Here is a 144,179-nt window from a genome sequence, read left to right as displayed (position 1 = left end):
GGCAGTTACTATAACAACATTTAAAAAAGGTCCGGATGCTTTTTTTTAACAAAACATGACATTGTGAGTTATAAATAATCTAGTAATATAAAATATATAACTTTGAAGATAGGTTGAACTTGATGGTCCTAGGTCTTTTTTCAACCTATGTAATTATGTGAACTGTACATTAGGAAAATGTTTGAAATGTAATTCCCTATAGTATTATTTTACAAGTAATTTCCCCTTATTTATTTCTGTGTAAAGTGCTAGCTATAAATCCAATCTCTGGATTTAAAAAGTGCAACACACTCCTGAAACACTTGCACGTTTAATCTGTATTTCTTATGGTGCCTAAGGGAAGCCATAATGATAGGCGCCTGCTTGGTAACAAGTGCAGTTAGTTGCCTCTATAATGAAGTGAATTACCAATGATGAAAGGGTTAATACTTGGGTCCTGCATCAGTAATAGCCTCTGCAGTAACCATGACAACTGTTATGAGGTCATAAACAAGTGTGATAAAGAAGATTCCATAACAGAAGGCCGCACTGCCACGATCAGTGCCATTACTGATGCGCCTGAGGACGTTGAGCTTGACCACCCCACGTAATGTGCCGACCTTGGTGAAATTTGGAGGTTCTAGCAGGGAAAGGGTTTGTCTGTTTTAGACACCCCTAGGGTGTGGGAAGGTAACCGAGGGGGGTCCCCAGCACAGGATCCCCTTCTGTTACCCTCTACAAAGAGCAGCTCTCCTTTGGGAGTTCATGGAAGCACCTATGACTTTAATGGGTGATAAATTGGGATGGGAGAAGGGGGAGGGGGTATTTCTCCTATTAGAGGTTATCCATTATGAATAATCCCTGTAACCAAAAATCTAAATTTATGAGAGGTGGACCTGGATCTGTAAGGAAGAAATGGTTCATCCATCTGGGCAATCAGATCAACTAAATTGGGTCTAACAACCAATGTGGTGACCGATATCGCAGCCAGATCTCTCCCACATCCGGTTTATCACATTTATAGTCTATATTTGTTATGTCGTTCTCTGTAAATCTGGTAAAATGTACAAATGATAAAACTTGTTACATCTGTTATATATCGGCACTAACTCTCTAAGCCCAAGGGAAGGGCGATCCTCCAGCCATAGTTTCCTAGAGGTTTCCACCATGGGGTTTTTCCTCTCTTGAGTGCTGGAGGGTGACTCTTCGTGAGTCGGGGGTTGTGCCATTTTTGGTGTCGTGAATGTAAATAAAATTGAGAACGTTTGACACCTAATTACAATGCTTTGTGTATTTATTTTGTGTGCGTCTGTGTGATTCATTTTGTTTGGGAGTCGGGGTCCATCACATATCAATGTGTCATAGGGCCGGACATCTGCCGGCCACAGTTTTGCCCCAGGTGTTGCTCCTGCTCTGATGAATATCATGGAGCAGAGAAGACAAGCAAGTGTGCACTCATCATTGGAATAAGGACTTCTATTACAGCAGGATTACAAGCAGCTTCCTCGCCTCATTCACACAGTGAGAATTTTGGCCAGTATTTTACATCAGTATTTGTCAGCTAAAAAACAGACAGGAGCAAACACTGAGAAAAATAATAACTGAATGACTTTCACCTCTTCTATGTTTTGGATCCACTCCTGGAGTCTGTTAAATACTGATGCAAAATATCGCCATGTAAAAGTGCTGTAAATCATTACTGACTTCATCATTACATCGATGACAGCGCTGCAGTCAGTAACTTAGTTCAGTGACTCTGCTTGAATAGACATCATAAATTGCTGAGCTCACTAATTGTCTGCAGCGCTGTCGATGTGAAGTCAGCGCTGCAGACAATAATAGATACCATGGGTGGCAACAGAGATTCAGCCCTGGAGCAGGGGAGAGTGTGTAAAGTACAGGGGAACAGAGATTTCACTCTCTGAATAACCTTCATAAAAACCGATGCATTTCGAACCAGGACTAAGAACGTTGTAACGTTTGAAACGCGTTGGTTCTTATAGAAAGTGTTCACTTCAACCTTTTGCAAACTTTGTATATTTTTTCACTTTTTTAATGGATTAAATTCAAAAATTATTTTCTGGAAGCTGGATCCTTTAACGTTCTTGGACTTTTTTACTTTTTTTAATGCTATAAAAATTGAGGTGTGTGGAATTTTTGAAATCTTGTTATATTTGCGGGATTTCCCCATACACTTTAATGAGATACCGAATATTCGCATATAAAAAAATTCATGTGGGTTTTTATTACATTTCAGCAGCAAAAAAATGGATGTAATCCACATGCACATATATTATCAATAAAGCATTAACAAAGCTCACAGCAAACAGAAGTTTACAAAACAAAGTTATTTTAATTAAAAAACTATATTAAAAAAGAAGGAAGAGCGAAACTGAAAAAAATGCAATAAAAACATGTAGAAACACTCAAAAGGCAACGAAGAAACACAAATAACCTAATCTGGCAAGTTGAAGAATGAAACTCTGCAGGAAATCTACAGCGTCAAAATCTCACCAAATACTCATCGTAGAAACATAGCTTCAGAGTGTAATTTCACTGATTGTGAGACGGGAGATGAGAGACAAGTCTGCTGCCAATGGGAGAGAATTTGTGGTCTAAATTATGAGACTGTCCAGCTAAGAAAAAAGGGCACAAAAACCCCCAAAACAAAACATTTTGATATGGTGTCTAGAAGAATACTAAGGAATATAGGGGTGTCCTTGGTCCATGATCCTCGTGGTCAGTGTGGTTACAGAGAACATGTCTTGCTCTTGCCTCCGGACGGTTGTTATACCCTGCAGTAACTGACAATCCACGGATATGAATAAGCGCTGTACTGTGAGCTGCAGCCAGGGCAGCAGTTATGGCCCACATAGGTGTCTGCTTTAGCGTGCCCTGACCACCCGGATCACATATACAGAGTCCCACTGTCTTACTTGCCTGGTTCTCAGAGGCCTCCCTTAGACACCGGGACACTTCTTCACATAAAGAGACAGAGTCCAATTCCAACTTAAAACGTAGAACTTTGCTTGTTTCCAATCACAGCACATCCACATCAGTTACAGCAGTGTTCCTAACTCCGGTCCTCAAGAGCCACCAACAGGTCATGTTTTCAGGATTTTCTTAGTATTGCACAGGTGATGGAATTATTGCCTGGGCAGGTGATGCAATTATCACCTATGCAATACTAAGGAAATCCTGAAAACATGACCTGTTGGTTGCTCTTGAGGACCGGAGTTGGGGAACACTGACTTACAGCATCAACACAGAGTTTTGCACAGTTCACATCCTTCGCTTTCCCTGTTCTCTTCCCTATGTCCTTTAGGTTGTACCCGGTTTGTCCCGTTTCGACAGGTACTGCAGAGTCCTCCCTGTTCAGCTTCGCAACGTTCAGATTTCCCTTGCCTGTTTCTCCCTAGACATAAGGGCATCTGCCCAAGTAGAAAGCTGCCACATTTTGGAGCGACCTGCGTTTGTTCTGTGGTGACTTCTGCTATCACCTCTGCTCTCACTTCTGCTGTTTCTGCTGCTCTCACTTCTGCTATCACCTCTGCTCTCACATCTGCTGTCCTTCTGCTCTCCTGGATGACTGGGCTTCACACTTAACTTTACGTGGCCCACTGCTTAGCTGGGGGCCCCCAGGCTCAGCTGACCTGCCTGGGCTCCCTGTTATGAACTGGTGGTTTAGGAGCAACATGGGACGAGCTCTGAAGGTGGTGGTACCTGTACTGACCGCAGTCCCTAAGCTTAAAACAACACTAGAAGTAGCCGTGGGATGCTCCTGTCACTCCCTAGGCACCTCGTTACAGCCTGAGAACTAACTACCCCTAAAGATAGAAACAGGAAAACTATCTTGCCTCAGAGAAAATCCCCAAAGGATAGATAGCCCCCCCCCAAGTAATGACTGTGAGTGGAGAGGGAAAAGACATACACAGAATGAAAACAGGATGTAGCACAGGAGGCCAGTCTAGCTAGATAGATAGGACAGGATAGAATACTGTGCGGTCAGTATTAAAAACTACAAAAATCCACACAGAGTTTACAAAAATCTCCACACCTGACTAAAGGTGTGGAGGGTAAATCTGCTTCCCAGAGCTTCCAGCTTAACTGAATTAATCCATACTGACAAGCTGGACAAAACAAAAAGCACAGAATGAATAAGTCCACAACCTGTGGACAGAAAAGAGCAAGCAAGGACTTAACTTTGCTGAACTGGTCAGGATATCAGGGAAATCCAAGAGAGATGTGAATCCAACCAGGAACCATTGACAAGTGGCACTGGCTGAAGGGAAGAGCCAGGCATAAATAGCCGAGCAGAAAGACAATCAGTGGAAGCAGCTGCAGACTGCTAAATCCAAGGAGCAGCCATACCACTTAAAACCACCGGAGGGAGCCCAAGAGCAGAACTCACAAAAGTGCCACTTACAACCACCGGAGGGAGCCCAAGAGCGGAATTCACAACAGTACCCCCCCCTTGAGGAGGGGTCACCGAACCCTCACCAGAGCCCCCAGGCCGATCAGGACGAGCCAAGTGAAAAGCATGAACCAAATCGGCGGCATGGACATCGGAGGCAACAACCCAAGAATTATCCTCCTGGCCATAACCCTTCCACTTGACAAGATACTGAAGCCTCCGCTTCGAAAAACGAGAATCCAAAATTTTCTCAACCTCATATTCCAACTCTCCCTCAACCAACATCGGGGCAGGAGGATCAACCAGGGAAAAACGGGCACCACATATCTCCGCAACAAAGATCTATGGAAAACATTATGAATGGCAAAAGAGGCTGGAAGAGCCAAACGAAAAGAAACCGAATTGATAATTTCAGAAATCTTATAAGGACCAATAAACCGAGGCTTAAACTTAGGGGAAGAAACCTTCATAGGAACATGACGAGAAGACAACCAAACCAAATCCCCCACACGAAGCCGGGGACCAACACACCGACGGCGGTTAGCAAAACGTTGAGCCTTTTCCTGAGACAACATCAAATTGTCCACCACATGAGTCCAAATCTGCTGCAGCCTGTCCACCACAGAATCCACACCAGGACAATCAGAAGGCTCAACCTGCCCCGAAGAAAAACGAGGATGAAAACCAAAATTACAAAAAAAAGGTGAAACCAAAGTAGCCGAACTAGCCCTATTATTAAGGGCAAACTCGGCCAACGGCAAGAAAGCCACCCAATCATCCTGATCAGCAGACACAAAGCATCTCAAATACAGTTAGGTCCATATATATTTGGACAGAGACAACATTTTTCTAATTTTGGTTATAGACATTACCACAATGAATTTTAAACAAAACAATTCAGATGCAGTTGAAGTTCAGACTTTCAGCTTTCATTTGAGGGTATCCACATTAAAATTGGATGAAGGGTTTAGGAGTTTCAGCTCCTTAACATGTGCCACCCTGTTTTTAAAGGGACCAAAAGTAATTGGACAATTGACTCCAAGGCTATTTCATGGACAGGTGTGGGCAATCCCTTCGTTATGTCATTCTCAATTAAGCAGATAAAAGGCCTGGAGTTGATTTGAGGTGTAATGGTTGCATTTGGAAGGTTTTGCTGTGAAGTAAACATGCGGTCAAAGGAGCTCTCCATGCAGGTGAAACAAGCCATCCTAAAGCTGCGAAAACAGAAAAACCCCATCCGAGAAATTGCTACAATATTAGGAGTGGCAAAATCTACAGTTTGGTTCATCCTGAGAAAGAAAGAAAGCACCGGTGAACTCATCAATGCAAAAAGACCTGGGCGCCCACAGAAGACAACAGTGGTGGATGATCGCAGAATAATCTCCATGGTGAAGAGAAACCCCTTCACAACAACCAACCAAGTGAACAACACTCCCCAGGAGGTTGGCGTATCAATATCCAAATCTACCATAAAGAGAAGACTGTATGAAAGTAAATACAGAGGGTTCACTGCACGGTGCAAGCCACTCATAAGCATCAAGAATAAAAATGCTGGACTGGACTTTACAAAAAAACATCTAAAAAAGCCAGCACAGTTCTGGAAGAACATTCTTACGACAGATGAAACCAAGATCAACCTCTACCAGAATGATGGAAAGAGAAAAGTATGGCGAAGGAGTGGTACAGCTCATGATCCAAAGCATACCACATCATCTGTAAAACACGACGGAGGCAGTGTGATGGTTTGGGCATGCATGGCTGCCAGGGGCACTGGGTCACTAGTGTTTATTGATGATGTGACACAGGACAGAAGCAGCCAAATTAATTCTGAGGTATTCAGAGCCATACTGTGTGCTCAGATCCAGCCAAATGCAGCCAAACTGATTGGTCGTCGTTTCATACTACAGATGGACCATGACCCAAAACATAAAGCCAAAGCAACCCAGGAGTTTATTAAAGCAAAGAAGTGGAATATTCTTGAATGGCCAAGTCAGTCACTGGATCTCAACCTAATTGAGCATGCATTTCACTTGTTAAAGACTAAACTTCAGCCAGAAAGGCCCACAAACAAACAGCAACTGAAAACCACCGCAGTGAAGGCCTGGCAGAGCATCAAAAAGGAGGAAACACAGCGTCTGGTGATGTCCATGAGTCCAAGACTTCAGGCAGTCATTGCCCACAAAGGGTTTTCAACCAAGTACTAAAAGTGAACATTTTATTTAAAATTATTGAATCTGTCCAATTACTTTTGGTCCCTTTAAAAACAGGGTGGCACATGTTAAGGAGCTGAATCTCCTAAACCCTTCATCCAATTTTAATGTGGATACCCTCAAATGAAAGCTGAAAGTCTGAACTTCAAATGCATCTGAATTGTTTTGTTTAAAATTCATTGTGGTAATGTCTATAACCAAAATTAGAAAAATGTTGTCTCTGTCCAAATATATATGGACCTAACTGTAGGTTTCCAAGGTCTGATTAGTTCGCTCAGTTTGGCCATTAGTCTGAGGATGAAACGCCGAAGAAAAAGACAAATCAATGCCCATCCTAGAGACAAACTGAGAACCTCTGTCAGACACAATATTCTCCGGAATGCCATGCAAACAAACCACATGCTGAAAAAACAATGGAACCAAATCTGAGGAGGAAGGCAACTTAGGCAAAGGTACCAGATGGACCATTTTAGAGAATCGGTCACAAACAACCCAGATAACAGACATCTTCTGGGAAACATCCGGCTGACGCAACACGGGGGCAGAAGTAAATCGGCGTTTAAGCTCCCGAAAGGCCTCAACAGCTGCAGAGGACCAATTCGTCACATCAGCGCCTTTCTTCGTCAAATCAGTAAGGGGCTTAACCACACTGGAAAAGTTGGCAATGAAACAGCGATAGAAATTAGCAAAGCCCAAAAATTTTTGAAGGCTCTTCACAGATGTGGGTTGAATCCAGTCATGAATAGCTTGGACCTTAACAGGATCCATTTCCATAGACGAGGGAGAAAAAATAAAACCCAAAAAAGAGACCTTCTGAACTCTGAATAGGCACTTAGACCCCTTCACAAATAAAGCATTGTCACGAAGGATCTGGAATACCATCCTGACCTGCTTCACATGAGACTCCCAATCATCGGAAAAAATCAAAATATCATCCAAATATACAACCATGAATTTATCAAGATAATTGCGGAAAATATCACGCATGAAAGATTGGAACACAGATGGAGCATTAGAGAGCCCGAATGGCATCACGAGGTATTCAAAATGGCCTTCGGGCGTATTAAATGCAGTTTTCCATTCGTCACCCTGTTTAATACGAACAAGATTATATGCCCCTCGGAGGTCAATCTTAGTAAACCAACTAGCCCCCTTAATCTGAGCAAACAAATCAGAAAGCAAAGGCAAGGGGTATTGGAATTTGACCGTGATCTTATTAAGAAGACGATAATCTATACAGGGTCACAAGGAGCCATCCTTCTTAGCAACAAAAAAGAAACCCGCTCCCAATGGTGACGAAGACGGCCGAATATGCCCCTTCTCCAAAGATTCCTTAACATAGCTTCGCATGGCGGCATGCTCTGGCACAGACAGATTGAAAAGTCGGCCCTTAGGGAACTTACAACCTGGAATCAAGTTAATAGCACAATCACAGTCCCTATGTGGAGGAAGGGAAATGGACTTGGGCTCATCAAATACATCCTGGAAATCCGACAAAAACTCAGGGACCTCAGAAGAGGGGGAAGAGGAAATTGACATCAAAGGAACGTCACTATGTACCCCTTGACAACCCCAACTAGTCACAGACAGTTTTCCAATCCAGCACCGAATTATGTTCCTGTAACCATGGAAAACCCAGTACAACAACATCATGCATGTTATGCAACACCAGAAAACGGCAGTCTTCCTGATGTGCTGGAGCCATGTACATGGTCATCTGCGTCCAGTACTGAGGTTTATCCTTGGCCAATGGTGTAGCATCAATGCCCCTCAAAGGAATAGGGCTCTGCAAAGGCTGCAAGGAAAAACCACAGCGCCTGGCGAATTCTAAGTCCATTAAGTTCAGGGCAGCGCCTGAATCCACAAATGGACGACAATGAGCAAATCAGGGTCACAGATAAAAGAAATTTAGGCTGTACAGCACTGATGGTAACAGACCTAGCGACCCTCCTAGTACGCTTAGGGCAATCGGTAATAACATAAGCAGAATCACCACAGTAAAAACACAGCCTATTCTGACGTCTGAATTCCTGCCGTTCTGTTCTAGTCAAAATCCTATCACATTGCATAGGCTCAGGACTCTGCTCAGAGGACACTGCCATATGGTGCACAGCTTTGCGCTCGCGCAGACGCCGATCAATCTGAATTGCTAGAGACATAGATTCGCTCAAACCAGTAGGCGTAGGGAAGCCCACCATAACATCTTTAAGGGCTTCAGAAAGACCTTTTCTGAAAATAGCAGCCAGAGCATCCTCATTCCATTTAGTGAGCACAGACCATTTCCTAAATTTCTGGCAGTATAATTCTGCCGCTTCCTGACCTTGACACAAGGCCAACAGGGTTTTTTCTGCATGATCCACAGAATTAGGTTCGTCATACAATAATCCGAGCGCTTGAAAAAATGCGTCTACATTCAGCAATGCTGGATCCCCTGATTCAAGGGAGAATGCCCAGTCCTGAGGGTCACCACGCAGCAAGGATATGATGATTTTAACTTGCTGAATGGGATCACCAGAAGAACGGGGTTTCAAAGCAAAAAACAATTTGCAGTTATTTTTAAAGTTCAAAAACTTGGATCTGTCCCCAAAAAGCAAATCAGGAGTAGGAATTCTAGGCTCCAAAGCCGGAGTCTGGACAACATAATCTTGGATACTCTGTACTCTTGCAGCAAGTTGATCCACACGAGAAAACAAACCCTGAACATCCATGCCAGAGCATAAATCCTGAACCACCCAGAGATCAAGAGGGGGGAAAAAAAGACAAAACAGAGCACAGAAAAAAAAATGGCTCAGAATTTTTTTTTCCTTCTTTTGAGATGCATTTAATTCATTATTGGCCTCTTGTACTGTTATGAACTGGTGGTTTAGGAGCAACATGGGACGAGCTCTGAAGGAGGTGGTAACTGTACTGACCGCAGTCCCTAAGCTCAACACAACACTAGAAGTAGCCATGGGATGCTCCTGTCACTTTCTAGGCACCTCGTCACAGCCTGAGAACTAACTACCCCTAAAGATAGAAACAGGAAAACTATCTTGCCTCAGAAAAAATCCCCAAAGGATAGATAGCCCCCCACAAGTAATGACTGTGAATGGAGAGGGAAAAGACATACACAGAATGAAACCAGGATGTAGCACAGGAGGCCAGTCTAGCTAGATAGATAGGACAGGATAGAATACTGTGCGGTCAGTATTAAAAACTACAAAAATCCACACAGAGTTTACAAAAATCTCCACACCTGACTAAAGGTGTGGAGGGTAAATCTGCTTCCCAGGGCTTCCAGCTTAACTGAATTAATCCATACTGACAAGCTGGACAAAACATAGAATGCACAGAACGAATAAGTCCACAACATGTGGACAGAAAAGAGCAAAGAAAGGACTTATCTTTGCTGAACTGGTCAGGATATCAGGGAAATCCAAGAGAGATGTGAATCCAACCAGGAACCATTGACAAGTGGCACTGGCTGAAGGGAAGAGCCAGGCATAAATAGCCGAGCAGAAAGACAATCAGTGGAAGCAGCTGCAGACTGCTAAATCCAAGGAGCAGCCATACCACTTAAAACCACCGGAGGGAGCCCAAGAGCAGAACTCACAAAAGTGCCACTTACAACCACCGGAGGGAGCCCAAGAGCGGAATTCACAACAGCTCCCTAACCTGATTGACCCAAAACCAGTAAATCCTCCTGTCTTAAGGTACCTTCACACTCAGCGACGCTGCAGCGATACCGACAACGATGTCGATCGCTGCAGCGTCACTGTTTGGTCGCTGGAGAGCTATCACACAGACAGCTCTCCAGCGACCAACGATGCTGGTAACCAGGGTAAACAGGGGCAGGGCCGCGCTTAGTAACCCGATGTTTACCCTGGTTACCATCGTAAAAGTAAAAAAACAAACACTACATAATTACCTTCCGCTGTCTGTCCTCGGCGCTGTGCTTTCCTGCACTGACTGTGAGCACAGCAGCCGGAAAGCAGAGCGGTGACGTCACCGCTGTGCTTTCCGGCTGGCCGGCGCTCACAGCCAGTGCAGAGACACACACGCCGATTCAGCGATGTCTGCAGGGAGTCCAGCGACGAAATAAAGTGCTGGACTTTCTGCAGCGACCAACGACATCACAGCAGGATCCTGATCGCTGCTGAGTGTCAAACTGAACGATATCGCTATCCAGGACGCTGCAACGTCACGGATCGCTAGCGATATCATTCAGTGTGAAGGTACCTTTACCCACAGTTGGCCTCTCCTAAATTAACTGTTCCTGTTCCTATCTCTAATCTCAGTGTGCTATAATGCCCCTTTCTAGTGGCTAACCCAGACTCTTAGAGCTGCTTAAAATGTACAGAAACTGGCCAATACCCCATCATCTTTTTCTTTTTTACCAAAATTTTGAAAATTTAAGGGAAGTGACAGTTTAATAAAGAGACACAAGTCTCCTTTAGGAACTTAGGAACCTCTAAAACCCAGCAATGGTCTTTGTCCAGCACCGGACAATGTAAACTGCTAACAAATATATAGGCCCTATCTAACTAACAATTTGTGAACAGACATATATGCTGATAAGGGACAACTGAACGCTGGACTGGACGTGGTTGCTGACTGTTGTGTCTGTGCAACTGCAGGTTGTGGGCAAGAGGCATCAGCGCCTGCTTCCTGGACAGCAAATTGGGAAGGGTGTAACACAGGGGAACTGAATTACTCCATGCATTTAAATCCGGTACATAAAGCACCCATCCGGAGTTACTTCATTGATGCAAGAAATACAATTTGTAAAACAGTAACAGACCTACATAGTGTCCTGATGGCACCAAAAAATTCTATGTTGACAGCATTGAATCTCATTTATTCAGGAAACATTTTTGAAAGTTTTTTCCTCTTAATACAGTATATTGCAATCATCATATTGTATATCACTGTGTACTTACAATTGCTCATTTTGCTATTCTACCCAGCTAATTCTTCTCCTTTCCATTAGCTCTATATCACATGATGTAGAATTGTAATTCTAATGATGACACATGCAGGGAAAAGAGGCTTCCTGTTTCTACATAGAGTTTAGAAGGATTCAGCTAGTCTGTTTTTACTCACGTGATGTCATAGACCTAATAGAAAATAATTAACTGGGAAGAAGGGAAAAATGAGCAATTGTAAGTACACAGTGCCGTATAATATGATGATTGCAATATATTAAGAGGAGTGCGTTTTAAAATTTAGTTTCCTTCAGCTGACACATTTTGTGATGCCGTCAGATATTATAGCTTTTCTTCTAGAGTTTATTTATGTCTGGTACATGTAGGAAACTGGGCTCATAAGATGTGTTTCTCTTCAAGAACTGCAATGAGAAATCAAATCAAATCTTATATGGATACATTTTGGTCAATGATTTTTAAACGATTTTTGCCATTCTTTTGGTCACGATGTACATTTTTACCATAAGTGTGGTTTTTGTTTGAAAGGATTGAAAAAGATCAACATTTTCCAACTTCTACCTATTTCACAATGAAAAGTGGACAGCATTATGATACCACACGGATAGCATAAATTTATCTATAAAAAAGCTGGACACGTGAGCATGCCCATAGACTATAATGAGTACTTGTTTATAATGGACAGAAAACTATGAGAATATAGGATGAGTGAAAATGACCTAATATTTCTTTATCTTACACTCATCATCGATTACAGGCTGCTAATAGCCAACAGCTGCATTCACAATTTTTTGCAGAATAAATAGCAGTTATCTGCCAGCAGTAATTTCTGACTCAGCGCCTTGAGGTTTAGATTATTGATACTTAGAATAGGCCATTATTATAGGATCAGTGGGACTCTTCACAGCCCATAAAGACCAGCACAAGTGCTGTTAGAATGAGTCCCAGCACTTGTAGATCCCTATCTGCAAGGATTCTTTACTGTACCAGAAGTGAGATTAAGAATTCTTTACTGTAAGAGCAATCGGATTTTACAAGTCCCTACCACATGAAGTTGTAATGGTCGATTCACTAAAAGGACAAGGAGGCCTGGATGTCTTTTGTGAAAAATATTACTGATTATTCGGGTACCAGATTCTGTGATGGGACATTGATCCAGGGGACTAGCCTGATTGCCGTTTGTGGGAAGGAATTTGTCCTCCAATATAGGGCATTTAGCATCTGCCTTGTGGGGTTTTTGCCTTCCTCAGGATAAACAGGTTAGGCTATAGGCTGAACTTGATGGACTTATCTACCTTCAACCTTAAAAACTATGAAACTATGGGATGGAATTAGCTCCTGCTAAATAAATATCAGAAAAAGCAGCATACTTGCTAATGGCCTCCTAATAGTGCCACCAGATTCCTCAATGTACTATAAGGAGCAAAAAGTGTTCTAAACCATTTTTAGCTGAAGTCCCTGGCACGCAGTACATGAGGGTAATTGGACCTGTTTATTATATATCATCACATTGCGTATGTTGCCAGCAATATGGACGTGTAAGCTTAGTTGCCATTTGGGAATTAAAGGGGATCAATATACTGATGATCTATCCTTTAGCAGACTTCATCAAAATAAGATTTATTTGGGGTCCAACACCCAGCACCCCCACCAATCAGCGATTTGCAGCTCTGGTTGTGGTTGGATGTACACAGCGTACATTGCTGTTACACCGTACAGTGGTCATTTTCAGGTGCCTGCAGTGTTGTGAATTCTGTTATCGAACTCCCTCCTGTGGTCATGAATGGTACTTCGGCGAGTTCTGTCCATGGACTCCCTCTGGTGGCTGTGAGCGGAGCTGCTGCTTCTGAGGTTCCTTCCACAGGTGACGTAGTTTATTCTTTGGCTGGCTGCTCTATTTAACTCCACTCAGATCGTTACTCCATGCCAGCTGTCAATGTTCTTGTACTGGTTCAGTTCGCTCTTGGATCTTTCTGGTGACCTGTCTACTCCAGCAGAAGCTAAGTCCCTGCTAGTTAATTATTTGTTCATTGTTTCCTTGTCCAGCTTGCTATCATGATTTTGTCTTGCTAGCTGGAAGCTCTGGGATGCAGAGTGGCACCTCCGCACCGTGAGTCGGTGCGGAGGTCTTTTTGCACACTCTGCATGGTCTTTTTGTAGTTTTTTGTGCTGACCGCAAAGATACCTTTCCTATCCTCAGTCTGTTTAGTAAGTCTGGCCTCCCTTTGCTGAAACCTGTTTCATTTCTGTGTTTGTGACTTTCATCTTACTCACAGTCAATATATGTGGGGGGCTGCCTTTTCCTTTGGGGAATTTCTCTGAGGCAAGGTAGGCTTTATTTTCTATCTCTAGGGCTAGTTAGCTCTTAGGCTGTGAAGAGGCGTCTAGGGAGACTTAGGTAAGCTCCACGGCTATTTCTAGTTGTGTGATAGGATTAGGGGTTGCGGTCAGCAGAGCTCCCACTTCCCAGAGCTTGTCCTGTGTGAGTTTAACCATCAGGTCGTTCCGGGTGCTCCTAACCACCAGGTCCATAACACTGCAGTACACATGAACGGCCACAACACAGTTTATGGCGCTGTGCTGTTCTTGCTCCATAGCAAGCAGCTGATGGGTGGGAGTGCCGGATTATGGACCCCTGGCCGATTTTATATTAATGGCTTATCATAAGGATCTATATACATAATTGTCTAAGGGGTACTTCCGTCTGTCTGTCTGTCCTTCTGTCACGGATATTCATTGGTCGTGGCCTCTGTTTACCATGGAAATCCAAGTCGCTGATTGGTCGCCGCAAAACAGCCACGACCAATCAGCGACGGGCACAGTCCGGAACAAAATGGCCGCTCCTTACTACCCGCAGTCAATGTCCCCGGCGATCTGCTTCCCGCAGTCAGTGTCCCCGGCGCTCCGCTCCCCGTCCCCGGCGCTCCGCTCCCCGCAGTCAGTGTCCCCGGCGCTCCGCTCCCCGCAGTCAGTGTCCCCGGCGCTCCGCTCCCCGCAGTCAGTGTCCCCGGCGCTCCGCTCCCCGCAGTCAGTGTCCCCGGCGCTCCGCTCCCCGCAGTCAGTGTCCCCGGCGCTCCGCTCCCCGCAGTCAGTGACCCCGGCGCTACGCTCCATACTCCCCTCCGGTCACCGCTAGCACAGGGTTAATGCCGGCGATAACGGACCGCGTTATGCCGCGGGTAACGCATTCTATTACCGCCGCTATTAATCCTGTGTGTCCCCAACCTTTTACTATTGATGCTGCCTATGCGGCATCAATAGTAAAAGAAAGTAATGTTAAAAATAGTAAAAAAACAAAAAACCTGCTATACTCACCGTCCGTTGTCCGCTGAGCCGCTCGCGCCTGCCGCCAACGGCGCTGTGCAGATGGGCGCACGGCTGCCGCCATCTTGCATTCCCCCGATGCTTTACGAAATTACCCAGAAGACCTAGTGGCCTCACGAGACCACTAAGTCATATGGGTAATTTCGCAAAGCATCCGGGGAACGCAATATGGCGGCAGCCGCGCGCCCATCTGCACAGCGCCGTTGGATCCCAGGAAGCGGAGAGATGGGACGCTGAGGAGCAGCGACAAGAATGGTGAGTATTTTACACTACAAGGGGCCCTTGGATCGTTAGGTGAGTATGTTTATTTTTTTAACCTGTGACATACGTGGCTCGGTAATATAGTACGTCACTGGGCAATACACTACGTGGCTCTGTGCTGTATACTACAAGGCTGGGCAATATACTACGTCGCTGTGCAATATACTATGTCGCTGTGCAATATACTACGTGGCTGGACAATATACTACCTCGCTCTGCAATATACTGCGTGGCTCTGTGCTGTATACTACGTGGCTGGCCAATATACTACGTGGCTGTGCAATATACTATGTGGCTGGGCAATATACTACGCAAATGGGCAATATACTACGTAACTGGGCAATATACTACGTGGCTGGGCAATATACTACGTCGATGGGCAATATACTACGTGGCTGGGCAATATACTACGTCGATGGGCAATATACTACGTGGCTGGGCAATATACTACGTGGACATGCATATTATAGAATACCCGATGCGTTAGAATCGGGCCACCATCTAGTATATCATAAACATCTAAGTAGTGGGCGGACCCTGTAATGGTTAAATTCGCTTCATGATGTGGAATTTCACCTTTGAACACTATTTGCCCATTTACATATTGATAGAATTTATTTTAGCCAATATTTTATTACTTTTATCTTATCTACACCGGATGTAAATACCACACCTCCCACAAAGAATACAGATACATGGTGAGAGGATGCCCTAGACGCATAAACTGACCATACACAATGCTGATAAAGCCAACAGCTGCTTCTCACAACTCCCCCATAATCGTGCACATACACCAGAGCATGCAAGACCTGGGCAAGAAAGTAATGAAATCCAAAATAACAGGTTTATTTTTTCCTAATAAGTCCTATACAGGAAGAAACAGCAGACTTGTGGGTACGTGTGAACATCGGTGGGTTACTCTTTTAGATAAAGAGGTTGTGTAGAGAAAAAGGTGCATGTATCATATAGAGGCAGCTCATCTAGCCGAGAGAGGGAGTCCAGCTCACACTGGCTGAGTCCCATATTCTAGTGGATAGTAAGAGCAGGAATCCCCTCCACACAGGTCCTAAAATTCATGTCCTCAATCCTGGTATATACTGTACATATATAGTGGGGAAAATAAGTTTTCTCACCTACAAAGAATAGAGAGGTCTGTAATGTTTATCCTAGGCACACTTCAGCTGTGAGAGACAAAATCTTTAAAAAAAAAATCACATTGTATGATTTTTACATACCGTAATTAATTTGCATGAAATAAATATTTGATACAATCGAAAAATAGAACATAATATTTGGTACAGAAACCTTTGTTTGCAATTACGGAGGTCAGACGTTTCCTGTAGTTCTTGATCAAGTTTGCACACACTGCAGCAGGGATCTTGTCCCACTCCTCCATACAGATCTTTCAGATTTTGGGGCTGTCACTGGACAACATTCAGTTTCAGCTCCCTCCAAAGATTTTTGATCGGGTTCAGATCTGGACACTGGCTAGGCCACTCCAGGACAATGAAATGCTTCTTACAGAGTAACTCCTTAGTTGCCCGGGCTGTGTGTTTCGGGTCATAGTCATGCTGGAAGACCCAACCACGACTCATCTTCAATGCTCTTACTGAGGGAAGGAGGTTGTTGGCTAAAATCTTGCAATACATGACCCCATCCATCCTCCCTTCAATACAGTGCTGTCATCATGTTCTATTTGCAGAAAAAAAACCTCAAGTATGATGTTTCCCCCACCATGCTTCATGGTTGGCACAGTTATCTTGGGGTTGAAATCATCCTTCTTCTTCCATCAAATATGGCAACAGTGGCTCTAATGTAGATGTGAACAGAACCTAAATTATGATGTTAAAACTGGAAAGTTGAGAGTAATGGGAAACTGCTTCCCATCAGAACAACTCCTATGCATCTGTGGGATACTGTATGACACCATAAGGGGGTGATCTGGTGTTCAGGATCTCCCTCTATAACCCACAGTAAGGAGCCAAGACATTCTCTTTGGCGGTCTTGGTTCTTTCATGCCAATAAACTGTATGTCTGTATATGGTTTTATCCTTTTAGTAGAAAACAGGAGGATATTCCGCTTTGCAATATGAGGTGACATGAAAACAACCTCATTGGAATCAATGCACTCCCTAAAGTCTCTCTACCGTCACATGTTATAAAGCCTTTTTATGTATATCTCCCTTCGGCCATGTCTTGTTGCTTACAGCCACAGTTCACTGCTTTTTGATGAAATCCTTCTGACACGGGTGGTTGCACCCATCCTGACAATTTCACAAGGACAGGTTTATGCAGTTTGTACCTTTGCTGCCGGAGAGCTTGTCCTGTCATGTACCTCATGTACTAAAAAATGACAAAGAAATGGGACAGACTCTCTGGGAGAACTGACAATGTATAATAGAGGCTACACGGTGGGCGGCGTTCATGTATCCATATACTGGCAGATATTTGTACATTTGCATCTCTATGATATCCTGTAAATTCCCATCATTTCTATTACCACCAGACTGCATGTAAAATTTTTCCCATGATTTGTACTATATTTAAACCCATACATCTGTGTGTCAACTGCTAGAAGTTATATTTTGCCAACTTAATACATTAACATCACTATATACCGCCGCATGACCAGCTCTACCCTCTCCTAGTGTATCCTCACCCATCCCCTGTAGACTGTGAGCCCTCATGGGCAGGGTCGTCTCTCCTGTACTTGTGTGCGCCTTGTTTTACTCCTGTTTATTGTACTTGTCTATATTTGCCCCGTTCACATGTAAAACGCCATGGAATAAATGGCGCTATAAAAATGTATAGTAATAATAATAATAATATACAGTGCCTTGAAAAAGTATTCTTACCCCGTGAACTTGTCCTCATTTCTTTATGTTGCACCCACAAAGTTTGAGAACATTAGAGAACATACAGCATCATGAAACCAAGGAACACACCAGACAGGTCAAGGATAAAGTTGTGGAGAAGAGTAAAGAAGGGTCAGGTTATAAAAAAAAATAGCCCGAGCTCTGGACATCTCACGGAGCACTGTTCAAGCTATCATCCAGAAATGGAACATGTATGGCACAACTGCAAAATTATCAAAACATGGCCATCCACCTAAACTGACATCCCAATCAAGGGGAGCACTAAATAGAGAAGATGACAAGATTTACATGGTCACTCATGGTCTTAAAAAAAGCCATAAGAAATCCCATTTGCAGTTTGCCAAATGCTTTGCAGGAAATATGGCTAGAATGTGGAAGCAGGCTGTTCTGGTCACATGAGACCAAAGAAGAACTTTTGGGGCTAAATGCAAAACACTATCTGTGTCAGAAAAGTAACACTGCACATCACCCTGAAAACACCATCCCCACTGTCAAACATAGTGGTGAGCGGCAACATGCTGTGGGGATGCTTTTTTCAGCAGCAGAACTAGTCAGGGTTGTTGGGAAGATGGATGGAGCTAAATATAGGGCAATTGTGGAGGAAATCCAACTAGAGGCTGCACAGACTTGAGACTGTGGCATAGATTGATCTTCCAGCAGGGCAGGAACCCTAAACATATTGCCAGAGCTATAATGGATTGTTTAGATCAAAGCATACTCATTTGTGTGAGTGACCCAGTCCAGGCCTAAATCCCACTGATAAACTATGGCAAGACTTCAAGATTGCTGCTGAACAACACCTGTATCCAATCTCACTGAGCTAGAGCTACTTTGCAAAGAAGAAGAATGGGCAAAAACTTCATCCTCTAGATGTACAAAACTCATAGAGACACACCCCAAAAGTCATGCAGCGGTAATAGCATCAGGTGGTCTTACTTTGTGGTATTGACTCAGGGGCCCGAATACAAATGCACGGCACAATTTTCAAATTTTGGAATTTTAAAATATTTTGAAGAAAACCATGTATCATTTCTTTTACACTTCACAAACACTTGCAACGTAGTGTTAGTCTATTACATAAAATCCCAATAAAATACATTTAAGTTTGTGGGTGTAACATGAAAAAATATGGAGAAGTTCACAGGGTATGAATACTTTTTCAAGGCACGGTGTGTACAGCACTGCGTCTGAATAAGGCCAGTAATTATCAGTTAGAAGGGATCCAGCTGCAAAAAAGTCAACTTTTTTTAGGGCAGCTAAAAAAAAACGGATTTCAATCGGATCTGTTTTTTTAACATTGAAATCTATGGAAATGGATCTGTTAAATAGTCAACAGTTTTTCTTTCATTTGAATGAGGTATCCTGCACCAGTGTAACCCAATACAACTTTTCTCAAATGTTTGTTTTACTCTCGTTTCCAAAATAAAATGATTAATTCTCATGGCATGACGAGCGGTCACCCCTCTAGTATTTTATCTGCTGCTATTGAGATATCAGTAGTAATTGCACAGCGTTATACTGCTGAAAGACATAACACTTGTGTGATCCTAGTGGGAGAAAGGCCGCCAAGTGCAATAAAAGTAAAGAATATGATGACATTTTCCCGATTTTTTCCTGAGCGCTTCACCCCTTTTCCGTTAGGCTGGATTGATTTTTTTTCTATTTTGAGTTGATTTGAGCTGTCCTTACAGAGGTATTTATTTTGATTAGATCACATAGCTCTCTCCCTAAAGCAAAGCTCCACTTTTATAGGTTCCTTAAAGAGCAACCATTGTTTTCATAAATGAACAGAACACATGAAAATAAGCAACTTTGCAATATAAGTTTGTAAAGCGCTGCGCAATATGTTGGTGCTATATAATTAAAATTATTATAATTATTATTAATACCGTATATCTTATCAGGAAAATCTGCATTTTTTTCTCCTCCCGGATTCAGTGAAGACAGGTGTTCACATTGCTGAGATAGGAGACGGCAGTTGGTGCTCATGAACTTGTATGGAGATGGGAGGAGCAAGAGGGCGACACCAACATTCTGCTGCAAGTTCTCTTTAAATGACACTTACTATTCTCCATAGAACTTTATGAGCACCAACTGCCATCTCCTAGCTCAGTAATGGGAAAATCTGTATTTACTGACGGTAGATTTTACCAGTGTATTCAGAATTTTAGAATAAATGATCAATTCAGGAGATTCTAGAAAAAAAATGATTTTTTTCTAATGTGAAAATAACAAACGTTGGAATATACTGTATCTTATTAGCGAAATCCACTTTTTTTTGCCTCCTGAATTGATTATTTATTGTCAAAATTCTCAATTCACTGGTAAATTCTACCTTCAGTAAATACAGATTTTCCCATTGCTGAGATAGGAGGTGAGAGTTGGCGCATACAAAGGTCGACGTAGAACTTTAATTATCGTTTAAGGAGAACTTGCAGCAGAATGCCTCTGTCTGGCTCCAGCTCCTCCCATCTCCGTAGAACTTCATGAGCACCAACTGTTATCTCCAATCTCAGTAAGGCCGGTTTTCACACGTCCAGATAATTCCAGTACTGTATAAAATCAGTACTGGAGTTATCCGTGTCCGTGTGTCCGTGTACTCACGTGGGACATCAGTGTGGTACACGTGCGGCACACGTGTGCCGCCCGTGTGCCCACTGGGTACCACACGCACCGTGCAGGAGACAGCGCTAAAGTTTATTGCTGTCCCCTGCATCGTGCTGAATCCGCGATTCATATCTTCCCTGCAGCAGCGTTTGCTGCAGAGAAAATATGAATAATAGTGTTTAAAATGAAGATCTATGTGTCCCCCGCCCTCCCACCCCTGTGCGCCCACCCGCTGTTCTGAGAATACTCACCCGGCTCCCTCGTTGGCTGTCGCTGCTTCCTGGTCTGGCCGCATCTTCTCCTGTATGCGGTCACGTGGGGCCGCCGATTACAGTAATGAATATGCGGCTCCACCCCTATGGGAAGATAGATCTTTATTTTAAACACTATTATTCATATCTTCTCTGCAGCAAACGCTGCTGCAGGGAAGATATGAATCGCGGCTTCAGCACCAGTGGGGGGGACAGCGCTTAATGTAGCACTGTCTCCTGCACGGCACACGGACTGCACACGGACAACGTCCATGTGCGGTACGTGTTTTACACGGACCCATTGACTTTAATGGGTCCGTGTAATATGTGCGCTCCCACGAACACTGACATGTCTCCGTGTTTGGCACACGGAGACACGGTCCGCAAAAAAATCAATGACATCTGAACAGATGCATTGATTTTTATGTGTCTACGTGTGTCAGTGGCTCCGGTACGTGAGGAAACTGTCACCTCACGTACCGGAGACACTGACGTGTGAAACCGGCCTAAAGAAGATCGGTGGTTACTAATTGTCCAAGGTGTTTGGAAAAACCTTTCTGTCAAGTTCCTACAAAAATTATGTGCAAATGTATCGAGAAGAATCAATGCTGTTTTGAAGTCAAAGAATGATCACTAGAGACGGACGGATCGATTTGCTGGACATTAATCGATCATTCAGGTCAAAGATCTGGGACCACTGGACGAGAGCTTTGGAAACCTCTTACCTTCTTCTGGGATCCTCCTAATGCCTTCTGATTTGCCAGGCTGGCACAACGTCTACTGTGCATCATACCTCAATGATGATGGTGATCCACTCTGGATAATCAAAAGGCGCTGGGGATCTCGTAATATAAAAGACTCACGAGAATACTGACCTGACCAAGGGCTGGAGTTGCACAAATCAATCCATTCATATCTAGCGATCAAACTAAATATTGATTAATGATTTATCTTTTGAAAATTGATAGAAATAAACTATTAACACTTCTATTTTTGAAAATATTCTTTTTTTCCAGAATTTATTCCACACCTGCTTAAAACTTTTGGACAGTACTGAATGTTTTTTCTCACCTTGGCTTTCCTTTCTGCGCTCAAGTCCCATATTGGTAGGGAACAAATCTGGACATACAATGTCTATTATACTAACAAAAACTGAAAACCTGAGCACAGAAACTGAAAAACTAAGAACAGGAATTGAAAAACTGAGCACAGGAACTGAAAAACTGAGCACAGGAACTAAAAAATGAGCATTGAAACTGAAAAAACTGAGCCCAGAAACTAAAAAAAAAATGAGCACAGGAAAAGAAAAATTAAATTAAGCACAGAAACTGAAAAACTGAGCAGAGAAACTGAAAAAACTGAGCAGAGAAACTGAAAAAAATGAGCACAGGAAAAGAAAAATTAAGCACAGAAACTGAAAAACTAAGAACATGACCTGAAAAACTGAGCACAGGAACTGGAAAAACTAAGCACATGAACTGAAAAAAAAAAAATCACAGTGACTGAAAAACTGAGCACAAAAACTGGAAAAAGTGAGCACAGAAACTAAAAAACTAAGCATAGGAACTGAAAAACTGAGCACAGAAATTGGAAAAACTGACCACAGAATCTAAAAAAAAAAAAAGCACAGGAAATTATAAATTAAGCAAAGAAACTGAAAGACTGAGCACAGGGAGTGATCTGGAAAACTGAGTACATAAACTAAAAGCATGAGCACAGGAAAGGAAAAATTAAGCACATAAACTGAAAAACTAAGAACAGGACCTGAAAAACTGAGCACATGAACTGAAAAAAAAAGCACAGTGACTGAAAGACTGAGCACAAACACTGGAAAAACAGCACATAAACTAAAAAAAAAATGAGCACAGGAAATAAAAAATTAAACACAGAAACTGAAAGACTGAGCACAGAAGCTGAAAAAAACAAAAAAGCACAGTGACTGAAAAACTGAGCAAAGGATCTGAAAACCTGAGCGCAAAAACTGGAAAAACTGTGCACAGAAACTAAAAGAAATGAGAACAGAAACTGAAAAACTGAGCACAGAAACTAAAAGAAATGAGAACAGAAACTGAAAAACTGAGCATAGAAACTGGCTGGTTCAGATACAATGGGATTTGGAGTTACACATTATCACTCAGCTATTCATACGGTAATGTAGATTACGGTTTGGACAGCTGCGGGTTAAAAGTTATCCAGACTGGAAAGGGATCTATTAAACCCATTCTCTCATCACTTCCCATGGCACTTCTGTAGCACTGGAATCTCAGGAATCCCAAACAAGCCGAGCTTGTATTATCTCTCCTTATCGAAGAGATTAGAAGGAAACTTTCTGCCCACCACATCACAACACATTTCTCCCAGATGCATTCATGAATTTTCTGTTTGGGAGAGAGAATGAATCCAGTGGGCTAAGAGTGGAGCTATCATCACAAACGTTACCCTATATATAGATCAAGGCGAGAGTGGCGCAAGTAAATGTTATCAGTGACCTGGAGGCCCGATTGCTACATTAATCTAATAATGCGGTGAGGAGGGAATGGTGGATTTATCGCTCTACACCTTAGAAAAGCTTGTAATGCTGATGTAGGAAGTTTGTGGATTGTGGCTCATATAATAACTTTTTTATTTATTAGGGAAACCAGGAATAAATGTGGATCTGGAAAAATATAATCTTGGCCAATGCAAGATGTCTTGCAAATAAAATTAATAAATTAAATGTCGACTCATACTGTTCAGGCAGAGGACTTGCACTAACCACGTCATCACGCCCTCTGACCTGAACCTCACAGCCAGATGATGTAGAAGACAGAGCGGCACACAGCGGTGGAACGGGGACATGTGAATATAGCCAGGCCCACCCTCCCCGATCATACTCACCCCATCCTGGCACGGTCCCTGCTTCTCCATCGGACATTGCGGTATGCGTTCAGTGCTTACGCATACCGCCATCTCTGGTGGCTTGGATTCCAGGGGTGGTCGGGATCCCAGCGGCGGCCTGGATCCTAGCGGTGGGGAGGGGTCCTTGCGGCGGGGGAGTCTCAGCAGCGGGGGGTCCGGCGATGACCCGCTGGTGATACTGCACAAGGGCCTGGTACCACCAGCGGGTGCCATATTGGAATACCCATCACTTGGGTATTCCAATATGGCGGTAGTCGTACTTCCGGTGCGGCGCGGTGGATTGTGGGATTCGAGGACGTCCAGACGGAAGTGGATGACAGACAATTTAAGGTAATTATATAAATAGATTATCAGTATACAATTGCCTTTAGATAAAAAGTTGAATATAAAAAAAAAAATAGGTTAGTGATGTGATAGGCCTGCCTAAAAAGATTTGTTTGGGGGCATGTCTAAAACTGTGGACACTGAGAATTAACCAGCTTATCTGGGGTAGAGTATTCCAGAGAACTAATGCAGCGTAAGAAAAGTCTTGGAGAGGAGAGTGGCAGATTCAGATAATGGAGGATGTTAGGAGCATTAGCAGAATGGAGAACCCAAGTGGGGTGGCGTTACCAGTTTACAGACGCAGTGACGCACTTTGAAGTGCTTTGTGGGTGAGAGTGATACATTTATATTTATTTTACTCACTGACACAGCGCAATTAATTCCACAGCGCTTTACAGACATTATCAGCATTATCCCCATTGGGGCTCACAATCTAGATTCCCTATCAGTACATCTTTGGAATGTGGGAGAAAACCCACAAAGACATGGGGAGAACATACACAATTTTTGCAGATGTCGTCCTTGGTTGGATTTGAAAACAGGACCTCGGCACTGCAAAGCAACAGTGCTAACCACTGAGCCACCATACAGTGCTAACCACTGAGCCACCATACAGTGCTAACCACTGAGCCAACATACAGTGCTAACCACTGAGCCACCATACAGTGCTAACCACTGAGCCACCATACAGTGCTAACCACTGAGCCAACATACAGTGCTAACCACTGAGCCACCATACAGTGCTAACCACTGAGCCACCATACAGTGCTAATCACTGAGCCACCATACAGTGCTAACCACTGAGCCAACATACAGTGCTAACCACTGAGCCAACATACAGTGCTAACCACTGAGCCACCATACAGTGCTAACCACTGAGCCACCATACAGTGCTAACCACTGAGTCACCATACAGTGCTAATCACTGAGCCACCATACAGTGCTAACCACTGAGCCACCATACAGTGCTAACCACTGAGCCGCCATACAGTGCTAACCACTGAGCCACCATACAGTGCTAACCACTGAGCCACCATACAGTGCTAACCACTGAGCCACCATACAGTGCTAACCACTGAGTCACCATACAGTGCTAACCACTGAGCCACCATACAGTGCTAACCACTGAGCCACCATACAGTGCTAACCACTGAGCCACCATACAGTGCTAACCACTGAGCCACCATACAGTGCTAACCACTGAGCCACCATACAGTGCTAACCACTGAGCCACTGTGCTGCCCTATTATATTCTATAGCAGAAAGGCAACTACAGTAATGACTGGCACAGGCTGGAGGCATCGCTGTAGTGGCTGGATGGAAATATGACCCTGGCTACTGCATTAGGGAAATGTTGGAGAGGGAAGAGTTTAGTAAGAAGAAGGCAATAGGAGCTGCAGTGCCTTAGATGAGAATGCATGTGAGAACCCACGTGTAGTCAGTCCAGAATATACAGCAAGTTACACAGAAGGATGGGAATAGTGGTTTGGACTTGAGCCATAAAAGTGGCAAAGGCAGATGCTTATCCCAAAGTCTGCCCTTACCTATGAGCTGAGAGTTAGCTGTTTCTCATGGATGTCAAGCGTTTTTTTCATCTATCAGTAAAGACAAGCTGAGAACATAAGGACTCACCATCTGTATATTTATCAAGGGCTTAATATACTACTCTGTGATTAGTAGACTAAGAACAAGAACAAATGCAGTCATAGAATCCAATAAAAACACTTTTTATTAGTAATCAATATAAAATGTACAAAAAAGAACCAAAGAGATAGTGTGCAATGAGGCTAGCAGCTGGTACAGAAATGCCAGAGGCAACATGAAAAAACAATAGCCCAAGGTATGGTGACCCCACTGGTAGTCCAGATACAGCTCATAGGTATAAGAAAGCATACAACATGTCAAAAGCTAATGCACAACGGGTAAATAGCAGCAGCCAACATATATATCTTTTTATATCTCCCATAGCGGTACACAATAGTATGGCCACAGACATGTAAAGAAACAGGGCGCCCCCTGAGGAAGGTACACTTACCGAAACGCGCGTCGGGGTGGTCCGGTGTCACCTGCGTTGGTCCAGGTCCTCTACATCAGGTGATATGCATATTGTACCGTTTTTTACATGTCTGTGCCCATACTATTGCCTACCGCTATGGGAGATATAAAAAGATATATATGTTGGTGCTGCTATTTACCCGTTGTGCATTAGCTTTTGACATGTTGTATGCTTTCTTATACCTATGAGCTGTATCTGGACTACCAGTGGGGTCACCATACCTTCGGCTATTGTTTTTTCATGTTGCCTCTGGCATTTCTGTACCAGCTGCTAGCCTCATTGCACACTGTCTGTTTGGTTCATTTTTGTACATTTTATATTAATTACTAATAAAAAGTGTTTTTATTGGATTCTATGACTGCATTTGTTCTTGTTCTTAGTCTACTATGCGTTGGCAGTTATCTTTATTGTCCATGCATGGGTGGTGCATGTATTCGGATATATGCTATTAGTTATTGAGTGACTTTTATGCACCACCAATAATGCCTATTGGAATTCTTTTGTACTCTGTGATTAGTAGATTAATCAGCTACAGTGGGGAAATAAGCATTCTGTCTCTCACAGTTGAAGTGTACCTACGATAAAAATCACAGACCTCTCCTCTCCAGTCATACGGGTGCGTCCTAACCATATCATCTGGGGGACGAAGAGAGAGAGAAAGAACAACGAACACAGACACAACAGTTGTGAGGACTATCCCGTGGTGCTCAGCAGGGAAGGACTACAACACACAGGCGCTAGTGGGTAGGCACTGATCTCCACCTGCAAAGGAAACTCTGGATGTGCCTTCGGACCGGCCGGTCTCAGCCAGCCCTGTTAGCAGTGCTCTGGATTGCGGATCCCAAAGCTTTCAGTAAAGAGGTAAAGAGACTGCAACCCTGTGTCCTTGTTATTCATCACGCCTCACACCACGCATCACACCATCACCTTTCATTGGGCGCCCCTTAGCAGGGTCACGGACCGGGTCTAGCCACCGTGACGATCCCAATACAGAGACTGAGGGGCCCGGTATCGAGAACTCGTGGCCCTGTGTCTGGGGGCGCCCCATGTTCCATTAGACTGCTGTGTGTCGGTATGATGACTGCCGCCAGGTCCTCGAATTAGGAATCCACACTGGGGATGGGGCATTAGCGGTGCAATGAAGATAGAAAACAACCTTCTTCAGATGATGACACAATCGTGTAACCATCTGATAAAAGTCCTTTCCCAGGGATGATACGCATTTATCGGGTAATACTTCACGTTTCCAAGCGTATTCTTGGGTGTCAGTGCGAATTACAGGTTACTCATCTTTTCTACCTTCATCGCAATCCAGGGCTACATGACGTGACATGTTTCGCCCTGAGGCTGTTCTTTAGGTAGTTTCACAATAGAAATGGGAAGCCGAAAGTATGGAAGGCAGAACTGTGGAGCAAGGGCAATAAGGAATTAAAGGGGTTGTCTCAAGTTCTTAAATGGTTAAAATTCCAAAGTGAGCGTAAAAACAAGCAAGTTTAAAATTTATTGAAACTCTTTTCCAGAGGAATTTTTCATTCTATAGGGGACAGTTTGTGGCTACGTTACTAGCATTCCCGATTACCAGCCAGCCTCAGTCCCCATCATGAAGAGACAAAGCTAGCTCTGCTCGCTGCTTTGGAGAGTGAAAAATTTGGACCAGAGCGCAGTCATGAACTGTGAATCTTCAGGAGCACATTGCCCCCAGGAACCAGAGGAATCTGCGAGGAAGAGGAGCATTGTTCCACCGAAGAAACAACATGAGAATACTCCTTAAAGGGACACTGTCACCTGAATTTGGAGGGAACAATCTTTAGCCATGGAGGCGGGGTTTGGGGGTTTTTGATTCACCCTTTCCTTACCCGCTGGCTGCATGCTGGCTGCAATATTGGATTGAAGTTCATTCTCTGTCCTCCATAGTACACGCCTGCACAAGGTAATCTTGCCTTGTGCAGTCGTGTACTATGGAGGACAGAGAATGAACTTCAATCCAATATTGCAGCCAGCATTCAGCCAGCGGGTAAGGAAAGGGTGAATCAAAAACCCAAAAACCCCGCCTCCATGGATGAAGATTGTTCCCTCCAAATCCAGGTGACAGTGTCCCTTTAAACTGCACAAGCCATCACTATTTTGGGGTATTAAAAAAAAAAAAAAAGTGCAAAAATTGTGCCACATGTCCTTTCCCAGGTGTCAGATGACTTAACCCCTTCAAGTCGCGGCCCGTTTTCATTTTTGCGTTTTCATTTTTCACTTCCCTCCTTCCCTGAGCCATAACTTTTTTACTTTTCCGTCAATATGGTCATGTGAGGGCTTATTTTTTGCGGGACAAGTTGTACTTTTGAACGACACCATTGGTTTTACCATGTCTTTTACTAGAAAACGGGAAAAAAATTCCAAGTGCGGTGAAATTGCAAAAAAAGTGCAATCCCACACTTGTTTTTTGTTTGGCTTTTTTGCTAGGTTCACTAAATGCTAAAACTGACCTGCGATTATGATTCTCCAGGTCATTATGAGTTCATAGACACCTAACATGTCTAGTTTATTTTTTATCCAAGTGGTGAAAAAAAATTCCAAACTTTGCTTAAAAAAAAAAAAAAGTGCCATTTTCCGATACCCGTAGCATCTCCATTTTTCGTGATCTGGGGTCGGGTGAGGGCTTATTTTTTGCGTGCCGAGCTGATGTTTTTAATGATACCATTTTTGCGCCGATACGTTCTTTTGATCACCCGTTATTGCATTTTAATGCAATGTCACGGCGACCAAAAAAACGTAATTCTGGCGTTTTGGATTTTTTTCTCGCTACGCCTTTTAGCGACCAGGTTAATGCTTTTTTTTAATTGATAGATCGGGCGATTCTGAACACGGCGATACCAAATATGTGTATGTTTGTTTTTTTTATTGTTTTATTTAGGATGGGGCGAAAGGGGGGTGATTTAAACTTTTATATTTTTTATATTTTTTTCATATTTTTAAAAACATTTTTTTTTTACTTGTGTCATGCTTCAATAGCCTCCATGGGAGGCTAGAAGCAGGCACAGCACGATCGCCTCTGCTACATAGCAGCGATCAACAGATCGCTGCTATGTAGCTGAAATGCAGGTGTGCTGTGAGCGCCGACCACAGGGTGGCGCTCACAGCAGGCCGGCATCAGTAACCATAGAGGTCTCAAGGACCTCTATAGTTACCTTCCTGATGCATCGCCGACCCCCGATCATGTGACGGGGGTCAGCGATGACGTCATTTCCGGCCGCCCGGCCGGATGCGGTACTTAAATGCCGCTGTCTGTGTTTGACAGCGGCATTTAACAGGTTAATAGCGGCGGGTGAATAGCGATTTCACCCGCCGCTATTGCGCGCACATGTCAGCTGTACAAAACAGCTGACATGTCGCGACTTTGATGCGGGCTCACCGCCGAAGCCCACATCAAAAGGGGTGACACGGCATGCGCAGTACTAGTACGGCGCATGTCGTGAAGGGGTTAACTCAGGATTCAAAAACAGTGGATGCTACACTAAAAAAATGGCCACTTCTAAAATAGGGGCTGTTGTTAGGCCAGTTTCACATTTGTGGTTGTGTCCGCAGCGTTTCTTCCGCATATATCCGCATGCGTTGTGTATTCCTATTTTTAACATTAGCGACGTATGCGTCTGCGATCGTTTGGTTTTGGCCGCGTTTATGCGTCTGCGATCGTTTGCTTTTGGCCGTGTTTGACGATGCATGCGTCGTTTCGTCGTCTGCAGTTTTGCGCTGAAATGCTACATGTAGTAATTTTTAGAGGCGGCAATTTGCCGTCTATAAACGTATGCGGTCGATTGCGTAAGGAATGCGCCAAAAAAACGCATTGCTGTCTATGTGAACGCATGCGTTCACAAGCACATGTGTTTGCTTGCGTTCGTGAATGCATGCGTTGCACCAGAGAAAAACATGTCTAGATACTGATAAGCCACCCCCCACAGATAAAGGGAGGGTGTGGACATTTGCAGGTCACTACTCAGCAGACAGCCAAGCAGAGCAGACAGACCACAGCACCTTGGAGCAAACAAGCCTCTGAACAATGTGAGTATATCCTAGCCAATGCCTTTATTTTCTATTTTCTGTCTCTATATGTCCTAATTTCTGCCATTTCTTTCTTTCTGCATGCATCAGAATCCGTACCACAACCACCACGATGCAGCAGGACCCTGGCATGGCCTTCTGCACCGCCACCACCACAATGCAGCAGGACCCTGGCATGGCTTTCTGTACCGCCACCACCACGATGCAGCAGGACCCTGGCATGGCCTTCTGCACCGCCACCACCACAATGCAGCAGGACCCTGGCATGGCTTTCTGTACCGCCACCACCACGATGCAGCAGGACCCTGGCATGGCCTTCTGTACCGCCACCACCACGATGCAGCAGGACCCTGGCATGGCCTTCTGTACCGCCGCCACCACCACCACGATGCAGCAGGACCCTGGCATGGCCTTCTGTACCGCCACCACCATGATGCAGCAGGACGCTGGCATGGCCTTCCGCTCTACAAGCACTATGGACTCTGGCATGGCTGCACACTCTACGAGCACTATGGACTCTGGCACAGTGCAGCCGGACCCTTACAGGTCACCCACCACGACCATGCCATGACAAATGAGTCCTCCGAGGCTTCCCAGAACCTGGCAATCCCAGAAAGGAAAAAGAAAAAACAAACAAACAGCGAACTCTTAGTATTCCTCCCCCTTCACCTCCCAGTGTGTCTGTAATGTCAGGTTTGTCTCACCCATCCAGTGCGTCTCAAGCCTCTCATGTGTCAAGCCCTATCCCCGAACTACCAGACCCCTCAAGTTTCATTGCCCGTTCTCCTGCCACCCCTGCGTCGTCCACTGTTAGCCAGGCCTCACTGCTTCACACCCCCGTTTACATCACTCTACCCCAAGCAGGCGCAGTTAAATTAAAAGTTTGTGTAAACAAAAATATTATTTTTTGCCCCAATTATGTGTGATTTATTGTGTCTTTCGCCACCATCAACACACACCGTGCGCCGAACACTTAATTTTTTGGCCACATCATAGCTCTAGTAGTTAGCAAATAAATGACTGCAGCTTTGTGTGTCTTTAGTATAGAGATATGAGGTGGGCCAAAAAAATAATTCATGTAATATCTCCACAATCTCTTCCTTTAGTCTGTGACTAGTGTTGCAGACTGAAGAGAAAATGGCGGAAATACAATGCAGAACTATACTCAACAGGTCAGGTGTCCAAAAACTTATTAGTTAGAACATCTGACCTGGTGAGTAGAGAACTGCCTTGTATTACCTCCATTTTCTCTTCTGTGTACGTAATATTCCACACAAAGTGAAGGAACGATGGTGGTCATACACGGCGTATCTATGCTCACCTGTACATATGTCAGAAATAGTGAATTCATGAGGCTGTTATATGTGCATCATGAATTCATTATTTCTGACACCTGACTTGATGAGTGTAGATCTGTTTTGTATGACAGGCATTGTCTCTTCAGTCTGTGTCCAATGGATACTGCAGAACAGAATCAGGACGCAATGCTGTCAACAAGCTTACCACTAAAGCAACATGGCTGCCGTAGCACTAGCAGTATGTGGTCAGTGTTTTATATCAGTATTAAGCCGGGATCACACATGCGAGAAACATGTCCGTGTCTCGCATGTGGAATCCAAGCTCTGGCGCCGGCACTCCAGAGCGGAGCGTGCGGCTCCATGTGTTCCTATGCGGCCGCACGCTCCGCAATCTTGCCTTGCGCAGGTGTGTACTTCAGAGGACACAGCATGAACTTCAACCCAATATTGCGGCCAGCATGCAGCCAGCGGGTAAGGAAAGGGTGAATCACACACCCGAAAACCCCGCCCATATGACCGTAAATCTGTCCCGCCAAATTCAGGTGACAGGTTCCCTTTAAAAGTCTGGGAATCGTTGCCACGGCCAAAAGCTCTAATGTCCACGGCGATGAAGCGACAGTCCGCATCGGCTATTGCCATGAGGACAACAGAAAAATATTTTTTTGTAATTGAAGTACTCCGATCCTATTCTGGCTGGTTTTATAATGCGGATGTGCTTTCCATCAACCGCTCCCAAACAGTTGGGGAAATCACACACACTCCAGAATTTTTCCGCAATTTCAAGCCACATGTCCAAGGTGGGTACAGGTATAAACTCATCCCTGAGTACATTCCACAATGCCCGGCAGGTGTCCGCAACTATTCCAGACAGGGTGGATATTCCAAGCCGGTATTGGAAGTGGAGGGATGATAAACTCTCTCCGGTTGCCAGAAATCTGTAAGAAAATTTTTTTTACTATCTATTCTATTTATGGTGTGGTTACGCCAGAAAGGAAAATACCCAAAAAATACATGTCAGAACACCCAAAATTTGGACTGTCATTGGTTTAGATTTGGAACGTACCTTAATGTAACCAGTAGATGTTCCTCGGGTGGAATCGCTCTACGGAGCTGGGTGTCCTGTCTCCGTATGGCTCCTTGGACACGAGCAATCAAATCCCGGAACGAGTCTTGCGACATCCTTGTATATTCTTGGTATTTCTCCAGGTTGGCATTAAGCTCGCCATACAGCGTGTGATAGGCTCCACGTCTCTCACGTAATTCAATAATGGGGTGTCTCCAAAAACGCCTACGCCATCTCCTTCTCAATCTTTCACGATTTCTGTCTTGCTCCCAAGCAAACGCACAGGCAAGAAACAGCTTGATGCTTAAATCCAGGTTGAAATAAAAGCTCTCCATGCGAAGATCCATTATGACACAGCATACAGGAGCAAAATCTGAAGATTTCAGCTGTTCAAGGGTCTATATATAGAGATCCCATAATACACGCCCTCTGTAGTCCCATTGGTGGTTTCTGGTTATCTAGATTTTTCTCCTGCTAAATTTTTCACCCTGTGCACCAAAACCGCAAAAGCAGAAAAAAAACCACATAGAAATACGTACTAACGTGGCGTTTTTTAACCGCATGCGTTCCCCGCATGCGTCTAAAAAACACCGCGTTAGTACGTATTTCTATGCGTTTTTTCCTGCACTTGCGGATGTGGATTAAACGCTGCGGATTCTAACGCAAATGTGAAACTAGCCTTAGCCATAACTATGTACACTGTGTTAGGATAACATGAAAGTTGAGCTGAACTTTGTAGTCACAAACTAGTGTGAGATGAGCTTAGGAGGATTATTTTCCTTATTATAATTAATAATTAATTTATAATTATAAATTCTTCCATCAGAACAAGCTCACTGATTATTTTCGGTTACCTCATTCTGCAGCCAGCATTACACAATGCAAAATAGAGGGTGTAGAAAGCAAACCGTGTAAAATGAATATTGACACCCAAATTGAAAAGTGATTTTTAGGCAAAAACATATCCATTTAAAATACAATATCAGGGTAGGATTGTTAATGATATTGTCATTGACTCCTAAAACGTTTACCCTCTTATGCAGCATTTTCTTCCCAGACACCATTTTTAGTGACTGCTTCCCATCTCACAACACTGCATAATGTTGAATAAAGCTTGTACATCTAATCCCATAATGTAGTAATATGTAGTTTGAGTCTAACTAATCATGTGGCAATCTCAGTGCTATTAGGTGAATCTTGTGATTTATCAAACACTTTACAATATACCATGGTGTGTTACGTGATACATTTCAAGACATCAGTTGTAAAGTGCTGCAGAATATATTACAGCTATAGCAAAAAATTATTATATGAGACCCAGTATCGTAATTAGGGCAGCTAAAAATATTAATTCAAAATATAGATGCAGATTTTCTGCTCCTACAATGCAAATTGCTTCTTCAGAAAGGGAGAGAGCTTAGAACTCTAGCACCACCTATTGGAAGTAGCAATCCTAACAGTCAGTATCGACCCTTTGACAAGCCTTTCCATATGACTTAGGATAAAAGCCAAACCAGAATCTACATTTGTAGGCACTGTGTTTTGGAGTATTGCCCCTCATCAGTGCAAAGTGTGGTATCTGATTTGGCTAGGTGAGAGGCTTAAGACTGAGATCTAAAGCCCCCGTCTCACATAGCGAGATCGCTAGCGAGATCGCTGCTGAGTCACAAGTTTTGTGACGCAACAGCGACCTCAGTAGCGATCTCGCTATGTGTGACACGTAGCAGCGACCAGGCCCCTGCTGTGAGATCGCTGGTCGTGTCGGAGTGGCCTGGACCATTTTTTGATCGTTGAGGTCCCGCTGGGTAGCACACATCGCTGTGTTTGACACCTTACCAACGACCTCGTTGACAGGACGTCCCATTGAATCATCATGAAATAGCATCGTTCTACAGGTCGCCGCATCGCTGCTGCGTCGTTGGGGAGATCGCACTGTGTGACATCTCACCAGCGACCACATAGCGACGCAGCAACGATCCCTGACAGGTCGTATCATTGTCGGGATCGCTTAAGCGTCGCTATGTGTGACGGGGCCTTAAGAGGTAACGTTTCTGTTTGTGGAGAGGGACAACCCAGGCCTGGCATGTCAGAGTGAGGAGATTGACATGCCGTGCATGCTCCTCCGGGAAATTAAATATGCAAAATATCTCTTCAGAGAGGAAGAGGACTAGAACTCTAGTAATTTCCCAGAGGGGCATGCATGGTGTATAAGTCCCCTCACTTTGATAAGCCAGGCCTGGCTTGTCACTCTCCACAAGGAGAAACATTGCCCTTTAGATCCAAGTTTTAAGCCTCTCACCTAGCCAAATCAGATTTTGCACTGACGAGGGGCAATACCCCAAAACAGTGTCTGTAAATTGAGATTCAGATTTGGTTTTATCCTACGTCATATGACAATGCTCATTACAGGGTCGTTATTGACTTTTAGGATCGCTGCTTCCAATAGGTGGCAGTAGAGCTCAAGTCCTCTTCCTCTCTGAAGAAGCAATTTGCATATTTAATTTCCCAGAGGAGCATGTGCAGCGCCCCAGAGACCTGGTCGTTGCAGTATGGCCCCAAGGCGAGTAGCGGTACGTCCGATGGCACTAAAGAGTTCTCCTGACCAGGTATCACCAGAACACATTACACTTCACACTCCGGCCACTAGGGGGAGAAAAAGGCTTTATTTATTGGGCCACTCCTCACACTGGTAAAACTAGGGGCTGGGGAGGAAGTTAGTCAGAAGCTGACTGGGTTGGAACCAGGCAACATCCCGTGGCAGGGGGTGTTGCAGGGAGAAGACACAGGGGGGTCCCTGTCAGGCGTGGGAACCTGGCAGGCGCCTAGCGAACAGAACGTAACGGAACCGCGCCTGCACACCTTGCGGCGGTATCCTAAGAAAGACAAGAAGGGAAGAATATTGTGGAACAGTGTAAACGAGATCAGCACAAAGGAGAGCTAGTAAGAGTCGTGCAGAGAGAGGAAGGCAACATCTTACTGAGGCGCGTAGTCGATGGCCGGATCACCGTAGGAGTAACTGACTTCAGGCATTACTTCAAATTCCGCTGGACAGTTGATTATAGGTTGGCTGTCTACCTTCTACACCTACGAAGACATAGGGGGCAACATTGGGAGAGGGGCGTCTCTAGGGTCCCAGAAGACCTCCAAGCCTTCCCGTCAAACGGGTGGCGTCCTAGACATAACATATCTGGGGGACGTTAGAAACTAGCAACATCTGGAACCAAAGAACGAGAGAGAGAGAGAGAGAAAGCTGTAGAGAACGAACAAAGAGAAACAGCAGTTGTGAGGACTATTCCGAATGCTCAGCAGGGTAGGACTACAACACACAGGCGCTATTGGTAGGCAACGATTTCCATCTGCGAGGGAAACTCTGGATGTGCCCACCGGACCGGCCGGTCGGTCTCTGATAGCCCGGTTGAACGTGCTCTGGACTGAGTGTACTGAAGCCTTCAGTAAAAGGTAAAGAGACTGCAACACTGTGTCCTCGTTATTGCCTGCACCTCACACCATCTCCATCCACACTACTGGGAAGCCCTGGGGACATACTTCACCTGCGGGAAGGTATACCATCCGGCTGCTATTCCATCACCCCAGCGGACCCCACAGCAGCGTCGGTCACCCTGACCGAACACCACAGGTGGCGTCACGAACCCCTGACAGACTGTACTACCCCTTTCATTGGACACCCCTTAGGAGGGTCACGACCGGGTCCAGCCACAGTGACAACCGCATAACTGAGCAGAAAGGACCGGTACCGAGTGACTAGTGGCCCTGTGTCTGGGGGCGCTCCACATGCATGCCATATAGGTCTCCTCACTCTGACATGCCAGGCCTGTCAGTCTCCATAAGGAGAAACATTGCCCCTTAGATCCCTGTTCCTACCATGTAATTAATTTTAAATCTATCCTAACCACTCTGACATAATGCAATGTATACAGTATATCGGCAAGAAAATCCCTGTGTAATGTGTTAATTGACTAGACCTATAAGGGTATGTGCACACAGCGTCTTTTAGAAGCCGATGAGTGTTTTTTTTGTTTTTTTTTAAGCAGGAGACATTTTGGGAAAATATTGGCAACATTCTTTGGACCCATCGCGTCCGTTTTTGCCTCTGCATATGTATAAACTCTAGTGAGTAATGGTCAGATGACTTCTTTTAGCCGCTTCCCAACTTTCAAAGCCTGAAATGGTTAAAAAAAAAGCTCAAAAAGATGGGCCATATCCACAGCAAGTCATTTTTACAATGCAGTGCGTGGGTTAATTCTTCACAGCATTTTTAAGGGCTTTTTTTAAGAAAGATTTCAGGTGGAATTTGCCTGAAAATGACGTTGTGTGCACATACCCTAGATCAGGGGTCCCCAACTCCAGTCCTCAAGGCCCACCAACAGGTCATGTTTTCAGGATTTCCTTTGCATTGCACAGGTGATGCAATTATTACCTGGGCAAGACTAAGGAAATCCTGAAAACATGACATGTTGGTGGGCCTTGAGGACTGGAGTTGGGGACCCCTGCCCTAGATGAATAAAAAGTTTCCAAACCATTAAAAAATGCTATACAAATTTATACTATAAAGTACATACCTACATATCTACACTGCCATAATCTGTACTCTAGTGATGAGCGAGTGTGCTCGGATAAGGTGTTATCTGACCATGCTCGGGTGCTGAGTGACTTCAGCATGCTCGAAAACTATATTCGAGTCCCCGCGGGTGAATGTCTCCCGGCTGTTCGACAGCCACAACACATGCAGAGATTGCTTGTAGATCTGCATGCCGAAGACACTCGGTTATCACCCGAAAATGCTTGGATAACACCTTTGCCCATCACTACTGTTCTCCAAATGAGTCCATTCTTATATGAATGCAGCTTAAGGCAGGCAAATTGACTGGGGAATAGCCAGGGTTTTGAAGCCACTTGGAATATTTTTTTTTGCATATATAGGAATGAAGACAATTTCCGCGATCAAGAGGATTTTCAAAGTTTCAAAACTTTCCATGCTGGACAGAATGATTAAAACGGAAAGAAAGTTTAGTTTCTCTTTCAATCATATGTTTCCTGTCCGGCTGTAGAAAAAGAAAAACAAAGTGATCTCGAAATTAATAAGCGTGTCCTAGTTACTAGCCGAAAAATAAACCCTGAGTACTTATGCCCCGGACAATCTGCCGAAGTTCGAGTAAACCATATCATAATAGTTTACGCAGCTTATAATTAAATTTTGTGTCTTCTTTAGAACTTTAAGCCTTTGACCCAGTCCTGACGATCTCTTGCATAGCTCAGAATGCCTATCCATCTGTGAAATACTCTGGAAATAGACGGCCACAGTGAGGAATGCAGCCAATAAGTCACTGTTCAATCACTCCGGCAAAGATTGTTTAGTCAGTGTTGTTTCCCTGTAAGAAGACTTTCTGAACCTGCATAAAACGAAATATTACAGCAACTCTAGGTTCGTGTGATACGTGACTGTAAAAAGAAAGTATAACCATAGTATCCAGTCATTGTTCTTCACTCTTAGCTTTTAGAAAAGAATATGAAGATTCGAACTCGGCTTCAGGAAAATGGCCGCTGCGATGTCCATCTGCGCACACGCGGCATCCCGCGGCCATTTTCTTGAAGCCCCGGGAAGCAGGAGACTCCATCTGCGCACGCGCGGCCTCAGGAAGATGGCCGCGCCCACCGAGAAACCGCTGAATAGCGGCGAGCACGCTCTTTTTCTACAGCTAAATGTACTGCGCATGCGAGAAGCACTACGCCACCAACGGGAACATAAGCAAGATGTGGGGGAGAAACAGCGCTGTGACCACGCCCATCCGACCTGACCAGCCTGATTGACAGGCGAAAAAGGACACTTTTGTAAGGTATTTCGGCAGCATAGGTAGGGAATCAGGGGACAAAAAATACCCTATTGTAAAGCACAGCTCAGGCCCTATTTAACTGTATTTTTATCTCCTACTGAAAAAACGGGGTGACAGGTTCCCTTTAAATTGACAGGCAGAGCCTGTCTTGCCGGGCAGCAGGTGGTCACTCCTCGCCTCCTCCCCTGCTACGGTGACCTCTGGACTCCCTCCTGGCCTTCCTGCACCCCAAGAGGGCAATGCAGACCAGAGATCCCGACCGGGGTCCTCCTTGAGCTCCCCAGTCTTCTCCCCCTCCATACGCGCAGCTTGGCGTCCCGGAAGGTGGCGTCAGTGAAGAGCGTGCGTCACTTCCGGGACCTTGCATTCCAGTGGAACGCACCTGAACTTCCGGATGCCGGGTGCTCACGGATGACACACTGCCTGCACATGGACCCAGGAGGGGCAGGGGCTGGCTACTGACCACTATAAAACCTGCCCGAAGTCGCCACAGAGGTAAGGCTATCTTATAGCATGGAAGGCACTTCAAGCCCTGCGTCTGCAGAGCCCAGCGCTGCCCCTGCCACAGTAAGTGTTTGCAGGGATGGGGACCGCAGGTGGATATTTTAGGGGGTCCTTCTTTTCTGACACCTCTCTCCCTCTCGCTCCAGGGAGACAAGTCTACCCCAAAACTACTATTAGAAAAAAGTGCGCCATTTGTAATATAAAGCAACCCTCACTATAGGATAAAAAGCTCTGCCAGTCATGCATCAACAATGTGATCAGAGCAGAGCAACCCTCCCTTTTGGAAGAGATTCGCTCGCTGGTCAAACAGGAGGTGCAGTCGTCCCTGGTGGCCTTTGTTTCTGGTAGCCAAACCCTCAGGTGAGGCTCGTATCATTATAAACCTGAAGGGAATGAACCAACATGTAAAATACTGCAGATTCAAGATGGAATCCGTAAGATCAGCCATTCCTTTAATCGGGCCTCACTTCTTCATGTCGACCATCGACTTGAAAGATGCCTACTTCCATATTCCAATCCACCCAAGGCACAGAGAATATATCAGATTTGCGGTACAGGGAGATCGTCATTGTGAAGCACCCTCAGTTCAACGTCCTTCCATTTGGCATCTCCTCAGTGCCAAGAATCTTCTCCAAGGTAATGGCAGAAGCAGTGACCTTTATCCAGAGTCAAGGCGTTTCTATAGTGCCTTACCTGGACGACTTGCTGATAGTAGCCTCCACCAAGATGGCCCTGGAGTCTCATGTATCAAAGACTCTCGATATATTAAGATCTCTGGGATGCATCCCGAACCTGAAAAAGTCTCAGCTACTGCCCTCCAAAAGCAGAAAATTCCTTGAAGTACTCCTGAACTCTAAAACAGATGTTGTTCCTTCCAGAAGACCACCATCTGACCTTAATAACAAAGGTCAAGAGTTTCAGAGACATGAGGTCCCCTACACTCAGAGAAGGTAGGTCGGTCTTGGGCTCCATGACAGCCTACATCCATTTGGTAGCCTGGGCTCAGGCCCACTCCAGAGTCCTTCAAGCTCACATTTTAGGGAACTGCAACGGCCATCCCAGTACTCTAAACAGAAGGCTACACACGCCGGGTCGAGTAAGAGCCTATATGGCATGGTGGATAAATTCCAAAAACCTCCAGACTCAGGTCCCACTAACTACAATTACATCAGATGTCAGGAGGAGGGGCCGGGGAGCCACCATAAACAATATTCCGTTCCAAGGACTCTGGGACCAGACAACAAGCGGGAAGTCATCCAATTTCAGAGAGTTAAAAGCTGTAGAGGAAGACCTTCTGGTAGCAGGTCGCCAGATCGCTGGACAGCACATCCGAATATATTAGAACAACATGACTGCAGTTGCTTGTATCAAGCATCAAGGCAGTACAAGGTTCAACAACCTAAAAAGTATTTCCACTCGAATATTCTGATGGGCAGAAAAACACCTACTGTCACTGACAGCAGTCCATTTGAAAGGCCCTTCCAACCCCCAGGCGGACTGAGTCGCCAAGACATCCAGCCGGAGGAATGGAGCTTGAACACTTGGGAGCTTCAAAATACAGGTAGACAGGTGGGGCCTACCTGAAATCTATCTTTTTGCATCTTGCCAAAACACGCAGGTCGAAGCCTTCTTCTCCCTAAACCCCAGGAAAAACAGCAAAACACGGCAGAGGTGCTTACCTGCCTAGGCCTCTAAACAAATGCACTATCAGGATGCAGTGGACCCATGTGGTTAAGATAGAGACAACACAGGTGCAGCATAACCGATAAGGCAGCCACTCACATCCTACCAAACTAATGGAGGGGGTGGCTGCTTGGAACATTGCTGCACATAAAAGACTTGTATGTGACGCTGTTCACACTATGGAGATGCACAGCATCCAGGCAAGCCTAGTAGTGACACCCTTCTATTAGATCAGGCGGGCCTGCCCAGCGCTATCCAAATGCACCCCATGTGAACAGACACCACAGTTTACAAGACAAAAATGGGCCCAACTGCACCCCGAAAAAAAGTGCAAAAAAGACAAAAAAAATATATAAAATTTTTGTGAGGTATTAGTTTATACTTTGGCCAAAATACGCAAGCTCGTAACCCGCGTCAAGGGTCCCCACGCTTACGAGTCCTAATTCTAAACAGCAAAAGCACAAAAAGAGGATTCAGAGATCCTCCAAAAATGAGAAAAAACAGCAAAACACGGCAGAGGTGCTTACCTGCCTAGGCCTCTAAACAAATGCACTATCAGGATGCAGTGGACCCATGTGGTTAAGATAGAGACAACACAGGTGCAGCATAACCGATGAGGCAGCCACTCACATCTTACCAAACTAATGGAGGGGGTGGCTGCTTGGCACATTGCTGCACATAAAAGACTTGTATGTGGCGCTGTTCACACTATGGAGATGCACAGCATCCAGGCAAGCCTAGTAGTGACACCCTTCTATTAGATCAGGCGGGCCTGCCCAGCGCTATCCAAATGCACCCCATGAGAACAGACACCATAGTTTACAAGACAAAAATGGACCCTTGACGCGGGTTACGAGCTTGCGTATTTTGGCCAAAGTATAAACTAATACCTCACAAAAATTTTATATATTTTTTTTGTCTTTTTTGCACATTTTTTCGGGGTGCAGTTGGGCCCATTTTTGTCTTGTAAACTGTGGTGTTTGTTCCTCAACATCTGATGCGGATCTTGTTAATCCAGACGACGTCCGAGCCGGCATAACTCTTTGTTCGTGACACTACACTCATGTTTACTGAGGTAGGCACTATAGTGTTAGTAGTCTTGCCCAACGACCACTACTATATTATTTCCAACAGGGCAGAGCCAGGATTAAACCCAAGTCTCCCATGTCGAAGGCTGTGCACTTAACCATTACACTATACCAGTCACTATAGAGGGGTTAAAGTGCAGGAATTGGAGCTTAGTTGCGGATCACAGCTGAAGAATGACAAGTCCTATGCCTGCACCATCCATTCACTGACTACATTTGGCTACTGCCTGGGCCGATAACGGCAGATAATCCAAAGTCCTAATCCCAGCTCCTAATGCCAGAGTGTGGCAGCCATCCTTTTGTGACTATATTGAGATCTGGAAAGTAGAAAGTCCCAAACCCATCTGGCAGTTTACAGCAGATGAGCAAGACTTGGTCAAAGATGGTGCCAAGACATACCCAAGTAGTCAGGCAGGTGGAAAACATCATTGGTCCAGCAGTAGCACAAGTGTTGTGAATTCTGCTTTTGGGTTCCCTCCAGTGGTTGTAGGTGGGAATGCAGTTGGCTCTGAGTCGCAGTCCTGGCCAGGTGTATCTGCTGATTGCAGTTCTGACTGGGATATTTAGGTGTGCAGGATTCATTAGTCCTTGCCAGTTGTCAATGTTTCTTGGGAAGTGTTGGATCCCTTTCTGGCTTCTCCTGCTTAGCTGCCAATTCAGCAAAGATAAGTGTCTGTTTCTTTTTCTGTGGCACACATGCAGTGTGCTTATATTCTGTGCTATTCATTTGTTTTCTCTGGTCCAGCTTAGACTGTGTCAGTTTTCTCAGTCTTGTTGGATTCTCTGGAGTTGCAGATATACGCTTCACATCTTTAGTTAGAGGGTGGAGTTTTTGTATTTTCTGCTGTGGATATTTTTGGAAGGATTTTAATACTGACCGCTTAGTATCCTGTCCTATCCTTTCCTATTTTAGCTAGTGTGGCCTCTTTTGCTAATCCTGTTTCCTGCCTGCGTGTTTTTTCCTCTACTACTCACAGTCATTATTCGTGGGGGGCTGCCTATCCTTTGGGGTTCTGCTCTGAGGCAAGGTAGAATTCCTATTTCCATCTATAGGGGCATTTAGTCCTCCGGCTGTGACAAGGTGTCTAGGTTTTGTTAGGCACACCCCACGGCTACTTCTAGTTGCGGTGTTAAGATCAGGGTTTGCGGTCAGTATAGTTACCACCTACTCCAGTGAAAGTTTTCATGCTGATCCAAGGTCACCTGATCATAACACACAAGTTTCAAAACAGAAGGGTCAGGTCACAAGCTGTATCACACCCAAGTGTCAATGCTCATCATCAGAGAACATAACAGGCCCAAGTCCTGGCACCGACTTCTGCACACGAGTACAGCTGGGCAAGGATTTGTGCTGCTCCAGTCCGGCATCCTGTCCTCCATCGCAGCCAAGGAGTCTCCACTTCTGTAGCCAGAAAACATCTTGTACCTTTTAGCTCCCATGACATTGTGTAAGGCATAGTGATGTTGTGGGGCCAAGTGGGCAAAAATGCACAGCATGATGGCTGCAAAAATAAAGACTGCCCTCCTCCAGGTGCTACAGAGGACTAGACTGTGAGCACAATGAGGACTAGACTGGATGACAGGCTAGGGCAGGGGACATCTTTTTGCTCAACAATACACTGGAGACATTCATGTAGAGCGGTCTGTGGTCCAGTTGTCTGATCGTTCGGGCACAGATGGGTTGGCCGACCGTGTGCTTTGGGCACATGACAGTGTCTCCATCATAAATCCTGTTGCACCAGCTGGTTACTGGTGGGCACTGTGCACTTATAATAATTCACATGTAAGGCATTGTGCAAGAATTACCCACAGCTGATGAACATAATATGATGGGACAGGATAGCTAGAAATGTACCTGTAAATTTCACTTGAGCTCCATGTGCCATGCCATATATATGGTACCAAGGAGAGAACCAGATTTGGCATCATGAAGAACCCACCGGTGTCCACAGCCAGTTACTGACGTCAGTGAAGAAAGAATTATGCTCAGGCTTATAGGGTTTGTCTACTACTAGGACACCCCCTTCTCGAGCTGAATGTTTGCCCCCGTGAAAATAAAGACGTTTGATTTAGTGCGAAAGTAACAGTTAGTACATTATCTTAATCTTAAAGATGTTATATCAGTCTACTATGGAAAAAAAAATATATAAATATGTCTATATACACTTTTCTTCAAACACTTCTTTCCCTCTCTATTGGGCACAGTCCATGGTTCGAGAACCAGAGGTCAGAAGTGTGCCATCGAGTGGCGGTAAAAGAATGTATGTAACATATTCGGACCTACTAATTAGTAATATCATTGCTTCTTTAGGCCAGATTCATCATTTACAGGTTTGTGTTTTTTTTTTTTTTTTTTTTTTTAATTTCGCAAATAGCATCTTTAGAAGGAAGACAACATGAATTTTTTTTTAAGTCTTTTCCTTTTTGTCTCGTTTGTTGACGTTCTTTACCTCAAATTCTTCACAAAGGTAGTTCATTCATTTTATGGAAAATCAAAAGCGCTTTAATTTTTTTCCATTAACCTTATTTGTATCTTTTTATATGACCAAAATGTCATATAAAAGCCAGAATTTACAAGTCAGCCAGAGACATTTGGAAACCACAAACCACAAGGGCCAATAAAAAAAAATAATGTATGTAATAGACTATAAATAAGCTGTAAATTAAAGAAAAAAAATGGTCAAAACACAACAAAAATTTGATTAAAAAATAGGTACAGATGCAATAACGAATCTAACCCATTGTTTTTCACTTTTTTTTTTACCCCACTTTCAACAAAAGATTTTTTCTTGTTTCGTTGGTGCAAAATTAATCCCTTTAGGACCAGCCCTGAGAAAAAAAGCATGATTTTGTATGAACTTTTATTGTTGCATTCCAAGAACCACAACTTTTATTTTTTCATCTCATTCATGACCGGCTGATTTTTAATTTTAGCACATTCATTTTTTTTTTGTTTTGTTTTAAATGACACCATTCACTTTACTATACAATATACTGAAAAACTGGGATATATATATTTTTTTCTTTTTAGCATTTAACATATGGTTTAAAGTTATTTTATATTTTGTGAAATTTTACTTTTTATGAACAGAATGATACCAAATATATCGTCTATTTTTAATTATGATTTAAACTTTTAGAATGTAATTTTTAGAACATGTTTTTACTTTATTTTTTTTAGTTTGATTAAAGGATCACAGGTAATGATGAGCGAATGTTCTCGGATAAAGTGTTATCCTAGCATGCTCGTGAGCTAACCGAGTGTCTTCGGCATGCTCAAATATGTTCGAGTCCCTGTGGCTGCATGTCCCTCGGTTGTTCGACAGCCACAACACATGCAGGGATTTCCTAGCAGCCAACCGCCGAATGTGTTGATGCTGTCGAACAGCAGCGAGGCAGGCAACCGCGGGGGCTCGAACATATTATTTGAGCACGCCGAAAATGCTCTGTTAGCACCCAAGAATGCTCTGATAACACCTTATCCAAGGTGGGCCAATGGGAGAAGTTTCTCTAGTGCACCGGCGAATGTGTCACGGAAATGGTTAAACAGCAGTGAACGGAGTAAGCTCTGGTCGTTGTTGCTGCAGATAATTGCAGGCTGTGAACCCACTACATTCACGTGCACCCTGTGACTTACACTTACATTAAGGTTGTGAGGAGGAGTCGAATAACTACTTATTATGGGAAAGGATTGGGAAAACAAAATTGTATGTATATATATATATATATATATATATATATATATATATATATATATTTATTTATATATATTATGCCGCTCATCATGCTGCAAGCGTGCTGACTTTACTCTGTGGTATAGTTACAGCAATAAAAAAAATGTATTTATGTTAATGTTCTATTACTTTTGTACAATAAATTGTTTGAAAAAAATCTTTTGTTGCCATTTGCCGACAACTATATCACCATCTACAAGAGTGATATATTTTTATTTTTTTTTGTTGGGGGGGACAAGTTGTCGTATTAATTGGTGACATTTTTTGCTACATATGGCGTTTTGATTACTTCGATTACATTTATTTGTGAAAAGGAATGAGCCAAAAAAACAGCAATTCTGTATTACATATTTGGCTAAAACATTGTACCATTTGGTTATCTTTATTCGGAAGACTCGGTCCAAGGAAAAAAAAAAATTGCAGCATGCATGATTTGCCTCTGATAATCGGATGCCACTCACCCATTCATATCTATGGGTCCATAGAAAACATTGGACCGCACTCTGATGACATCCGAGTGGTGTGCGAATTTCAAGGACGGACATTACAGAGGGGGTGGGGAAAGTGTGCTCAGAGGGATCAGCATAATCGGACTGATTTCCCATATGTGGAAAAAAACTGTTGTGTGATCCTAGACTTTTAGTGAAAAGCTATCAGATCTTACCTATGTCAGGATCTAGCAGTTTGCCATTGTAAAGCATGTGGGTGATTGCACTGCATCATTTTCGGGCGTGTACGCCTACTGGAGACTGACACCCAGATGCAGTCTACACGTTTGCTGTGCCGGCACCATTATACTCTATGGCCGCATTCATCCAAATCCAGTTTCCTGGTGGATTCGGGCATAAGTCCCTAGTAGGCCACCAAATGGTGCCGGAACGCAACGTGCACCCTGAGAGAGAAGAATATCGAGTACAAAATGTAAATGTAATTAAATAAAAACTTCAGAAGACACAGCGACGAGGATTTACACAGATCCCATTTATTGCATTACTCAGTGCATGCCATTATGTATCATATTCCAATGTTTATACATATCCAGTTAATGCCCTTACCTTCCTGGTCATGTGTACAATAAATGGTCTATTACCCTGCTCAGTGATCTCCTGATAAACAGCCTATAATTCATCCACTTTACTACTATCTTAAGTTAATAGGTTACAATAAATCACACGGAAAGTATCCGAAAAATACACTGAAATCTGCACGTGGGACGTGTAAATCTGTTACATATAAAATTGGAGACAGAAAGCATCAGCATAGACATACTCCATGGAATACAAGTATTCTACGCCCGCCTGCCTTTTCATGGATTCGGGCCGAGTTCTCGGAGATTTGCAGAGCCTGCGTAGCAGACGTTACAACTGGTGATGCGCGAGCGTGCTCGGATAAGGCGTTAGCATGCTCGGGTGCTGACCAAGCATCTTGGGCCTACTCGAATAATATGTCCGAGTCCTCACCGATGCAGGTCTCTGAGCTGTTCGACAGCCGCAACACATATAGGAATGGTCTGTTCGGCAATCCCTACATGTGTTGCTGCTCTCGAAACGCCGCAGGGACGCAGACATATTTTTCGAGCACGCTGAAGATACTCGGTTCGCACCCGAGCATGCCAACACCTTATCCCAGGACGCTCGCTCATCATTAGTTACAACCCGGCAAAGCAAGAGCCATTCAGTGTTTTCTCACTGGAATCCCTATCTGGTGTTTTTTGGCATCATAACAACAAGAAATATAGTAAATCCTATAATTAAGTGCATGTTGTCCATTTTTATCATCTGCATTGTCTCAAAATATAACCTGAGATCAGTTTTAAACAATAAAAACAAACAAAAAAAAAAGGACGCTAAACGTGTTTTACTGCGATCACAAGAAACCCTTCCAGTGCCAGGCCACAGTGCAGTCAACGCTTAGAGAGGAAGCGCAGGAGCAGGACCACCGTATGCCCCACTAAGGGGGCAGATTTCTCACTCCTTTCTGGAAATCAGACGCATGTGTCACTGGCCGAGAAAGGCTGAGTAATTTATTTTTATAAAGACTATTCGGATCCACTGATTTGAACCTCATGGAGGACTTCATTGTACCTTTGTACAGTAGTGTTAATTACATTAACGTATTAGACTTCAATTGCGTAAAATTAGGCAAAAAAAAAAAGAATAATCGCTAAGAGAAAGTAAACTAGGTCAGTTTTCTTTTCCGTGAGTTGGCTCCGAATTACGAGCTCTAGGATCCAAACTCAATTGTATCATCTGTAATTGGCTTGAAATCGTAGTTGCCTCGTCCGTCCATGTGAAGGTAGTACTGCGGAGAGAAAAAAATATACCCAAACACATTACTTTATCATGACTAGGCACTGAAAATTACCAGCCGAAAATATGTATAGTAAGGGCTCATTCAGACTGGGTTCATCACGGTTTTGATCAGAGTGACCACAGACTGCCTAGTTTTTTTTTTTTACCAAAGTAGACAAAAAAAAAGTTTCTCCAACTTCTCCTATCTAGCGGTCCATGAAAAATTGACACCAGATACTTGTCCGATTTTTTTCATGGACCAAAAGGCTCGTATTGCCGATTTTGATCCAACATTCAGACTAAAGGCCCCGTCACACTAGACGATATCGCTAGCGATCCGTGACGTTGCAGCGTCCTGGATAGCGATATCGTCCAGTGTGACAGGCAGCAGCGATCAGGCCCCTGCTGTGATGTCGCTGGTCGGGGAAGAAAGTCCAGAACTTTATTTCGTCGCTGGATCTCCCGCTGACATCGCTGAATCGGCGTGTGTGACACCGATTCAGCGATGTCTTCGCTGGTAACCAGGGTAAACATCGGGTTACTAAGCGCAGGGCCGCGCTTAGTAACCCGATGTTTACCCTGGTTACCATCGGTAAAGTAAAAAAAAACAACCACTACATACTTACCTACCGCTGTCTGTCCCCGGCGCTCTGCTTCTCTGCTCTGGCTGTGAGCACAGCGGCCGCAAAGCAGAGCGGTGACGTCACCGCTCTGCTTTCCGGCTGCCCGGCGCTCACAGCCAGAGCAGAGAAGCAGAGCGCCGGGGACAGACAGCGGTAGGTAAGTATGTAGTGGTTGTTTTTTTTACGTTAACGATGGTAACCAGGGTAAACATCGGGTTACTAATCGCGGCCCTGCGCTTAGTAACCCGATGTTTACCCTGGTTACCGGGGACCTCGGGATCGTTTGTCGCTGGAGAGCTGTCTGTGTGACAGCTCTCCAGCGACCAAACAGCGACGCTGCAGCGATCCGGATCGTTGTCGGTATCGCTGCAGCGTCGCTAAGTGTGACGGTACCATAAGATTTGTGCGGTCCGCAGAGATATGAAAAAGGAAAAAAAAAGTGGATGTGAACAGCCCTATAGACCAAAAAGTGGATATGAACATGATGCAGAAGCAGAAACTCTAACGCCAGAGATGTCACTAACTGGGCTTTGTTTTGCTGATTCAATTAAGTCAGTGTTTTATCAGCAGGAGATTATCACTACCTTGTGAAAGCAAATACAGAGCTGGGTGCTCAGATAAATGGCTATACAAGTATGTTATATAGGTGCCACATATCAGGGGTTCACCCCCTCTAATGAAAACAGCCAATCAGTGCCAATGGTACATTTACTGAGGGTCTGCCGATAACAAGGAGGCTCAAGGACTAATACTTCACCTGCTTTCCTAGAATGGAGGACTAGATGAGGATTGTACATTCTGCTAGATTCATACCATGTTTTATGTGGTCAGATATCACGGATGAATAGCATTGACACTGCACCAATTATTATGACTCGCTCTTACCTCATGGTGTTTCCACAGGGACTTTCTGTGTGACACAGTGAAAAGGGTGATTCCAACCTAGGAAGAAATAAGGCTTGTTTATTGCAAACTAGAAATTTCAACACAAAGATAGTGGCCAAAAAATTACTAATGACGAGATGGAAATCCATGTGCAGAACATCTCCCAACTACAGGATAATACCCGAAAATTGCTTATAATGGTGGTAAAATAAAGGGTAAAATTAGAGTTCCTCTATATTAAGTATTAGAAGAAGGGTGACACTACATTCAGGCACCCATTCAGCGGCCCCGTTGTGGCTTATGTCCAATCCCCCCTCAAAACTGGATTCGGATGTAGGCGCCAACAGAGGCCATAGGCTACGATGGTGTTGAAAGCGTGAATGTGGGCTCTGACACGCATCGTTTTTCGGCATTTACTCAGACAGCGTAAGCCTCCAGTGGACGTATACGCCCGAAAATGATGCACTTCAGAGCGCACGTTCACTATGTCAACACCATTATAGCCAATGGCCCCTGTTAGAGCATACATACGAATCCTGTTTTCCGGGAGAATCGGTCGGATGCCCTGACGGGGTCGCCGAACAGATGCCAGAACGTAATGTGAAAGCCCCCCAAGAGGTAAATTAGGAGTTACATATTATAATACCAATGAGTGACTCTTATTTAGTACCTTAATTATAGGTCGATCCTCTTTATTTGGTATTAGTATATGAGCTACAATATAATTCCTCCTTACTTGTTCAGTGTGGAACATTAAAATCAGGTGGATACTACACTACATTATGTCTATATACAGGTATTATCAGTCGGGATGACTGCAGGGTAGAAATAAATTTCAGAAATACTCCTCAAAAAGGGTCTTCTGAAACCAAGCTACATATTTCCTTTAATTAAGCTGATGATATATGACTAGTGATGAGCGAGTGTACTCGTTGCTCGGGTTTTCCTGAGCACGCTCAGGTGACCTCCGACTATTTATGACTGCTCAGAGATTTAGTTTTCATCACCGCAGCTGAATGATTTGCGGCTACTAGCCAGCTTGATTATATGTGGGGATTCCCTAGCAACCAGGCAACCCCCACATGTACTCAGCCTGGCTAACAGATGTAAATCATTCAGCTGCGGTGATGAAAACTAAATCTCCGAGCAGTCATAAATACTCGGAGGTCACCCGGGCGTGCTCTGGAAAACCCGAGCAACGAATACACTCGCTCAGCACTATATATGACATTAGATTAGTTTGGTTAGATTGGTGCTCATACGCGACCATGACAAGAACGGCGGCTCATGTCCCAAGTTCACAGCGGCGGTAAAAGCACATGGTAGCGAAGATGAAACGCACAGCAATGAAATGGACGATGTGGTGCGAATGTTCCTCCTCTGCCAATGTGATATACACACTGTGGTTCAGGAATGAATGGCCCCATCAGAATATCCCTGTCTCTCTACGGTCACTCACCTTCCTACAGTGGCTGTAAATGTAACCTTCGACATCCACGCTGACCGCGCTCGTGCACTCATCCAATATGGCAAACTGAGGTTTGTGGTAAAATAACCGAGCCATCTGAAAGGACAATGTGATTAATATAGTAAAAGCTTTAGATCTGAACATGTCCTTTTTTCACACAAGCAATGGAAACAGGACTTGGACACCTGGACTGGCAGTGATGGAATATTCCGAATATCCGCGTTCAAGGGGACGAGCGTTTATAGCTTTACTTAGGTTCCTGTTCAATTAGATATCGTTGCAAGGTCAGAATGATCTTGTGTACATCTTTGGTCGCACTGATTAAGAAGACGAGCAATTATTTACTAGTTATTAGTGATGAGCGAACGTGCTGGGATAAGGTGTTATCAGAGGTGCTGAGAGTCTTCGGCATGCTCGAAAAATATGTTCTCAGTCCCACGGCTCCATGTCTTCCGGCTGTTCAACAGCTGCAACACATGAAGGGTTTGTCTAACAAACAGGGAATCCCTTCATGTGTTGTGGTTAACAGCCGAGAGACATGCGGGTGCGGGGACTCGGACACATTTTTTGAGCATGCCAAAGAAACTCTGCACACGAGCATGAACGGATAACACATTATCCGAGCATGCTCGCTCATCGCTACTAGGTAGGTGATCAATTCAAAAAGCATATAAAATGCAAAGACTAACAAATTTTATTAAATATATACCAATACAGATAGATAAACATAACATAGACAAGGTACACGCAGAGCTTATGTACGTAGGACCGACGACACTAAAGATTCCACCTGGGTAAGTAGATCTAACCGAGGCCTATCACCTCTGAATACTAAACAGGGACGATCATTCTGTCATCTGAAAGTGCATAGTGCCTAGCTCAATAATACTAGTATAAGGTGCAACTTTACAATCGGCCCAAGTGGGCACAGAAACAATCAATCACCCATGTCTATCTTACCCATGAATAGGTGCTAGCTGGACGGACACTGGCACCTATTCATGGGTAAGGCTACGTTCACATTTGAGGCTTTGGACGCAGCGTCGTGGACGCAACGCATGACGCACGAAAGATGCAAGTAGAACGCATGCATTTTTGACGCATGCGTTCAACCCTTTTTTAATAATATAGGGTATTTTCAGTGTCTCTATTTTTAAAGTAAAGAACGCATGCGTCCTACAACGCACAACAACGCAAGTACTTGCGTCTTCTGCGTTGCCAATACACTTCAATGGAGGTTTTGAAGTTTCGACGACGCAAATACAACGCAAGTGCGACGCAAGCGTTTTTTAAAAATTTTGGACGCAGAAAAAATGCAACATGTTGCATTTGCAACGCACTGCCAAGTGCGTCGAAAGAAAGCATGCGTCGCAAAACGCACCGAAACGCATGAAAACGAACGCACATGCGTCCCCAATGTTAAAGATAGGGAAGCATGACGCGTGCGTTGTTTTGCGGCGACGCCGCTGCGTCCAAAGCCGCAAATGTGAACGTAGCCTAAGATAGACATGGGTGATTGTTTCTGTGCCCACTTGGGCAGATTGTAGAGTTGCACCTTATACTAGTATTATTGAGCTAGGCACTATGCACTTTCAGATGACAGAATGATCGTCCCTGTTTAGTATTCAGAGGTGATAGGCCTCGGTTAGATCTACTTACCCAGGTGGAATCTTTAGTGTCGTCGGTCCTACGTACATAAGCTCTGCGTGTACCTTGTCTATGTTATGTTTATCTATCTGTATTGGTATATATTTAATAAAATGTGTTACTCTTTGCATTTTATATGCTTTTTGGGTTGTTTCTACTCCTTTCAGTTGTGGGATATCTGGTAGTGGAGTTTTTCCCTGTTACTGATGTCCATTCCTAGGGCGTATCCCTATTTGAGATTCTTGTGTGATATGCATCAGTGGTATTTATATCTAGGTAGGTGATCAATACATACCGTATTTAATTGTACATCCGCCCAACTAATACAAAATTAATATGGCCACCTCTCCAATGACAATCTAATGATTTTGTTTGACCAACTCCATAATTTCCTCTGAAGGTCAGAGGCATCCGTGAAATGCAGTAGCTGATCCCAGACTGGAATGTAGTCTATGATCACCTTTAAGGTGGCCATTTAAAATAAAACCCATGGCAAGCACCCATCATTTATTACATACCGCCATCCTTTGCTTCTCTCCTCCACTGAGAACATCCATCCAGTCCTGGACACTGTCCCAGCCGCCCTCACGGTCCAGAATCTGCCCTAACTGGACATTGTCCAGGTATTCTTTCAGGACCTGCGTTCAGTTGTAAACAAAGAAAATAATTTAGCTAAAACTAAGGTTGTAGCGTAATAAAAAAAAGAAAAAAATTTGAGGGCTCAGAAAGCTAAACCAGCAATAATAGTTCTTCTTACCTTATCAGATATGCCTCTGCGTTTCTGATCTTCTTGGGTGTCTGGATAGATGACTTGGTCCCGTAATGTCCCAAGGGTCATATATGGCCTCTGTTATGGAAATTATGGAGATAAAAATCACCACTCGTCTCGCCCAAATATTATCACACAAAGGAGTAAATCGTACGTGTGAGTAAAACGTTACCTGAGGAACATAAAATAGTTTTCCCCGATCAGGTTTTGTAAGAGATCCACCGAAAAGCGGCCATAACTAAAAGAGAAAGAAGAAACACAATTTGAAAAAACTAAAAAGAAAATCAAGAAATAATGTTCTGTATTTTTTTACCGATTCCTACTTATTTTTAAATGAGAACACATAGAAAAACTATGTTAAAGCCCCATTAGTGCTTATAAATGTGTGTAATTCTTGAGAAAGTATCCCTGTGATAAGTTGGGCCCAACTAGTGGCCGGTAACAAAAAAAAGGGACCTGAAGACACTACCTAGGCACCCCTATAAAAAGGACATGATCTCTTCCTGCACTAGCGCCCCTCCAGCCCTGGATGTTGAGTAACATTGTTATGCCACGTGAGACCTGCAGCCAATTAGAAGCCGGTTGTGGTCCCATTTTTTCTGGATGTCCAAGGTTCATCCGAGGGAAGCATTTCAGAGAATACACCGGGCCAATAGTGCAGCCAGAACTAGGTTCATGCTGCCAGCAGTTTGGGCGACATGAACCAGGCGACAAGTTCCCTTTAAAATTACTAATAGTAACGTTATTAAAACTAAGAATATGTAAGAAGCGTACGTGTGTGAGCTTGTATTCACGTCCAGAACCAGACGGAACTACAACCTCAGTTAGATGGACACTTACCTCTCCCAATACACGGAACAGGGAACTCTTCCCGCATCCATTTGGCCCACAGACAAGAACATTGGTGCCAGACCTCACCTACACAGAGGAATGTGTGAAATTCAACCTTTTTCATGTAACCAAATACCAATAATTATATTATATTAAAACTGCCAACACAAAAGCTAAGAAAGTCAACACATAACATGATACAAAAAAGCCTGCAGAGAAGAAAGAAATGGAGAAGGTGCCAGGACAGCCGACATACAGGTTCTCTCTACTTTCCTGCATATACACTGGGCTCAGCCCAGCATACACGTATCTTCAATGGGGAGAGTGGAGTAAGACGCAGGACACCTTTGGTGGCATTGGGCTTTCTAAGGTAACAGGCCTAATCCTTTCCTTCCCTGAAAAATTCTGTTGAAGGAGTCAGGAGGCCAATGAACACCTTAGATGGTTGGCAAGTGTGGCCATCTATAACGGGTAAAGGATCTTAACCTCTGGCAGACGTAGGATGTACTATTACACCCCATGTTTGGTGATGGCTCCAGAACCCACTCCATGTGCCAAGCCCCCTCCACACAAAACGGGTGCCAGCTGTGTAATACAGCCAGCAGCCACCTCTGACAGCAGCTACCAGAGCAATATCTGATCTCTGCAGTTTCATCACAACCTGTTACCTGCAAAAATGCTATTAATCAGCAGGTACAGGGTTAATCTGCAGGTTACCAGAGTTCTTATGCTGTTCAGCGCCTGCACTTAGCTGAATGCTGCAGGGAGAAAATGAACTTTATTCTCTCCTGGTTTCAGTCACCACTCTGAATACAAAGCCACCGGCCCCGACTGACAGCCGGCCCCAATGCAGAGGGAGTGTCAGTCAGGGCCGGTGACTCGGTTACAGCTGCCACTTTGTATTCAGAGTGGTGACTGAACTGGCGCCGTCCCTGTAACTGAAACCAGGGGAGAATAATGATAATTTTCTCCCGGCAGCGTTCGGCTAAGTGCAGGTGCCGGGCAGGTTAGTAATAGCGTTTTTTGCTGGTGACAGGTTCCCTTTAAATGCAATTATAAATCTAGGAGAGAATCAGTGACATGATCATCATGAAGGTCTGCGTTTTGGACACCAATAAAAAAAGTTAAGGCCCTTGGACTAAAGGGAGGAAATATTGAAAGTGCAGAAATGAAAATCGCATGGACATGAAAGGGTAACATGTTAGAAACAGACAGTTTTAATGTCCAGAAGGATCAAACCATTAAAAACCATTTGCAGTACTTGGTGTGCGGCGCGCCTTATGCCATCTGCTCTATTATAGAAAACCGGTAATACTCCTCTCCCGTGCCGGCGCCATTCCTGCAGTGTCAGAACTCGCTCTTCCGGGGCTCCCATGTGGTTGCTGTGACATATGATGCTGCCGACCAATCAGTGCTGGCGTCACTGTCCCCACCTCCTGTCGAACTGATCATGAAGAAGAAGTCCGTGATCAGCTGCAGCCCGGACTTCCTCTTCATGTTCGATTTGTCCCAAGGCGGGGAAAGTGACAGCAGCGCTGATTGGGTCCGGGGTCACGTGTCACAACAACCGCACGGGAGCCCCGGGGAGAGCGCGTTCCGACACCGCAGCAATGGCGCCAACACATGAGGTTTAGTATTATCTTTATTATTCTATAGGGCCAAACATTTTGATCAAGAAGAGGTTGTCCTAGTAGAGGCCAACAGCTTTAAATGACCACGGCGAGCGTCAATGCCTCAGGAAGAAAAGCAACAAACCCTCAGCGATACAATCAAACTATCAACATTTCATTCTTTTATTAAAAAATGCATTTTTTTTAACCTAAAATCATTTCCGTATACAACAGAAAATATTTTTAATAAGATGGCTACACTGTACAAGTAACAATATAGTGGGAAGAAAAACTCAACCTTATTTACCTCAAAAGTAAGGTCTCGGATGAGTAGATCTCCATTTGGTGTTGCAAGGGGGACGTGTTCAAACCTAAAAAAACGCAAAAAAAAAAAAAAAGAAGTGCAAATAGATAACTGCAGGATACAGGACAGATAGATAGGGAGAAAGATAGATAGGACAGCCAAAAGTTCAGGTCCACATTGACTCCAATGGGGTTTGGGTTCAAGTTCGGGTACAGTTGAAGAACCCAAACCGAACTTTGGACTAATGTTCGGTCAAACCTCACGAACCCGAATATCTACGCTCCACTCATCCCTAGTTCTCTATCCTCACGACAGGTGATACGTAGCTGATCAGTGGGGGGCCCCACAATTGGGACCTGCACCAATTGGCAGATCTATTACAAAATGGAGCAGTAGATCAGACATTTCACCACCGCTCCATTCATTCTGTATGGGGCTGCCGAAAAAAGGCAATCACAGCACATAGCAGTCCCATAGTGAACGAATGGAGCGGAGGTCAAGTATGTGCACTGTGACTTCATTGTAACAGGGTTAAAAGTGCCCGGTCTGTTCTGCGATCGGACCCCACCGATTATCACATCTCCTGTGGACAGGTACAAACGTGATTTCACTGGAGAACCCAGTTAACTAATACTGCTGATGGGAATATGTCGTTCTGCTTCCAGCAATTCCCAAATGAATCCAGCTGTGCCAAGAAAGGATGTAAATGATTAAAATGCCTGACACTACACAGTCTATAGCGGTGATGTAACGTTAACAAGAATTATTCTGCAATGGCGGTGGGCGGTGACGGCTCCGTTTTACAAAACCACTAAAATAAAAAAAATAAAAAGTTTGATTTTTCCAGTAAAATAACACTCTGCCTTTTCCTGTGCGGATTATGACATTTTGGCTTTTCCCACCCTTGGCTTACGATGTGGTCTATGAACACGCCACACCACTAATAAAACCGTAACTACGAAGCCAGATTCATAAGAGGAGAATTCCCAAACTTACTTTATGATGTTGTCAGTGTTGATAACGGTTCCACTTCCAGGTATCAGGGGAACGCTGGGAAGATTTTCTGTCTCTGCAATGTCAGAGGAGATTTGGTAGTAATACACGCGTGTGTACATGTGAGATAGTGCTGCCAGTACCACATTCATATAGTCACCTTTCTCCTGTTGAGAAACCATGGTTCGCTCGTATTTCCCCTGATTGAGGTCCTTCAGCACTTGCATGAGTTCTGTAATCCGGGCGGTGAATCTATGACGGGCGACACAACAGGATTACAAATCAGTCATGGAGCAAGTTGGTTCCTAAATCCGCAGAGCTGCGTTATCCCTATTCAGACTCATTGGAGGTCCACGGACCCCGCAATGTTCTAAGGAAAATTTGTGGAAATTAACTCAACTCATTTCTGTTGCAAACTTATTACACATCAGTCAATAATCTGCCAGACAACATGTCCGCTTACAAGAACCGGCCGGCGGCACTAAGCTACTTCCAATCGGGAAATATTATCTGATTGGCGGTCGTTCTATAGCCTAATTGCACCAAACAATCTGCAATAATCGCTCAGTGCGTGTAGGCTGCCATGTTCTCTACAGCACAAGGCCTGTTTACACAGGATTGTGTGCTGCCGAGAGCGATGATCTTTTGTGCAGCACAATAGCACATTCCACATGATAGACGAGCGTTTTGCTCATTGATCGAGTGATCAGCAGCCTGTTTACACAGCAACATTATCAGAAAGTGAGCGTCCAGTGCAATCACAGCTTTAAGTGTGACTGTCAGACATTTTTTGGTAATACATTATATTTGGTCTGGGTACTGACTGCACAGCTCTCGTATGGCGCACCCACATACTATTGAGTCCGCACATTGCTGTAAGTCTATGGGACCCTTCACTGCCCTGTGAGATGACGTGCACCGACCCAGAGACTTACTATTGAGCCCGCGCGCTGCATACTATAGAGGCGATTCATTTAATGATATCGAAAATGAATGAATATATACAAAATGGACGCTTATAAGAACACTATGAACCAAAGAGACTGGTTATGTGTCTACGTGCTAGAAGTCATACCCGTCAGCAAGTTTTAGAACACTTATGTGGACTTTGATACGATAGCGTGTCCACTTTTTATTAATAAAGAATGAAGTAATGATTAGGAGAAATCAGAATCATAAAAGCGAATGAATGCTGATTAAAGTCCTCCTGGGGGAGGGGAAATCAGAAGGTTTTACCAAGGATCAATATGAGAAGTGACAACCTATATAAGGATGTACCGTTTGTTCAATAAAGCAGATTTTCTGCTCCTGACTGTGTGGTCAATCACTAGTAGTCTTTCTCCGTGTACACATAAATCTCTCGGAGATACCATTTGGCAACAGACAATTAAGATGATCACACAGCTTTAGCGTGACTAACAGAGGAATTATCCCGTGCAGGCCAGACACTCAGTTCCGTCACGGATGACATTATAACTAGAGACGAGGGAACCCAAACTTAAAAGTTCGGGTTCTGGTTCAGGATCTGGTATCTGAACCGAACTCTGGACGCCCCATGTACAAGCTGAGCCGCACGGTGGACCTGAGCTGCAGAGTATGTGACATTACCTATAGAAGAACAGCAGGGGGCGCCATAACATGTACGTAACAGCAAAATATACACAGGAGCCAATTTTTAATGATTATACACTTGTGTTTTGCCCAATCTAAGAGTAATAATGAATTATTCACAGGACAAGAGCTGATTATGCAGTGATCTGTGATTAACCCTGCATCTAATAAAACTTATCACTCCTATGCACACACACCTTCCAGCTATAGTCTGTATACAGTGCCCACACAGCCATAGCAGCTGCATGCACAGTCATATTTAAGGAGAAAGATCAGCTCACAAACATTTTTCACAAGGTTTTTTTTTTCTTTCACATCTCAATCTAGATTACAAAAAAAACAGGGATTTTTGTGTTACTCACCGTAAAATCCTTTTCTCCGAGTCGTTCATTGGGGGACACAGGACTGTGGGTGTATGCTATTGCCGCCAGGAGGCTGACACTAAGTAGGTAAAAAAAAAAATTTAGCTCCTCCTCCATAGTATACACCTTGACACTGGCCCTGACAGCTCCAGTTTGGTGCACAAGCAGTAGGAGATAGAGAAAACAAAACAGCATTAGAACAAAGTCAACATGACTAGAATAATACTACAGTCTGAACAACTCCATAGACCAAACAACAAGAATAGGGAGGGAGCGGTGTCCCCCAATGAACGACTCGGAGAAAGGATTTTACGGTGAGTAACACAAAAATCCCTGTTTCTCCATCGTCTCATTGGGGGACACAGGACTGTGGGATGTCCCAAAGCAGTCCCAGGGTGGGAAGAAGACTCACTGGAAAAAAAACCCCTAGGCACTTAATGCCTATAGGTGTGATACCGCAGCCTGAAGAATTTTCCTTCCCAGACTTGCATCAGCAGAGGCCTGAGTGTGGATATTATAATGTTTAGAGAAAGTGTGCAGGCTGGACCAAGTGGCCGCTTTGCAAACCTGCTCTGCTGAAGCTTGGTGCCGAAGCGCCCAGGGAAGCCCCTACCGCCCGAGTAGAGTGTGCCCTGATACCAGCCGGGATGGCTGCACCCTTGATACGGTAGGCCTCCTGAATAGTGGTTCTTATCCATCTGGCTAAGGTCGATCTAGAGGCTGCGAGTCCCTTTTTATGACCCGCAGGAAGAACGAACAGAACATCCGCCTTTCGAAAAGAAGCGGTCCGGGAAACGTATCTTCTCAGAGCTCTCACCAAATCTAGAGTATGGAGAGCTTTTTCCACCCGGTGTGTAGGCGCAGGACAAAAAGAAGGCAAGACAATGTCCTCATTAATGTGGAATGAGGAGACTACTTTTGGCAGAAAGGAAGGTGCTGGTCTCAGCACCACCTTATCCTGATGAAATTGTAGAAACGGCGCCTGACAGGACAAGGCCGCTAATTCCGATACCCGCCTAATGGATGTTGTAGCTACCAGAAACAAAACCTTCCAAGAAAGGTACCTTAAAGGAACATCTTGGAGGGGTTCAAATGGAGGTTCCTGAAGAGCACTCAAGACCAAATTAAGGTCCCAAGCTTCTATCGGAGCTTTGTACGGAGGGACTATATGAGAGACTCCCTGCAAAAAAGTTTTTACTTGCAGATTGGTAGCGATCCTGCACTGGAAAAGAACCGATAAGGCGGATATTTGCCTCCTAAGGGTACTTGGAGCGAGACCTGAGTCTAGACCAGATTGGAGAAAAGCTAGGACATTAGGAATGGAAAACCGAAGAGGAGGAAGACCCTTCTTCCTGCACCATGAGAGAAAGACTTTCCAGGTGTGGTGGTAAATGCGTGCTGAAGCTGTCTTTCGAGCATTAACCATAGTTGAGGCTACTTTCTGAGAAAAACCGGCCTGGGTCAGAATCCAAGATTCAACGGCCAAGCCGTCAAACGCAGGGCCTCTAAGTTCTGGTGGAATATCGGCCCCTGCGACAAAAGATCTGGCTGCATTGGTAGCTGCCAAGGAACCCCGACGATCAGCTGAACTAGATCTGCGTACCATGACCTCCGAGGCCAATCTGGGGCGACTAGAATTGCCGGAACTCCCTCTAACTTGATGTTCCTGACGACCTTTGGAAGCAGCGCCAGAGGGGGAAACAGATATGGAAGACGAAATTGGTTCCAAGATAGGACTAGTGCGTCTACGGCAATTGCTCCTGGATCTCGAAACCGTGCAACGAACCTGGGTACTTTGGTATTCGACCCGGTGGCCATTAGATCCACGTCCGGGATTCCCCAGCGTAGACATATCTGCCGAAAAACATCGGGGTGAAGAGACCATTCCCCGGGCGCAAGACCCTGTCGGCTCAGAAAGTCCGCTGCCCAGTTCTCCTTGCCCGGGATGTAAACTGCCGAGATCACAGAGTGATTGTTCTCGGCCCAGCGGAGGACTTGTCCTACCTCGCGCATGGCTGATCTGCTGCGAGTGCCCCCCTGATTATTTACGTAGGCCACGGCCGTGGCATTGTCCGATTGGATCCGCACCGGGCGACCCGCCAGAAGATGGTGAAAGTGCTGCAAGGCCAGCCAAATTGTCCTTATCTCCAACAGATTGATTGGAAGGGTTGATTCCCTTGGGGACCAACGACCCTGAGCCGTGTGCTGGAGAAACACTGCTCCCCAACCGAGAAGGCTGATGTCCGTAGTGACTACCAGCCAATGAACTGGAGGAAAGGCTTTCCCCTGAAGTAGGGATGAACTCCTCATCCACCATATCAGGGATTGCCTGACCCCAGGAGACAGACGACACCTGAGGTTGAGAGACAAAGGACTCCTGTCCCAGGCTGACAGAAGTGCCTGTTGGAGTGGACGAAGATGGAATTGGGCGAATGGAACCGCTTCTATAGCTGCTACCATCCTGCCCAAGACCTTCATGCAGAACCGGATTGAATGGAAACTCGGCTGCCGAAGAATTTTTACCTCCTGCCGAAGACAAAGCACCTTGTCCTGGGGTAAAATAGTTAGCCCCCGAGAGGTGTCGAAGATCATCCCTAAAAAAGAGATCTTCCGAGATGGTACTAGAGATGACTTCTTTAAATTGACCAGCCACCCTAGACTAGCTAGGGTGTCCAAAGAGATGTTGACGTTGTCCCTGCATGCCTGAAAAGTTGGTCCTTTGACCAAGAGATCGTCTAAGTAAGGCAGAATGACTATGCCTCGAGAGTGCAGGATTGACACCACTGTTGCCATCACCTTCGTGAACACCCTGGGAGCAGTGGCAAGCCCGAAAGGTAATGCAGTGAATTGGAAGTGTCGCTCGCCTATGGAAAACCGTAGAAATTTTTGATGAGGAGGAAATATAGGAACGTGCAGATAGGCGTCTTGAATATCTATGGAAGCCAGGAATTCTCCCCTTTCCATAGCCGCAATGACCGAGCGGAGAGATTCCATACGGAAGCGACGAGTGCTGATGAATTTGTTTAGACACTTTAGGTCCAGAATGGGTCTCACGGTCCCATTCTTTTTGGGAACCGTAAACAGATTTGAATAAAACCCTTTGAACCTTTCTTCCTTTGGAACAGGGACAATGACCCCGTTGGACTGAAGAGACTCGACTGCTCTGAATAAAGCTCTTAGACGGGTTTTTGAACTGGGAAGACTGGATGGAAAAAACCGGCCTGGAGGGAGATAGGAAAACTCTATTTTGTACCCTGAAACCACCAGGTCTCTTACCCATCTGTCTTGAACAACTGACAGCCAGGACTGATGGAACAGTAGTAGGCGACCGCCTACCCTGTTGAAAGCGACGAGAGGCTGCCTCCAGTCATTTAGCCGAAGATCGAGGATATCTAGATCCCCTAGATCTTGATGGTTGATACCGCATTCTTGCCAATGGATTGGCCCCATAGGAGACCTGGTGCTCCCTGTCTTGGACAGGCCGACTTGGGGGACCTGCGCTTGGTGCCGCAGACCACCGGGAGTTACGAAAGGATTTAAATCTTGCTTGAAATTGGCGACGAAAAGGTTGCTTAACCTTTTGTTGAGGAAGGAAATTACTTTTACCTCCCGTGGTATCAGATATAAGCTGATCCAGTTTTTCGCCAAAAAGACGGACACCTTGATAAGGGAGGGATGTAAGGGACTTTTTTGAAGTAGAGTCCGCCCGCCAATTTCTTAGCCATAGGGCCCTTCTGATAGCAATAGCATTTGTCGCAGCCAATGCTGAACAATTTGCCACATCCAAGGATGCATTAATCAGATAATTTCCTGCTAAAGATATCTGATTTGACATCTCTATCACCTCTACAGGAAACCCCTTATCCTGAAGAGCCTTAGTTACAGACTCTGACCAAGCTATCATAGCTTTGGCAACCCATGTGGCCGCAAAAGACGGCGCGAGGGCTGACCCTGAAGCCTCAAACAGAGACCGAGCTAGACTCTCTAGGAGCCAATCAGTCGGATCCTTAATAGACGACCCATTAGGAAGAGACAGCAACGTACTAGAGGCCAAACGGGACACGGGAGGATCCACTGAAGGGGATTCTGCCCACTTTTTACAAAGCTCTGGAGCGAAAGGATACCTTGCACCTAGGGCCTTATGGCCTAAGAAACGCTTATCTGGTCGCTCCATGTGACGTTGGACTAGTTCCTCAAACTCAGGATGAGTAGAAAACACCCTATGAGGTTGCTTGAATTTCTTAAAGGACACCTTATAACCAGAAGGTAAGGTGGCCACATCCTCTACTCCCAAAGTCTGGTTAACGGCCTCAATGAGACTGTCAACAGATTCCTGATAACCAGGAGCTTCTAAATCAAAAGACCCCTCTGAGTCATAGTCCGAACCGCGTTCACTCAATTCCGCAAGAGAGGGAGATCGAGAGACGGGATTCAAAGATGCTGATGCACCTGACGGACCGGGAGACGCTGTGTGGGATCGTTTCCCCTGTGTCTGCCTAGAGGGAGTACGGCCCCTGCAGGCCGGAGGATCCTGAAAATCGGAGGATCTTTCCAAAACAGGCGGATGAATGTCCCTGACAGGGGCTTGAAGGGACTCAACCGCCTTTGTTAGAGACGCCATAGACTGCATTAATGATATGACCCACTCAGGGGGAGACACTGCCGACCCAGGTACAGGCACACCCGGCAGGATAGCCGGCGGGGTAACAGGCAGGGTAGCAGACGGGGGCTCCTGCACGCGCTCGGAATCACAAGCCTCACAGAGATGGTTACTTTGCGCATGCGGAAAAGCAGACCGACAGGTAATGCATGAGGAATACAGAACTGAGTGAGTCTTAGGGTTTCTAGACATGATGACTAAAGCCGCTATGCTCCGTATCTCCTTATGAGCTACTAGGTCTAGAACAAACACTGTTGTCAGGCTGAGGGAAGTAGCACTCACCCCAGTCCTGTGTCCCCGTATGCTCTCAAACACTGAACCATGTATCCTGTGCAAATCACACATATATACTAAATTACAGGGCGGATGCCTGAAAAAGTGGGAGGAGTTACCGCGCATGGACCCGGTTTAGGCCGAAGCAGGGAACTAGATTTCACGCCTTCCCCTGCTCTCCCGGGAAAGCTGGGTGCACGAAACCGGAAGTAAACTTCCCCCAGACTACAAGACCCATAATGCCACAGGCCGTACAGAAAACCGGAAGCCGCCGAAAAAGGGGCGGGACTTCCGCTGATGCTCAGACTACAAGATCCATAATGCCTCAGGCTGCCTAAAGAACAGGAAACCGACGAAAAAAGGGGCGGGACTTCCACCCATGCCCCTGCTGAAGTTTGCTTGTGGGGAATAACGCTGGAAACCAGCACAGCGCCGGATAATAGTCGCCACCTGTGCAGTACCAGCAGAACGCGCGATGAAGCAGGAGCCCCCTGTGCAGCCCTCTGACAGCGGATGAGGTTAGACCAAAAAAAATCCACATATAAATATATATACATATATAAAAAAGACGGTGCAGGCACCCTAACTCCTTACACCCTTCAGAAGGCGAGGAGAGGGACCGTCTGCCTCCTTTAAGCACCGTAGTCGTGCATTGGTGATGAAGTGGAGGCTGCACGGACAAAGTATGAATGCCTGTACAACCTAGGGTTCCGTTACCTCAGGGTGGTCAGGTTCTTAGTCCGGCAAAAAAATCCCACGTCGCGGGAGAGGATACGTGGAGGCGACACTCCACGTGCTCGCCCGTTGTTGGTTTGGGGAGATCGGACCCCTTCAAAAGGGTCCGTCGCCCCTGTCTTATCTACAGAGAAAGAGAAAAAAAGCATCTGGGAAAACCCAGAGATGTGCCTCCTACGGACACTAAGCATAAACTGGAGCTGTCAGGGCCAGTGGCAAGGTGTATACTATGGAGGAGGAGCTAACTTTTTTTTTTTACGTACTTAGTGTCAGCCTCCTGGCGGCAGTAGCATACACCCACAGTCCTGTGTCCCCCAATGAGACGATGGAGAAAAAGTAATCTTGCAATTTTCACAGTGGTCACTGGGGATTTTTAGACTCAGACTTTTCTTGTCCTTTCAGAAAGGGTTCTTTTTTTTTTTTTTTTTTTCAGCAGACTCCTTATCAGAGGCAGGATTACACTGACCCATTATTATTATTAACACCTCTATACACAGCTGATAACACCAAATCCACCAATCACAATACGAAATGTCACAGCTGACCCCGATCCCTTCACAATGACATTTGCACACTATTTTTAGATGCTTCAATACAAAAGATACGGTCATGGTTTGTTCACTGCAGTTAATGTACACATGTTGTTTCCTGAAACAACAGGAAGTCAAGGTCTAAAAAAGCCTCAGTGTCCAGTGAAAATGTTTTTATTATTCTTATTTGAATATGTATGTGATTATTTGACTTTTTCTTTTTTTTTTTAAAAAAACTGAGCACAGGCGCCGGCTGATAAGATTACATCTCCCATCAGAGGCTCCTGCTATCGTTGTCATCAGTGACAGCAGACGTAGCCCGATGGGAGCAGTAGTCTCATCAGCCCACGCATGCTGACCTGCGGGTACAGGCTGACATCTGACAGCATAACCCTGTAGCGCTCTGCCCGACGGTCCTACCGGCGGTAGCGTTGCCGCCAATAAGAACAACGGCGCGGTGTTTCCCACACTGTCACACAGATGACAGCGTGGGAAGCACCATAGAAAGTACGTAAAAACACAAACAAAAAGAGTTCACGGCCTGCAGCCTCACAACGCCGGGACACCCCCTGCTCCTGGCCCAGGGCCTGCAGCATTGCCCCACTCCTGTTCCGCCAGCATTTTGACCCAGTGACCCCGCTTTCTGTGACCCCGCTCCACCGCCTCCCATGGTAAGCTACCTTCGGATTATAAGACACACCCCAATTTTCTTTCCATATTTGGGGGGAAAAGTGCATCTTATAATTAGAAAGAAAATGAATACAAGTTTTGAATCGCAATCATACTGACCTGGAGAGTCGGGTTATCAGGTCGTTATACCAAACAATGAACACCGGAAACCAAACTACCTCATACCACCTCCTTCATCTCGGCTTAAGCCCAAGCATGATTTTATAGGATTTTTGGAGTAAGCTACTCCACAAATAAATCCTAATTACAGTCAGGACCGGCGTTTGGTTGGAGGAGGTTCAAATTGGTCAACTGCCCAGGGTCCCCACTCTATTAGGGGCGCCCAGCATTTTTATTGGGGTTAAGACTGCTTAAAGACCATTGGTGTCACCTACAAGAGTAGTGTTCCAGGAGTTCTGTGAGCTGCAGCTTTTACCATAGCAGTACACCTTCTTACCCTGCCAGCCGGGTCATTTCACGCCCTGCTAGGACAATCCTTCCAAGTGCTTGAGACATCCTCAGTAACATCCTCCCGCTCTGGTAGTAATCCTTCAGAGAAAGACGAGTGATCGATCAGAGGAATAATCACACAGATGGAAAAGTCTCTGTATACTAAGACATTCATCTCACCTCCAGGAGCTCGGCGTGGCTGCTAGTCAGATGTCGCGGATGATTTATTGCAAGGAAAGGACGGCTGACAACCAGATAACCGACAACTGTCGCAAGATCTGCAATACGTAAATATGTACAATAATCGTTAGTGCATAGATGGAAATCAGTAAATGGGAGGCGGTTGGGACACTTATTTTCATTAATTTTAGTGCTAAAAGAAAAAGCAGTTACTGTGCTGCGGAGAAATCTGCTGCACTCCAGCTGTTGCGAGACTACTACTCCCAGCATTTCCTGACATGGCACAGGGAGTCAGACAGTTGTCAGGGCATGTAGGAAGTTCTAGAAGGCCACAGATCCTGGCTATAATGTGAGCACAAGGAGTGTACATTGACTATTAAAGGGAGTCTGTCACCCCAAAGTGACTGCTCTAAGCACGCACAGGCGCCCGATGCACCACAATGCAACATTGGCACAGCCAAATAGTTCCCACCTACTTGTTTTCCCATTTCTTTATGCCATCTCTACCTTGATTGACAGCACAGACTTTCCAGGAACCAAAGGAGGGCAGAGATAGATAGAAAACAAGTAGGTGGCCACAACAAGGGTGCACAGAGTGCCCGAGCCTGGACCAAGCAGTCATTTCCCTTTATAGCCCCATCAGCTTGCTGTAGTTACAATAAAATCAGTGTTACTTGCCTTCCACCTGCTCCGGAGCTGCCTCTCCGCCGCTGCGCACAATACTTGTTTACAGGCTGCTGACTGCCGTGAAAGTGGCCCCTGCAGCCAATCATAGCATAAGCTGTTGAGCTCAGTGACAGACTGCAGCGGTCAAATGCGCTGTAATCCAGAGATCACCGCTGAAGCCAGCAGGAGAAGAGCCAGTGATGGAGCAGGGAAAGGACTGTACAGACAATTTAATATTTCTATCTACAGAAAGCAGATGGGGTTACAAATGAATGATATGAAAACCCCTTTAAAACATTTACACAAGTGGAAGATTATATAAATCTCAATCCACCGACATGCGAGCATTCATTAAAGGCGGCAGCGAAACTTCTGGGAGTTACCCGTTCAGTACAACACATAACCAAGAGCAGATTAGGACTTACATTTGGCAATAATGTTGTCTACAAAACCCATGGAAAAGCGGAAAACGATAAATTTATGTAAGTGCTCCACCTGTGGAATACAAAGTAACAGTAATCCGATTAGGAAGCATTTCACAATCCGCCAGCCGGCAATAAGCGCACACAAATCTGCACCAAATGAATGGAAGCCTTCCGTTTCCACTGCGCTTATATTATACAAACATTTTCATTTCTCATACTTACACTAACAAGTCGGAAGCTGGATCTATGGATCGTTCTAGCCATTATAGTCAGAAGCTGGATCTATGGATCGTTCTAGCTATTATAGTCAGAAGCTGGATCTATGGATCGTTCTAGCTATTATAGTCAGAAGCTGGATCTATGGATCGTTCTAGCCATTATAGTCAGAAGCTGGATCTATGGATCGTTCTAGCTATTATAGTCAGAAGCTGGATCTATGGATCGTTCTACCCATTATAGTCAGAAGCTGGATCTATGGATCATTATAGCCATTATAGTCAGAAGCTGGATCTATGGATCGTTCTACCCATTATAGTCAGAAGCTGGATCTATGGATCATTATAGCCATTATAGTCAGAAGCTGGATCTATGGATCGTTCTAGCCATTATAGTCAGAAGCTGGATCTATGGATCGTTCTAGCTATTATAGTCAGAAGCTGGATCTATGGATCGTTCTAGCTATTATAGTCAGAAGCTGGATCTATGGATCGTTCTAGCCATTATAGTCAGAAGCTGGATCTATGGATCGTTCTAGCTATTATAGTCAGAAGCTGGATCTATGGATCGTTCTACCCATTATAGTCAGAAGCTGGATCTATGGATCATTATAGCCATTATAGTCAGAAGCTGGATCTATGGATCGTTCTACCCATTATAGTCAGAAGCTGGATCTATGGATCATTATAGCCATTATAGTCAGAAGCTGGATCTATGGATCGTTCTACCCATTATAGTCAGAAGCTGGATCTATGGATCATTATAGCCATTATAGTCAGAAGCTGGATCTATGGATCGTTCTACCCATTATAGTCAGAAGCTGGATCTATGGATCATTATAGCCATTATAGTCAGAAGCTGGATCTATGGATCATTATAGCCATTATAGTCAGAAGCTGGATCTATGGATCGTTATAGCCATTATAGTCAGAAGCTGGATCTATGGATCATTATAGCCATTATCAGAAGCTGCATCTATGGATCGTTCTACCCATTATAGTCAGAAGCTGGATCTATGGATCATTATAGCCATTATAGTCAGAAGCTGGATCTATGGATCGTTCTACCCATTATAGTCAGAAGCTGGATCTATGGATCATTATAGCCATTATAGTCAGAAGCTGGATCTATGGATCGTTCTACCCATTATAGTCAGAAGCTGGATCTATGGATCATTATAGCCATTATAGTCAGAAGCTGGATCTATGGATCGTTATAGCCATTATAGTCAGAAGCTGGATCTATGGATCATTATAGCCATTATAGTCAGAAGCTGGATCTATGGATCGTTCTACCCATTATAGTCAGAAGCTGGATCTATGGATCATTATAGCCATTGTAGTCAGAAGCTGGATCTATGGATCGTTCTACCCATTATAGTCAGAAGCTGGATCTATGGATCATTATAGCCATTATAGTCAGAAGCTGGATCTATGGATCGTTATAGCCATTATAGTCAGAAGCTGGATCTATGGATCGTTATAGCCATTATAGTCAGAAGCTGGATCTATGGATCGTTATAGCCATTATAGTCAGAAGCTGGATCTATGGATCGTTCTACCCATTATAGACAGAAGCTGGATCTATGGATCATTATAGCCATTATAGTCAGAAGCTGGATCTATGAATCATTATAGCCATTATAGTCAGAAGCTGCATCCATGGATCGTTATAGCTATTATAGTCAGAAGCTGGATCTATGGATCATTATAGCCATTATAGTCAGAAGCTGGATCTATGGATCGTTCTAGCCATTATAGTCAGAAGCTGGATCTATGGATCGTTATAGCCATTATAGTCAGAAGCTGGATCTATGGATCGGTATAGCTATTATAGTCAGAAGCTGGATCTATGGATCATTATAGCCATTATAGTCAGAAGCTGGATCTATGGATCGTTCTAGCTATTATAGTCAGAAGCTGGATCTATGGATCGTTCTAGCTATTATAGTCAGAAGCTGGATCTATGGATCGTTATAGCTATTATAATCAGAAGCTGGATCTATGGATCGTTCTACCCATTATAGTCAGAAGCTGGATCTATGGATCATTATAGCCATTATACTCAGAAGCTGGATCTATGGATCGGTATAGCCATTATACTCAGAAGCTGGATCTATGGATCATTATAGCCATTATACTCAGAAGCTGGATCTATGGATCGTTCTACCCATTATAGTCAGAAGCTGGATCTATGGATCATTATAGCCATTATACTCAGAAGCTGGATCTATGGATCGGTATAGCCATTATACTCAGAAGCTGGATCTATGGATCATTATAGCCATTATACTCAGAAGCTGGATCTATGGATCGTTCTACCCATTATAGTCAGAAGCTGGATCTATGGATCATTATAGCCATTATAGTCAGAAGCTGGATCTATGGATCGTTATAGCCATTATAGTCAGAAGCTGGATCTATGGATCGTTCTAGCCATTATAGTCAGAAGCTGGATCTATGGATCGTTCTAGCCATTATAGTCAGAAGCTGGATCTATGGATCGTTCTAGCCATTATAGTCAGAAGCTGGATCTATGGATCGTTATAGCCATTATAGTCAGAAGCTGGATCTATGGATCGTTCTAGCCATTATAGTCAGAAGCTGGATCTATGGATCGCTATAGCTATTATAGTCAGAAGCTGGATCTATGGATCATTATAGCCATTATAGTCAGAAGCTGGATCTATGGATCGTTATAGCTATTATAGTCAGAAGCTGGATCTATGGATCATTATAGCCATTATAGTCAGAAGCTGGATCTATGGATCATTATAGCCATTATAGTCAGAAGCTGGATCTATGGATCGTTATAGCCATTATAGTCAGAAGCTGGATCTATGGATCGTTATAGCCATTATAGTCAGAAGCTGGATCTATGGATCATTATAGCTATTATAGTCAGAAGCTGGATCTATGGATCGTTATAGCCATTATAGTCAGAAGCTGCATCTATGGATCATTATAGCTATTATAGTCAGAAGCTGGATCTATGGATCATTATAGCCATTATAGTCAGAAGCTGGATCTATGGATCGTTATAGCCATTATAGTCAGAAGCTGGATCTATGGATCGTTATAGCTATTAGGCTGGGATCACACATGCGAGAAACACGTCCGTGTCTCGCATGTGAAATCCAAGCTCTGGCGCCGGCACTCCAGAGCGGAGCGTGCGGCTCCATGTGTTGCTATGCGGCTGCACGCTCCGCTCCGAAGTGCTGGCGCCAGAGCTTGGATTTCACATGCGAGACACGGACGTGTTTCTCGCATGTGTGATCCCAGCCTAATAGTCAAAAGCTGGATCTATGGATCGTTCTACCCATTATAGTCAGAAGCTGGATCTATGGATCATTATAGCCATTATAGTCAGAAGCTGCATCTATGGATCGTTCTACCCATTATAGTCAGAAGCTGGATCTATGGATCGTTATAGCCATTATAGTCAGAAGCTGGATCTATGGATCGTTATAGCCATTATAGTCAGAAGCTGGATCTATGGATCGTTATAGCCATTATAGTCAGAAGCTGGATCTATGGATCGTTATAGCCATTATAGTCAGAAGCTGGATCTATGGATCGTTATAGCCATTATAGTCAGAAGCTGGATCTATGGATCGTTATAGCCATTATAGTCAGAAGCTGGATCTATGGATCGTTATAGCCATTATAGTCAGAAGCTGGATCTATGGATCATTATAGCCATTATAGTCAGAAGCTGGATCTATGGATCGTTATAGCCATTATAGTCAGAAGCTGGATCTATGGATCGTTCTACCCATTATAGTCAGAAGCTGGATCTATGGATCGTTATAGCTATTATAGTCAGAAGCTGGATCTATGGATCATTATAGCCATTATAGTCAGAAGCTGGATCTATGGATCGTTCTAGCCATTATAGTCAGAAGCTGGATCTATGGATCGTTATAGCCATTATAGTCAGAAGCTGGATCTATGGATCGTTCTAGCCATTATAGTCAGAAGCTGGATCTATGGATCATTATAGCCATTATAGTCAGAAGCTGGATCTATGGATCGTTCTAGCCACTATAGTCAGAAGCTGGATCTATGGATCGTTATAGCCATTATAGTCAGAAGCTGGATCTATGGATCGTTATAGCCATTATAGTCAGAAGCTGGATCTATGGATCGTTATAGCCATTATAGTCAGAAGCTGGATCTATGGATCATTATAGCCATTATAGTCAGAAGCTGGATCTATGGATCATTATAGCTATTATAGTCAGAAGCTGGATCTATGGATCGTTCTACCCATTATAGTCAGAAGCTGGATCTATGGATCATTACAGCTATTATAGTCAGAAGCTGGATCTATAGACCGTTATAGCCATTATAGTCAGAAGCTGGATCTATGGATCGTTCTACCCATTATAGTCAGAAGCTGGATCTATGGATCATTACAGCTATTATAGTCAGAAGCTGGATCTATAGACCGTTATAGCCATTATAGTCAGAAGCTGGATCTATGGATCGTTCTACCCATTATAGTCAGAAGCTGGATCTATGGATCGTTATAGCTATTATAGTCAGAAGCTGGATCTATGGATCGTTATAGCTATTATATTCAGAAGCTGGATCTATCGATCGTTATAGCTATTATAGTCAGAAGCTGGATCTATGGATCGTTATAGCTATTATATTCAGAAGCTGGATCTATCGATCGTTATAGCTATTATAGTCAGAAGCTGGATCTATGGATCGTTATAGCTATTAGGCTGGGATCACATATGCGAGAAACACGTCCGTGTCTCGCATGTGAAATCCAAGCTCTGGCGCCGGCACTCCAGAGCGGAGCGTGCGGCTCCATGTGTTGCTATGCGGCTGCACGCTCCGCTCCGAAGTGCTGGCGCCAGAGCTTGGATTTCACATGCGAGACACGGACGTGTTTCTCGCATGTGTGATCCCAGCCTTATAGTCAGAAGCTGGATCTATGGATCGTTATAGCCATTATAGTGAGAAGCTGGATCTATGGATCGTTCTAGCTATTATAGTCAGAAGCTGGATCTATGGATCATTATAGCTATTATAGTCAGAAGCTGCATCTATGGATCGTTCTACCCATTATAGTCAGAAGCTGGATCTATGGATCATTACAGCTATTATAGTCAGAAGCTGGATCTATGGACCGTTATAGCCATTATAGTCAGAAGCTGGATCTATGGATCATTACAGCTATTATAGTCAGAAGCTGGATCTATGGACCGTTATAGCTATTATAGTCAGAAGCTGGATCTATGGATCGTTCTACCCATTATAGTCAGAAGCTGGATCTATTGATCATTATAGCCATTATAGTCAGAAGCTGGATCTATGGATCATTATAGCCATTATCAGAAGCTGCATCTATGGATCGTTCTACCCATTATAGTCAGAAGCTGGATCTATGGATCGTTCTACCCATTATAGTCAGAAGCTGGATCTATGGATCATTACAGCTATTATAGTCAGAAGCTGCATCTATGGATCGTTCTACCCATTATAGTCAGAAGCTGGATCTATGGATCATTATAGCCATTATAGTCAGAAGCTGCATCTATGGATCGTTCTACCCATTATAGTCAGAAGCTGGATCTATGGATCATTATAGCCATTATAGTCAGAAGCTGGATCTATGGATCGTTATAGCCATTATAGTCAGAAGCTGGATCTATGGATCGTTATAGCCATTATAGTCAGAAGCTGGATCTATGGATCGTTCTACCCATTATAGTCAGAAGCTGGATCTATGGATCGTTATAGCTATTATAGTCAGAAGCTGGATCTATGGATCATTATAGCCATTATAGTCAGAAGCTGGATCTATGGATCATTATAGCTATTATAGTCAGAAGCTGGATCTATGGATCATTATAGCTATTATAGTCAGAAGCTGCATCTATGGATCGTTCTACCCATTATAGTCAGAAGCTGGATCTATGGATCATTACAGCTATTATAGCCAGAAGCTGGATCTATGGACCGTTATAGCCATTATAGTCAGAAGCTGGATCTATGGATCGTTCTACCCATTATAGTCAGAAGCTGGATCTATGGATCGTTATAGCTATTATAGTCAGAAGCTGGATCTACGGATCGTTATAGCTATTATAATCAGAAGCTGGATCTATCGATCGTTATAGCTATTATAGTCAGAAGCTGGATCTATGGATCGTTATAGCTATTAGGCTGGGATCACACATGCGAGAAACACGTCCGTGTCTCGCATGTGAAATCCAAGCTCTGGCGCCGGCACTCCAGAGCGGAGCGTGCGGCTCCATGTGTTGCTATGCGGCTGCACGCTCCGCTCCGAAGTGCTGGCGCCAGAGCTTGGATTTCACATGCGAGACACGGACGTGTTTCTCGCATGTGTGATCCCAGCCTTATAGTCAAAAGCTGGATCTATGGATCGTTCTACCCATTATAGTCAGAAGCTGGATCTATGGATCGTTCTACCCATTATAGTCAGAAGCTGGATCTATGGATCATTATAGCCATTATAGTCAGAAGCTGCATCTATGGATCGTTCTACCCATTATAGTCAGAAGCTGGATCTATGGATCGTTCTAGCCATTATAGTCAGAAGCTGGATCTATGGATCGTTATAGCCATTATAATCAGAAGCTGCATCTATGGATCGTTATAGCCATTATAGTCAGAAGCTGGATCTATGGATCGTTATAGCTATTATAGTCAGAAGCTGGATCTATGGATCGTTATAGCTATTATAATCAGAAGCTGGATCTATGGATCGTTATAGCTATTATAGTCAGAAGCTGGATCTATGGATCGCTATAGCTATTATAATCAGAAGCTGGATCTATGGATCGTTATAGCCATTATAATCAGAAGCTGCATCTATGGACCATTATAGCTATTATAGTCAGAAGCTGGATCTATGGACCGTTCTAGCTATTATAGTCAGAAGCTGGATCTATGGATCGTTATAGCTATTATAGTCAGAAGCTGGATCTATGGATCGTTATAGCCATTATAGTCAGAAGCTGGATCTATCGATCGTTATAGCCATTATAATCAGAAGCTGGATCTATGGATCGTTATAGCCATTATAATCAGAATATGGATCTATGGACCGTTCTAGCTATTATAGTCAGAAGCTGGAACAATGGATCGTTATAGCTATTATAGTCAGAAGCTGGAACAATGGATCGTTATAGCCATTATAGTCAGAAGCTGGATCTATGGATCGTTATAGCTATTATAGTCAGAAGCTGCATCTATGGATCGTTATAGCTATTATAGTCAGAAGCTGCATCTATGGATCGTTATAGCTATTATAGTCAGAAGCTGGAACAATGGATCGTTATAGCCATTATAGTCAGAAGCTGGATCCATGGATCGTTATAGCTATTACAGTCAGAAGCTGGATCTATGGATCGTTATAGCTATTACAGTCAGAAGCTGGATCTATGGATCGTTATAGCTATTATAGTCAGAAGCTGGATCTATGGATCGTTATAGCCATTATAGTCAGAAGCTGGATCTATGGATCGTTATAGCTATTATAGTCAGAAGCTGGATCTATGGATCGTTATAGCTATTATAGTCAGAAGCTGCATCTATGGATCGTTATAGCCATTATTGTCAGAAGCTGGATCTATGGATCGTTATAGCCATTATAGTCAGAAGCTGGATCTATGGATCGTTATAGCTATTATAGTCAGAAGCTGGATCTATGGATCGTTATAGCTATTATAGTCAGAAGCTGCATCTATGGATCGTTATAGCTATTATAGTCAGAAGCTGGAACAATGGATCGTTATAGCTATTATAGTCAGAAGCTGGAACAATGGATCGTTATAGCCATTATAGTCAGAAGCTGGATCTATGGATCTTTATAGCTATTATAGTCAGAAGCTGGATCTATGGATCGTTATAGCTATTATAGTCAGAAGCTGCATCTATGGATCGTTATAGCCATTATAGTCAGAAGCTGGATCTATGGATCGTTATAGCCATTATTGTCAGAAGCTGGATCTATGGATCGTTATAGCCATTATTGTCAGAAGCTGGATCTATGGATCGTTATAGCCATTATTGTCAGAAGCTGGATCTATGGATCGTTATAGCTATTATAGTCAGAAGCTGCATCTATGGATCGTTATAGCCATTATTGTCAGAAGCTGGATCTATGGATCGTTATAGCTATTATAGTCAGAAGCTGCATCTATGGATCGTTATAGCCATTATTGTCAGAAGCTGGATCTATGGATCGTTATAGCTATTATAGTCAGAAGCTGGAACAATGGATCGTTATAGCCATTATAGTCAGAAGCTGGATCTATGGATCGTTATAGCTATTACAGTCAGAAGCTGGATCTATGGATCGTTATAGCTATTACAGTCAGAAGCTGGATCTATGGATCGTTATAGCCATTATAGTCAGAAGCTGGAACAATGGATCGTTATAGCCATTATAGTCAGAAGCTGGATCCATGGATCGTTATAGCTATTATAGTCAGAAGCTGGAACAATGGATCGTTATAGCCATTATAGTCAGAAGCTGGAACAATGGTTCGTTATAGCTATTATAGTCAGAAGCTGGAACAATGGATCGTTATAGCCATTATAGTCAGAAGCTGGATCTATGGATCGTTATAGCTATTATAGTCAGAAGCTGGATCTATGGATCGTTATAGCTATTATAGTCAGAAGCTGGAACAATGGATCGTTATAGCCATTATAGTCAGAAGCTGCATCTATGGATCGTTATAGCTATTATAGTCAGAAGCTGCATCTATGGATCGTTATAGCTATTATAGTCAGAAGCTGGATCTATGGATCGTTATAGCTATTATAGTCAGAAGCTGGAACAATGGATCGTTATAGCTATTATAGTCAGAAGCTGGAACAATGGATCGTTATAGCTATTATAGTCAGAAGCTGGAACAATGGATCGTTATAGCCATTATAGTCAGAAGCTGGATCTATGGATCGTTATAGCTATTATTATCATCACTGAACTTCTTCTGAAGTCCGTAATGTGCTATTTTTTCTTTTTACAAAATCAGCAATGAAATTTGCAAATTCTCTCTAAATCTATAACTAAAGTACTATGAACTGGTTTTCTTACCAACTTGTTAAATGCAGAATGAATGGTGAGTTTTTCCCTTTTGTTTCCGTTGTAAAAGGCGATTTCTTCACTAAAAAAAAAAGTAAAATCTAAGGTTTCACTGATGGAAAGTATGTAGTCCTCCAACGCTGCTCACAGTAACATCTGGTGCCGAAAACGACCACCGGTCAGCTATAGGTTTGCTGATCCATTGTTAATTAAAAGGGTTTGTACACTACCTCGACATCCCCTTTAAAATGAAAATACGATATACTCCCCTCCTATACCAGCAACGCCCCGGCATTGGTATACCAAGTGAGCACCGCAGTCAATCAGCGGCCACTGACGGGCGACAGGGGTCACATAGCAGAAAAATTTCACATGAGCCCCAGGCAGTGAAATCACTGGACTGTCGCCGGTACAGGAGGCGACTATATGGCGGTTTTATTTTACAAGGAAGACTACTACAGGTATATGCGCAGAATTGCCGCGGTCTTGTTACATATTTTTCCCCACTCATTAGTATAATAAAAACCATGAGTAAACACCCTAGCTGTCATAATATGAGTACTGGAAGTATTTACAGGGTTAACTATACAAATAGATTTCCTGGCAACAAAAATGACAATTACCTATTGGTAATGAGCCGTGAGTTGACGTATCTGTATTCGCCTTCATATCGCTGCTCAGTAATAGTCATTTTACCAATAGGTCTCCTCAGGCGTGTAAGGAAAAGTCCTGAGACAAGCAGATAAGCCATCATGCTCGCTGGCCCCTGGGGAAAGACCGCAGTAACGTAAGGAAGGGAGCACGTGAGAAGCGGCTGGCTAGGAACCATCGGGGCTTTCTTACCTGGGCTCCGATGGCACTGGTTAGCTTGAAGATGTATAAGACTATATCCAGGAATGGCTGCAACACAGAACAATGTATGTATTAATATTAAAGATGGAACAAAAAATAAAGCAGCAATATAGGTTTAAAGTTTTAAGAAGCAACCGCCGTTTTAATCTTTACTCCACAAATCAATCGTACACCTGAAAATAAGCAATTACATAATATATCAGAGAAATCTGCTTCTTGCTCCTCCTGGACGGATGTTTAACACAAAGCTCAGGGGTAAAATATGTATTCAGTGAACATAGATTTTGCCATTATGGAGATAGAAAATGGTAATTGGTGCTTATAAGATTCTATGGAAAGAGAAGAGGAGGAGCTAGAGACACAGACATTCTGCTGCAAGTTCTCCTGAAATGACCCTTACACTTCCCCATAGAATTTTATGAAGCACCAACCATCATCTCCCATCTCACTAATGGGAAACTCTATGTTCACTGGAGACAGATTTAATGCATGACTTCTTGCGTTGTTTCAGCATTGTAAGGACATGCTGCGTTCTGAAATGACGCGCCGCATGTCCGTTTCCGCTGGTCTGCCGCATGCATCTTTTAATGCATAGTGGAGACGGGATTTCATGAAATCCCCTCCACAATGCTGTAACATCTGGACGCTGCGAGTTTGACGCTGCGTCTCTATGCAGTGTCAAACACGCAGCGTTTCCTGAACGTGGAAACATACCCTTAGCCTCTGGGGAGCATGTATTTTTCCCCTGTATAAGTTTAACCAATCATAAGCAGGAGGCATCATATGGGGGTGGGGGATCCCAGAGAAGGTCAGACCAGGCTTTCTCTATGTGATATGGTAAGACATGTAATAACCGTCAGCTCTGCTCTCCTCCCCCAGTTAGACACATCTCACTGCTTGCACCTACTGCGATTAGGCTACGTTCACATTTGCGTTGTTGGGTGTTGCGTCTGCAATGCAACGCACACAAAAACGCATTGTTTTGTGACGCATGCATCCATTTTTGGCTTGATTTTGGACGCAAAAAAAAAAAGCAACATGCAGCGTCCTCTGCGCTTTGACGCTTGCGCCAAAAATGACGCATGCGTCACAAAACGCAAGACAACGCATGTCCATGCGCCCCCATGTTAAATATAGGGGCGCATGACGCATGCGTTGTCGCGGTTGCGCCCGATGCAACGCAAATGTGAACGTAGCCTTACAAGTGAAGTAGAGGTGGAAAAGAGCAGACCTGTGTGTCATTACAAACACTTCTCTGCATCTTTTACAAACATAAAAACATAGATCCAGAATTGTGTGCGACATGCTGCAGCTCTCATTTCATGGGACTGTCAGTTCTGCTCTTCTCCTAATCCCCCAACACTGCCAGTTCTGTGAAATGAGCGCTGCAGTGTATCACAAACACCACTCTGCATTTATTCCAGATTTCAGAACATTAATGCCAGATACCTGGAGTGGATGCAGAGGTGTTTGTAATCACACACCTTGATCTCTTCCCTTGCCGACAATGAAATCTGTGTGATCTGAGGAGAAGAGCAGAGAAAGCTGGCTGGATTGCTGGCTACAACCAGCATCAGCGCCCTGCATTCCTCCGAGGCTACAGAGGCAAAGTTTTCTCTGGTTTCAACACTGGTGAAAGTCCAGAGCAAAGATTATATCATATGCCGCTCGTCTGCACTGTCATTTATCAGGATCACCCCCCATCCAACCACAACAAGCAGGGAAACCTATAAAGAACATGTTTTTCTGCACATCTAAGACTCACCTTGCTCAGGTTGGAGTACAAGTCCACCACGCTGTTACAGAACTTCTCCACGTCCTGTGTGAGAAGCTGGTCGGCATTTGCTATCCGATTATCCAGGTTGCCCATTTTGTAATAAGTAAAGGATCTAAGGCAAAAAAATATATATTATTCCAATAAATATTCTACTCAGACTGTTCTACTTAAAAGGCTCCTTACAGTGTGTGGTGTCAGGGTACATGGACATATGTGGAATTGTCAGCTTGTGTTGATTGGTTGGGGCAGCACGGTGGCGCAGTGGTTAGCACAGCAGCCTTGCAGCGCTGGAGTCCAGGGTTCAAGCCCCACTAAGGACAACATCTGCAAAGAGTTCCCCGTGTTTGCGTGGGTTTCCTCCGGGCACTCTGGTTTCCTCCCACATTCCAAAGACATACTGATGGGGCTCACAATCTAAATTCCCTAACGGGGACAGCGACGATAATGTGTGCAACCTGTAAAGCGCTGCGGAATATGTTAGCGCTATATAAAAATAAAGATTATTATTATTGGTGTGATATTTGGGCAGACAATTCTATGGATCCGTGTCTCCATCAAGACATACAGGACCCAAACCACAAATGGTAACCTAAGCGCATGTTATTCCATATAGCCCTTTCCACTTCATCGTTCCCCTAATAATAAATTCACCTTGGTACTTACTTCAGATATTCATCATAAAGGTGCTTGGTCAGCCGTTCTCGGAAACACAGCTTCAGCTCATTCAGACCGTACTTTAAGAAGTTATTCACTAATGAGATCTGCAAACAAGCAGCACAGGCATCAATACACTGCAACCCCCGCGGATGGCAACACGGCACGTTTCAGAGTAAATTCACACCTTGCAGATTTGCCGCAGAAATGTCCGTGGCTGATCCGGTCATGTGAATGGCTATTACTGTTATGCGTGTGCCTGATCCACATACAGCCCGACACATTCACACATACAAATGGAATATCAGTCAAAGACATTTTTGTAGCAAATGGGCCACGTGTGAGTAAATCTTTCACATGCTCAATTTTAGTGGCACGGCTGTAGTAGTCACACGGCGCTTTAGGTCACATTGTTCTTCTGCAAGCATTTGTTTTTACATCCGCATTAGATTCTGCCCCTTTTCGCAGACACCGTGTGATTCATAGTCCTTATAATATCATATCCATTCAATCTCATGACAGTCTTCAGACGACATCGTCCAGGCTCAGTATACGGAGACACGTGCAGATACTAGAAGCCAGGAAGATGCTATACAAGGACAGAAGTGAGAGGTTTACAGTTAGTTTAAAGGGAACAAGACAGGGAATATATGCTGCCTGATCCACGGGCAGCATGTGTCCAACCCTGGGTGTGTGATTTCTGCCAGATATATTGTACAAATACATAGTTTAAAAGCCAGACAGACTGAGCTGCACGGGAGCCTAGTCAGACAGGCGGGTCCTCAGCAGCTTCTCCCTGCCTCCTCCTCTAGAGATACAGGTCTCTTCCTGCATGTGTGTACAGGAAGACACCAGCCACGCCAGGACGACACCAGCCACACCAGTCATGCCAGGAAGACACCAGGAAGAAGCCAGCCACACCAGGACGACACCAGGAAGACGCCAGTCACGCAAGGACGACGCCAGTCACGCAAGGACGACGCCAGGAAGACGGCAGGAAGACACATGTCACGCCAGGAAGACACATGTCACGCCAGGAAGACACATGTCACGCCAGGAAGACACATGTCACGCCAGGAAGACACATGTCACGCCAGGAAGACACATGTCACGCCAGGAAGACACATGTCACGCCAGGAAGACGCCAGGAAGACACATGTCACGCCAGGAAGACGCCAGGAAGACACATGTCACGCCAGGAAGACACCAGGAAGATGCCAGTCACGCCAGGAAGACGCCAGGAAGACACGTCACGCCAGGAAGACGCCAGGAAGACACCAGGAAGACACATGTCACGCCAGGAAGACGCCAGGAAGACACGTCACGCCAGGAAGACGCCAGGAAGACACCAGGAAGACACATGTCACGCCAGGAAGACGCCAGGAAGACACATGTCATGCCAGGAAGACACCAGGAAGATGCCAGTCACGCCAGGAAGATGCCAGTCACGCCAGGAAGATGCCAGTCACGCCAGGAAGATGCCAGGAAAACACTCGTTATTTCAGGGGACCGGGAGGAGAGAAGGCACTGGGGACTGGCCTTCTTGACTAGTCTCCAGTTATACTTGGTCTCCAGCAACTTCTAAAGTATGTTTTTCTCTGAAATGCCGTAGTGTTTCAGAGTCTAACATAAATGGCTCGAATCATACATGTATCAGCGATCAGGTCCCTTTACGCTGGGATTTCTTCCTATACACAACCCTTTAGTATCTGCGAGTTGATCTCTGACTACACAATTACTGGCAGTGATATTAGTGTAAGTTAAAGGGTTATTCCAGCTCTCTCTTTTGTGTCAGGAGGTGAGCGGTGCCAGTGACGCTACATCTGACACGTGTGCAATCTGCAGATATCGCTTATCTGCCCCATTCAAAAATAGGAAAAGTGCACGATATCTGCCGCGCTCCGATACAGAAGTGAACAAAACCAGAATAAAATTTGTAACCCCTTTCTGACCTCGGACGGGATAGTACGTCCGAGGTCAGATCCCCCGCTTTGATGCAGGGCTCCGTCGGTGAGCCCGCATCAAAGCCGGGACATGTCAGCTGTTTTGAACAGCTGACATGTGCCCGCAATAGCGGCGGGTGAAATCGCGATCCACCTGCTGCTATTAACTAGTTAAATGCCGCTGTCAAACGCTGACAGCGAACTATAACCGGCGAATCCGGCCGGAAATGATCGCATCGACTACCCCTGTCACATAATCGGGGGTCAGCGATGCATCAGAATGGTAACCATAGAGGTCCTTGAGACCTCTATGGTTACTGATGCCGGCCTGCTGTGAGCGCCACCCTGTGGTCAGCGCTCATAGCAAGCCTGTTATTAAGCTACATAGCAGTGATCTGATGATCGGTGCTATGTAGCTGAGCCGATCGAGTTGTGCCAGCTTCTAGCCTCCCATGGAGGCTATTGAAGCATGGCAAAAGTTTAAAAAAAAAAAAAAAAAGTTAAAAATTTTTTTGAAAAAAATTAAAAAAAAATAGAAAAGTTTAAATCAACCCCCTTTCACCTCATTCAAAATAAATCAATAAAAAAAAAAAAAATCAAACCAACACATATTTGGTATCGCCGCGTTCAGAATTACCCGATCTATCAATTAAAAAAAAGGATTAACCTGATCGCTCAACGGCGTGGCGAGAAAAAAAAATGTGAAACGCCAGAATTACGTTTTTTTGGTCGCCGCAACATTGCATTAAAATGCAATAAAGGGTGATCAAAAGAACGTATCTGCACCAAAATGGTATCATTAAAATGACAGCTCAGCGCGCAAAAAATAAGCCCTCAACCGACCCCAGATCATGAAAAATGGAGACGCTACAGGTATTGGAAAATTGCACAATTTTTTTTTTTTTAGCAAAGTTTGGAATTGTTTTTCACCACTTAGATAAAAGAGAACCTAGACATGTTTGGTGTCTATGAAATTGTAATGACCTGGAGAATCATAATGGCAGGTCAGTTTTAGCATTAAGTGAACCTAGTAAAAAAGAGCCAAACAAAAAACAAGTGTGGGATTGCACTTTTTTTGCAATTTCACCGCACTTGGAATTTTTTTCCCGTTTTCTAGTACACGACATGCTAAAACCAATGATGTCATTCAAAAGTACAACTTGTTTTGCAAAAAATAAGCCCTCACATGGCCATATTGACGGAAAAATAAAAAAAGTTATGGCTTTGGGAAGGAGGGGAGCGAAAAATGAACACGGAAAAACGGAAAATCCCAAGGTCATGAAGGGGTTAAAGCAGGCACGAGGATTTCCAAAAGTCGCATCCTAGGCGCCATGTACAAATTTAACGCCTCGTAACCCGGAGATCTGTTATAAACCTATAGGGACATTTATCACAATCCTAACTGCCGGGGGTTTGACAGGTGGGACCCTCAGAATGATAGGACCACACGGCGGTTCGATGAGGTCCTAAAAAGTTTGGACTTTTACTAAAATTATAGAACCATTGCTCACTTGTTAAATCAGCCACCTCAATCTTCTTTAGCGATGACGTCCCATCTACCCACATGACCACAGCAGCCAATCAGTAGCCTCAGTGACGAAAGGCGTGAGATAACCGAGGCCAGTAATTGGCTGCAGCAGTCACGTGTGCAGAGGGGAGGTCACCGCTGTGGCACACTATGCAAAGACTGGGTGCATTGCATTGGCGCTGCTGCAGTGGGCGATATAACAGGTTATTTAATAAGTGACTTTATGCCATTCCTTCCTTCTGGACACTATTTTAATGATCTTCCAAAACTCATTTAAGTGATGTGGACACTTCAGTGCTTTACTCAGATGGATGCACCTCACCAGGAATGGAGCTGCGCTGCAGGTGTCTGCGTGACAAAAGGCTAAGATCTCAAGGTGTCCAAGACATCAGATCCCAGTTGATCATAAAGCTGTGACATATCTCTAGGACATGGCGTCACATTAGAAAATGGGAACAAACTTTACAAATCAAATTTTTGTGCAATAAAATCAATACTAAAGTAAAAACAGACTTACGGCAGGCATGGCGGCGATAAAGTTGAGAAGATATTTCTTAAAATCTTTTGTGCTGCGACCAATGATTGCACTAGAAACCATCACATGCACAGTGTTAATAACATAAAGATCACAAAGAAACAATAGCAAGAGCTCTACAGTCATATAATTGGGACAAATGTAGCATTTACCATGTTACGATCGTTACAAGAGGACGTATCACTGTCCCATATGGATCATAGCATGTGGCATACTTCATTGCTTAGTGAAGTTTACAAGAGATTTTTGGCTCCACTTCATCCCATTTCTGACCATTTTGGAGGAGACGGGAGAACTTGGTGTGAAGACACTAAAAGTCGCACAATTTTTGAGCGAATGCAAGATGTTCAAAAATTACGCAACTTTTCAAAGCAATTTACTCCAGAGGTCTGGTGAAATTGCTTTGATGAATCGCGACCATAGTGTCTACAGGCAGCAAAGCCACTTTTGCGTAAGGCGGTTTTACTACATGAGACTTAAGCACCGGGCTCAAAAAAAAAAAGAAAAAACACATACTGTTAAAATGTTACAAAAACACCTGTGTCGATTGAGCTTTGAAACTATATATTCCGCAATTATTTTATTAGACGTGTTAATATTTAATAATCGGAAAAGCGATGAATCTTTAAAAAACACAATTGTTTTTCGACACTTCGCATGCTGCGCAGTTTTGCAGCAGGCCACAAAGCGTTTGCCATGCTCTCAATGCCGGGGTATTTCCACAAAGTGTTACCAGTGGAACTGCAGCTATATACTCCAAGAAGTACTTCTTGAAAACGTCTCTATTCCTGCTAATGATTCCGCTGCAACAAAAGCAACAGAAATATTTCACAGGTCGGGAGAGAAAACGCCGTCAGAAGATGATCTATTGTGTAAATCGGGTTTATAACCATTTTAAATCTCGAACTTAAAAAAAAAATTAGTACAATAATTATTGGTAGCTGTAATATTAAAACATATACCGTAGGTGTTAGATTTCCTTTAAGAGGTAAAAAAACAAACAAAACAAAATAGATATATACAATTCGTGACCTAAGGGGTTATTTCCAGCATTTATTGATATAATCAAAAGGATAGGGGTTATCTTGTGTATGTGACCACTGTGACCCCAATGATCCCAAGAGGAGGGCTCTGAAAAGCCCCAAACAAATCAAGAGTTGCCCGCACAAGCATGCCACGTATTTATTCATGATTTATGGGAGATAAGCGGCTGATCGGCGGCAGCGCTGGGTGTCGCACCATACCAATCTGATATTAATGACATATCCAATGGGTTGGCATCAAGTAGACAACCCCATTGACAGCCTCCTGAAAAAGACCATGAAACTATGGAGAATAATGTTGGTTCAGTAATACCTTTCAATAAAAGTTCCATTCTGAATCATCCAGATGTCACAGTAGGTGCGTGCGACCAGCATAATCGCGATCAGCGTCAGATATCCACCCTGTAAAAAAACAACAAAAAAACAACACAAATTTAGTAATAAGAAACAATGGTGAAAAACACAAAATGGAAGACGAAACATCAAATGCTCACTTCTTTAGAGAAAGTTTTGGGAACCAATATTCTCAAGATGCGGCCAATCCTGGCAAAGAAGGCCCGGTCCACCACGGCTTTTTCTTTTTTTCCATCTTTCTGTAAAAACAGGAGATTGTACATTGAAAAACCAATCAAAGAAGCAATGAAGGTCAAGCGGTCACATAGTTCACGAATACTAAAGATGAGCAGACTCATATAGTTTTCCGAGAAAAGGGTCAGTACTCATTTACTGAGGCATATGGCAGCTAACATTTATTTTGTGTGTTCATGTGAAGATCACCGTCAATCACTAAGAGCGGCCGCTGGATCAATAAGCCAAGAGGGGGAGTAGGCCGATCCCAACAGGACACTATAGCGAAGACCACCCAAAAGGGCATTGAAAAGAGGCCTCTTAGAGGAGTGGGCACCACCAGTATGGGCAATATACTGTAAGCTGTACCTCAAAACCTGTCATAAGAAATCAAAATCTCTTGAACAAGTGGTCTTTAAGTTTCCGTGTATATCAATCTACTCCTCCTGATCCAAAACATGGCTCCACGGACAGTAAGGGAAGTTCAATGTGACAGGTTCTTGTTACCTCTTAAAAGATGACGTTTTTAGACCCAGTTTCCTCCATTAAAACCACCATTGGCAGAGCTAGCTACCAGGGGCACAGGAGCGCCATCCAACGGAGAAGGTTAAACGGTCAGGACCAAATCCTGGCCAGTTTTAGTCATAATGATCACTTGGGTACAAATGTTATGCCTAGGTGGTCACAGTGGCATGAATGGGTCCTGTGCTTAGTGCAGGGGCCACACAAGCAACATTTGCTGCAAATGGCCCCTAGGGGTTTAAATACCTCAAAAGATATTGTTTTTTTTGCCCCACACATGTCTGTGCGGAGTCAAGGGTCAACTATTTGGTGTTGCTATTGCTGATCATGTACTGCAGATTTTGTCCCCCCTCCAGGCCTCAATGACAGGTGACAAGTCTTAACTTTGGGCGGCAACAAGTCAGACGGCAGACGTTACCTCGTTGTTCTGGACTGGTGTTCTTCCACTTCTCTTCCTACACAAGAATAAGCAAAGATTAGTTACATAGATTGGAAAAAAGGCCTAGGTCCATGAAGTTCAACTTTCTCCACCAATAAATTACACATTCACGTCTTTCCTCTCCTGTGGTCGGTCTCTTTGTGACTCGCAACTCAGTGTCGTAAGTTTGTTGCTTTACCATTAATACAAGAGCGCTGGGCACGTCAGTGATGCCAACATGCAATTCATCAGCAGGTGTCAATCAGCATGACACTGGCAGAAACGCCCTGCTGACAGAAAAGCAGAAAAAAAAAAGCACCTCTGTTGACGTGGCGTCATCGTAAGACGCAGAACCGCTGGCAGAAGTATTCGGTGCTTGCATACATCTTGGCGGACAGCGCGCCGCTGCACTCTATGTATATACTGCAGCCACTACTTGCGCCTGTTCACATTTGCTTCCCTTTGTTAGGATGTGCCGTGTGCTGTCAGTTTAGTTTTGTTTCAGACGCATTAGGTAACGCTTTAGAGTAGTGGGAGAAATGCCGCATAAATGCCACAAACAGGTCAAAAAAGAAAAAAAAAAAAACAAAGAAAGGTGGCGAGTCGGGTGCGTTCTAGGAAACACGGTAATCACCTCCAGGGCAAGTTCTTTCACCTAGTTTCACACCGACATGTCGCAGAACCTTTGGCCTCCTCTGAACACACCCGTCATGGAGCAAAGTTTATCTAACATGACGAAGATTGTAGAGGAACTGCGGCCGCGTCCAACCCTAGTGCAGCCTCCAAACCAACACAATGGATACACCGCCATTTCATTAAAAGGAGCTGTCACCGGGGGGGGGGGTCTAAAGTGGACGGCGTCTGCTCTTATTTTACTTCCACTGCTCCCCTGAGTGAGCCTTTTGTCTGATTAGAGGTTCAACGACATTTGGGTTTTGGGTGTTAATATCTATAGTTCTTACTAAATGATAATCCTGAGCCACGGACTCCCAGATAATCCTAAATATAAGAGCAAAAACGACCACTTTTGTCATGGTGACAGGTCCCCTTTAACTTCATGTAATACATCATAGTGTTTTTTTCTTCTGCCTATAGTCATCGTACAGTGACATTCTCCCCTACAAGCAATCATTTTTAGCAACATCATTTAAAGGGATACAACAGAGAAAAAAAATGGAGTTCAAGTCCATATATAAATATCTTTTATTTCTCAAAAAGTAACAACCATAACAAAAAACATACAAAAATGACGTTAACAATTAAACCTTGTATAAACAATAAACCTATAAACAGGGCACCAGAGGTAAAGAGCTCCGCCATAATAAATATAGTAACCCAAAACAAAAATGGACACAATGAGCTAAAATATAACAATTTTATTGAAAAAACCATATATATAAATTTAACAAATGTAGAGAATAAAAACCAAATAACAAGATGCAAAAATGAGATAAAAGAGGCGACACTAGTACCACACACGGCACAAATGATATATAAATAGAGCAAAAAGAATATTGTTGCAAACAAATATCTTGATACAAAAACTACCAATACCAAACAGCCTTCAGTAAAGACCATATACAATGCATAATGCAGATAGTGAAGGTCAAGCTGATAAGTTAAGTATGCAAATATATGGCAGAAAAAGTGATCAGTGTATGATATAAGTGCTCACATAATGCGTACTAATACAGGGCGATAAACACTATGAAATGCGGAGAATAAATTAGGATAAAGTGCCTAGTGCAGATATATATATATATATACACTGAGAAGTAACCAATACCATCAGTGGAGAGCTCAGTATATATTGAAAGTGACAAAGTGTACTATATGGCATAAATAAGCCAAGACCGAAGGTATGGGTAAAGATAAGTCATCTAGGGAGAATCCCATATAATTGAATAGGACCTAAGGTCAGCCACCAGAGTATATGAAAAATGAAAAATGCATACATAGAGCTCCCTCTCCCGCACACGGCTACAGGTCGGTACTCTATGTATGCATTTTTCATTTTTCATATACTCTGGTGGCTGACCTTAGGTCCTATTCAATTATATGGGATTCTCCCTAGATGACTTATCTTTACCCATACCTTCGGTCTTGGCTTATTTATGCCATATAGTACACTTTGTCACTTTCAATATATACTGAGCTCTCCACTGATGGTATTGGTTACTTCTCAGTGTACATATATATATATATCTGCACTAGGCACTTTATCCTAATTTATTCTCCGCATTTCATAGTGTTTATCGCCCTGTATTAGTACGCATTATGTGAGCACTTATATCATACACTGATCACTTTTTCTGCCATATATTTGCATACTTAACTTATCAGCTTGACCTTCACTATCTGCATTATGCATTGTATATGGTCTTTACTGAAGGCTGTTTGGTATTGGTAGTTTTTGTATCAAGATATTTGTTTGCAACAATATTCTTTTTGCTCTATTTATATATCATTTGTGCCGTGTGTGGTACTAGTGTCGCCTCTTTTATCTCATTTTTGCATCTTGTTATTTGGTTTTTATTCTCTACATTTGTTAAATTTATATATATGGTTTTTTCAATAAAATTGTTATATTTTAGCTCATTGTGTCCATTTTTGTTTTGGGTTACTTGTATAAACAAGTACAAGAGAGGGTGAATGGTAGCAAAAGATGGAAAACAGACACCTTGTGGGGAATCCTAATGCCTAGTTATTAACTTTTAAAGTGCATAGTGCCATAAAGTTGAAGAGCCAAGGACCAGGTAGTATGAGGCTCCCCCATAGAACTATCTAGCTGATATCAGTAGTATCTAGCCCTGCGCACAGGCTAAGTGACCCAAGTCAGGTTAATAAACAACAAGCCAGATAGAGGGGACCGCCGTAAATAAGTCAAAATAGTCCTTACCCAAATAAGAGGCAACTAGGGTAACCCACGCGGTGGCCCCAACGCGCGTTTTGCGTCAGCTTCGTCAGGGGGCGATGTTGCTACGTCTCCAGAATGTGCCTTATATAGTACTAAACTCTAATTACCCCCACTCCACCTGATGCGGCGCATGTCGCTGTTCGCCCGACCGGAAATTGCATCGCCGGCATTCTGGAGACGTAGCAACATCGCCCCCTGACTAAGCTGACGCGAAACGCGCGTTGGGGCCACCGCGTGGGTTACCCTAGTTGCCTCTTATTTGGGTAAGGATTATTTTGACTTATTTACGGCGGTCCCCTCTATCTGGCTTGTTGTTTATTAACCTGACTTGGGTCACTTAGCCTGTGCGCAGGGCTAGATACTACTGATATCAGCTAGATAGTTCTATGGGGGAGCCTCATACTACCTGCGCACTGCAGTACTTTGCTCTGCCCTCAACAGGGCAGACAGTACGCCGGAGCCGCAGCGGGAAGACAAGAAGAGGACGTCATCGTAAGAAGATGGGAGGCCCCGGACCGGACCTCGATGCCCATCAGATCGGACCACCCCTGGGTGAGTATAATCTAACCTCTTTTTCTCCTCTTTCAGGATACATCGGGGACTTATCTACAGCATTCCAGAATACTGTAGATAAGCCCCTGATGCTGGTGGGCTTAGCTCATCTTCGATTTTGGGGGTGACAGGTTCCCTTTAAATGATAGCCAAAAAAGATCAAATATGAAGATATTCTATCAAAAACCCCCACCATGCTCAGACCCCAAGTGGGGGAGCTACCCAGGGAGAGTCTTAATTCCTGTTGTCACAGCGGACACTCCTCAAATAGCATACAACAGAGAAAAAAATGGAGTTCAAGTCCATATATAAATATCTTTTATTTCACAAAAAGTAACAACCATAACAAAAAACATACAAAAATGACGTTCACAATTAAACCTTGTATAAACAAGTACAAGAGAGGGTGAATGGTAGCAAAAGATGGAAAACAGACACCTTGTGGGGAATCCTAATGCCTAGTTATTAACTTTTAAAGTGCATAGTGCCATAAAGTTTCGCGTCAGCTTAGTCAGGGGGCGATGTTGCTACGTCTCCAGAATGCCGGCGATGCAATTTCCGGTCGGGCGAACAGCGACATGCGCCGCATCAGGTGGAGTGGGGGTAATTAGAGTTTAGTACTATATAAGGCACATTCTGGAGACGTAGCAACATCGCCCCCTGACGAAGCTGACGCAAAACGCGCGTTGGGGCCACCGCGTGGGTTACCCTAGTTGCCTCTTATTTGGGTAAGGACTATTTTGACTTATTTACGGCGGTCCCCTCTATCTGGCTTGTTGTTTATTAACCTGACTTGGGTCACTTAGCCTGTGCGCAGGGCTAGATACTACTGATATCAGCTAGATAGTTCTATGGGGGAGCCTCATACTACCTGGTCCTTGGCTCTTCAACTTTATGGCACTATGCACTTTAAAAGTTAATAACTAGGCATTAGGATTCCCCACAAGGTGTCTGTTTTCCATCTTTTGCTACCATTCACCCTCTCTTGTACTTGTTTATACAAGGTTTAATTGTGAACGTCATTTTTGTATGTTTTTTGTTATGGTTGTTACTTTTTGTGAAATAAAAGATATTTATATATGGACTTGAACTCCATTTTTTTCTCTGTTGTATGCTATTTGAGGAGTGTCCGCTGTGACAACAGGAATTAAGACTCTCCCTGGGTAGCTCCCCCACTTGGGGTCTGAGCATGGTGGGGGTTTTTGATAGAATATCTTCATATTTGATCTTTTTTGGCTATCATTTAAAGGGAACCTGTCACCCCCAAAATCGAAGATGAGCTAAGCCCACCAGCATCAGGGGCTTATCTACAGTATTCTGGAATGCTGTAGATAAGTCCCCGATGTATCCTGAAAGAGGAGAAAAAGAGGTTAGATTATACTCACCCAGGGGTGGTCCGATCTGATGGGCATCGAGGTCCGGTCCGGGGCCTCCCATCTTCTTACGATGACGTCCTCTTCTTGTCTTCCCGCTGCGGCTCCGGCGTACTGTCTGCCCTGTTGAGGGCAGAGCAAAGTACTGCAGTGCGCAGGTGCCGGGAAAGGTCAGAGAGGCCCAGCACCTGCGCACTGCAGTACTTTGCTCTGCCCTCAACAGGACAGACAAAGTACGCCTGCGCCAGAGTATGAAGACAAGAAGAGGACGTCTTCCTATGAAGATGGGAGGCCCCGGACCGTGACGCCCATCGGATCAGACCACCCCTGGGTGAGTATAATCTATCCTCTTTTTATCATCTTTCAGGATACATCGGGGGCTTATCTACAGCATTGCAGAATGCTGTAGATAAGCCCCTGATGCTGGTGGGCTTAGCTCACCTTCCATTTTGGAGGGTGACAGGTTGCCTTTAATGCAGTGCTGGACAGAATCATCACACAGTGCTGTCTTGAGCATGCTGTCTTATCTGCCATGCACATGGTCACATTACAGCTCAGTTTGTATGGAGCCATAATTGGGCTCAAATTCGAGTGCACTGGGCCTCGCCTGTCCCTCCAAATTCAGATGAAAGTTTTTTTTTGTCGTTGTTGCATTCTGTGCCTGGCCTTCTCTATCACATGCTCTATGTACACAGCTTGTGATGGCCCCCGCAGCGTTATGCCCCGGGCACTGGTTCTCTGCAAACAGTTCTGCCATGTGAATAATGCATTAGGGTCTCGACACTGAAGAGCGGTTGGTCACAAGTGACTTTCTTTCCCTGATTAACAAGGTTTTCCCACAAAGGAAATGTATCATCTATCCACAGGATAAATGTCTGCTCCCTCGGACCCCCATTAGAATGGGAGTGCTGAGCCCCCTGTTCATTCGGTGGTGGTCCGAAAAATCAGACGGTTATACAAAATAAACAGGGTCTTTGCAGGGTCAGAAACAGACACATCTGAGCTTTCAAATCAGCAGATCTGTGCGTCCAGGCGCTAATGATTTATCGCTAAGGTTATAATCAGAAATGTAACCCTGCATTATTAGGTGTGGCATGGAAACACAGGTTTACTGTAGATGAACAACTTCCAAAGTAAGCTCCAAAATGTACGTCATCACTCCAGGAACGGGGGATCAATGTCCAGAGAACGACCTATATACTGTAAGTGATATGTACCGCTTACTATGGAGAACACCAGCTTGGAGAAGTCGCGGTGTTCTCAAACCAATGAAATTGCAAAGTAAATGAAGAGGTGAGTGACGTGCTATTATGAGGGCAGGAAACCAGGCAATCACTAGATACCACAAAGGGTTACAGCCAGCCCACGTTACCGAGCCAAGTGTGATGCCGCACCTTACATGATTCACATATAATCTCATGCTTTATACGCTTACATGGAATGATCTACAGAACAAGTACAACATGTACATCACCCATCACATGGGAGAGAAGTGTCTGCTGGAGGGTATGTGCGACACCGCACCACTCATTGTCTATGGGACTGTCTATTGTGCCATCATCAGTCCCATAAACAATGAATGGGGCATTACAATATGTGCAACACTGCACCATTCATTGTCTATGGGACTGAGAGTGCACCATCATCACCATCAGTCCCATAAACAATGAATGGAGCATTACAATATGTGCGACACCGCACCATTCATTGTCTATGGGACAGATAACAGAGCGCACTATCATCATCAGTCCCATAAACAATGAACGGAGCATTAGAATATGTGTAACGCCGCACCATTCATAATCTATGGGACTGATAACAGTACAGAGCACCATCATCATCAGTCCCATAAACAATAAATGGAGCATTACAATATGTGCGGCTGTCACTCCAAGATCCTTGTTCTCATTATCTATGGGACCTCCAGAGATCAGGCGCCTAATAGTGATGAGTGAATATACTCGGTACTTGAGATTTCCCGAGCATGCTCGGTGTCCTCCGAGTATTTGTAAGTACTCGGAGATTTAGTTTTCATCGCCGCTGCTGGATGATTTATATCTGTTAGCCAGCATAAGTACATGTGGGGGTTGCCTGGTTGATAGGGAATCCCCACATGTACTTATGCTAACAGATGTAAATCATTCAGCTGCGGCAAGAAAAACTAAATCTCCGAACACAAAAAAAAAAATACTCGGAGGGCCCCCGAGCGTGCTCGAGAAATCTCGAGTAACGAGTATATTCGCTCATCACTAGCTCCTATCATGTAAACAGAACCTAGGATAAAAGCAAAATAAGCAAATACCCTGCAGTAAGTAAATAGTAACCGTACATATAAATAACATTGGGGACTTAGATAACACGGTTTTAATCTAAAAAGAGTAAACATCACTCCCCCGCGACAAGGTACACCGAATCAGGAGGGTCATCACTAACGCTGGGAGTTCACCTTGCTACATGCCAGCAGGCATCAAAATATCAGGTGGCAGATCAGGGGCATGGCTGCGGCTGGGCATATTGTCTATATAGCGCCTGACAGGCAGGTCTGGGTCCTGCTCATTCCCGGTCTATTTTGAGGCCTTCATCACTTAAAAAACGCCAAGATCAAACACACTGTATGTAGACATGTTCAATATTTATCCAGAGACTGTTAGGCTTCTTTCACACTAGCGTCGGAATCTCCCCGTCGCAATGCGTCGGGGAGAGATGCCGACGCTAGCGTTTGCTGCATTGCACAATGGGTGCAGCGGATGCATTTTTCCGGCGCATCCGCTGCCCCATTGTAAGGTGCGGGGAGGTGGGGGCGGTCCGTCGGGAGAAAAAAAAACGTTACATGTAGGGTTTTTTTCTCCCGACGGTCCGCCAAAGCACGACGCATCCGTCTTGCGACGGATGCGAAGTGTGCCAATCCGTCGCAAATGCGTTGTCAACAGAAGTCTATGGGGAAAAAACGCATCCTGCAAGCACTTTTGCAGGATGCGTTTTTTCTGCAAAACGACGCATTGTCACGCATTGTGACGGATTTAAAAAAAACGCTAGTGTGAAAGTACCCTAAGGGTTCTGTAATCACTATGTGACTGCAGACCGCCAAATCGTGACAGTCTGCAGTGTGCACATGGTCACAATTCCCAGTGTGAGGCCGCATGATCGCATGTATGCCATTAGCATTTCCAGTGTTTATAACAGAAAAATTCCAAAAGTGTCAGATAATAGTTTTAGCCTCATTTCCATGCTACCATTTAAAGCAGCAGATCGGGATCACGATATTATTGATCAGAAAGTTAAAGAAAAATATATAGAAATAATGTTACAGTTTAATCTATTCTTAATTGCAGAATATTTCTTTTTTATTCTCCAATAAAGTAATAAACCTAGTAAACTGTCCTGTGTGTATTGCACCTGTCATCCGGGCAGACTGCAGGTAAAAGCCCTGAATGATTAATGCAGAGTGCAGGGTGACATAACACTGACATAAGCTACCAATGAATCATCGATAACAGGCAGAGGTCAAGGATTTATCTCCAGTTCCTTCCTAAGGAATACACTTGCTTAAATGTCAGATTTATATTTGGTGACCCTTTAAAAATATATTGGGATAATAGCATAAATAACCATCCCCCTTGGAAACTGGAACATTCCATTAAAGTGTCATTTTCCCTACAAATCCCTTTAAATCTTAGAAATCGGTGTAAAGGTAATAGGATTAAGCTTGGCTGAAATATGCGATACGAGGTTTTGCAGACTAGCTTTGCATCACTGCTGATCCAAGCGATTGGCTGCAGCGGTCCTGTACGCTGTCGTCGTGAGATCAATGCCTGTAAACAGGAAGCAGCGGCGGAGAGGCAGTGCTAACCAAGGGAGCTAAAATATTTATAAAAGGAACAGCCACAGTGACAGCATACGTCAGTGCCATCCATAGTGTGATGTAAATAAACCCTATGACCGTCATCTCACCTTTATACACACTATGGCGGTACAGAATCTTTACGAACGCTCGTGCGGTTGTAACCTTTGCCTTACTGAGGCCATGCCGCAGCCTCCGTCACGCCTAGTTAGCAATATAAGGCGACCTCAGCACATTGAACCGTCTCCGATAAAAAGGTCTTGATAACGTCTTGTCCCCGGTTGTGAAATGAAGTCAGTAATAGGAGACTCCTACGGTGACCGTCACCTCCTCGCCGTGCGGTTTACATCACTGGTTTCGGACCAGTGACTCGGGGAGAGCTGTGTGGCACCCATATATTTTGAAAAAGAGAAGAAAAAAAAAAAGGAATTCTGCCATTGTATTGTATTTTAAACTTTCTTTTACAGCATTCACCAAACAGTATACATGACGTTATTCCGCAGGTGGATGGCAGCATTGTGGCAAAAAAAAAAAAAAGTTAGCCTACTTTACAACTTAGACATTTAAGGGGTTGTCCCACAAAAAAAGTACCCTTTAAAGATTAACTTCTCCTCCCATAAAATTTTTTATCCTATTAATATATTGCAGTCATCATTTTACGGTATATAGCACTATGTACTTCCAATTGCTCATTTTCTTTTCTACCCAGATAATTTTTCTCTTTTCCATTTGATCTATGATTAAATACTGACTAGCTGAATCCTTCTAAGCTCTATGTAGAAACAGGAGGGCTCTTCTCCCTGCATGTGCCATCACTGAAAATGTCCCTGGTAGGAGGGAGCAGCTGGGTCAGGTGCTGAAGAAGGGAATGCAGGGATAAAAAAAGACTACCTGTTTCTACATAGAGCAGAGAAAAAAGAATTAGCTGGGTAGAAAGGCAAAAAGAGCAATTGTAAGTACACAGTGCTGTATAACATGATCACTGCAATTTATTAAGATGATAAAAACTTTCATAGGAGGAGGAGTGCTTCTTTAATCAATAGCTCTTGGAATCATAATTTCTATAATTGGATATGTTCATCATTCTCAGCACAGGAACATTTTTTAATCTTACAAATGTGCCCCTGCTGTGTACTGTGTAATGGCTGTCCAACCATGCAGAGCTACTCCAGTTTATGGTCGTCACTACCACAGCTCTTAGGGAGATAGCAGAAGCGACTTGCGCTAAGTGACTATACAGACAAAAAAAGCAGGGAACTGCAGCTGCACTGATTTAACACATTCCCTGGCCTGTTACATCATAGGAGTGATTGCTTCTGCCGCATGATAGTCCTGTGAGCTCATCATAAATCAAGTCAGTAATCTAGAAGCTCCACCAGTTGCTGATGTTATATGTCACTGATTAGATTTATAATGAGTCCAAAAGACTGGTGATGCAGCAGAAAGTCACTCCTGTGATAAAACAGGCAGGGAAACGTGTAACCTCAAAGCAGAATACTCACTTATCATATGTGACTTATGCCATGTCCCTTAGCCAAGAGCTGTAGTATATGCCGACCATGAACTTGTGCAGCTGTGCATGGTCAGACACAGCCATTACACAGTACAGAGGGACACATTTATAAGATTCTCGGCACAGGAACATTCTTTTATAAACACATCCAAATGTGGAACTTATTATTCCAAGATCTATTAATTAAAATGTACTATATTCGTAGCACAACCTTTAATTCTTTAATAACAAAGTGTAAAAAAAAAAAGCCTTGAGGGGCTTTCCAAGATTGAAAAAAAAATCTGCTTCAATCACTTAGATGCAGCCACACCGGTACTCCCCACCATTCTCTAAAAAAGTAGTGATGTATAACTGCAGAACTAATAAGTCTACCACAAAAAAAAAAAAACGATCCCAACAAAGTTTATCACGAAAAGTTAAAAAAAATTACATAGTAGAATAAAAACATTATAGAATAATTTAGGTGGTAGTTATGTCAATGTACCCCAAGTTATTGGGGGTAACCTCTACCTGTAACCAAGTCCAATAAATCCTGAAATCTTCACAGGGAGAGGTTCTCGCGAGCAATGGTCGAGTCCTCAGATTTCACGTCTCCAAAAACACAATCGTAACTGTTCTTTTTCACACAGTGGATCCTACTTTTTGTAAATCAGCTTATTTCTTAAAAAGGACACGAACGACTAATTATCCACAATGCAAAATAAAAATCCACCAGCATGCTATGTAATCCAAAGGAAGAAAAAAAACTCTGATTTCACCTTTATCTATGAGTTTCCAGGTCATAAAAAATTATCTATTTTTTTTTATGATCGGCTTTAAGAAGTTTTCACACTATAGAACAATATTACACTGTTAGATATACCGCAATCTACACAAAAATACATCAAAGAAATGGAGTGAAATCCAACTTAGCAGAAAAATGCCATGATCTTGCTCAAAAAATAATTAAAATACTGTACATATATGAAAACAGTGAGGTATTTTAACCCCTTAGTGACCGAGCCAAATTTTTGAAATCTGACCAGTGTCACTTTATTTGGTAATAACTCTGCAACGCTTCAACAAATCCCAGTGATTTTGAGACTGTTTTTTCGTGACACATTATACTTTATGATAATGGTAAATTTAGTTCAACATTTTTTGTGTTTATTTATAAAAAATATCAAAAATTTGAGAAAAATGTTAAAAAATTAGCAATTTTCTAAATTTAAATGATTATCCCTTTAAACCAGATAGTCATACAACAGCAAACCATTAATAAATAACATTTCCCACATGTCTGCTTTACATCAGGACCATTTGTAAAATGTTATTTTATTTTGCTAACATTTTAGGAGGTTTAAAAATGTAGCAGCAATTTTTCATTTTTTCAAAGAAATTTACAAAATTTATTTTTTTAGGGACTTACCCATGTTTGAAGTGACTTTAGGGGTCCCATATATTGGGAAACCCACAAACGTGATACCATTTTAAAAACAGCACCCCTAAACATATTGAAAACTGCAGTCAGGTAGTTTATTAACCCTTCAGGTGCTTTACAGGAATTAATGCAAAGTGGTATGACAGAAATGAAAATGTGTATTTTTGCCACCTAAATGTTGCTAACTTCTAAACAGATTACTCCAGCCGTCAGACTCTAAGGCCACTATTTGGTCATGAATTGCCATGGCAAACATCAGGACAACAAAATCATGATCTGAGGGCACCAATTGGGACAAAGAAGAAGCCCCCACACTCTGTTAACCATTTATAATGATGTAGTCACTATTGACAGCAGCATCTAAGGGGTTAAACAGATTTAGATGGTGCAAATACTGATCGTGGCTGGTGCAGCAAGTTGTCAGCTATAGTGTACAGCCGACAGATGCTGGATTGTCATCTGTATGGGGAGGCTATTCTCTTATATCTCAGGTCAGTTAAAAGACGTATTGGCGGTCATTAAGGGGTTAAGGGATCAAGAAAGATCCCTAACTGCAATAGACAGAGACATAGAATGCAAAGAGAATTACAAATTGCACTAAACCTTGTTGTTTAATTTAAAAAAAAGCAATTGCCAAACTCGTTACATAATTATAATAACGTATGATAAATATCCAAGAGAAAATACAACTAGAACAAAAATCTATTATACCGCAGGCAGGGAGACGACAATAGCACGAAAGTCTCCGGCACCATCTATCGCGTTTCGCTTTAACTTCCTCAAGGGCCTTATGTATCCAGAGTTTTACAGCGCAAAAGCCAGCAGAATTATGAATTCAGCTCAGAATAACACCAGATGTAAATTGGCAGAATTACAAGACAAGTAGACTGTAACTACAAAGTTTCCCAGGCAGATGGAGTGACGCTGTATCCCACGACTGCTGTAGCCTTTACCATTTCAGAGAGAACATTGATGATCGCTATCTGAATAACCGGTGCTTGTCCAGTAGTGGACCATCTTTTAAACTACCTAAGCATATACCATAGTTTTCTTATGGAGGTATAGCCTCCACCTTGAGAGTGCACTTTTGGGCACCTTTGGCTCTTTGTGGTCCACAACTTGTGAACCTCCAGCTTTTGCAAAACTACAGCTTAGCAGGTGGTACAAAAGACGAAGTGAGGCTATGTGCACACGCTGCGGATTTTGCTGCGGATCCGCAGCGGTTTCCCATGCGTTTACTGTACCATGTTAACCTATGGGAAACAAAATCCGCAGTGCACATGCTGCGGAAAAAAACGTGCGGAAACGCAGCGGTTTATATTCCGCAGCATGTCAATTCTTTGTACGGATTCTGCTGCGGTTTTACACCTGCTCCAATAGAAAACTGCAGGTGTAAAGCCGCAGCGGAATCCACAGTAGAAACCGCGATAAATATACAGGAAAAACCGCAGCGGTTTTGCACTGCGGTTTTTCCAAATCCGCTGCGGCAGTCCTCCAGAATGCGTGTGCACATACCCAAACAGCTGGAAATGGCCCCTTCGCAGTTTTGCCTAATTTTAAAAACTAATCAAAAAAATAAAAAAAAGATCAATTAGGAAACCTACTGTATATACCAGCTTATGTTTATTTATGGAGACCTGATGCCTTTAAAACATAATAAAGTAGGGTTATTTTACCCACAAAAGTCTGCATCACCCCTGCCATACATGTATTCACGTTTAGGCTATGTGCCCATGTTGCAGAATGTATGCAGAATTTTCCTCATCAAAACCGGACTCCCTTGCCAAGAAATCTGCTTGCGTTTTTCTAGCGTGTTTTTTTTTGTGGTTTTATCGCGGGGTTTTTTTTTTCCGCAGTTTTCGTGCATTTTTTTCATGCAATTCTACTGCGGCAAAATTACAGATTTTCTGCAAAATTAATGAACATGCTGAGTTTTTTTGCGCAACGTGTTTACGCTGTGGTAAAAAACGCAGCAATTGCACAATTGCGGAATGCCATTAAAAATAATGGGATACTTTATGCAAGTGTTTTTTTTTTTTTTTTAAGTGTTTCCACAGCAGAAATATGCTGCAAAAATGCTTAAAAACCACTAAAAAAGTGCAACGTGGGCACATAGCCTCACTGTTTCACAATCCCACTGAAGCGTTATCACCATACTATTCCTGTGACTTCCTATTGGGGGCATTGGAGTTCTCGTCCTCTCTGAAGAGACAATTTGCACACAATTCCTGTTGCACCACATTGTTGTCAGCTGAGGAAACCGAAGAGAAGAGAGCCCATCATATACCGTCCACGTGGTCCCTATTGTGAGATTTCCAGCGCTCTGCAATATTTGCACATGTAATCCCATAATTACAGTCTATGGCAGCAAGCACAGAAACTGTGATCATGAGCTTGTATGAGCAGTTATGTCCTGAGGTTCCTAGGGAGGTCAGGAAATCTGCAGGATGAATGACACGCTGTGGACCTCACAACCGCAGCGCTGGGCAATATACACTGCAGATACACGGCACAGCTGGGGCAAGAGTATTATTAATACATGGGTCTGTAAAACAGCGGATCTTAAAGCAGCGGATCTTCCATCTAGAATATCTGCTGAATGTACCTTTAAGCTGCCGTTATGATCAGCGGATCCCCATGGGGGTCACTACCGGCAGGTGAAATATCATCATGACATCACTGGATGCAGTGGAAAAATCAGTGCCGGAGTGGCAGGGGTTAAGAACAGCTAACTTTTGTTATTTTCACATAAGGCAAATCTTTATCAGAAAAAAAAAAATTGCTCCTAAAAAGGAACAAAAACAATCAACGATAGAAAAGCCCTGCAGATACGGCAACATTCTCGGTAATGTGTGTGGATGTGGCTCAAGGCCATGCTTTAGTTCGGCTGCTGTTCCTGTTACTTAACTTTGATAAAACTTTTTTTTTTTTTTTTTTTTTAAATCTGTAGATTTTCCACTTCTCATTCAAGTCTATTAGGAAAAGTCAGATACATAGATTGTATATTTATCCCCATGAGAAATTGACATTTTTCGGAATTCAAGAACTCTCGCAGGTCAGATTCCGCAAATAAAAAAGGCCCAATGAGCAGAACTACATTCCATGCACAACGAAGACAAGGGGAAACCAGCAGCAAATACTCATGGTGAGAATACGGCCTTAGGCTGCCGTCACACTAGCAGTATTTGGTCAGGATTTTACATCAGTATTTGTAGCCAAAACCAGGAGTGGGTGATAAATGCAGAAGTGGTGCATATGTTTCTATTATACTTTTCCTCTATTTGTTCCACTCCTGGTTTTGGCTTACAAATACTGATGTAAAATACTGACCAGATACTGATAGTGTGACGGCAGCCTTATGGTGTGTGCACATGCTGCGTATCTGCTGTGGAGCTTCAGTGATAGTTTCTATGGCCAATATCCGCAGGATGATACCGCGCCGGATACACAAGTGTCATCTACACGCTGCAAACACTGTGCTGACACAGAGGCAGAAACGTGCCAACAGGGGCAATGTGCGGAGCGGATCACACCACACCTGGATATCACCGCAGAGATACAAAGGTTACAATAAAGAAGTCATCACAACTGCTTATCAGGGGACGAATCTCTCCAGCCGGTCCTATGTATACACAATACAGCCGCCACCGTGTATACCCGCTGTCAGCGCCGCCGCCGTGTATACCAGCTGTCAGTGCCGCCACAGTGTATACCCTCTCTCAGTGCCACCACCACCTACATACCCGCTATCAGTGCCACCACCCATATACCCACTGTCAGTGCCACCACCACCTATATACCCGCTGTCAGTGTCATCAACACCTATATACCCGCTGTCAGTGCCACCACCTATATACCCGCTGTCAGTGCCACCACCTATATACCCACTGTCAGTGCCACCACCTATATACCCACTGTCAGTGCCACCACCTATATACCCACTGTCAGCGCCACCACCTATATACCCCGTCAGTGCCACCACCTATATACCCGCTGTCAGTGCCACCACCTATATACCCGCTGTCAGTGCCACCACCACCTATATACCCGCTGTCAGTGCCACCACCACCTATATACCCACTGTCAGTGCCACCACCTACATACCCGCTGTCAGTGCCACCACCATCTATATACCCGCTGTCAGTGCCACCACCACCTATATACCCGCTGTCAGTGCCACCACCTATATACCCGCTGTCAGTGCCACCACCTATATACCCGCTGTCAGTGCCACCACCCATATACCCGCTGTCAGTGCCACCACCTATATACCCGCTGTCAGTGCCACCACCTATATACCCGCTGTCAGTGCCACCACCACCTATATACCCGCTGTCAGTGCCACCACCATCTATATACCCGCTGTCAGTGCCACCACCTATATACCCACTGTCAGTGCCACCACCTATACACCCCCTGTCAGTGCCACCACCTATATACCCGCTGTCAGTGCCACCACCTATATACCCACTGTCAGTGCCACCACCTATATACCCGCTGTCAGTGCCGCCACAGTGTATACCCTCTCTCAGTGCCACCACCACCTACATACCCGCTATCAGTGCCACCACCCATATACCCACTGTCAGTGCCACCACCACCTATATACCCGCTGTCAGTGTCATCAACACCTATATACCCGCTGTCAGTGCCACCACCTATATACCCACTGTCAGTGCCACCACCTATATACCCGCTGTCAGTGCCACCACCTATATACCCACTGTCAGTGCCACCACCTATATACCCCCTGTCAGTGCCACCACCTATATACCCGCTGTCAGTGCCACCACCTATATACCCACTGTCAGTGCCACCACCTATATACCCGCTGTCAGTGCCACCACCTATATACCCACTGTCAGTGCCACCACCTATATACCCCCTGTCAGTGCCACCACCTATATACCCGCTGTCAGTGCCACCACCTATATACCCACTGTCAGTGCCACCACCTATATACCCGCTGTCAGTGCCACCACCTATATACCCACTGTCAGTGCCACCACCTATATACCCCCTGTCAGTGCCACCACCACCTATATACCCTCTGTCAGCGCCACCACCTATATACCCGCTGTCAGTGCCACCACCTCCTATATACCCGCTGTCAGTGCCACCACCTATATACCCGCTGTCAGTGCCACCACCACCTCTATACTCGCTGTCAGTGCCACCACCTATATACCCGCTGTCAGTGCCACCACCACCTCTATACTCGCTGTCAGTGCCACCACCACCTATATACCCGCTGTCAGTGTCACCACCTATATACCCGCTGTCAGTGCCACCACCTCTATACCCGCTGTCAGTGCCACCACCTCTATACCCGCTGTCAGTGCCACCACCACCTCTATACCCACTGTCAGTGCCACCACCACCTCTATACCCACTGTCAGTGCCACCACCTATATACCCGCTGTCAGTGCCACCACCTCCTATATACCCGCTGTCAGTGCCACCACCACCTCTATACTCGCTGTCAGTGCCACCACCTATATACCCACTGTCAGTGCCACCACCTCTATACCCGCTGTCAGTGCCACCACCTCTATACCCGCTGTCAGTGCCACCACCTATATACCCGCTGTCAGTGCCACCACCACCTATATACCCGCTGTCAGTGCCACCACCTCTATACCCGCTGTCAGTGCCACCACCACCTATATACCCGCTGTCAGTGCCACCACCACCTATATACCCGCTGTCAGTGCCACCACCACCTATATACCCGCTGTCAGTGCCACCACCACCTATATACCCGCTGTCAGTGCCACCACCTATATACCTGCTGTCAGTGCCACCACCACCTCTATACCCGCTGTCAGTGCCACCTCCTATATACCCGCTGTCAGTGCCACCACCACCTATATACCTGCTGTCAGTGCCACCACCACCTATATACCCACTGTCAGTGCCACCACCTCTATACCCGCTGTCAGTGCCACCACCACTATACCCGCTGTCAGTGCCACCACCTATATACCCGCTGTCAGTGCCACCACCACCTATATACCCGCTGTCAGTGCCACCACCTATATACCCGCTGTCAGTGCCACCACCACCTATATACCCGCTGTCAGTGCCACCACCACCTATATACCCGCTGTCAGTGCCACCACCACCTATATACCCGCTGTCAGTGCCACCACCACCTATATACCCGCTGTCAGTGCCACCACCACCTCTATACCCGCTGTCAGTGCCACCACCACCTCTATACCCGCTGTCAGTGCCACCACCTCCTATATACCCGCTGTCAGTGCCACCACCACCTCCTATATACCCGCTGTCAGTGCCACCACCACCTCTATACCCGCTGTCAGTGCCACCACCTCTATACCCGCTGTCAGTGCCACCACCTCTATACCCGGCCGCAGGAGATATCAGCTCACCCTCCTCAGTCTGCCAGGTTCCTCCTCATAGTCCCCGGGTTGTCGGCCCTCTCCCCGTGCGGCAGGTGTGCGGTGACGGAGCACACTGGTCACCGACATTACACGGACGTTTCCGGGGCTTCTTACAAGTCAGGGGAACATACACTAATAGAGAAGGCGCATGAGGACTACAAGCCCCAGCAGTGCACGGGGAGAGCAGGACGTCCCAGCAATGCGGCGGAGGAGCAGCCGGGGGCTCCGGTGTGTCAATGACACGGGCAGGAGTCGGAGTCCTCGGCCTGCTCCGTGCCCGCAGCTGTCAGCCTCCCTCCCTCCGGCCCGCCGCTCTCACCCGTTCGCTCCCCGCCGCTTGCTCAGCAGGTACAGCAGGATCAGCGCAGCCCCGGCCGCGGACGAGTTGCGGACAGTCAGGTACTTGCTGTACACCGGCGCCATGGTCACTGTCAGAAGAGGAGGCGGGGCCGCCGGCAGAGGAGCTGCGGCATGCCGGGAACGCCGCGAGGCTCCACCCACAGTGTCATCACCTTGGTAACGGCGTCCTGCCCCGTGCAGCTCGGGCCTGTGCGGCCTCCTGTATTGTTGTCAGCTATAGCACTGCGGCCTGCGCCACTTGTGGGACTACAGGTCTCAGCCAGCCAGGAGGACCCGGCTATAAGTGCTGCTGATGCTGAAGTGCCGGGTCTGGAGCTGCTGGGGCCGAGCCTCCTGTTGTTAGAGGGAAGGAGATTGGAGAGGGAGCGGGCCGTACCCTGGGTGAGGGGCGTAGGGCGGGAACTGAGGGGGTCTTCCCGCCAGAGCACTAAGCAGGGGAGGGCAGAGTGAGGCTATGTGTGCGGCGCCCCAGGGTCCTGGTCGTCACAGTAGCATTGCTTTCCTCACGGGGAGAGTGATGTTATGCCTGGAAGCGATGAACCACCGTACACACAACATGTTCACACTCCAGGCCACAAGGGGGAGCTTGTCATCCTATTTACTAGGTGACTCCCCTGCATAAGCAGATAGGAAGCAGTCTGAGGCAGGAAGAAGGTCGAAACGGGCCGTGTGGTCTGAAGTACCACAGCTCCTGGAAAGAGACATACAGAAAGCCGGACATTGTTCAGTGAGCGTACAGGAGCGCGAAGCACAGGAGAGTAACATCAGGGGAGACCACCTAAGAGAAGGCTGCCTCCTTCTGAAGCGCAGATAACCGGTAGCCGGACCACCGAGGTTGTAAGGAGTCTACGACTTACAGCAGAGACCGGCAGGACAGCTGAACTGCAAGTTACCTGTCTGCCTTAATACCCAGGAGGCACAGTGACACCTATAGAACCCGGGGCGTGATAGAGTCCCTGTAAAAAGGCTCAAGTCACAAGTTATACAGTGCAAGGAGAGACACGTGCAGAGCACTGTAGTGCGGACATCCAGGTGCTGCTGAAAGGAGAGACACATGCTGAGCAGAGCATTGTAGTGCTGACATCCAGGTACCAGCGGCCAGTGCAAGGAGAGACATGCTCCAAGCAGAGCATTGTAGTGCGGACGTCCACGTACTGGCGGCCAGTGCATGAAGAGACGCGTGCTGAGCAGAGCATTATAGTGCGGACATCCAGGTACCGGCAGCCAGTGCAAGGAGAGTCACGTGCCGAGCAGTGAATTGTAGTGCAGACATCCAGGTACAAGCGGCCAGTGCAAGGAGAGACACATGCAGAGCAGAGCATTGTAGTGTGGACATCCAGGGGCCAGTGCAAGGAGAGACACATGCCGAGCAGAGCATTGTAGTGTGGACATCCAGGGGCCAGTGCAAGGAGAGACACATGCCGAGCAGAGCATTGTAGTGTGGACATCCAGGGGCCAGTGCAAGGAGAGACACATGCAGAGCAGTGCATTGTAGTGTGGACATCCAGGGGCCAGTGCAAGGAGAGACACGTTCCGAGCAGAGCATTGTAATGCGGACATCCAGGTACCGGCTGCCAGTGCAAGGGGAGACACGAGCAGAGCATTGTAGTGCGGACGTCCAGGTGACGGCGGCCAGTGCAAGGGGAGACGCGTGCCGAGCAAAACAGTGTGGACATCCAGGTGACTGCGGCTGCTCAGAGACACACACGTTGAGTGGAATACTGCGGGGCGCTTCACTCGTTTGCTCCGCAGTTAGATGGACTAGGGGCTCAGTGGGCAAAACCGGCGATGCAGAATGCAGTCCTTGGACACAGACGCCGCAGACCAGTCCTCTATGAGTACCCCCAGGTCCAGTTTACCATTGGGGGCAAAGCTTAGTAATCTCCCAAAGTTTATGGGAAATAACATAATGTTGATGGATTGGACTGAAAGAATCAAGAACATGCTGCAGATGCACTCCATGGCCCCTGCGCGACAGGCAGAAATAGCGTTAATGACCTTAGACGGTGAGGCCCGGTATTCCGTTATGTTCCGCCCTCCACATGAGCGGGATACGTTGGAGAAGTTGGTACAGATTTTGGAGGAGATGCATGGGGATCCCACTGATGGAGAGTTCCCCTTGCCCCTTTTTTTTCCGCGTTCATGGAGAAGGGGAGATGGTGATGCAATACATCAATGCGTTGCAGGAGGTGCATGCACACATTACCAAGAGGGAATATGTGGGAACCATAGTAGTGGGGCCTCCTGATAGAATTTTGAGAGATCAATTTGTTTTGGGCTTTAGGGATGCGCCACTTAAGCAGGCATTGCGAGAAGGCTTGCACACTAGCCCACGTATGACCTTCTTAGAACTGGGGGCGGAGGTGCGCGTAAGAGCATGAACCCTTGTGGTGGCCCTAGGAGGGATGGTCCATAACAGGGAAGTACCTACCCTGCCTGCAGTAAAACCAGAGTGGGCCCGAGAGATCTGGAAGGAGATAAAAGAGATGCTGAGTGAGTGGACCAGTTTTAGGAGATACCCAGTTCAAGCCCTGGAGCCACTGAGAGACAGAAGCGATGCAGAATCTCACCTTTCTGCAGGATCCAGTCACGGAACAAGACCACTTGGTGCAGAAGGAGGTCTGATGTGCTTCAACTGTGGGAAAACAGGACATTATGCTCAGGCCGGGGACACACACAACGTATAAAAAATCGGTCCGTTTTTGTCGGACGAGAATCGCACACATTTTTACAAAACAGTGATCCGAGTGCAGTGCGAGGATGCGATTTTCTCGCATCAAATGATCCGTGTGACATCCGTATGGCATCCGTACTGCGTGTTTTTATCGCAGGCTTGCAAAACCAACATACGCCAATACAAGGGATCCATGTGTCAAAAACAAACAAACATATATACTGTCTATATATATATATATGTCAGTAGACACATATATGTATATATATTATTATTTCATCCAGCGCGATATAGCAGAAAGCCGGTAATTCAATTGCCGGCTTCTGCTTTCTCCTTCCTAAAACCCGACATGATTTGAGACCTGGTTTACATACAGTAAACCATGTCTTCTCCCCATTTTTTTTGCATATTCCACACTACTAATGTCAGTAGTGTATCTATGCAAAATTTGGCCGTTCTAGCTCTTAAAATAAAGGGTTAAATGGCGGAAAAAATTGGCGTGGGCTCCCGCGCAATTTTCTCCGCCAGAGTAGTAAAGCCAGTGACTGAGGGCAGATATTAATAGCCTGGAGAGAGTCCACGGTTATTGGCCCCCCCCTGGCTAAAAAAATCTGCCCCCAGCCACCCCAGAAAAGGCACATCTGGAAGATGCGCCTATTCTGGCACTTGGCCACTCTCTTCCCTGTTGTGAATTCTGTGGCTGAGTTCACTTCTGTGGTCACAAGTGGTATTGCAGTCTCTGGGCTTCCTCCCTCAGGTGTTTTGGTGAGCTCGTTGGCTGCCTTGCTATTTAGCTCCACCTGAGTCTGTCTTCCTTGCTCCTTGTCAATGTTCCAGTGTTGGATCTGAGCTACTGCATCTTTCCTTGGGCCTGCTGCTCTGCTAGATAAGTGCTTCTAGTTTGTTTTCTGTTTTTTTTCTGTCCAGCTTGCTATTGTCTTTTGCTGGAAGCTCTGAGAAGCAGAGGGGTGCACCGCCGTGCTGTTAGTTCGGCACGGTGGGTCTTTTTGCCCCTTTGCGTGGTTTTCGTTTTAGGGTTTTTTGTAGACTGCATAGTTCTCTTTGCTATCCTCGCTCTGTCTAGAATATCGGGCCTCACTTTGCTGAATCTATTTCATTCCTACGTTTGTCTTTTCATCTTGCTAACAGTCATTATATGTGGGGGGCTGCCTATTCCTTTGGGGTATTTCTCTGAGGTAAGTCAGGCTTGTATTTCTATCTTCAGGCTAGTCAGCTCCTCAGGCAGTGCCGAGTTGCATAGGTAGTTGTTAGGCGCAATCCACTGCTGCTTATAGTTGTGTGAGGATAGATCAGGTACTGCAGTCTACAGAGATTCCACGTCTCAGAGCTCGTCCTATTGTTTTTGGTTATTGCCAGATCTCTGTATGTGCGCTGATTACTGCACGCTGTGTTGCCTGATTGCCAGCCATAACAGTACAAGGAGCCACACCAATGATTCCCAATAGAGGGAAAAAAGAAATCCTGACATCATTTTTTTTTCTTAGCTCTGTCTTCAGTCTTTTTTTTCCCCTAGACATTAGAGTGCTTCAGGACACAGCTGTGGACATGGATATTCAGGCTCTGTGCTCCTCAATGGATAATCTCGTTGTAAATGTACAAAAGATTCAAGATACTATTGATCAGAAATCGATGCTAGAACCAAGAATTCCGATTCCTGATTTGTTTTTTGGTGACAGAACTAAGTTCCTGAGCTTCAGAAATAATTGTAAGCTATTTTTGGCCTTGAAACCTCATTCTTCTGGTAATCCTATTCAACAGGTTTTGATTATTATTTCTTTTTTGCGCGGCGACCCACAGGACTGGGCGTTTTCTCTTGCACCAGGAGATTCTGCATTGAGTAATGTTGATGCATTTTTCCTGGCGCTCGGATTGCTTTACGATGAGCCTAATTCAGTGGATCAGGCTGAGAAAAATCTGCTGGCTTTATGCCAGGGTCAGGATGATGTAGAAGTATATTGTCAGAAATTTAGGAAATGGTCAGTACTCACTCTGTGGAATGAATCTGCACTAGCGGCTTTGTTCAGAAAGGGTCTCTCTGAAGCTCTTAAGGATGTAATGGTGGGATTTCCTATGCCTGCTGGTTTGAATGAGTCTATGTCCTTGGCCATTCAGATCGGTCGTCGCTTGCGCGACCGTAAATCTGTGCACCATCTGGCGGTACTGCCTGAGAGTAAACCTGAGCCTATGCAGTGCGACAGGACTATGACTAAAGTAGAACGGCAAGAACACAGACGTCTGAACAGACTGTGTTTCTATTGTGGTGATTCTACTCATGCTATTTCTAATTGTCCTAAACGCACTAGGCGGTTCGATAGCTCTGCCGTTATTGGTACTGTACAGTCCAAATTCCTTTTGTCCATTACCTTAATGTGCTCTTTGTCATCGTATTCTGTCATGGCGTTTGTGGATTCAGGCGCTGCCCTGAATCTGATGGATTTGGATTATGCTAAACGTTGTGGATTTTTCTTGGAGCCTTTGCGGTGTCCTATTCCGTTGAGAGGAATTGATGCTACACCTTTGGCCAAGAATAAGCCTCAGTACTGGGCCCAGCTGACCATGTGCATGGCTCCTGCACATCAGGAAGTTATTCGCTTTCTGGTACTGCATAATTTGCATGATGTGGTCGTGTTGGGGTTGCCATGGCTACAAACCCATAATCCAGTATTGGATTGGAACTCTATGTCGGTAACCAGCTGGGGTTGTCAGGGAGTACATGGTGATGTTCCATTTTTGTCTATTTCATCATCCATTCCTTCTGACATCCCAGAGTTCTTGTCGGACTTTCAGGATGTATTTGAAGAGTCCAAGTCTGATGCCCTACCTCCGCATAGGAATTGTGATTGTGCTATCGATTTGATTCCTGGTAGTAAATTCCCTAAGGGTCGTTTATTTAATTTGTCCGTACCTGAACACACCGCTATGCGCAGTTATGTGAAGGAGTCCCTGGAGAAGGGACATATTCGCCCATCGTCGTCACCATTGGGAGCAGGGTTCTTTTTTGTAGCCAAGAAGGATGGTTCGCTAAGACCGTGTATTGATTACCGCCTTCTTAATAAGATCACTGTTAAGTTTCAGTATCCCTTGCCATTGATTTCTGACTTGTTTGCTCGGATTAAGGGGGCTAGTTGGTTTACTAAGATTGATCTTCGTGGTGCGTATAATCTGGTGAGAATCAGGCAGGGAGATGAATGGAAAACGGCATTTAATACGCCCGAGGGTCATTTTGAGTATCTGGTGATGCCGTTCGGACTTGCCAATGCTCCATCTGTTTTTCAGTCTTTTATGCATGACATTTTCCGTGAGTATCTGGATAAATTCTTGATTGTTTACTTGGATGACATTTTGATCTTCTCAGATGATTGGGAGTCTCATGTGAAGCAAGTCAGAATGGTTTTCCAGGTACTGCGTGCTAATTCCTTGTTCGTGAAGGGATCAAAGTGTCTCTTCGGTGTGCAGAAAGTTTCATTTTTGGGGTTCATCTTTTCCCCTTCTACTATCGAGATGGATCCGGTTAAGGTTCAGGCCATCCAGGATTGGACTCAGCCGACATCTCTAAAAAGTCTGCAGAAATTCCTGGGCTTTGCTAATTTTTATCGTCGCTTCATCTGTAATTTTTCTAGCATTGCCAGACCATTGACCGATTTGACCAAGAAGGGTGCTGATTTGGTTAATTGGTCTTCTGCTGCCGTGGAAGCTTTTCAGGAGTTGAAGCGTCGTTTTTGCTGTGCCCCTGTGTTGTGTCAACCTGATGTTTCTCTTCCGTTCCAGGTCGAGGTTGATGCTTCTGAGATTGGTGCAGGGGCGGTTTTGTCACAGAGAGGTTCTGGTTGCTCAGTGTTCAAACCATGTGCTTTCTTTTCCAGGAAATTTTCTGCTGCTGAGCGTAATTATGATGTGGGCAACCGAGAGTTGCTGGCCATGAAGTGGGCATTCGAGGAGTGGCGTCATTGGCTTGAGGGTGCTAAGCATCGCGTGGTGGTATTGACTGATCATAAGAACTTGACTTATCTCGAGTCTGCCAAGCGCTTGAATCCTAGACAGGCCCGTTGGTCGTTATTTTTTGCTCGTTTTGATTTTGTGATTTCATACCTTCCGGGCTCTAAAAATGTGAAGGCGGATGCTCTGTCTAGGAGTTTTGTGCCCGACTCTCCGGGGTTATCTGAGCCGGCGAGTATCCTCAAGGAAGGAGTCATTGTGTCTGCCATCTCCCCTGATTTGCGGAGAGTGTTGCAGAAATTTCAGGCTAATAAACCTGATCGTTGTCCGGCCGAGAAACTGTTCGTCCCTGATAGGTGGACTAGTAAAGTTATCTCTGAACTTCATTGTTCGGTGCTGGCCGGTCATCCAGGAATCTTTGGTACCAGGGAGTTGGTTGCTAGATCCTTCTGGTGGCCATCTCTGTCACGGGATGTGCGTGCTTTTGTGCAGTCCTGTGGAATTTGTGCTAGGGCTAAGCCCTGCTGTTCACGTGCCAGTGGGTTGCTTTTGCCCTTGCCGGTCCCGAAGAGGCCTTGGACACATATTTCGATGGATTTCATTTCTGACCTTCCCGTTTCTCAAAAAATGTCGGTCATTTGGGTGGTCTGTGATCGCTTTTCTAAAATGGTCCATCTGGTGCCCTTGTTTAAATTGCCTTCCTCCTCTGATTTGGTGCCTTTGTTCTTCCAGCATGTGGTTCGTTTACATGGCATTCCTGAGAATATTGTTTCTGACAGAGGTTCCCAGTTTGTCTCGAGGTTCTGGCGAGCCTTTTGTGGTAGGATGGGCATTGACCTATCTTTCTCCTCGGCCTTCCATCCTCAGACTAATGGCCAGACCGAACGAACCAATCAGACCTTGGAAACATATCTGAGATGTTTTGTTTCCGCTGACCAGGATGATTGGGTGTCATTTTTGCCGTTGGCTGAGTTCGCCCTTAATAATCGGGCCAGCTCGGCTACCTTGGTCTCTCCATTTTTCTGCAATTCTGGGTTCCATCCTCGTTTCTCTTCAGGACAGGTTGAGTCTTCGGACTGTCCTGGTGTGGATTCTGTGGTGGACAGGTTGCAGCAGATCTGGACTCAGGTAGTGGACAATTTGACCTTGTCCCAGGAGAAGGCTCAGCTTTTCGCTAATCGCAGACGCCGTGTGGGACCCCGACTTCGTGTTGGGGATTTGGTTTGGTTATCTTCTCGTCATATTCCTATGAAGGTTTCCTCTCCTAAATTTAAACCTCGTTTTATTGGTCCGTATAGGATTTCTGAGATTCTCAATCCGGTGTCTTTTCGTCTGACCCTCCCAGACTCCTTTTCCATACATAATGTATTCCATAGGTCGTTGTTGAGGAGATACGTGGCACCTATGGTTCCATCTGTGGAGCCTCCTGCCCCTGTTTTGGTGGAGGGGGAATTGGAGTATATTGTGGAGAAGATTTTGGATTCTCGTGTCTCTAGACGGAAACTCCAGTATCTGGTCAAATGGAAGGGTTATGCTCAGGAAGATAATTCCTGGGTTTTTGCCTCTGATGTCCATGCCCCAGATCTTGTTCGTGCCTTTCATGTGGCTCATCCTGGTCGGCCTGGGGGTTCTGGTGAGGGTTCGGTGACCCCTCCTCAAGGGGGGGGTACTGTTGTGAATTCTGTGGCTGAGTTCACTTCTGTGGTCACAAGTGGTATTGCAGTCTCTGGGCTTCCTCCCTCAGGTGTTTTGGTGAGCTCGTTGGCTGCCTTGCTATTTAGCTCCACCTGAGTCTGTCTTCCTTGCTCCTTGTCAATGTTCCAGTGTTGGATCTGAGCTACTGCATCTTTCCTTGGGCCTGCTGCTCTGCTAGATAAGTGCTTCTAGTTTGTTTTCTGTTTTTTTTCTGTCCAGCTTGCTATTGTCTTTTGCTGGAAGCTCTGAGAAGCAGAGGGGTGCACCGCCGTGCTGTTAGTTCGGCACGGTGGGTCTTTTTGCCCCTTTGCGTGGTTTTCGTTTTAGGGTTTTTTGTAGACTGCATAGTTCTCTTTGCTATCCTCGCTCTGTCTAGAATATCGGGCCTCACTTTGCTGAATCTATTTCATTCCTACGTTTGTCTTTTCATCTTGCTAACAGTCATTATATGTGGGGGGCTGCCTATTCCTTTGGGGTATTTCTCTGAGGTAAGTCAGGCTTGTATTTCTATCTTCAGGCTAGTCAGCTCCTCAGGCAGTGCCGAGTTGCATAGGTAGTTGTTAGGCGCAATCCACTGCTGCTTATAGTTGTGTGAGGATAGATCAGGTACTGCAGTCTACAGAGATTCCACGTCTCAGAGCTCGTCCTATTGTTTTTGGTTATTGCCAGATCTCTGTATGTGCGCTGATTACTGCACGCTGTGTTGCCTGATTGCCAGCCATAACACTTCCCATTCCCGTGTAGCAGTGGGATATGGGGTAATGAAGGGTTAATGCCACCTTGCTATTGTAAGGTGACATTAAGCCTAATTAATAATGGAGAGGCGTCAATTATGACACCTATCCATTATTAATCCAATTGAATGAAAGGGTTAAATAAAAGACAAACACATTATTTAAAATTATTTTAATGAAATAAAAACAATGGTTGTTGGAGTATTTTATTCTACGCCCAATCCAGTCACTGAAGACCCTCGTTCTGAAAGTAAAAAAACATAATAAACCAACAATATCCTTACCCTCCGCAGATCTGTAACGTCCAACGATGTAAATCCTTCTGAAGGGGTTAAAACATTTTGCAGCAAGGAGTTCCGCTAATGCAGGCTGCTCCTTGCTGCAAAACCCCGGAGAATGAGGCTAAAAATAGATCAATGATCTATATTTAGCTTCATTTGCGGTGAGGCGCCCTCTGCTGGATGTTCATAGATCGTGGGAACTTACCTAGAAAGCTCCCAGGCTTTCAAGGAAAGTTCCCACGATCTATGAACATCCAGCAGAGGGCGCCTCACCGCAAATGAAGCTAAATATAGATCATTGATCTATTTTTAGCCTCATTCTCCGGGGTTTTGCAGCAAGGAGCAGCCTGCATTAGCGGAACTCCTTGCTGCAAAATGTTTTAACCCCTTCAGAAGGATTTACATCGTTGGACGTTACAGATCTGCGGAGGGTAAGGATATTGTTGGTTTATTATGTTTTTTTACTTTCAGAACGAGGGTCTTCAGTGACTGGATTGGGCGTAGAATAAAATACTCCAACAACCATTGTTTTTATTTCATTAAAATAATTTTAAATAATGTGTTTGTCTTTTATTTAACCCTTTCATTCAATTGGATTAATAATGGATAGGTGTCATAATTGACGCCTCTCCATTATTAATTAGGCTTAATGTCACCTTACAATAGCAAGGTGGCATTAACCCTTCATTACCCCATATCCCACCGCTACACGGGAATGGGAAGAGAGTGGCCAAGTGCCAGAATAGGCGCATCTTCCAGATGTGCCTTTTCTGGGGTGGCTGGGGGCAGATTTTTTTAGCCAGGGGGGGGCCAATAATCATGGACCCTCTCCAGGCTATTAATATCTGCCCTCAGTCACTGGCTTTACTACTCTGGCGGAGAAAATTGCGCGGGAGCCCATGCCAATTTTTTCCGCCATTTAACCCTTTATTTTAAGAGCTAGAACGGCCAAATTTTGCAGATACACACTACTAACATTAGTAGTGTGGATTATGCAAAAAAATGGTGATATGAGATGGTTTACTGTATGTAAACCATGTCTCATATCATGTCGGGTTTTAGGAAGGAGAAAGCAAAAGCCGGTAATTGAATTACCGGCTTTTTGCTATATCGCGGCTGTATGAAGGAATAATATATATACATATATGTGTCTACTGACATATATATATATATACCTATTCTTTGTGTACATATTTATTCTACCTATTCTACTGGAAGCTGTCAGTGTGATTTTACTGTACACCGCACTGAATTACCGGCTTTTCTCTGTAACAGCGCTGCGTATTTCTCGCAAGTCACACTGCTGGTCCGTGTGTAATCCGTATTTTTGGGGCTTCCATAGACTTTCATTGGCGATTCTCGGCCGAGAAACGCTGACAATCGCAGCATGCTGCGATTTCACTCGGATCCTGAATACAGTCGAGAAAATATCGGATGATGGGAGCTGCCCCATTGATTAACATTGGGACGAGTGCTATGCGATTTTTTATCGCATTGCACTCGTCCGTATTACGGTCTAGTGTGACCCCGGCCTCAAGGTTGTGCTAGCTGGAGATGGCCCACACCAAGGCAGCCATTAAATTAGTGGGCTCCGTGGCTAAAGGACGCAGCCCAAAGCCGGGAAGATGACAATAAGAAGAAGAAAGTCCTGAAAACATAGTTTCTGCTAGCCCTACGGTCTGGGCCGAGGTGAACGGGCGAGCTGTCCACTGCCTGATCAACATTGGGTCACAAGTGACGACTCTGCCAGAAGCCTACTTAAAAACGACACTTCCCAGAGATCTCACGGCCAGAGTGGGGACCAGTAATAAGATTGATGGTTGCCAATCAATTGCTCATTTCAGTTGCAGGAGTGGTCTGGATTGAGATTAGAGTATGCGGAAAGGATGTAGGCCGTAAAGGTGTTGTGCTGGTCAAAGGAGATGCCTGTCGTGAACTCGTCATGACTCGTGGAATGAATGTGTTGAAGGAGATGGGACAGCTTTTGATCAATGAGCCCCAGGAATCTTTCTTGAATCAATGGAGCCCACAAACCCCTCAGCGGAAGGTGTTTCAGAGATTGATCCAAACAGCTCTAGCTCAGGAGACGCTGGGAGAAGGAAAAGTTCTGGGGAAAGTGATGATACCCGCGGCTGCAAAAATTACCCTACCCCCAGCCAGACAGTGCTCACATTGCCAGTACGAGCTTGTACCCCCCTGGAGGGGTGGAAGTACAAATAGAGCCAACATCGATGGATCAAATGCCCCTTGGATTACTCGTCGCTCTGACCTTAGCCACAGTCCAAGATGGTAATGTCGTAGTATGGTTTGTCAACCTTTGGGACCAAAAGCATCACCCTTCTACCCAAAAGTGCAGTGGCCCAGATCTTAAGAGTGTTGCTCCGCAGTTAGGTGGACTAGGGGCTCAGCGGGCAAAACCGGTGACCGCCCGCTGCTGCCAGAAACGAGACCGTGTGTTGGGCGAGGACACCTGAAGACTTTGTGCCTGTATTCCATCACCTGTCAGATCTTCAGAGAGCAACGGACAGCGGAACTACGATAAGTGGAGTCTGACAGAAGGACTGCTAAGTTACATAGCCATTATACTGTTTAGCCTGCATCCCTTTTCCCGTTATCTCCCTGCAAGGAGTTTATTATTGTGGAACAATTAAATAACAACCCCTGCTCTGCGCCTCTGTGTCACTGCATCCAAGTACCTGTGTGTTACACCTGCTCATCATAATTCCCTGGCGGTGTTCCCCGTTCAGTGTGATTCCCTCTCAGTGATCCCAGCAGAGCAAGATTCCTTCTCTGTTACCACCGCACAGTATGATTCCCTCTTTGTGACCCCCGCACAGTGAGATTCCCTCTCAGTGACCCCCACACAGTATGATTCCCTCTCTGTGACCCCCGCACAATATGATTCCTTCTCTGTGCCCCCCTGCACAGTGATTCCCTCTCAGTTACCCCCACACAGTATGATTCCCTCTCTGTGACCCCGCACAGTATAATTCCCTCTCTGTGACCCCCGCACAATATGATTCCTTCTCTGTGCCCCCCTGCACAGTGATTCCCTCTCAGTGCCCCCTCACAGTATGATTCCTTCTCTGTGCCCCTCAGCACAGTATGATTCTCTCTCTGTGCCCCCTGCACAGTATGATTCCCTCTCAGTGCCCCTGCACAGTATGATTCCCTCTCAGTGCCCTCCGCTCAGTATGATTCCCTTTCAGTTCCCCTGCTCAGTATGATTCCCTCTCAATGCTCCTACACAGTATGATTCCTTCTCAGTGCCTCCTGCACAGTATGATTCCCTCTCAGTGCCCCTGCACAGTATGATTCCCTCTTAGTGCTCCTGCACAGTATGATTCCTTCTCAGTGCCTTCTGCACTGTATAATTCCCTCTCTGTGACCCCTGCACAATGATTCCTTCTCTGTGCCCCCCTGCACAGTATGATTCCCTAAGTGCCCCTGCACAGTATAATACCCTCTCAGTGCCTCCTGCACAGTATGATTCCCTCTCAGTGCCTCCTGCACAGTATGATTCCTTCTCTGTGCCCCCCTGCACAGTATGATTCCCTCTCAGTGCCCCTGCACAGCATGATTCCCTCTCAGTGCCTCCTGCACAGTATGATTCCCTCTCTGTGCCTCCCTGCACAGTATGATTCCCTCTCTGTGCCTCCCTGCACAGTATGATTCCCTCTCAGTGGTCCCAACACAGTATGATTCCCTCTATAACCCCCGCAGAGTATGATTCCCTCTATAACCCCCGCACAGTATGATTCCCTCTCTATGACCCCTTTACAGTATGATTCCCTCTCAGTGCTCCCCGCACAGTAGGATTCCTTCTCTGTGCCTCCTGCACAGTATGATTCCCTCTCAGTGCTCCTGCACAGTATGATTCCTTCTCAGTGATCCCAGCACAGTATGATACCCTCTCAGTGCCTCCTGCACAGTATGATTCCCTCTCAGTGCCCCCCGCACAGTATGATTTCCTCTCACTGTCCCCACACAGAATGATTCCCTCTCAGTGACCCCGCACAGTATGATTCCCTCTCAGTGACCCCACACAGTATGATTCCCTCTCAGTGCCCCACACACAGTATGATTTCCTCTCAGTGCCCCCGCACAGTATGATTCCCTCTCAGTGACCCCGCACAGTATGATTCCCTCTCAGTGACCCCGCAGAGTATGATTTCCTCTCAGTGCCCCCCACACAGTATGATTCCCTCTCAGTGCTCCTGCACAGTATGATTCCCTCTCAGTGCTCCCCGCACAGTAGGATTCCTTCTCTGTGCCTCCTGCACAGTATGATTCCCTCTCAGTGCTCCTGCACAGTATGATTCCTTCTCAGTGGTCCCAGCGCAGTATGATACCCTCTCAGTGCCTCCTGCACAGTATGATTTCCTCTCAGTGCCCCCACACAGTATGATTTCCTCTCAGTGCCCCCCACACAGTATGATTTCCTCTCAGTGCCCCCACACAGTATGATTCCCTCTCAGTGACCCCACACAATATAATTCCCTCTCAGTGACCCCGCACAGTATGATTTCCTCTCAGTGACCCCGCACAGTATGATTCCCTCTGTGACCCCGCACAGTATGATTCCCTCTCAGTGACTCCGCACAGTATGATTCCCTCTTAGTGCCCCCGCACAGTATGATTTCCTCTCAGTGCCCCCGCACAGTATGATTTCCTCTCAGTGCCCCCGCACAGTATGATTTCCTCTCAGTGCTCCCACACAGTATTATTTCCTCTCAGTGCCCCCCGCACAGTATGATTCCCTCTCAGTGACCCCGCACAATATGATTTCCACTCAGTGCCCCCCACACAGTATGATTCTCTCTCAGTGCCCCCCACACAGTATGATTCCCTTCCAGCGAGCCCCACACGGTATGATTTCCTCAGTGCCCCCCACATAGTATGATTTCCTCTCAGTGCCCCCGCACAGAATGATTCCCTCTCAGTGCCCCCACACAGTATTATTTCCTCTCAGTGCCCCCTGCACAGTATGATTCCCTCTCAGTGCCCCCGCACAGTATGATTTCCTCTCAGTGCCCCCGCACAGTATGATTTCCTCTCAGTGCCCCCTGCACAGTATGATTCCCTCTGAGTGACCCCGCACAGTATGATTTCCTCTCAGTACCCCCCACACAGTATGATTCCCTCTCAGTAACCCCGCACAGTATGATTCCCTCTCAGTGACCCCACATAGTATGATTTCCTCTCAGTGCCCCCGCACAGTATGATTTCCTCTCAGTGCCCCCGCACAGTATGATTTCCTCTCAGTGCCCCCGCACAGTATGATTTCCTCTCAGTGCCCCCGCACAGTATGATTCCCTCTCTGTGCCTCCCTGCACAGTATGATTCCCTCTCTGTGCCTCCCTGCACAGTATGATTCCCTCTCAGTGGTCCCAACACAGTATGATTCCCTCTATAACCCCCGCAGAGTATGATTCCCTCTATAACTCCCACACAGTATGATTCCCTCTCTATGACCCCTTTACAGTATGATTCCCTCTCAGTGCTCCCCGCACAGTAGGATTCCTTCTCTGTGCCTCCTGCACAGTATGATTCCCTCTCAGTGCTCCTGCACAGTATGATTCCTTCTCAGTGGTCCCAGCGCAGTATGATACCCTCTCAGTGCCTCCTGCACAGTATGATTTCCTCTCAGTGCCCCCGCACAGTATGATTTCCTCTCAGTGCCCCCCACACAGTATGATTTCCTCTCAGTGCCCCCGCACAGTATGATTCCCTCTCAGTGCCCCCACACAGTATGATTCCCTCTCAGTGACCCCACACAATATTATTCCCTCTCAGTGACCCCGCACAGTATGATTTCCTCTCAGTGACCCCGCACAGTATGATTCCCTCTCAGTGACCCCGAACAGTATGATTCCCTCTCAGTGACTCCGCACAGTATGATTCCCTCTCAGTGCCCCCGCACAGTATGATTCCCTCTCAGTGCCCCCGCACAGTATGATTTCCTCTCAGTGCCCCCGCACAGTATGATTTCCTCTCAGTGCTCCCACACAGTATTATTTCCTCTCAGTGCCCCCCGCACAGTATGATTCCCTCTCAGTGACCCCGCACAATATGATTTCCACTCAGTGCCCCCCACACAGTATGATTCTCTCTCAGTGCCCCCCACACAGTATGATTCCCTTCCAGCGAGCCCCACACGGTATGATTTCCTCTCAGTGCCCCCCACATAGTATGATTTCCTCTCAGTGCCCCCGCACAGAATGATTCCTTCTCAGTGCCCCCACACAGTATTATTTCCTCTCAGTGCCCCCTGCACAGTATGATTCCCTCTCAGTGCCCCCGCACAGTATGATTTCCTCTCAGTGCCCCCGCACAGTATGATTTCCTCTCAGTGCCCCCTGCACAGTATGATTCCCTCTGAGTGACCCCGCACAGTATGATTTCCTCTCAGTACCCCCCACACAGTATGATTCCCTCTCAGTAACCCCGCACAGTATGATTCCCTCTCAGTGACCCCACATAGTATGATTTCCTCTCAGTGCCCCCGCACAGTATGATTTCCTCTCAGTGCTCCCACACAGTATTATTTCCTCTCAGTGCCCCCCGCACAGTATGATTCCCTCTCAGTGACCCCGCACAATATGATTTCCACTCAGTGCCCCCCACACAGTATGATTCTCTCTCAGTGCCCCCCACACAGTATGATTCCCTTCCAGCGAGCCCCACACGGTATGATTTCCTCTCAGTGCCCCCCACATAGTATGATTTCCTCTCAGTGCCCCCGCACAGAATGATTCCCTCTCAGTGCCCCCACACAGTATTATTTCCTCTCAGTGCCCCCTGCACAGTATGATTCCCTCTCAGTGCCCCCGCACAGTATGATTTCCTCTCAGTGCCCCCGCACAGTATGATTTCCTCTCAGTGCCCCCTGCACAGTATGATTCCCTCTGAGTGACAACGCACAGTATGATTTCCTCTCAGTACCCCCCACACAGTATGATTCCCTCTCAGTAACCCCGCACAGCATGATTCCATCTCAGTGACCCCACACAGTATGATTTCCTCTCAGTGCCCCCGCACAGTATGATTTCCTCTCAGTGCCCCCGCACAGTATGATTTCCTCTCAGTGCCCCCGCACAGTATGATTTCCTCTCAGTGCCCCCGCACAGTATGATTTCCTCTCTGTGCCCCCGCACAGTATGATTCCCTCTCAGTGCCCTCGCACAGTATTATTTCCTCTCAGTGCCCCCGCACAGTATGATTCCCTCTCAGTGACCCCTGCACATTATGGTTCCACTTCTCTCCCCTCAGAATTGTGCGCTGGCTAAATTAAAAAAAAAATCACATCTTGTTCTGTTTCCACAATAGGCTACTCCAATTTGTGCTGTATGAGGCTTTGCACAGTAGGCTCAATCTAATGACATAATCGCACCCACTGCACCAAAACTGAAATGCAGAAGCTGATTGATGGAACCATTATTCAACTGTATCGATGTCCTGAGGAGACCGCACACATGAAATCAAGACATACCTCCGACCTGCCAGAACGGCTTCCAATATCCAGCAATGTCACACTGCATTTGAGAAAGTTGGTAGGAGTGATGTCTAACACTACGCCCAGGGCTTGCTGGAGGTTGTTGTATTTTCGCAGTTGGAGCATGGCTACCAGTTGGTAATAAGTGATATTATAACAAGTGGTTGTAGAAGTAGGCATACATTACAAAATATCTGACACTTACACTGGTCGATTATCGGGAACAAGTGTTCCTAAGAATATGCCACCACCGACGCATAAGCAAATCACTTGTTTGTTGGATAACAGGGATTGTCCACTACTTGGAGAAACATTTAAATGGAGCCTGTCATGTGCCTCATGCCCTCCATCCCAGCACCATTCACTTATGTATTAGTAAAATATCTGCCTAACTAGCCCTGTATAATGTTTTTAGGAAAAAAATAGATTAAAAAAAGCATTTGTATTGGCCTTGTTTTCTATGCTAATGAGGTCATTGACTAGTCGATGGGGCGTTAGTTACCCTGAAACAGCTGTCTGTGGATGGATACCATGTTTTGGCATAGGTGGTTTTCCTTTTGGATGCTGCCCTTCCCGTGGTTGCTCCTTCCCGGTGAAAGACCTGGCTATTTATTGCTTGCGTTGAGAAACACGTGATGGTGTCTCCGCGGCTTTTCTACATGCATTTGCATATTTCCCATAAGGGATGGGGGCAGTGTTCTGGATCACTGCGTTGAGAAACACGTGATGGTGTCTCCGCGGTGTTGGATGTTTTGATCTCCCCGAGGTCATTCATCCTTATGTTTATAGTCCTTTTACTAGGCACTGCTCCTAATAGCCAGGATAGCAGGATGCTGCCCTTTCCGTAGTTGTTCCGTTTTGGTGAAAGACCTGGCTATTTATTGCTTGCGTTGAGAAACACGTGATGGTGTCTCCGCGGCTTTTCTACATGCAGTTACCCCAGACTAGTCAGCCCTCTTTCCATGATAACATAATTTGCAGGAGAGGTGTCATCGCCAGCTCTTGCAAATCTCGCGCATGTGTGCCGCTCATTTCGGCACACACATTACATCATAGTTATACGTACATTACATGTTACAGTCAACAGACATTACAATGGGAGCCTCAATCTTCCCTGGTGTAGGCCGCATGTACTGAGATGCATTGCTATTATCCCTCACTACTATTCTCAACTTCCAATAGATGTGGGCCACACGCCCCTTGGTGTGCCGCTGCATCTTCGTGTTCAATTCTTCTTAGGAGAATACGTGTCCCAGCCTGGTCAGTCATTTCTGTGACCCTCAGGTCTGGCTACACTTCCAATTCTAGTCTAGTATAGATAACGCTTGCTGTAGGCCCCCACTCACCTGAAATAAGGATCCTTCTGCCACTTGATTCTTGTTCATTCAAGAACTTGCTACCCAAGTATGGGTTCCCCATTTCACACACATCACCCTTTTCCAATGCTGGTCTGCTGGACTATAGGTGCTTTCCATTAGAGTGCTATCCACTAACTGCTTCACAAGCAGGAAACTGAATTTCCTTTGCCCACTTAAAGGGAATCTCTCACTCCATTTTTGGCCTATAAGCTGCGGCTACCGCCATCAGGGGCTTATCTACAGCATTCTTTAATGCTGTAGATAAGCCCCGATGTAACCTCAAAGATAAGAAAAACAAGTTAGATTATACTCACCCGGGGGGGTCGTGATGCGATCCGGTCCGATGGGTGTCGCGGTCCCGGCCAAGCTCCTCCCATCTTCATGCAATGACGTCCTCCTCTTTGCTTCCTGTCGCTGCTCCTGCGCAGGCATACTTTATCTGCCCTCTTGAGGGCAGAGCAAAGTAGAGCAGTGCGCAGGCGCCGGAAAAGATCAGAGAGGCCAGGGCAGATTAAGGGCAGATAAAGTGCCCCTGCGTAGGAGCCGCGACAGGAAGCAAAGAAGAGGACGTCATCACATGAAGATGGGAGGTGCTGGACTCGGACCGTGACGCCCATCGGACCGGACAGCCACGGGACCACCCCCGGGTGAGTATAATATAACCTCTTTTTCTTATCTTTCAGGTTACATCAGGGGCTTATCTACAGCATCACAGAATGCTGTAGATAAGCCCCTGATGGCAGTGGCAGCAGCTTAGAGGCCAAAAATGGGGTGATAGATTCCCTTTAATTTCTCCCTTCATGGGCTGGCTCCAGTTAAACTTGTCCACTGGTTAGCAAAGTGCCTCAGGCCCCTAAACTAGATAAAACAACATATAAAACATGGCTATGCATTATATCACTATAGGATCTTCAAGAGGGGGTGTCAACAGGCTCTCCACTCCTTTATGATTCCCCCTCTTTTAAAGATGGCCGTCCTCGGCCATCCAGAACTTGCCAGACAATAAAAGCAGCCATACAATAAAATACCATATAATGCATTCTAGAAATTGAGAGAATCTGTAACATCTAAATTAAGATACAACAGTCCTTACAGTTGATCCGGACCTTCTTGGTAATCACTCTGGAACAGGATCAAACACATTTCTTAAAGTTGACAACAGTCTTTAGAATTGATCAGGTCCTTCTCAGTAAGGACCCCACAACAGTACCACAAGTCTTGAACTTGGTAACAGTCCATAAAGTGTGACAGTCCTTTGCTGGATGTAGCTCAGTCCATGCTGATGATGTAGGACCCTCCAGCCATCTATGCACCCTCAATATAATAGAAAAGGGTGCAACAGATGCAATAAAAATAGAGACCAAAAAAATCCAGCCATCCGGCTATTTGTAAGTAAGGCCTATCCTCGACTTATTGGCGGAATGTAAATTTTAAATATCCTTCACTCTACAAGTGTTTGTACAATTGTTGCCTTGAGTTACGTCTAGCAAGAGTTGAATTATAAGCAGGACAAACATGCACATTATTGAACAAAGCAGTACAGCGCATGTGCAGCCGTCTTGTACCAACTACCAATGCTTTCACGACATCTCCCAACTTTTGAAGAACAGAAAGAGGGACTAATCATGCTTTGCACAAATTTTGACCACACCCTGAGCAACACCTATTTACCATTTCTTTCTACCCTGGCTACAGGAGATGTCAGAGGGGCGGTGGCAGTGAGGGACATTCAAAAGATGCACAAGACTGTAGGGTGTAGAGCAAAATCCTGGACTGTCCACTGTATCCAGGACAGTTAGGACTAGAGATGGGCGAATCGATTCACTGGACTCTGGTCCAGTGTCCAGGTAGTGGTACCTGGTGGCTGGACGGGATACCTACAAATCTCTTACCTGCGTCCTTGGCTCGGCTTTTAATTAGCCAGGACTGACACAATGTCATCTGTGCATCCTGCTCTTCTCTAAGGATGAATGAAACTTTGCACTCAATTTTTAACTGCGCTCTCCTCTGCTCTGCACTACTAGCGCTCAGGATCCAGCGCCGTTACTCCCTCCAGGCTTTGTGCCTCTCCTCTGGCGCTTCACCTTCCTTTGTGATCCTGCAGCAGACTGCAGCTCCTATATGCCGTGCTCTGGCTGACGCTCATTCAGGCTTATTAGCTTCCTCATCCAGTCAATGTCTAAGAAACGCTCTGACGAAGGTCCGGTGTGGACCAAAAACGTTTAGCGGTTTTGTTTGTCTGGATGCATCAATAAACTAAGAAGCTTTTCTTCTCAAAAATTGAGTGCCAAGTTTCATTCATCTTTAATATACGGGGTGGACACCCTACTTGAGCACCGCCAACCCTCATATCTACTGAGTGCCGTGTTTCCTTACCGTATCCTGCTCTTCTCTAGTCTGGACCTGTGGATTTATTTTTTGTTCCTTCATTTACAGTCAGCGCCGCCAGAACTTTCTAATTTTTATGTAGCTTCACTATATGACATCCGGCTTCTGGTGTCTGTAAGGCCATATTCACACATTGCGTAAATACTGTTTTTGTTTTCTGCAGGTGTCCTCACCAAACTGGACAATAACTATCTTCTGTTTATTGCATTTCTGCTGCATTTTTTATGTATTTTCTCCCTTATTTGATGTGGGCACAGTTTTCATGAAATCACATCCCTTTTGCTTGGACAATTAAACTCAGCAAAATTTGTGTGCAAAAAAAGCATCAGAAAAAAAGGCAGCATTTCAGCAACATGTGAGCACAGCCTAAATGTCCACGCAAAGCTGATGCGATTTCATGAAAATTCCTGCACTCTGTGTGTCTAGAGACGCCCTTGTCTTGTCCCGTGACTTGGAAATCATACAGTATTGTATTGTCATTGTATTGTTGCTGTTACACCGCTGGCTAATCAGTTTGCCTTTTAGAAGTTTTGTCCTCCCTTTCTCCCTGTAGCCCAGCTCTGATGTCAGTAACGCCTCCCTTTCTCCTCAGATAGTGTATGTCAGCCATGTTGCATGTTCATATCTGTACAGCTCTGGTTCACAATCTTCTTTGTACAGCTCTGGTTCACAATCTTCTTTTTTACCTAATGCATTTCTGCATAATTACAAGAATTCTTCTTGAAAATAAACTTGCTTCTGGAATCTTCAGACCTGCCTCCCGCAGTCGAGTTAAGCTTTCTGATTAAATCACTTTGCGTTAGCAGCACTGATTAAAACAGACATCCTCAGAAATGAAGTCCCACACTCGCAGCCTAGTTATGGAGCCAGGTGCACTTTTCACTTACAACAGTCAGTTTCTTTGTTTTCTTCTGTGATGGTAATATTCACCTTCTTTCTTTACAGGGAACCTGTCACCCCCAAAATCGAAGATGAGCTAAGCCCACCGGCATCAGGGGCTTATCTACAGTATTCTGTAATGCTGTAGATAAGCCCCCGATGTATCCTGAAAGATGAGAAAAAGAGGCTAGATTATACTCACCCAGGGGCATTCCCGCTGCGGTCCGGTATGATGGGCGTCACGGTCCGGTCCGGGGCCTCCCATCTTCTTACGATGACGTCCTCTTCTTGTATTCACGCTGCGACTCCGGTGCAGGCGTACTTTGTCTGCCCTGTTAAGGGCAGAGCAAAGTACTTCAGTGCGCAGGCGCTGGGAAAGGTCAGAGAGGCCCGGCACCTGCGCACTGCAGTACTTTGCTCTGCCCTCAAAAGGGCAGTCAAAGTACACCTGTGCCGGAACCGCAGAGTATAATGTAACCTCTTTTTCTCATCTTTCAGAATACATCGGGGGCTCATCTACAGCATCACACCGGCACTCCAAAGCGAAGCGTGCGGCCGCATAGCAATACATGGAGCTGCACGCTCCGCTCCGGAGTGCCAGAGTTTGGTTTTAACCTGTGAGACTCGGCTGTATCTCGCCGTAGTGTGACTCCGGCCATATACACAGTATCATGGCTCCCGAAGTACATTCCTCCATATGATGCCACCACATTCTCCCACCTCTACACAAACCATATAGTGCTATGACCAGTACCCTAGATACCCAGTGTGATGCCGATAGCCCCAATATACACAGTATTATGGCTCCCGAAGTACATTCCTCCATATGATGCCACCACATTCCCCCACCTCTACACAAACCATATAGTGCTATGACCAGTACCCTAGATACCCACTGTGATGCTGATAGCCCCAATATGCACAGTATCATGTCTCCCGAAGTACATTCCTCCATATGATGCCACCACATTCCCCCACCTCTACACAAACCATATAGTGCTATGACCAGTAGCCTAGATACCCACTGTGATGCCGATAGCCCCCATATACACAGTATCATGGCTCCCGAAGTACATTCCTCCATATGATGCCACCACATTCCCCCACCTCTACACAAACCATATAGTGCTATGACCAGTACCCTAGATACCCACTGTGATGCCGATAGCCCCCATATACACAGTATCATGGCTTCCAAAGTACATTCCTCCATATGATGCCACCACATTCCCCCACCTCTACACAAACCATATAGTGCTATGACCAGTACCCTAGGTACCCACTGTGATGCCGATAGCCCCCATATACACAGTATCATGGCTCCTGGAGTACATTCCTCCATATGATGCCACCACATTCCCCCACCTCTACACAAGCCATATAGTGCTATGACCTGTACCCTAGATACCCACTGTGATGCTGATAGCCCCCATATACACAGTATCATGGCTTCCAAAGTACATTCCTCCATATGATGCCACCACATTCCCCCACCTCTACACAAACCATATAGTGCTATGACCAGTACCCTAGGTACCCACTGTGATGCCGATAGCCCCCATATACACAGTATCATGGCTCCTGGAGTACATTCCTCCATATGATGCCACCACATTCCCCCACCTCTACACAAGCCATATAGTGCTATGACCTGTACCCTAGATACCCACTGTGATGCTGATAGCCCCCATATACACAGTATCATGGCTCCTGGAGTACATTCCTCCATATGATGCCACCACATTCCCCCACCTCTACACAAACCATATAGTGCTATGACCAGTACCCTAGATACCCACTGTGATGCTGATAGCCCCAATATACACAGTATCATGGCTTCCGAAGTACATTCCTCCATATGATGCCACCACATTCCCCCACCTCTACACAAACCATATAGTGCTATGACCAGTACCCTAGATACCCACTGTGATGCTGATAGCCCCCATATACACAGTATCATGGCTTCTGAAGTACATTCCTCCATATGATCCCGCCACATTCCCCCACCGCTACACAAACCATATAGTGCTATGACCAGTACCCTAGATACCCACTGTGATGCTGATAGCCCCAATATACACAGTATCATGGCTCCTGGAGTACATCCCTCCATATGATGCCACCACATTCCCCCACCTCTACACAAACCATATAGTGCTATGACCAGTACCCTAGATACCCACTGTGATGCCGATAGCCCCCATATACACAGTATCATGGCTCCCGGAGTACATTCCTCCATATGATCCCGCCACATTCCCCCACCGCTACACAAACCATATAGTGCTATGACCAGTACCCTAGATACCCACTGTGATGCTGATAGCCCCCATATACACAGTATCATGGCTCCCGGAGTACATTCCTCCATATGATCCCGCCACATTCCCCCACCGCTACACAAACCATATAGTGCTATGACCAGTACCCTAGATACCCACTGTGATGCTGATAGCCCCCATATACACAGTATCATGGCTCCCGGAGTACATTCCTCCATATGATGCCACCACATTCCCCCACCTCTACACAAACCATATAGTGCTATGACCAGTACCCTAGATACCCACTGTGATGCTGATAGCCCCCATATACACAGTATCATGGCTCCCGGAGTACATTCCTCCATATGATGCCACCACATTCCCCCACCGCTACACAAACCATATAGTGCTATGACCAGTACCCTAGATACCCACTGTGATGCTGATAGCCCCCATATACACAGTATCATGGCTCCCGGAGTACATTCCTCCATATGATGCCACCACATTCCCCCACCTCTACACAAACCATATAGTGCTATGACCAGTACCCTAGATACCCACTGTGATGCCGATAGCCCCCATATACACAGTATCATGGCTCCCGGAGTACATTCCTCCATATGATGCCACCACATTCCCCCACCTCTACACAAACCATATAGTGCTATGACCAGTACCCTAGATACCCACTGTGATGCTGATAGCCCCAATATACACAGTATCATGGCTCCCGGAGTACATTCCTCCATATGATGACACCACATTCCCCCATCTCTACACAAACCATATAGTGCTATGACCAGTACCCTAGATACCCACTGTGATGCCGATAGCCCCAATATACACAGTATCATGGATTCCTTCATATGTTGCCACCACATTCCCTTCACAACTCCCTGACCCCATAATAAAGAAGGTTATGGTCACCCAATCCTGGTTTCCGTCCACAGCAGCCTCTTCCTCCTCTTCTCTTTTCTACTACATTTATTAGCAATATTACGCCAATAAAGTATTTCAGGCTGACGCAGGTCACTGTCAGACCCGCCCATATGGCATTTTCCAAATTTGCCCAACGGTCGTTCCGGCTCTGTGTTTTATAGCAATATTATCCTATTGAACAAACTACATCCATTTTGTACAAGCAACAGCACTTCTTTCTTAGGGCTCGCTCCCACTTGCGAAGCAATCGGACAAGCGCAATTCGATAAAAAAACAGATAGCATTCACCCCAATGTTAACCCTCCCATCTGCCACTATTTTCTCATGACGATTGGGCGGCATGCTGCGATTGCACAAGAGAATCAGATCACACGCACCCATACAAGTCTATGAGAGCGTGTGAAACATTGGACTGCAGTCGGATGTCACCGGAGTGCAGTGCGGTTTGTGCGAACACCAGCAATGGAGGAGATGGAGAATTTCTCTGCCTCCTCCGCAGCTGTGTTCCGATTCTCTGATGCTAGAGGACGGAGCACTGACACTCGGATCACGCTCGAAGATGAGCAGGAGCCAAGCATCAAATGTGATTCGCTAGTGTGACCCCGGCCTTAGGGTATGTTCACACAGAATTTTTCACGCTAATCCTGAAAATGGATCTGGTTCAAAATCCACCGGAAAAATCCCTTTAGATGCTCTACCATGTGGATTGTGATGGTGCTTTGAAACCACATAGAAAAAACGTCTTGTGAGCAACTGGTGCTTGGAAGAAAAACTGCGCCACCTGGTGGTCAACAAATCAGTATAACAACTATTTACAGAAACCTGTCACAGGTTTCCTTTAAAATATGTTATCCATGAATTAAAAAAAAAAAAGAGAAAAAAAATCCCCTCATATAGAAAAAGAAAAACATTCTCTAGTACTGTGTTTGCAATGGCAAAAAGATGTATGATCAAACAATTCTTTAGCAAATAGTCATTTAAGTTATAAATATGTATAATAACTAACTGATAGCTAAAGGGGACCAGTCACTTCAAGAAACACTATTTACCTGCATATATATAGGTAATCTGCAGGTAAATACACTGCTCAAAAAAATAAAGGGAACACTTAAACAACAGAATCTAACTCCAAGTAAATCAAACTTCTGTGAAATCAAGAGAACCGGAGTCGTTATGTATTAAAAAATAAAATTTATTGATTCAAAAAACAAAAAATAATAAACTCAATGCAATGATTATATAAATATTATTAAAGACTCAGGTTCTCCTTGCTATGTTAGAGTCAGTATATTGATAAAAGTTATACTAATTTGTGGCTGTTTTTTCACACTCGTGGTAGCATGAAACGGACTCTACAACCCACACAAGTGGCTCAGGTAGTGCAGCTCATCCAGGATGGCACACCAATGCGAGCTGTGGTAAAAAGGTTTGCTGTGTCTGTCAGCGTAGTGTCCAGAGACTGGAGGCGCTACCAGGAGACAGGCCAGTACACCAGGAGATGTGGAGGGGGCCATAGGAAGGCAACTGTCATGATCCCAATGACAGGGGATCACAAAAGGACAAGCACAAAAACAAAACAAGCTCTAGGGTGATGGAACCTGAGCTGACCGCGATCCTGAACCTAAACACACAACTAGCAGTAGCCGGGGAACGTGCCTACGATGATTCCTAGACATCTCGCGCCAGCCGAAGGATTAACTTCCCCTGTAAGAAGAAACACAGACCTCACTTGCCTCCAGAGAAACACCCCACAGAAATAGCAGCCCCCCACATGTAATAACGGTGAAATGAGAGGAAAGCACATACGTAGTTATGAAAATAGAATCAGCAAAAATGAGGCCCGCTAAAGCTAGATAGCAGAGGATACAAAAGTGAACTGCGCGGTCAGCGAAAAACCCTTCAAAAAACCATCCTGAAATTACTTGAACTCATGTGCCAACTCATGGAACATGAGGAGTAATTTCAGCCCACTAGAGCAACCAGCAGCAAGGAATCACATATCTGCAAGCTGGACTAAGACAAAAATTAAGCAAAACGTGGAACAGGAAAATCAAAACTTAACTTGTCCTGAAGATAACAGACGCAGGGAGCAGAGGTAAAAAGACACGCTGATTACATTGATAGCCGGCGAGGAAATGACAAAAAAGCCAGGTTAAATAGGAAACACCCATAACCTGATGGAACAGGTGGACACCAGAGACCGCAGAGAACACAAGTCACCCAGTACCACCAGTAACCACCAGAGGGAGCCCAAAAACAGAACTCACAACAGTACCCCCCCCTTGAGGAGGGGTCACCGAACCCTCACGAGAACCACCAGGGCGACCAGGATGAGCCCTATGAAAAGCACGGACCAAATCGGCAGCATGAACATCAGAGGCAATCACCCAAGAATTATCCTCCTGACCATAACCTTTCCACTTTACCAAATACTGGAGGTTTCGTCTGGAAACACGAGAATCCAAGATCTTCTCCACAACATACTCCAATTCACCCTCCACCAGCACCGGAGCAGGAGGCTCAAGCGAAGGAATGACAGGTACCTCATACTTCCGCAACAACGACCGATGGAACACATTATGAATAGCAAACGATGCCGGGAGATCCAAACGAAACGACACAGGGTTAAGAATTTCCAAGATCCTATAGGGACCGATGAACCGAGGCTTGAACTTAGGAGAAGAGACCTTCATAGGAACAAAACGAGAAGACAACCACACCAAGTCCCCAACAAGAAGTCGAGGACCCACGCGGCGACGGCGATTAGCAAACTGCTGAGCCCTCTCCTGGGACAACTTCAAATTGTCCACCACATGACTCCAAATCCGATGCAACCTATCCACCACCATGTCCACTCCAGGACAATCAGAAGGCTCCACCTGACCAGAGGAAACCGAGGATGAAACCCCGAATTACAAAAGAAAGGAGAAACCAAGGTAGCAGAACTAGCCCGATTATTAAGGGCAAACTCGGCAAGCGGCAAAAAGGAAACCCAGTCATCTTGATCAGCAGAAACAAAACACCTTAAATAAGTTTCTAAAGTCTGATTAGTTCGTTCCGTCTGGCCATTCGTCTGGGGATGGAATGCAGACGAAAAGGACAAATCAATGCCCATCTTAGCACAGAACGTCCGCCAAAATCTAGACACAAACTGGGATCCCCTGTCAGAAACGATGTTCTCCGGAATGCCATGCAAACGGACCACGTTTTGAAAAAACAGAGGGACCAACTCAGAGGAGGAAGGTAACTTAGGCAAGGGTACCAGATGAACCATCTTAGAAAAGCGGTCACACACAACCCATATGACGGACATTTTTTGAGAGACAGGGAGATCCGAAATAAAGTCCATGGAAATGTGCATCCAAGGCCTCTTCGGGATAGGCAAAGGTAACAACAATCCACTGGCCCGAGAACAGCAAGGCTTAGCCCGAGCGCAAACTCCACAAGACTGCACGAAAGAACGCACATCCCTCGACAAGGAAGGCCACCAAAAAGACCTGGCCACCAAGTCTCTAGTACCAAATATTCCAGGATGACCTGCCAACACAGAAGAATGGACCTCGGAGATGACTCCACTGGTCCAATTATCCGGAACAAACAGTCTTTCCGGCGGACAACGATCAGGTTTATCCGCCTGAAACTCCTGCAAAGCACGTCGCAAGTCTGGGGAGACAGCCGACAAAATCACCCCATCCCTAAGGATACCAGTGGGCTCAGAATTTCCAGGGGAGTCAGGCACAAAACTCCTAGAAAGAGCATCCGCCTTCACATGCTTTGAACCTGGCAGGTACGAAACCACAAAATTGAAACGGGAGAAAAACAGTGACCAACGAGCCTGTCTAGGATTCAGACGCTTGGCAGACTCAAGGTACATCAGATTTTTGTGATCAGTCAAGACCACCACACGATGTCTAGCACCCTCAAGCCAATGACGCCACTCCTCAAATGCCCACTTCATGGCCAAAAGCTCCCGATTACCAACATCATAATTCCGTTCAGCGGGCGAAAATTTTCTAGAAAAGAACGCACATGGCTTCATCACTGAGCCATCGGAGCTTCTCTGTGACAAAACCGCCCCCGCTCCGATCTCGGAAGCATCAACCTCAACCTGAAAAGGAAGCGACGTATCTGGCTGACGCAACACAGGAGCAGAAGAAAACCGGCGCTTAAGTTCCTGACAGGCCTCCACAGCCGCAGGAGACCAATCAGTAACATCAGCACCCTTTTTAGTCAAATCCGTCAAAGGCTTAACAACACTAGAAAAATTAGTTATGAAGCGACGATAAAAATTAGCAAAGCCCAAGAACTTCTGTAGACTCTTAAGAGATGTAGGCTGCGTCCAGTCACAAATAGCCTGAACCTTGACGGGATCCATCTCAATAGTAGAAGGGGAAAAAATATACCCCAAAAAAGAAATCTTCTGGACTCCAAAGAGACATTTAGAACCCTTTACAAACAAAGAATTGGCCCGCAGGACCTGAAACACCTTCCTGACCTGCTGAACATGAGACTCCCAGTCATCAGAAAAAAACAAAACATCATCCAAATACACGATAATAAATTTATCCAGATATTCACGGAAAATATCGTGCATAAAAGACTGGAAGACAGAAGGAGCATTAGAAAGTCCAAAAGGCATCACCAAATACTCGAAATGGCCCTCAGGCGTATTAAATGCGGTTTTCCACTCATCACCCTGCCTTATCCGCACAAGATTATACGCACCCCGAAGATCAATCTTAGTGAACCATTTAGCCCCCTTAATGCGAGCGAACAAATCAGTCAACAATGGCAAAGGATACTGATATTTGACTGTAATCTTATTCAAAAGACGATAATCTATGCAAGGCCTCAAGGAACCATCTTTTTTGGCCACAAAAAAAAAACCTGCTTCCAAAGGGGACGAAGATGGACGGATATGTCCCTTTTCCAAGGACTCCTTAACATAATTCCGCATAGCAGTATGCTCTGGCACTGACAGATTGAACAAACGACCTTTAGGGAATTTACTGCCAGGAATCAAATCTATAGCACAATCGCAATCCCTGTGAGGAGGAAGCGAACTGAGCTTAGGCTCCTCAAAAACCTCCCGATAATCAGACAAAAATACCGGAACCTCAGAAGGAGTAGATGAAGCGATAGAAATCGGAGATGCATCATCATGAACCCCATGACATCCCCAGCTTAACACAGACATTGTTTTCCAGTCCAGGACTGGGTTATGAGTTTGTAACCATGGCAGACCAAGCACTAAGACATCATGTAAATTATACAGTACCAGGAAGCGAATCACCTCCTGATGAACGGGAGTCATACGCATGGTCACTTGTGTCCAGTACTGAGGTTTATTCATAGCCAAAGGTGTAGAGTCAATTCCTTTCAAAGGAATAGGAACTTCCAGAGGTTCCAGACTAAACCCACAGCGATTGGCAAATGACCAATCCATAAGACTCAGGGCAGCGCCTGAATCCACATAGGCATCGACGGAAATAGATGATAATGAACAAATCAGCGTCACAGACAGAATTAACTTAGACTGTAAAGTACCAATGGCAACAGACTTATCAACCTTTTTTGTGCGTTTAGAGCATGCTGATATAACATGAGCTGAATCACCACAATAAAAACACAATCCATTTTTCCGCCTATAATTTTGCCGTTCACTTCTGGACTGAATTCTATCACATTGCATTATCTCAGGTGCCTGTTCAGAAGACACCGCCAAATGGTGCACAGGTTTGCGCTCCCGTAAACGCCGATCAATCTGAATAGCCATAGTCATGGACTCATTCAGACCTGTAGGCGCCGGGAACCCCACCATAACATCTTTAATGGCCTCAGAAAGGCCATCTCTGAATTTTGCAGCCAGAGCGCACTCATTCCACTGAGTAAGCACCGACCATTTCCGAAATTTCTGACAATATATTTCTGCTTCATCTTGCCCCTGAGAGAGAGCCAATAAAGCTTTTTCAGCCTGAATCTCTAGGTTAGGTTCCTCATAGAGCAAACCCAATGCCAGAAAAAACGCATCCACATTGAGCAACGCAGGATCCCCTGGTGCCAATGCAAATGCCCAATTCTGAGGGTCACCCCGCAGGAAAGATATAACAATCTTGACCTGCTGAGCAGGGTCTCCAGAGGAGCGAGATTTCAAGGAAAGAAACAACTTGCAATTGTTCCTAAAATTCAGAAAACTAGATCTATCTCCAGAAAAAAACTCTGGGACAGGAATTCTAGGTTCAGACATAGGCGTATGTACAACAAAATCTTGTATATTTTGAACCTTAGCAGCAAGATTATTCAGGCTGGAAGCCAAACTCTGGACGTCCATGATAAACAGCTGAGGTCAGAGCCATTCAAGGATTAAGAGGAGGAAAGAAGCAGTCAAGCTGCAATTAAGGCTAGGCAGCAAACACTGAGGAGGAAAAAAAAAAAACTTCCTCAGACTACTTTTCCTCCTACTTCAGCCAAAACGATGACCAATTTTTTAAGGCCGGCTATACTGTCATGATCCCAATGGCAGGGGATCACAAAAGGACAAGCACAAAAACAAAACAAGCTCTAGGGTGATGGAACCTGAGCTGACCGCGATCCTGAACCTAAACACACAACTAGCAGTAGCCGGGGAACGTGCCTACGATGATTCCTAGATGTCTCGCGCCAGCCGAAGGATTAACTTCCCCTATAAGAAGAAACACAGACCTCACTTGCCTCCAGAGAAACACCCCACAGAAATAGCAGCCCCCCACATGTAATAACGGTGAAATGAGAGGAAAGCACATACGTAGTTATGAAAATAGAATCAGCAAAAATGAGGCCCGCTAAAGCTAGATAGCAGAGGATACAAAAGTGAACTGCGCGGTCAGCGAAAAACCCTTCAAAAAACCATCCTGAAATTACTTGAACTCATGTGCCAACTCATGGAACATGAGGAGTAATTTCAGCCCACTAGAGCAACCAGCAGCAAGGAATCACATATCTGCAAGCTGGACTAAGACAAAAATTAAGCAAAACGTGGAACAGGAAAATCAAAACTTAGCTTGTCCTGAAGATAACAGACGCAGGGAGCAGAGGTAAAAAGACACGCTGATTACATTGATAGCCGGCGAGGAAATGACAAAAAAGCCAGGTTAAATAGGAAACACCCATAACCTGATGGAACAGGTGGACACCAGAGACCGCAGAGAACACAAGTCACCCAGTACCATCAGTAACCACCAGAGGGAGCCCAAAAACAGAACTCACAACAGGCAACAACCCAGCAGCAGGACCACTACCTCCAACTTTGTGTAAGGAGGAACAAGGGGAGCACCGCCAGAGCCCTGCAAAATGACCTCCAGCAGGCCACAAATGTGCATGTGTCTGCACAAACGGTTAGAAACCGACTCCATGAGGATGGTCTGAGTGCCCGATGTCCACAGATGGTGGCTGTGCTCACAGCCCAACACCGTGCAGGACGCTTGGCATTTGCCACAGAACACCAGGATTGGCAAATTCACCATTGGCGTTCTGTGCTCTTCACAGATTAAAGCAGGTTCACACTGAGCACATGTGACAGAGTCTGGAGACGCCGTGGAGAGCGATCTGCTGCCTGCAACATCCTTCAGCATGACCGGTTTGGCAGTGGGACAGTAATGCTGTGGGGTGGCATTTCTTTGGAGGGCCGCACAGCCCTCCATGTGCTCACCAGAGGTAGCCTGACTGCCATTAGGTACCGAGATGAGATCCTCAGATCCCTTGTGAGACCATATGCTGGTGCGGTTGGCCCTGGGTTCCTCCTAATGCAGGACAATGCCAGACCTCATGTGGCTGGAGTATATCAGCAGTTCCTGCAAGATGAAGGCATTGAAGCTATGGACTGGCGCCCGCCCGTTCCCCAGACCTGAATCCGATTGAGCACATCTGGGACATCATATCTCGCACCATCCACCAACGTCACGTTGCACCACAGACTGTCCAGGAGTTGGCGGATACTTTAGTCAAGGTCTAGGGAGGAGATTCCTCAGGAGACCATCAGCTGCCTCATCGGGAGCATGCCCAGGCATTGTAGGGAGATCATACAGGCACGTGGAGGCCGCACACACTACTGAGCATCTTTTCCTTGTCATGAGGCATTTCCACTGATGTTTGCTCAGCCTGTACTTTGATTTTCCACTTTAATTTTGAGTATCATTCCAAATCCAAACCTCCGTGGGAAATTCATTTTGATTTACATTAAGAGTTGTAATGTTTTATTGTTATGAACACATTCCACTATGCAATGAATAAAAATTTGCAACTGGAATATTTCATTCAGAGATATCTAGGATGTGTGTATTTTATTGTTCCCTTTAATTTTTTGAGCAGTGTATATAAACCATGTCTGGTCGACTTAGTAGAGCAGTGGCTGCAGGGAGAAAATAAAGTTTTATTTTCCCTGCAGCCGCTCGCTTCCAATCATTAGGGTGGTGCAGAGTACTGGTACAGTCAACGCTCACTATGCAGTCTGCACATTGATTGGCAGCCTGCTCTGCACATACGCTACACACACTGCAGTGCAGGCTGTCAATCAATTTACAAGGGAGTGATTACAGTGTGCTCTCTGTGTAGCGAGCAGTGACTGCAATCCCTTTCTGCACAAAATGCCCATTTAAAGATCCCGTCATAATAACAGACCTACTAAAATTGGGAAATCAGTGTGATACCCTAATACACATACCATACACTAGTTATTGTATATTAGGTATGTGCTTTAGCTACTGTATTCACATGTCGACAATTTTAATCTATGCTCAGTCTAAATATATTGTATGTTTCTTATAGATGAATAAAAGAGAGCACTCAAATGCAGGTTTCTTAATAAACATTGTGACAAATTTCTCAAAACTGTAGAATAAAAAACCTCTTTGTCCCTCATAGCAACCTATAACATCAGAGCTTTAATTTTACCAGTACACATTTAAGAAATAAAAGCTGTGCTCTGATTGGTTGTTGTCATTGACAGTTTTCCTGCTAGAAACTTGATAAATCTACCCCAATGTGCAGGATATTGCAAAGAAAGCAACACCGACATTTTGTGATTGTATTATTTTTCATCTAATGGATCCTAATTAGACAATGATTGTTTGTCCCCAATATGGTGCATTAGGGGATAGCCTAATATAGGAAATCCCTTTTTCAAATAGCCCATTGGGTTATTATTATTGATGTCCTTCAGCTGGATCTTGAGCCATGGCGAATTGATGGATGGACGCTCTGTAGGAAGAGTGATCTTGTGCAAGCATAGATAGGTTCACCAGGGTCTTCTCCGTTATCTTGATTGTATCAAGCCATCAGGTTGTTGGTCGTCTTCTTCCCTTGTTCCTTATTATCCGACCAGGACGTCCTTCTCCAGTGATTGCTCTTGTCGTATGATGTGTCCAAAGTAGGCAAGTCGTAGCTTGGGGATCCTTGCTGCGAGTGCCAGATCTGGCTTGGTTCGTTCCCAGATTGATATGTTCGTTCTTCTTGATGTCCATGTGGTTAACCTTAGCTAATATAGAAATGGAGAAAAATATAAGCACAACACTTTTGTTTTTGCTCCCACTTTTTATGAGCTGAATTCCAAGATCTAAGACTTTTTCTCTGTACACAAAAGGCCTTTAACTCTCAAATATTGTTCACAGAGTTGATCATGTTGTTGATTGTGGTCAGGTGGTTTACTCCTCTTTAATTTCTGTACAAAGCTGCTGGATATTGGCAGGAACCTGTGTCGTGTACGCTGATCAAGAGCATTCCAAACAATGGGTGACATGTCTGGTGAGCAGTGGCGTAACTACAAAGTGAGGGGCCCCAATGCGAACTTTCAAATGGGGCCCCCCGCGCCAAAATATTTTCCACCGAAATTCACATTTTCCCTATGCATTTGGCACACTATACGAGGGGCGATCCAAAAGTAATGATAATCGGTTATTTCTATTGCACACAGAAATTAAAATAAAATGTTTTCTTCTCTCTTAGGTACCCACCTGTCCAGGAAAAAAAAATCACTTAAATAGACGACGATTCCCGGGAGCTACATTCATTTGAATATGAACTGCTGAGGAGTGAACATCAAAATGGAAAAAAACTAGCTCAGAGCTGTCATCAAATACCTCTGCTTGAAAAAAATGACTACCAAAGACATACACAGCGACTTGGTGGAAACATTGGGGGACTCTTCTCCCCCATATTCCACAGTTGCATGCTGGGCCAAGGAATTTAAGCTGGGAAGAACATCGACGGAAGATGAACATCGTGAAGGACGCCCATCCACGTCCCTCAATGAAGAAAACGTGAAAAAAGTTGAAGAAGTTGTATTGGCAGATCGAAGAGTGACTATCAGGCATGTAGCTGAGGTCACAGGGATCTCATATGGCAGTATTCAACGAATCCTTGCAAAAGAATTGCATGTGAGAAAGGTCTCCGCGCGTTGGGTGCCAAAAATGTTAACCGACAAGCAAAAGAAGAAACGAGTTGACATTTCAATAGCAAATCTCGAAAAGTTCCAAGCAGACAAGGAAAATTTTTTGTCACGTTTTTTTGACCATGGACGAGACCTGGATCCACCACTTTGATCCCGAAACTAAACAACAATCGATGACGTGGAAACGAGCCGACGAACCGACGCCGAAGAAATTCAAAGTGTCAAGCTCAGCAGGGAAGGTTATGGCGTCCGTTTTTTGGGACACTGAAGGAATTATTATGGTGGACTATTTGGAGAAGGGAGCCACTATTACGGGCTCCTACTACGCAGAACAAATAAGAAGATTGCGGGAGGCTATCAAGGAGAAAAGGCGCGGCAAACTGCGGGCTGGAGTGCTGTTTCACCAAGATAACGCGCCGGCTCACAAAGCTGCTGTTGCCATGGCTACCATTCAAGAAGCGGGCTTTGAACGGGTGGAACACCCCCCCCTATTCACCAGATCTAGCCCCCAGTGACTTCTTTCTCTTTCCTCGGCTCAAGAAACACCTTCGGGGCGAGAAATTTGATGACAATAGCGACGTGATAACTGCTGTTGGGGATTTTTTTGATGGATCCCCCGGTGGGCCCCTGCCTCCGACAGTCTCTCTCCTGAGCATTGCTGCATGCCCGATTTAAGCTCCGCCTCTCCCCGCCCATGAGAAAAAGGAGAGAAAAGCCGTGCTCCTGCATATGGCTGGTATAATGGTGGGGATCATTGCCTCAGACTGCAGCATTAGAGAGCAGTGTGGGGCTGGGGCTGGGGCTGGATCTCTTCCCTCCCCGGAGTCTCTGGCTAGGATGGGAGGAGGGAGGCTCAGCACAGCCATTTACCTGACCTGCACTCAGATGCTGCTCCTGGAGCCTGACAGCAGTAAGGCTACGTTCACATTAGCGTCACGCGACGCAGCGTCGCCGACGCACGGCAACGCATGCGTCATGCGCCCCTATCTTTATCATTGGGGACGCATGCGTTGCGTTGTCGTGCGTTTTCGGTAAAACGCACGACGCATGCGTCGTTTCACCGCACCTGGGTGGCGTCGGAGACGCTACATGTAGCATTTTTGTAGCGTCAAAAAAACGTGCGCGTCGCACTTGCGTCGCTCGTGCGTCGTCAATGCGTTATAATTTCCCATTGAAACGTATTGACGACGCACTTGCGTCGCGGGTGTGCGTTTTGCGTGCGTTGTGCGACGCATGCGTCGTTAGATAAAAAGAAACAAAAAAGTGTCTAGACAGTGTCTAGACAGTGCAAACAGTGAGAAAAACATCCCCCATATATAAAGAAAATGTTGGATTGTTTGTCACTTCTGCTGCAGGCTACACTACAGAGTACATCTACTCCTACTACAGTCTTCTCATCCGCTGTCCAGAGATGTAAGTATAGAATGATTCTCTGCATTTTCTACATGTTTTTTAAAATTATTTTTGCAAGTTGTGTTTTATATTCTGCATTGTGGTTAAAGATATTGTGGTATTTTTAGTCTGGTTGTGATGTATGGCGTTGTATAGGATGGCGTTTCATTGTCTGCGGCCTTGATTATTGTTCTTTCTAGGATAGGTTTTTTCGTTTCCATTTTTTGGTTTGGTGGTGTTTTTTGAATTCAGTTGTGATGTTTTATTCTTGCGTTATATGATGGCGTTTAATAGTCTCTGGCCCTGTCGGTTTTATATTAAAGTATGGTAGTATAGAATGATTCTGCGCCCTTTTATTACATTTATTAATTTTTTATTGCAAGATGTGTATTATGTTCAGCACTGTGGTTGTGTAAAGACATTGTTGTATGTTTATTGTTGTGATGTATGGCGTTGTATGCCCTTTTATTGTCTCCGGCCCTGTCTGTTTTATTGTAAAGTACGGTGTGTTATTAATGTTTATGCCCTTAATTTTTGGGTGTTGTTAATGTATTACTTCCAAAAAAAATATTGTGTTTTTTGTGTTGCTCCGTGCATTCTGTACTTTTAAAAAAAAAAACAAAAAAAAACCTTTTTTGTGATTACTACATTGGGTCTGTTGTAGATTAGTTTTCTTATCTTTAGGCTTTTGTACTCTGCCATTGGGTTGTCTCTGCCATTGTTTCTTTAATTTAATCAATGTGGCAGTGTTGTTTGCTCAGCGTTAGTTCAGTTGGAGTGCAATGTTCTTTGTGGTTTAAATGACTTTTTTTTTTTTTTATTTATTGCTGGATTGTGCATAGGAGCATAGTATCAATGTTTTTTTGTTCTTTATTTCAGATTTGCATTATTAGTCATGGCCAGCGGCAGTGATTCCAGCAATACCCCACCGCTGAGGAGTCCGGTGAGTCCATGATCTACTATTGCTTACTATATTCGCTGTCATTTGTAGATGGGTCACTCAACTTTTTGGTAAACTATTTTGCAGGCTTCTTCAAGTGAGGAGGAGGACCAGGAGGAACAGAGAGAGCAGCAGCAGGGACCACGGGGCCAAGCTGTGGTTGCAGGACGGAGCGTAAGTATTTCTTTCAAACCTATTATATTTTTATTTTTATTTTTTTTGTGGATATGGGGGGTGGTGGGAGGTTGTGGTGTTGTGTGTAGTAGATGGCGGTGGAGGAGGTAGGGACAATTTTTTTTACCTTTCAAACATTAATATTTTCTATTTTTTTTTAGGTTTCACAACGGGCCCTGGATGAGCCACTTAATATCGACCTTATGGTGGCATCAATAGAAGCACGGGGCCCGTTGTGGGACAGCCGTGACCCCCGGCACGCGGACCAGGGCATATTGCGGCGTCTGTGGTTGGAGGTGGCACAATCGCTGTGGGATGGCTTCGACAGCGCTTCCTCCAAGGCTAAAGCTAGTTTCCGTAAGTATTTCCAAAATGCTGCTGTGACCCATCATGCCAGGATTACACAACCGTCTGTGATGTCTTCTATTGGGATTGCACACGGTTGCGTAATCGTTTTCAATATATTATCTAAAACCTTTTTTATTTTTTATTTTTAATACACAGTTAAACAATTGAAGACCAGATGGCGCTCCATGAAGGACCGCTTCCGGAGGGGCCTGAAAAAGGAGGGACAGACTCGTAGTGGTGCTGCCGCTTCAAGGACCTCGGTGTACAAGTATAACCGTATACTGCAGTTCTTGCGACCGGTCCTTGAAAGCAGAGAGTAAGTATAGTACCTATGCACACACCTAGTTTTTACAACATGCATATTCACATACTACATTCCAGCCACGTTGCTTATTGCCCAGCCATTTATTTTGGCAAGTCCCAAGTATACAAATGAAGAAAAAAAGGCAAGTTCACCGAGGTGTGAAAAGTAAAAAATACATACTTTTATCCACTTCAATCATAAGCAGAGGATGAAACATCAGCATAATGCAATAGACACTATCTACGCGTTTCAGGTGACAGGGAACATCAGACCTGAAACGCGTAGATAGTGTTTTTATTGTATTGTGCAGATGTTTCATCCTCTGCTTTTGATTAAAGTGAATTTTGTTTTTACTTTTCACACCTCGTTGACCTTGAATTTGTAATTCATTTCTGGTCTTCTCACACTTGACACAGCGGCTCCCTTCTGGGATTACAACAATGGTGAGCTTGACTTTTAGCAATTTCACTAAAATCTGAAGTATACATAAAAATAGTAGATTGGCCAAGCCCAGCCAATATTTAATAGTGGAGTAGTATAGTGGCTATACATGTGTATCCACGATTTTTTATACACAAAAAAGTAAAATATAATAGATACGGCATACCTTCAACTGCAAGGCAGGTTATGTTCCCATGGTTGCTCAGCTCGCAGGACCTGTGATGACGTCTCGGTCACATGACCGTGACGTCATGGCAGTTCCAACGTAAGCATAATTGTCTGGCGTTGCAAACCACAACCATGGGTGACTATTTAGAAATAAATAAATACCTTTTTTTTTTAATATTGATGGTGCATATGCAGTGTCAATATTAAAAATAGTTTAATATTCATGGCGGCAATGGATACCTGGCGGTAAAGTTTAATGACGCATGTGAAATGTGATATTTTGTATACTAATGGTTTCCTTATGTTTTCACAGAACACACAGCAGCACCCGCGAGACTGTCCGACCCTCAAGAGCGGTCCTTTGTGAAGCGCCATCTGAACAGTCTCAGCCATCCCACAGCGAGAGCAGGTCTGCACCAACACAATCTGG

General features: G+C 45.0%; 1 protein-coding gene across 1 annotated transcript; it reads right to left on the bottom strand.

The window, feature by feature from the left end:
- Nucleotides 1–46,355: 46,355 nt before the first annotated feature.
- Nucleotides 46,356–105,028, bottom strand: ABCD3 (ATP binding cassette subfamily D member 3). Its single transcript, XM_069737675.1, has 23 exons — nucleotides 104,849–105,028; nucleotides 86,507–86,543; nucleotides 85,494–85,592; nucleotides 85,313–85,401; nucleotides 83,939–84,008; nucleotides 79,960–80,057; nucleotides 79,285–79,408; nucleotides 77,511–77,567; nucleotides 77,291–77,433; nucleotides 76,680–76,749; nucleotides 67,377–67,446; nucleotides 66,286–66,383; nucleotides 66,113–66,204; nucleotides 56,976–57,067; nucleotides 56,819–56,891; nucleotides 55,826–55,889; nucleotides 53,918–53,995; nucleotides 53,250–53,315; nucleotides 53,066–53,155; nucleotides 52,827–52,946; nucleotides 50,653–50,757; nucleotides 49,194–49,250; nucleotides 46,356–47,695 (listed from the first exon to the last, which is right to left on the bottom strand). The coding sequence occupies exons 1-23, from the start codon at nucleotides 104,950–104,952 to the stop codon at nucleotides 47,618–47,620; spliced, it is 1,974 nt and encodes a 657-aa protein (XP_069593776.1). The 5' UTR covers nucleotides 104,953–105,028; the 3' UTR covers nucleotides 46,356–47,617.
- Nucleotides 105,029–144,179: the final 39,151 nt, after the last annotated feature.

This window comes from Ranitomeya imitator, chromosome 8 (genome assembly GCF_032444005.1).
Source record: "Ranitomeya imitator isolate aRanImi1 chromosome 8, aRanImi1.pri, whole genome shotgun sequence".
Classification (NCBI taxonomy): domain Eukaryota; kingdom Metazoa; phylum Chordata; class Amphibia; order Anura; family Dendrobatidae; genus Ranitomeya; species Ranitomeya imitator.
This window is presented reverse-complemented; position numbering and strand designations above follow the sequence as displayed.

Bases quoted from the DNA above. Each gene is read 5' to 3' on its own strand.
- ABCD3 (XM_069737675.1), bottom strand. From the start codon at position 104,952: ATGGCGCCGGTGTACAGCAAGTACCTGACTGTCCGCAACTCGTCCGCG. The intron at 79,409-79,959 runs GTAAGTACCAAG...TTTTTGCCTTAG, and splicing joins CTTTATGATGAATATCTGAA to ATCCTTTACTTATTACAAAA. The intron at 66,384-67,376 runs GTAAGTCCTAAT...TACGTATTGCAG, and splicing joins AGACAACATTATTGCCAAAT to ATCTTGCGACAGTTGTCGGT.